This window comes from Moschus berezovskii, chromosome 3, assembly GCF_049115385.1.
Source record: "Moschus berezovskii isolate FMDL1 chromosome 3, NW_MosBer_1.0, whole genome shotgun sequence".
In the NCBI taxonomy this organism is placed as follows: domain Eukaryota; kingdom Metazoa; phylum Chordata; class Mammalia; order Artiodactyla; family Moschidae; genus Moschus; species Moschus berezovskii.
In genome coordinates, this window is record NC_142462.1 from 70,927,596 (window position 1) to 71,071,774 (window position 144,179).

Consider the following 144,179-nt stretch of genomic DNA (forward strand, 5'->3'; position numbering starts at 1 on the left):
TAGAAATTAAGAGACCAAGGGAGAGAAGGGCTAGAACTAAGTGACTGTCAGGTGCACTACAGAACACAGCATAATTAATCTTCATCTGGTTATGTTATCCCCTGCATTCATTCCCTCAATCACTCATTTATTCATTTAACAAGTGTTTTCTCTGGCAAAAACGGTACCAGTTGAATCCAGAGGGTAACACACTGGATCATCTGACACATTATTTCAGAATCTAAGATTTCTGTAATATCACCTCAATAATTTTTATAAAAAGAATCTAAAAATAGTTGTTTCCTGCTTCGATGAAAGACAAGTGAAAATTTAAATTCACAAAATATAGAATATGAGGGATTACTAACTAGCATGGCAAGTTTTTTCCCTTTACAAAACAATTGCCCTTAAAAAAGTCTAACAGTGAATGAATGCTGATATTAACTTCCTTCAGTAACGAAATCACTGGACAAAAAAACTTAAGGGCAAGGATCCATAGCCACGTGAAGCACCTGGAATTACAACGGAGATAATGATGTGATTTTATTTACAAAATTAGAAATTAAGGACAACTTTTTGGAACAAGTCCACTGAACACTGCAAGGAAAGAAACTTATCCACCCGGCTGTAGGGTTTGTGCCAAGAATGCAAAGATGGGGTGGCGGGAGAAGGGTGACTGGGATCTGCCTAGTTTTCCCAGTCTTCCTAGGCTCCCTTCAGTCATGCCTTCCGCTGGCTAAGGGAAAGAAAAATGGGTTTTCGACTGGTTTTGTGTTTTAACAGCAAGTACAGTTTTTCTGCTTTCTTTCAAGCCACAAGTTTACAGCATTTGAAACTAACAGAACACACTTGTTGATGATTTTTTCTTCTCTGTCCATTAAATTTGGTCACCTGCCACCCCGGTTCTTCAGTTTTAATGTCAGGGACACATCTGGGTCTCGATCCTTATCAGCTCCCCTGGGGGTACTCTGATGCCATTTTAAATCAGGCTGCCCCGCTTGTCGCATCCATTAGCGCGGGAGCTGCTTTCGGCAGCATTCTAAACTGAGAGGCCACACGTCGTGGAGTAACGTGACCCAGGGGCTCTACTTTGTTAGGTTCTTCTTCCAGCGGCTGGACCCCCGAGGAGCCTGAGCGCTCGCACAGCGCCCCCGCGTGGTCATTCCCGAGCGCCTTCCCGCCCCCCACCACCCCGTCCAGCCGCTCCGGCTACGAGCTGCTGGGGCCACGCGGGCTTCCCCGGGCTCCACTTTCAGCCTTAATCGGGTCCGAAACTTCCACCAGCGGCCCCCTCCCCCAGGGGGCCCTTTCTTCTTCCCGGCCGTTCCCATTGGGAGCGACAGCTGCTCCCGGAAGGCGGTTCGTGCCCTCGCCCGGCCAAGCCCCACGCGGGTCCGAAGCGGGGCACGGGTCGCGGGGCGGCCCCCGCCCCCGCCGGAAGCCCGCGCGTGCGCGTTGGCCGGCCGGGAGCGCGCGCCCGGCGCGGAGGGGCGGCGGGAGCGGGGCCGCGGCCGCTCACAGTGTCCCCGCCCCCGCCCCCCGGCGTTCCGCGGTCGCCGTGACAACCGGAGCGGCGGCAACGGCGGCGGGCGCTCGCGTCCGGCGCCGCCTCCCGGCCGCACGGCCAGCAGGCAGCCGCCGCCCGGCCTTGCAGCTCTCCCCGCCTCCCCGCGCGCGGGGAGGGGCCGGCCCGCCCTCCGCCCGCCCGCCCGCCGGAGAGTGAGCGGCGCCGGGGCCGCCCCGCCGCCAGCCCGGCGTTTCCCGGCCGCCGTCCGGGCGCGCGCAGCGAGCGGGCGCGACTATGCCAAGATGGTCCTGCAGGCGCGGAACAAGCACCGGGAGGCAGCCCCGAAGCCGCCCCAGCCGCCCCGCGCCTCGCAGTCCCCGCGGAGGGGGTCGCCGGATGTCGGCGCCGGGGAGCCCGGGCCCGGGCGCGCGCCCCCGTCCCCTCGGCGCAAGGGCGCCGCGGGCAGGAAGGGGCCCAGAGCCGAGTGCGCCGCGCCACCCGCCGGGGGCGGCCTCGGTGGGCGCGTGGCGGCCGGGCTGCGCGGGGCGCTGGGCCTGCGGCGCTCGGGGCGCGGCCGAACCTGGACCACGCTCCTGCTAGGTGAGCAGCCCAGCGCGCGGGCGCCGCCGGGACGCGGAACTTTGAGGCGCGGGCCCCCTCTCCCCTTTCTCTCCGCTCTCCTCCGGCTTCCGCGCCGCCGAGCTCCGCCGGTCGGTCCCCGCCAGTTTGCAACCCTCTTCGACTTTTCCTGGGACGTCCTCTTCTTTCACTCCCCCTCCCTCAGGCTCAGCCTTCCTCACTCCCTTCCTACTTGCTGTCTCTGCTTTAAAAGAAAAAAAAAAAAAAAAAATGGCCCCGAGATCAACAGCTGCCCGGCCTGGCTGCGAACTGGCAGGTCTGCGCTAACCAGACTCTGGCGCTGTTGATTGGTGCGGACCGGCCGCGTTCCCGTTATCTCGGCCCCTGTCCGGGAGGATGGTTTGCTTTGGGCTGGAAGCGGTTCTGCTGAGCTCAAAGCAAAAGCTCGTCCGCTGTTCTAGAAAGTTGCTAAACTTACCATTAAATTTCAGCGTGCCTTTTTCGTCTTGACTGCAAACACCGCCGATGGCACTTTGTTTGTGATTCCCCTCCGCAAGTACTTTTCAGGTCGCATTGTGTTTGGGGCGCCCAAGCTGGGACCCTGCTGACCTAGCAGTGATTGGTATGGAGGGCTCTCCTCCTCATCCACTACGTTGACCGAACGGATAATGTGTAATGATGTGCTGAAAAAAATAAAGGTGAAACATTCGCGTGTTGTGGAACGACTTCAGGTTTCCTTTGTTTCCTGATTGACATTCTGATAAGGCAAGTTATAGCGGTTTGAATGATAGGCCTGATTTTTTTTGGTCAGCGAGTAAAAAGATGTAACACTGCCTTTCTTATAGAATGTCATTAATGGATTTTGGCTACTGAATTATTTAACTCTTTGTCCTTTCTAATTCCCTTAGTGATATCAAAGAATTTCGAGTTCAGTATAGATCAGGGAATAAAATACAGCATATCAGCCTCCCCTGAGATCACAGGCATCACTAGAAGCCACTCAATTATAAAAAGCCACAGTCATCACACACACATTTTAATGGGTGCAGGTAGGTTGATATTACTATTGGGGTACTTTTTTTTTTCTATGATAGATTCAAGCTTAGAAAAATTCAGTATTTTCATTATTTTTCTCTCTTTTTTCAGTAGTGAGCATGAAAAATCTTGTCAGTGTGCAGGTTAGATAAATTCACCTTGGGGAGGCAGCATGGTACAGTGGATGAGACAGAGGCCCCTGATCCAGTTCAAGGTGTTTAAGTTTGGTTTAAGTTTGAAGTTATTTCCTTTGTGAGTGTTGCCTTCTCTATGACACGGGATTATCACCTGCCCTACTTACTCCAGGGCATGTCCTGAGGAGCAGAACTCAAAGGAGCTGGGGTACAGCATGTCTGGACAGTTTGTATCTAAGCATTTAACAAGTTTTAGTTGCTATTATGAAAGCACATGCATAATACTGATTTGATATTTGGTGACAGGATGAAGGGGACTTCCCTGGTGGCTCAGTGGTAAAGAATCTGCCTGCAATGCAGGAGCCACTGGAGACGTGGGATTCAATCTCTGGATCTGGAAGATTCTCTGGAGGAAGAAATGGCAACCCACTCCAGTATTCTTGCCTGGAGAATCCCATGGACAAAGGAGCCTGGTGGGCCACAGTCCATAGGGTCCCAAAGAATCAGGCAGGACTGAAGCGACTTAGCATGCATGCAGGACAGGATGAAATTGCATTTTTTTTTTTCCAGACTATCTGCTGTAAACATTAATCACTTTGTAGCAAAATATGGAATGGTATCACTCCTTCAGGGAGGTTATGGTAACAAACCATAGAATATCTGTTGCCATTTTTGTGCATATTTTCTTTGCTCCTAATTGCCTTTCTTTTGAATCTTATATCAGATGGCTTATATTTGGATCTAGTAATGCTCAGACCTAAGTACAGTTTTATATTACTATAGCAGTGTGGCACTTCGGGTATTAGAAGGAGGTACAGTGAAGGTCCCACAGTTTTGGATGTACTTTGGGCAGCGCGGCCATCAGATGGATGGAGGTTGGATGACCAGACCAAGGTCTAGAGACTTTCTGTCCTTGATAGCTATTTACGTGAGGCCATAGGTCAGCTTGAAAGATGGTTCTGGAGAATAGTCAGACCTGGGATGTTTAATTCTTTCTCTGGATCTGTACTTTCAGATCCTATGAAAAGGAGCAGGGTCTGGACTTTTTTGAAAGCTGCCTCATTTCACTCTTGTTTCCCCTCCACAAATCAGTGAAAGTTGAGCTGACATGGTGTGGTTTTTTTAGTATAGTATTTTGCTATGACAAAAATTGCTTCATTTATGTTTTGGAAAAAATTTTAACCATTTGGCGCTCCCTGATAGAAGCACACCTTTTAAAGAGAGACTGACTTGGGGTTCCTAGTCTCTCATCTCCTCCACATGTGCAGAGCAGTGGTGGGAGACTCGCTTCTTGTCAAAGTGGCCCTTTCCACTGTTCAGCAGTCTAAGCTCTGTTTAAAAAATCCATTTTATTAAACATGTCTTTCTTTTAGGCACTGTTTACTATTTAATGGTAACAGTCATAAAGCAGGTTTTTGAAATGTTTATTTTTAGAAGTTTCAACCCAGTAGCTCCCTTTATCAGCCATGGGAGGCAGTGGTGTAGTAGAAAAAACCATTAAGTGTTTCTCCAACTTTTTTGACCACAACCTTCAGTAAGCAACATAATTTCCATTAAACCTGCTCACATTTGTGAAAATCCAACCCTGTACATTATGTGTCTGTCTGTCAACCTATTTGTATATGTCAGTGTCCTGGCAGGAAACAGATTTAATAAGTGGCCTGTTTTCAGAAGTATGAGCAGGTTTAAGGAACCCACGAAGGACACTGAAGCACCCAGGGATTGTCACCAGTGGGAAGATGCTACTTCTGGACCTGAAGTGGAAAGGGAGCTCCCTCTGGAGCTGAATCCAGGGAAAGCTGTGCAGTGGGGGCAGGATCACCCAAGAGGAGGGATCCCAGACACTTCTGCCCACCCTCTGATCTCCCACTGGTGCCTCTCACTGGCTGACCAACTGGATAGCCTTAGGCAAGAGGCCCAACTGAATCATTGTGTAGAGTCAGCCTCCTGGGGCTGGGAACAAGGCAGAAAGGGGAGGAGAATGAATTTGAAAAGGGAAATGGAGACTAAGGATCAGTATGTACACAATATTTAAAGTTAAAAGGTCATGTACTGTACTCACCCTGTAATATACAGTACACCCTGATTTTCTGTTCTGTCCTTTTTCAAAAAATGCTGTTTGTAAACAGCCTTAGAAGAACTGTTTGCTGATTCTGTGCCTGTTTCAAACTTGCTGGTACCTTAGCTAAGCATGTAGCTTCTCTGAGTCTCAGTTTGTACACACATTAAAATGGGAGGCCTGGACTAGACTAGTTCTCAATCTTGGCTGTATACTAATGTCACCTGGAAACTTAAAAATCCTGATAGCTAAGCCACAGGTCAGACAGATCAGAATAGGGTGGGATGATGTGGAAGGAAGCATCAGTAGCTTTAAAATCTGATGTTCTGCTTCCCTTTAGGAACAGTCTGTCCCTCATCACAGGCTTCCCTGGACAGAGAAGCCTGGTGGGCTATGGTCCATGGGGTCACAAAGAGTCAGGCGTGACTGAGCATCTGAGTGTCTGTGTCCCTCATCACAGAGCTGACATTCCTACTTGGCAGCAGTTCCCTGGAACTAGTGTAACTGCCCCTCCCTGCTTTTAAATGCAGATACAGACAACAAAGTTTGCTAGGGTTTCTTTTGATTTCTATTGTTTTCCCAACATGGACTGTGGGCTGCCATTTATCATCTGATATGTCTGTTGTATTAACTGGAGATTCATGGAAATGGTGAAGACTAGGGCTATGGTGAGGGGACAGATTTAAGGGAGAAGGTCAAGAATTCTTTCTTTCTTGGACATGTTACCTTTGAGACATTTGTGAGAAGTCCAAGTACAGATGTCAAGTAGGTGAGGGACATAAAAGGGCTGACTGGGAACCTAAAATAGGGAGTCTTCAGCAAATGGATGATACTAAATTCTTGGAAATTGATGATAGCATTTCTGCATATGTGCGGTTCACTGTGTACCAGGCATAGTTCCAGCTACTTTAGATTAACTGACTTATCTCAAACTCATTTAACTACTAACTCAGTCCTTACCCATGACACTGATTGTCATACCCATTTTACCAAATGGGGGATGTGAGGCACACAGATGTTAAATAACTTGCCCAAGGTCACCCTCGAATGTGGAAAGGTCAAGACTTGAACCCAAGCAGTATGGCTTCAGAGTTCATGCTCTTAAACACTACTTATAAACATTATAGTTAATACCATAAAAAGCAGTCCTGTTTCATAGGAAAGATCAGTTCTCCATGGATGATCTTTCATTATTCAAGAATCATTGAGCAGGAACAAGTTTAAAAACTGAAAGAATTAATTTTTATAGTACATAAATCTACAACTATTGTAACTTTTATTTTTGCTTTAATACTAATTTTTATTTTCTTAGCATTATTACTATCTCCCCCTACCCGCCCATGGCACGTGCATTTAAGAGCTCATATATCTTCATGTTTGCCTGGCATATTTCCTCATATTTGACTTCCTTTCCAAAGTAACAAGTTATCAAGTGTGTTTTTCAGTACTTTCACTATATGTAATTGATTCTTGGATGGCATTTTATAATTTTAATCATAGCAGCAAATGTTAACCTAATAGCATAGTCACCAAAATCAGCCACAGAAATTCTGAGTGATTCATTGTAGTGACCAAGGATTTATCTTCTAGTTTACAGTAGCACCAACTGTATCTTAAAATGCGGTTTATAAATCACTTGGCCAGTAACTTATGAAAACTTGCCATCTTGACAGATTTTTAATTTGAGAATATTGTTTAATCGAGAAGAATGAGGACTTACTCTTATTTTCACACCAACTCAAATTTGCCTAGCAAGCTCTTCCTCTGCTTTGTGTTTTCCTGTTGCTTCTGAGAGGGTAACAGGCAGCAAGGCCAGGGGTCTCCAAACGGAGGAAATAGGCTGCAAGTGTCAGACATTTTTATCTCTCAAGCGGCAGGAGGAAACAAACTACCGATATTTTTTTCTTCTCTATACAATTTTAAAAGGAGGTTTCTCTTAAAATACTGTGCTGCCATAATGACACCTGGTTTCACCTTAAGTTAACTGTTCTCAAACTTTGAGTTAACCAATGCATTTTTTTTTTTATTGAAATGTTTGTCTTAAGCTATGTTTATGAACTATGCATTTACCCCAGACTCTGTCTTCAAGTCAGTTCTGCCTAATGGCTCAGAACCTACTTGACAAACCAGTACGTTATACTCAAATATTGTTCCCCTTTGGCCACCTCATTCGACAAGTTGACTCATTGGAAAAGACTCTGATGCTGGGAAGGAGTGGGGGCAGGAGGAGAAGGGGACGACAGTGAATGAGATGGCTGGATGGCATCACCGACTCGATGGACATGAGTTTGAGTGAACTCCGGGAGTTGGTGATGGACAGGGAGGCCTGGCGTGCTGTGATTCATGGGGTTGCAAAGAGTTGGACACGACTGAGCGACTGAACTGAACTGAACTGAATCTATGTAAATGAAACTATTTGTATGGTAATATGCCCTTCTACAAGATTCAAGTCAATCATTTTATGGCCCGGGATGAATCATCTGGTGCCAAGATTATCCCACAATGCATCTTATGGATGAGGGGCCTGGTGCCATTCTGAGTTTTAAGACATTCCTTTCTTTCATTAACAGACCGCTAGTGACCGTATAACATCCAGCTGAAGACTAGCAGGGGAGTACTCTTTCTGCCCCCTTCTGATGCCTATGTTAGAAGCTTTCTCTATCTCCTTTATACTTTAATAAAACTTTATTACACAAAAGCTCTGAGCGATCAAGCCTCGTCTCTGGCCCCAGGTTGAATTCTTCTCCCCCAGAGGCCGAGAGTCCCGGCATCTTTTCCTTCAGCAACAACCTTTCACCCCCTGACAGTAACCACTGCTTTTTGTCGTGTAGCCTTTCAGTGCTGCAGATGTCACAGCTCAGAATCTTTCCTCCATGTTGTGATACTAATCATAAAGTACTTACATAACTAGCAGAGTGCTACTGTTTTCTAGTATGTCTAAACGTTTTTTTAAAAAGACTGTTTTGCCAATTTTTTCCTTTCATATTAGGTTCAAAGGATTCAATAACAAAAGAAACCACTCGTTACTCACAAACTGTTTCAGTTTTTTTATAGAAGATTATTTGACTTAATTTAAATGTATAATCATTAAAAGAAAAATAGAAACAGTAGAAAAGAAGTAACAGCGTATACCTCACCAAATTTGGCCAGCTTACACCCAGACTTGAATAGTGCTGGGAAGTCCCAAGTGACAGCAATCTGGAGTCCCAATTGGGAAAAGGTCCCAGGCAGTGGTCCACTCCACGAGTGAGACTTCAAATTGCAGCTTTGGGAGCTGCTGCTTATAATTTCAGGCTGCAAACTGATTTCATGCAAAAATGCAACTCTAGTTTAACTTTTACTAGGCTGTTTGTTTTACCCTGTGAGTCATAGGATTTCGTTAGACAGTGAGGGGTTGGCCAGACCTCCAGGGGCTCAAGAGTTCCAAGACCTACTCCCTTTCTTATCTAAAATGCTTCCTGACTTACTGTGCTTGCAGGCAGGCATGGAATCCGGGCAGTGTCCAGGGAGGTCAGAAGCAGATCAGAGGCCTGGTCTCCTTCTGAAGCCTGAGCACGACTACCTCCATTTTAATGCCCGTAACAAAAGACCTGATTTCTCACTCCTCTCATCTTTGATCTCCTTGGAAGTTTCATGAAAATGAAAACTTAAAAGTTAACTCCTGAAATTTTATATGTGAGGAAACTAAAGCGAGACAGGTGAATGGCCTGATATCTCTTGTGAATTCACTGAGTGAAGTCTGAGATTAAAGTTAAGGTATCTTGGCTTCTTGGGGCTTCCCGGGTGGCTCAGTGGTAAAGAATCTGCCTGACAAGCAGGAGACTCAGGTTCGATCCCTGGGTCAGGAAGATCCCCTGGACAAAGAAATGGCAATCCATTCCTGTATTCTTGCCTGGGAAATCCCATGGACAGAGTCTTGTGGGCTACAGTCCATGAGGTCAGAAAGAGTCAGATGTGACTTAGCAACTAAACAGTTATCTTGACTTGTTTGATACATCTGTCAAATTGTAGCTTTCAGATCTACAATCTAAGGCAAGTGTCAAAGATACTGTAATGGGAACATATTTAGTAGTTCCAAGACCTAATCATATGTTCCAAGACGTAATAACTTTTTTAGCAAGAGTTCTATTTTGGTGGCTTATGCTCATTTAGGGAATTGCTTTGTTTGTTAAATCCTTATGGTTAGCCTGTCAGCCTCCATTTTGTATTTGCATAACTATTTTTTTTTTTTTGAAAACTACTAAATTTTGAATTGTTTTTGATTGGTTGGTTGGGATTGTCATTAAAAAAAGCAGAGCAAAATATGAAAAATCAGTGTCATAATTTTCTTAATCGTTTACAAATAAGCAAAACGTGCTACCCAAGAGCAGTTTGAAATTTGGAGAGAATACATGGCCTTGAGAATCCATAGCTGTTACCTTAAAACTTAAATGGCTTATTGATTAATGAACTTGTTAAAATCTCTTGCTTCATATGATGGGCCTGGGGGTGTACTGTATATATGTGGATCTTTTTTTTCTCTAGGGAAGAAATGCAGCTTCTACATTTTTTCCTGTTAGATTTACTAAAGCTTTACAGTTTCACTGTGATTGCTCAGGAGCATTTAGTAAGCCTACCTAGCATATTATTTCAAGTGTATATTTTATCCTGCTACTTGTTCTTTAAAAACTGAAATGCATTTTTTTTTCAGTCAAGAGAAAGTTACTTTATTAAAATTGCTAATGTAATTTATGATTTGATTTTTGAAATATTTTTGTCCATGATATGTGAAGATATGATTTTAAAAGGAAGCTAGAATTTATTGCTTTAAAAACACATGTATTGGGTAGTTGTATTAAGTGTTGCCTACTTTAACATATGTATATACGTAAATATTTTTAATATTTTGCTTCTTCCCTGGTGGCTCAGACAGTAAAGAATCTGCCTGCAATGCAGGAGACCCAGGTTCAATCACTGGGTTGGGAAGATCCCCCCAGAGAAGGGAATGGTTACCCACTCCAGTATTCTTGCCTGGAGAGTTCCATGGAGAGAGGAGCCTGGTGGGCTATAATCCATGGGGTCACAAACAGTCAAACACGACTGAGCGACCAACACACTTTAATATATGTGTGTACGTAAATATTTTTAAAGTGTGAAAATTTACATTGTATAATTCTCTGTTTAGAAGTCTAATTTTTATACTGTTTGGGGGTGGTGATATTTACTTTCCATGTTCTGTTTTCGTTCACTTCAAAGTAAACCTTTGTCCTTGATTTTTAAATTATTTCTCAGTTTTCTTCTTTATGCCAGTACAACCTTTTGGTTAAATGTGCTTATTAGCATTTTTTCTGCTTGAGCTTCCAATGAGAAGAAAACCAGAGTTATGAAACCCAGGCTTTCCTGGAAGCCTTGGTTTATCCAAGTCATGTGACCTTGGGCCTCATGGGAAAATAAGAGCCATTTTTTGCCTCAACAGGAATTCAGTGAACTACAACTAATAAATAGTTAGGTTTATTCATGATAATTGAAATTTCTTAATTTTTCCCTAACTGTTGTAAGATACTATTTTGCTCAGTGTCAAATATATGGAGGAGATTCAAATGAACTGTGGTCAACCTTACGAGTATAATTACATAGACCACTGTGAATTCTTGATCTTATCTAGGAGCTATATAGTTTTTTCCAATCATGACTGAATTTTAAAATAATCCTGCGTCTCACTTTGAGAGTCAATGTCTTATTAATCAATTGAGTGCATTTTTTGGTCTACTGAAACAAGAAAATAAAAGGGTCAAACCTGCCAAGGCTTTTAGTTTGGGGAGCAGAAATATCCAAAAGGAAAACAGAAAATAATCATGGAGGCCCTTTGGAGAGTTATTAGTGTTAGTAGTTGTAGCTGTTGTTGTTTAGTCGCTAAGTTGTGTCCAACTCTTTGCGACCCCATGGGCTCTAGCCTACCAGGCTCCTCTGTCCATGTGATTTCCCAGGCAAGAATATTGAGTGGGTTGGCATTTCCTTGTTCAGTGGATTTTCCCAATTTAGGATTGAACCTGTGTCTCCTGCATTGGAAGGCAGGTTCTTTACCACTGTGCCACCGGGGAAGTCCCCAATTGTAGCTATGCAGAGTTATTAAATGCTAGTAGAGATAACCAAGTAAAAACCCTCATTTCACATTTGATGAAAATGAGACTGAGGCTAAATAAGTCATAGGAAATCCAAGGAATATTTCTTCTTAAGAATGTAAAAAATAATTTGATTCTTAATTTTAATTCTTTTCCTTTCTTAATTATAATTCTCAGTTGTCAGGATTTTGGCAATTTTTCCTTCAGAATACCTTTTGAATTTATGTTTCTCTTTTCATAATAAAAATTGTTAAAAATGTAGCTTTCCAAGCCCCAAGTGAGATCTATTGCATCAGGATCTCTGAGAATGGGGGCTCAGGAATGCAGTCTGAACATGCCCCACCGCCATCAGTGTTTTCATTGGTGGTTGCATGTTAGAATCATCCCCGGTACTGATCTAGCAATGTCCAAAGCTCCGAGATGATTCCAGTGTGCTGTCAGTGTTGAGACATTGCCCTTAGAAGTGTTTATAAATCAGCTCAGGGGTCTGGGGATCTGGAATGGGACCTGAGAGTCTGAATTTCTGATAAGCTCCCAGGTGACCTAATTATTGCTAGAAAACATGTGGAATACAAAGCAGCCAATTCTTACATTTTGTGAACAAGTATGAATATTTTGCTCCAGCCAGTGATAATTAACCTTGACTGTATATTAGAATCATTCAAGTATTAAAATAAAAAACCTGGAGTTTCAGATTTAGGAGCCCTGGATTAATACTCAGACATCTCTAGTTTTATTTAGCAACACTGATGATTCTAATGCAATCCCAGGGTTTAGATCACTTTTGCTCTGTGTTGCTGCTTCATGATGTTCTTTCTGAATCTTGCTGTTTCTTTAATGACTGAAAGTGCTTCCGAACCTTTTTTTGTACATCGTGGCGCATGTAAAAAATGATAATGTTTGTGTGGCGTGAGTGTGAGAGTAAATGGTCTCTTCAAAATGCAGAGATTTCTGGCCCAGGGGGCACTCTGCTGGCTCCCATTCTTGGTACCACTGGTTGAGTAGCTATGACAACACCCCCCCACCCCCTCATCCCCTACACCACCGGTGTTCCTAGAGCTCTGAGAACCAGACACACTGTGTATATAGTGAGGGAGCCTTCAGTGGATTCCTCATTATTGTCAGTATCATGTATATTCTGTATCATCAATATTAGTGATGGGAATTATTCTGCTATGTCGGGTCAGAGTCCACATCCAGCTTTATTGTAGCTGTCTTTTGGCTGCTCAACATAAATCCTCACCTAAGTTGTAATCATGTCCTGAAATCCAGCCTTTCCCCCTCACTTCTGCTCACCCAATCCCACTTTAATAAGCCCTGCCCTGAGTGGCCATTATTGATCTGCCTTCTCAGATTTCTTACAGTTCATAGACTTTGTGCTATTTGCTTGGATGCGGGTGTTCTCCCATTATTTTATGTACCTAAATCTTATCTCTCAAAGATTTTATCTTTAAAGCCGCAGATGTTGGCTTATATTTCAGTCTCAAATACTCTAGCATAGGAACTGTGATAAAGGTAACTTTGGTGGAGAGTTTTTACTTTCGCTTTAGGTTTGAAGGATTCATTAACAAAAGAAAGAGTGCCTTACAAACACATAAACAATTTCAACCTTTTATAGGTTATTTGACTTAATTTAAATATACAGTCATTAAAAGAAAAAAAATAGAAACAGTGGAGAGAAGTGATAGCACTGTTGTTCAATCGCTGTTGTGCCTGACTCTTTGAGACCCCACGAAATGCAGCACACCAGGCTTCCCCGTCCTTCACTGTCATATATGTGAAACATACATGTGTTACAGCATGTCCATCACCAACATCCAGACTTGAACAGTGCTGGCGAGTCCTGAGTGATGGCAATCTGGAATCCCAGTTGGGCAAAGGTCCCAGGCAGTGGCCAGACCGTAGGTGATACTTCAAACTGCAGCTTTGAGGGATCCCACTTGTAATTCTGACACACAAACTGATACCATCATCAGTTTGCATGCAAAAGAGCAGCTCTGGTTTTACTGTCTTTTACAATGCTGTTTGTTTCATCTTGTGAGTTACAAGACATCTTAGACGCTGGGAGCAGGGAAGAGGGGGTTGGTCAGATCCTCAGGGGCTCAAGAAAATTCTAAGACCTACTCCCTTTCTTACCCAAAGTGCTTCCAGACTTGCTATGCTTGCAGGCAGGCATGGATTCCGGTCAGGTAAGGAATCTGCCTGCCAAATGCAGGTGACACAGGTTTGATCCCTGGGTCAAAAAGATCTCCTGGAGGAGAAAATGGCAACCCACTCCAGTATTCTTGCCTGGGAAATCCCATGGACAGAGGAGCCTGGCAGGCAATCTGTGGGATCACAAAGAGTCAGACACAACTTAGCGACTAAACAACAACAGTACAACAAGCAAGGTTTAATACCTATTGGCAGGACAGGTTTCTCAAAATACCAGTTTTGAATTCCTTTAATTTTGAAGGAGAAATTAAGAGTTTTCAGGCATATTGCATAATTAAAGTGAAAGTCGCTCAGTCATGTCCGACTCTTTGCGACCCCATGGACAGTAGTCCATAGAATTCTCCAGGCCAGAATACTGGAGTGGGTAGCCTTTCCCTTCTCCAGGGGATCTTCCCAACCCAGGGATCAAACCAGGTCTCTTGCATTGCAGGTGGATTCTTTACCAACTGAACTATCAGGGAAGCTATCACGAAGCATCATTGAAATGGTAGGTATTTCAGAGGATCGTTGCCCTATGCAGCCTATGTGAAGGGTGTGTGGTGGGGTTAACCAGAAAAAGGCCAGAATGTGGGCTCCATGGTGTGAGCCATGGAAAAGCCGATGGGACTTCAGACATGGGGAGATGTTTAGAAATCGACTTCCTTCTCTAGGAAAGCCTGTTGGTGTGAAACGGGTAGACTACTTCCTAGTGACTTCAGCTTCTGAAAAGAAACTTTTACACTCAGAATGTTCCCTTGAAAACAGCTGTTAGTACTATTAGGAAGAGGTTGACTATGGAACTTGTCAAGATTGATTTGAAAATCTTGTCCAGTGGATTTAAGAAGAGTTCTTAACTTCTTTTTATGTCATTTTGTCACTTGGGCATTAGGGAGGCCAAAACTGTAGAATGTTTTAAGTACGGATTAACCTCAATTTAGGAATAAGTTGTATTTTTAAATTTTGCAAGTCATTTTGGACTTAGAATGTATTTCTCCATATAAATATTGTTACACGATGAAGTCATCAAGTGCATGGAGATCGAAAGGGAGGCAGCTCTGTCACTGTGGAGAGAAATTGAGGCTCGGGAGGGAGGCTGGGTCCAGGTCCCTGCTTTGGGGGAAATACCCTTTCAGAGGCCCAGCTTTTCATCTGTAAAATGAGACTAAATACAAGATTGTTGTGCGACTCAAGAGAGCTTGTGAAGGCATTCTGAGAATTAAGGCAAGTCCTGGTTACGAAGTCCACGTGTAAGGCATTCAATGTAGGGTAGGTGGGCAACCGTAGTTGCGGCTGGAGTTCTGTGGCCGGCAGGTTGTCACAGAGGGGTGAAGGGAGCCACAGCACCCTGGCTTCACAGCTTCACAGTTCCTGCTTTCTACCTTGAGAAGGAGGAAGAGAGAAAGACGGTGGGTGTCCAGCTTTAGCGTGCAGAAGACTCGGCTGAGGACCCTTAGGAAAGCAGTTCGCGGAGCTCCACTTCTGAGGAATCCTAACTGGGTGGGTGGGTGGGAGGGTCTGTGGAAGAGACCAGGAGTTCTGAGTCACCTGCTAGGGCAAGGCGACCTGGAGGAAGGGAGAGACTGCGAGAGTTGGGGAGAGAGATCTGGGGGATCCGCTCGTTGGAGAGGGGATGGGATTTAGGAGCCCTTGAGGACTGAGCCGAGCAGCATGGAATAACCTCCTGTTCTGTTTCTTTCTCCGTTCCTTCTGCCCTCTTCACAGCAGTGAAACGATGCAGGCCATGCATGGGGTGGGGAACAAGGGGCACCCCCTCCGTACGTACTCTGAGCTGTGGCTGGACAGAGGCGTGTCAGTGGGAGCAGAGCTGGGGCGGGCCTCTGGAACTCCACTGTGCTGGGGTCCGGGGCTGAGAACTTGGAGGCCTAGGCAGCAGGCTGCACCTAGGCAAAGTGATTTGCACTGATCACAGGGACTCTATTTTTGAAATCAAAACAATTACATGCACATTGTGTGTGTGTGTGTCTGTGTGTAGCTAGCTATCAAAGTATATTCAACTTTGGTTTATTTTGTGGACATGATTTAGGATTATTTAATTTTCCCCCTTATATGCATTAATTCAGCATTTGAGTTGGCCTTTGTTTTCAGCTTCTTGCTAAGTACTACTATGGTAGGATTCAGTAAAACATTGTTTCTCCCCTCAAGGAATTACATTCTATTTTGTTTAAACAAGATTCTAATAACTGGAGAAGAATAATTTTCAATGAAGAAGCAGCTCAAATCCTGTAAGGCTGAAAATTGATGTAATGTGACATATAATCTGGTACGAAATTTCTTTAATCAGAAAGAGGGAAGGAGTGGCCAGTTTAGTTTCAGAGTATTGGTAATTTGTGTGCTTCCAGCAAAACTTAAGAGCCTTACAGAATTCTCAGCCACAGGATTGCAGTCTTTTGAGTTAGATTACAAAGCAAACCTTCACTTTTTGGACACCATTTTTCTTATAGTTTTGGAATTTTTGAAAGGTTTTTTTTTTTTATGTTCTGATTTTTACAATGGCAAAAATAACATATATGTTAAACTGGAAAAATTGGTTATCAATTTTGTGACACTCCCAAAAGACTATACACAGGATTAATAATCACCAGAATATATTTAGAGAAACTCTTAATCTTTTCTGTAGGCAAGAAGGCATGAAAAGCTCTTTGGGGATGCTATAAGAAGTTTTTGTCATTTTATGTCTTTATGTTTAAATTATGTGCTCACAAGGCAGTATCTGCTTTACTTGGGTTTTCATTTTCAGATGACATATACATAGAATTTATCTCAATTGAATAAATTAAAACATAATTCTTTACTTTTATATAAAAATAGCTTCTATAAAATATACTGCCCTTATCAACAGATGAATTGTGGCTTTTTTTTTCTTTTCTTTTTTCTTTAGAATAATAAAAGAAAGATGGAAGGGGAATAAGATACTTTAGGGTAAGGAGGCCTTTACGTCCTCCACAAGAGGCCACACAGTACAGGGGTCCTGCTTCTAACTTCCCTTTCTCTGTTTATCCGCTTTGTTTCTTGGGCTAGTTTCTAAAGTTCCCTGAGAATCAACTTATTATCTATATGTGTGCTGTATGCTAAGTCGCTCAGTCCTGCTGACTCTCTGCAACCCCATGGACTGTAGCCCTCCTCTGTCTGTGGGATTTCCCAGAAAGAATACTGCAGTGAGTTGCTATTTCCTCCTCCAGGGGATCTTTCCCATCGAACCTGCACCTCGTGAGTTTCCTGCATTGGCAGGTGGATTCTTTACCACTGAGCCACCTGAAGCCCTTATTATTTGTATACCAGGGAAGTGTTGGTACTTAACACATAGGATCCTTTTGAGGACTTATTATGTTAGTTCAAGTAAAGCACTTAAAAATGCCTGGCAGGTAATAAGAATTCAAATGTTAGCTGCTTTATTACTACTGCTGCTGCTGCTGCAGCTGCTAAGTCACTTCAGTAGTGTCCGACTCTGTGTGACCCCATAGACGGAAGCCCACCAGGCTCCCCCATCCCTGGGATTCTCCAGGCAAGAACACGGGAGTGGGTTGCCATTTCCTTCTCCATTATGACTACTACTGCTACTAATTAACTATTGTTATTGTTAAGTTGAAATGAAAACAGGAATTTAAAACATTGGGCAGATTATGAATCAACCTTGGAAACTGAAAGAGGGTCATTCAGATGCTGAGAAATCCAAGAATTGCCTAGTGCTGCAAGGATTGAATTAAAGGAAGGCACCAAAATGTCTTCTTCATTCTGAGAAATTATAGTATTCTGAGGGAGCAGAGAGCTGATGATCTTGAAAAATCGTATGTATTACTGCAGAATTGTGAAAGTCAGAGGCTAATTTAAAGGCATAATGTAAAATGCATTTCTGTTAAAGTCACCAGAATACTGTTTTCCCTCTTTTACCATAATTACTTAGTATTATTCTAGAAGTTTATTATTATTGTCAGATGGGAAGAATAAACTAATAGTAAAATTATTAAACAGGAACAAAATTATCTTTTTAAAATATTACTTAAAATGGAGAATCAGAGATGATAAGCAAAAAAAAAAAAAAACTAAAAGAATCAATTGTATAGCAAAGGAAATACATTACAAATAAATACACTTCAAAAATAAATACATTAACATAACCAGTGAAGTATAATGAAAACAAAATTTCATGTTTATTAGTAGGGGAAAAAGTGTTAAAACTCCCAGGAAAGAATAAGAAATATGAGTTAAGTTTATATTATTATTAGCTCTACTGATAGGAGTTTTGTCAGGGGCAATTGAAAAGAGAGTTGGAATAACTGAATCTATATGTTTATGGATAATGACATATATGTGCTGTAAACGTGTAGATTATTCCCATATTTATGAATGAAATCAAAATTATAATCTCTCAGGGATTACCAAAGTATAAGTGTAACAATTCTTCAGTATGATAAAAGTGATATTTACATTCTATGACAGAAGAATGATTTATTCAGGACATAATAGTTAGGTCATTAAGAAAATAAAGCCCAAATTTTATTATGGTGGTATGACATCTTTAAAGGAAGTGGATAGTAGATTGCTCAATAAGAAATCAAAGTTTCAAAAGATCAAAGAACCCTTTACAAAGAAATGTCAAATGACAAACCTAGTTAAATATTTGTAGTTTCAATGATCTAGAAAGAGTAACTCTTTGTCTTTTGTAACCATTAGTATCTTCTGGGTAAAATGAATTTTAAAATTTTTAAACAGAAATGCCTCTATAAAAATTAGACAATAAGATCTGAACTGTTTGTCTTTCATTTCTAAGTATATTTCATAGTTGGTTTCCTTGTAGTTATTTAATCAGAAGCCTACAATAAGATGAATCTTGTGATATAAGAATATTGAACGGTGTTTTCTGGATTCTTTCTAATGTGTTCTTTGTACTTGTACAGAAGGCAAACTATTGATTCTTGTATGAGAGTGGTTTTATTACCAGTTTTTCTACTTTTCTATTTTCTTTCTCCACCTCTTTTTCTTCCTTCCTGTTTTATTTTAAATTTGTTTAAAAATATTAAAACTTATAAAAATTCAGATATCGCAGCACGTAAAGAAGTGATAGTTCCTTTTGTCTATCCCTCTCCAGTCCTGTTTGGAGAAGGCAATGGCAACCCCATTCCAGTACTCTTGCCTGGAAAATCCTGTGTACGGAGGAGCCTGGTAGGCTGTGGTCCATGGGGTCGCTAAGAGTTGGACACAACTGAGCGACTTCACTTTCACTTTTCACTTTCACGCATTGGAGAAGGAAATGGCAGCCCACTCCAGTGTTCTTGCCTGGAGAATCCCAGGGACAGGGGAGCCTGGTGGGCTGACCTCTGTGGGGTTACACAGAGTCGGACACGACTGAAGTGACTGAGCAGCAGCAGCAGCCAGTCCTGTTCCCTAAAGTTACCATATCTTTATTATTTGGCCTCTCACCATTGGTTCTATCCTTCTTGCAGTTGGGTTTGTGGAACTTTCCATCTGAAGAGTTCTTGTATGGTTGTTGGCAAATAATATTAACAGCTCCTCATTTCTTTTGTTGAGTGAATGAAAATTATAGCTATATGCTTAATTCTTTTATAATTTAGTCCATTGGTATTTTAAGCAGAGCTCTGGGACTTTTTTTGAAGAACCCCTATTCTTTATCCACTCCCTAAGAGTTCAGGATCTACAGTTCCCAGACTTTATCATGTTTATCTTTGCAATGCTTTTCTGTAAGGTGAAAATACTTTTAATGCTAAAATAATGATTTACGTTTCTTTTTTCTTGCAGCTGCCTTTGCAGCAATGTTGCACTGGTAAGAATGTTTTTCTCCTATGGTATATTTTAGGCAGATGTTTACAGCCTGTCATCCTATTTCTTTTATATATATATATATAAATATATATATGAATAATTCCAGTATAAGGATGAATATACATTACATGCAGCAAACTAGTATGAAAGTGTAGTTTAATTGATAAATCAGAGCCAGAATAATGCAATTTTTAATAAAAAAGAGATCTATTATTAATGAGGTTATATTTGAAACTCTGCTTAACATTAATATAGTGTTCATATTAAGAAGCTTAAGTTTTTTAATCTTCTGGATAGAAAGAAGTATGAATTTCATAAATCAGGCATTTCTGAAATAGTAACCCAATGACATTTATAGTTTAATCTTAATTTTATTGTATTTGGCTTTTAGTATCATTATTCTGGTTCATTCTAATTTTAAAATCTAATTTGAATGTGTTTTCTTATAGAGAGAAATTTTAGTGGAAATATAAAATATATTGAATGGAAGAGCAAATATGGATATTGTTGTGTTTGAGTTTTATCACAAAATTAAGTGCAAATATGTAGAGTATTAATATTTTATTTTTGCTTTAGAGTTTCTTTTAAAATTGTACTTAGTATAAGTTTCAACACTTGCTTTGTTACTGTTTTGTTTTACAGGAGTCATATCACACACCTCTTTGAAAATGATCGTCATTTTTCTCACCTCTCAACATTGGAAAGAGAGATGGCTTTTCGCACTGAAATGGTTAGTTTTCACGTAGTATTTTATTGTAGTAGTTTAATAATATAAATATTTTAAACTTCTTATCATTGAAATTTTCAAAGATATTTTAAAGTAGAAAGAGTAGACCCAACTTCTCCTACCCATTCCTCTAGCTTCAACAACTGAGAACACGTAGCCATTTTTCTGTCATCCACATTTTCATACGCCCATCTCTTTTTAAAAGAAACCTCAGACACCATATCATTTCATCTGTAAATATTTTTCATGTATGTCTCAAAAGAAAGGACTTTTTTGTTAACTGCAGTATCATTGTCACACTTGAAAATATTGAAGAACAGTTACTTAATATCATCAAATATCAGTCAGTGTTTAAATGACCTGGGGGGAATGGGCATTTACTAACCATAATAACTCCATAAAGAAGAACTTTTGGTGTTCTTCTTTATTTGGCTTTTTTCTCTGCGCTACACTTTATACAGGAAAGACAGGAAAAGCTGGATGCTTTCTTTCTATTACAACTTTTCAGAAAAATGAGTTGCTTCTCTAGCATCTTTTAATGGTGACAAGAAGAATTCTGTCTTTGGGTGTGCATTTATGGCCTGATAGATTTTAACGGATTTCTTAAACTTCCCTGTCTTTTGCTGGTGAGAGCCCTTGCAGTTGGCTCTGTGATTCCTTGATATGGGATTCCCAGATGGCTCAGTGGTAAAGAATCTGCCTGCCAATGCAGGAAACGTAAGAAACGTGAGTTTGATCTCTGTCCCTTCCCTCTTGGGAAGATCCCCGAGAGTAGGAAATGGCAACCTGCTCCAGTATTCTTGCCTGGAAAATTCGATGGACAGAGGAGCCTGGTGGGCTAAATAGTCCATGGGGTTGCAAAGAGTTGGAAATGATTGAGCGTGTGTGCACACACACACACACTCTCCTTGATATGACCTCACCAGTATTCTGTAGCTTCCTTCTTTCTGGTACTGTAAGACATTTCCTTTCCAGACCTGGAATCATCCAGTGTTCTAAGGAGCCCTGATTCCTTCCAGTAGCAAATGGTATTTAGAGGCCACAATTTTGGTGATAGAGGTGCTCATTGCTAGTATTTTGTACTAGATTGGCCCTTGTGTCTAGGCCTTTTTAGTAGATAGAATTAGGAAACAATTTTTTAAAAAGAAAAAATAAATCATTAATTTATATTTCTAAATTCAAATTTAGGGCTAATTACTTTTTTGATACTGAATTTGTATCTCTTCTGTTAGCCTGAAAATCTTGGTTTCACACTACCTATATTTGAGGAATAAAAGTATCAAATATATTGTTAAAAATGATTACTATAAATAATTAAAAACTCGTTTGTGGTTTTATTTTTGACTTTAATGTATATTCAACTAGGAGTGTACAATAAAATTACTATATCTTAAATTTGTTTGAAATCCTTTCCCAATTTAATAATTCTTATATATATTTTTGGATATTTAGGAATATAAATTTTTTTGTTTAAAATTTTAGTTATATAAGATATTTACATGATTCTAAAATCAAACCTATAAACAAGGTAGGTTGTTTCCTGGGGGGCTGTCATAGCAAAGTACTTGTATCTTAAAAGAGCAGAAGTTTGTTTTCTCACAGTTCTGGAGGCTAGAAGTCTAAAATCTAGGTGATGGCAGGTACATGTTCTCTCTGAGACTTCATTCTAGCTTCTCATGGTTCTGGCAATCCTTGGCTTGCATTGTAGGTACCATGACTCCAATCTCTGCCTCTGTCTTCATGAACCATTTCCCCCTATATCTCTGTTTAAATTTCCCTCTTATTATAAGGATACCAGTTACATTGCATTTGGAGTCAGCCCTTCACATCATGTGGCCAAAGTATTGGAGCTTCAGCTTCAGCATTAGTCTTTCCAATGAGTATTCAGGATTGATTTCCTTTAGGATTGACTGTTTTGATCTCCCTGCTGTCCAAGAGACTCTCAAGAGTCTTCTCCAGCACCACAATTCAGAAACATCAGTTCTTTGGTGCTCTGCCTTCTTTATGGTCCAACTCTCACATCCATACATAAACATAACTACTGGTAAAGCATTTTTTTCCTCAAAATGGGAGTACTACCACTGTCCCTCTCTTCTGTCTTCACAGCCCCAATTCTGTAGGGTTCTTACCTTATGCTGAGCTGAGAAGAACCCTTTCTAACACTGAAAGAAGCCTTTTCTAACTCTTCAATCAGTGTGGGTTATAGGGGTTTCCTAAATGAGCATGTTCTCTGAGTTATATGACTTTTTAAATGTTAAAGCTATTTTTGAAGCGGTTTTGAATTCAGTTGTTCAGTTAAGACAAGGTTATGCTAAAATATGTAAGTTTTTTGCAACCTTAGCATTTATTAGTGATCAGAAACCTGTGAAATTAATTGTAGCTGTTATGTGCGTGGTTGTTTTTCAAAAACAGTATATTTAAGTTTTAAGCTAATATGAGGCATAGTAATTATGTACTTTTTATTATAACATGTGCTTGTTTCAGGGACTGTATTATTCCTACTTTAAGACTATTGTGGAAGCACCCTCATTTTTGAATGGAGTATGGATGATTATGAATGATAAACTGACTGAATATCCCCTTGTTATTAATACATTAAAAAGGTTCAATCTTTACCCTGAGGTAAGATACTTTTTCAGTTATGATTTTTTTACTTTATAAAGTATTACTTATATTAAATGGTGATTCTAAATCTAAGATCTAATTCAATATATTAAATTTTATCTTTTTTTAAAAATTAAATGGGTATCTTTTCTTAGAAAGGAATATGAAAAAAATCATTATTAATTTTGGGGGTCTTTAATGATTTTATGGAAATGAGTATTACGATTGCATGGTTTAGAAAATGTGAAAACTAGATTTGGTGTTTATATAGGTATTACATTACCTTTACATGTCATTTGCCGAATACTGTTTCTTCCTTATCTGAGATTCTTCATTTAATTGGATGTGCTTTTCCCCTGGCGGGAGTGGAAGGAAGGAACTGAGATAGGAAAGCAGTGTTATCAGTCACTATTTAATGCATCCCTAGGAGGCGGGAGGAGAAGGGGACGACAGAGAATGAGATGGCTGGATGGCATCACCGACTCTGTGGACATGAGTTTGAGTGAACTCCGGGAGTTGGTGATGGACAGGGAGGCGTGGCGTGCTGTGATTCATGGGGTCGCGGAGAGTCGGACACGACTGAGCGACTGAACTGAACTGAGGCATTCTCCAGGACCTACCTGGGTTGTGACTTTCTCAGTGACATCCTTCTTGAGGTTCTCCTATTAAGCACGCTTCCCCTTGGCCCCCCTTCATAGCATGCTGATGCTGCTAGAAGGTGTGTTGCCTGATGCAACAGGGCCATTGGTGCTGTAAGAGCTCAAGCTTGGGCTCAGTATCAGCACTAATCAGGGCTCTTGGTCATTTCCCATTGAGTAAGAGGAGTCTAATTTCCAGATGAACTGAGTTAGCCTGCTTAATTATGGAGGAGATGGAGAACAGTAAATAACCACCCAAGTGCTTATTGAGTACTTTCTATGTATGTCTGCATTTACTTTTCCAGCAATGGGATCACACAACATTTTTTTTATAAGTGCTTTTTGTCTTTTAAGAATATTTAAAACCATCTTCCTAAATCATCTTTTTTCAACAGCATCATTTTTTATGGCTGTCATACAATCTGCCATTGTTTATTTAGTTCATCTTTTATGAAAATTTTGGTTGTTTTCAACTTTTAAAATGTCCTAAAGCTGCAATAAACAGTCTTGAAGCAAAATTTTTATACATATACATATGTTTTTTTAAACTATAAATTTGTGGATGGGGATACACATATACTTATGTTTTTCTAAACTATAAATTTGTGGATGTGGGACTGTTTAGTTCCACAGAATATAGGCTTTAATGATTTTGGTACATGTTGCCAAAATGCTTTCTAGACAGGATTTATTAATGAAAATTACCACAGGCAGTGTTTTTAAAAATGCTTGTTTCTCTGCATCCTTGCTAATTTAATGACTAAAAAAATTAAGATCACGTGTTTTGTTCATTGCTATATATTTGTGTATGTACATGTATATTTTCAGTACTATGTATTAAATGCACTTTCACTTTTAAAAATAATTGCTTATTTGTGCCCTTTGTATTTTTATTGACATTTTATAAAAGTTCATTATATGCAGGAGGTTAATACTATGCTATACGGATACGATATTTTCTCCAGCTTTTTGTTTGCCCTTTAGCTTGGTACAGTATGATGTGAATGTATTTTTTCTCGTCAGAGCTATCATGTCTCTGAATCTTTTAGATTTATATTTTTATCCATTCATATATGTAAAAAAAACTTATTCTTAATTGTTATAATTATGTTTTTGAGATTTACATTTTTAATTTATCTGAAATTTGTTTGAGTACTCAGTTTTGGGGCAGGAATCTGACCTTTTATCTTTTCAAAATGATCTTCTGTGTAACCTAACACTTGGGTGAGTGGTCTATCTTCTGCCTGCTTCTTTTATTATTTCCAAAATTATTATACACATATTCTTTCAGCTACTTTTGGACTTTCTGTTCAGTGTTACCTTAGGTTGAGGTTCTGGGAAATAGGCTTTAAGATGGAGATCTGTACTGAAGTATATAGGGGAACTCCTTTGGGGGATGAAGGAATTAGGAAGAGGCAGGCGGAGGAGTTGAGCTGTGATCCAACAGCCAGTCTCTGGGGAAGCTCTGGAACTGGGATGACCCTGCAGAGTTGTCCTACCTGAAGCAAGAGCCTCTGACCTTTATATTCCCCCCTGTTGACTAGTTATGGCTACAGTTACCCTTGGGGAGGGTGACCTTTAGTGAATTTACTCTCTATTGCAGAGGGTAGCTCCCAGAGAGACCCAGCTGAGGGTTGTCAGCTACCACCCCTCCCAGCTGCTCAGGGAATGCGTGCCTCAGCCCTGAAGAGAGACGTGCGGCACTCCACTGCCTCTGCCATAGTTACTTTGATCTCTCTGCCTATTCTGTGCCAGCATCACACTATTTTAATTATATAAGTAGCAAATTTTATTATCTGTTAGGACATTTTCTTCAGTTATCTCCGTTTTGTCATTTTTCCATATAACACATCTCAGTAGACACTTGAGATTTCGCTTAGCTTTGTTTTATGTTTATGAATTAATTTGAGGAAGAATTCACATCTTGAAAAATTAAATCTGTTCAGGAAGATAGAATATCTTTCTGTTTGTTCAACTCTTGTTTTATGTCCCTTAGTTGAATTTTATAGCTTTTGAAGATTACACATTTGTATATCTTTTGTTATACTTTATTCTTAGCCATGGGTGAACAGGTGAAGACTGACCAGTGAAGAATCTACATAGGGGACTGTGAAGCTCCTTTTACTAGATTTAAAGAGACCCAGGTGGGCATGGTACAGGAAGGGAAAATTTGTCAGTTATCAAAATACCTCAAAAATATTCTAGTAAGGAAACTGTTGAGGATACTTTTTTCTTATAATGTCTCCCTCTCTTTTTCAATTAGGTAATCTTAGCCAGCTGGTACAGGATTTATACCAAAATAATGGATTTGATTGGTATTCAAACCAAGATATGTTGGACAGTTACCAGAGGAGAAGGACTCAGCCCTATTGAAAGCTGTGAAGGCAAGTTCTGTGACATTGTCCTGTTGTCTGTTGCAGTATAATAAATTTATGGCAAACTTAGTGGTGTAAACAACGATTTTATTATGTTTATGGTTTCTGCTAGTAGGGAATCTGGGCAGTGTATAGAATGGTTGGTTTGTTTCTGCAATGTCAAGGACTCTGCTAGACTCAAATGGCAGGGAACAAGAACACTGGAATTAACTTGGAGCTATTTCACTTACATTCTGGCTGCTTAACTGGGGTACCTGCAAGGCTGAGCCCAGCTGAGCCTCACTGGAACATCTGCAAGTGCTCTTTTCATGCGTCTTATGCTTTTGTATAGCGTAGTATCTCAGGGTAGTTAGGCTTCTCACGTGGTAGTTCAGGGCTCCAAGTTGGATACTGCATGGCCTCTTCCATATGGCTTCTTCCATGGTCTGCTGAAGCAGTCACAAGCCCAGCCAGACTTGAAAGCAGGGGCACAGACCCCAGACCTCTACAGGAGGAGTATCCATGAATTTGAAGTCCTGTTTTATAACCACTACAGCTACTTCTCTGGTCTTACCTGTGTTCCATACTAGTGTCATGTGTTCGTATGGGAACCAAGGCAACTGTTTAATGAATCTGGCAACCATTTTCAAAATAGTCACATTTTAATGTGAATTGTCAGACATGTAATCTATAAAGCTTTTTTTTTTTTTTTTTAAAGGATTGGGAGATCCTGCTTGCTTTTATGTTGCTATAATTTTTATTTTAAATGGACTAATGATGGCATTGTTCTTCATATATGGCACATATTTAAGGTAAGACTTCATTTTTAATATGTATGGTTTATACTGAATACTAGAATAGTAAGAACAGTGAGATAATGATTGACTTATAGTTTAGTTTTATGACAGTGTCATTTTTAATATATCTATTAGTAGATACAAAATTATTTCCCATTTGCATGATTTTACCATTGGCATAGCCAGCCACATTTAAAATAATTTTAAAGGCTTAAGTAGAGGAGGGCAGGGATATTTGATAAATATTAAATATTCGTGGGCTTTTGTACATAAGCAGTATATATTGGTTACATAAAATATTGGGAACATAAGGGAAAGGACCATTTATTGTCAAATGGTGTTAGTGACTAATCTGCTAATCTTAAATAGAAATACAGTCTATACAGATATTTAATACCTGACTTCATTTACTTCATAGTTGAGCAACATTTCTAAAACTAAAAGATTAGCATATTTTCTGAGTTTTGTTTCTGTTTCTCCTTTTTTTGACCATTCTTTCTACTACTTGTTTGAATTATTTTGGCTTCAGAGTAGCTTTAGAATTTTCTTTTTTCACTTCTTCCTGATTCTTTGAGGTCCAGGAGTATAGTGTATCTGTATAGTGTAATTTTCAATTTGGGTTAATGCATGTGAATCTGCTATTATCCTATTGTTTGCTTTGCTTTGGAAGTGAGGCATTTTCAGTTTAGTACCTCAAAGATCTCTTGCATCCTAGCTAAGAGAGTATATACCAGTTGCTTGATAAATATTTGTCAAATGAGGAAGCTATTAGAAGATCAACTTAAAATATATTTGCATAAAGATTTAAGATACTTTGATGCTAATATTTCTGACTTTGCTCTAAGTAAATTCTTTGAATTATGTAATTAGGGGAGACTGAAATGAAAATTCGTGATTAAAAGATGATGTGAAAAATTTTGTTTTTGAAACAAGATACACAGAACTAACTTAACAGAAGTATCTGGTAAGCAGTAGAGGAAGCTGACTTTTGAAGGAAAGCAAAGCCAGGGTACTTTGTCTCATGAGGAGCCAAAGTTAGATGAGTTTGGGGGGAATCTGTTCATTTTGCTGAGTAGTACCTAGCTGTGTTTATTGCATTTGGGAAATCAGACTTTAAGAGAAGTTAAAACATGGAACATGGCATTCTTACTAAATTGCTAACCTGTAGTTATGCTGTTTTTTTAATTGAAAGAAAGAGTTTCTAAACATTAAAAGTAAGCATGCAGTATCATTTTCTTATAATGCTTACTATGACAATTAGTTCAGAGGTTGAAGACACAGTATCTGCTGCAGAGAATGTGAGACTGTATTTTTGGTTGAGGGGTTCTTGGTGCTTTGGGCCCTGGCCAGAGAGTTTTCAGTCTGCAGAGAGCAGTGTTCTCCGTCCATGTTCATTTGTTCAGTCTCCACCTGAAGTGCATACTAGGTGGTCTCTTTTTGAGACTGCATGTTTGGGTTCTGAGAGCATGGTGGTGGGGTAAGGTTGGAGATGGCAGCAGTGGTGGGCGTGTGTCAGTAGAAGGTAGACAGCAAGGATAAAGTGCTTTCAGTCTGGAGGCAGGAGAAATTTGTTCTGTGTGGAGCAGTCGATCTAGCTCTGTCTTGGAGGATCAAAGCATTTTGGATAGGTGGAGGCGAAAAGAACCCTGGGGAGAAGCAAAGGTGGACATTTTGTGATAGGGAGGGGGTAGAAAGCAGATCAGTTTTCTTGGGATACAAATGACTGAGGAGGCATTGTGGAAGATCAGATTGGAGCAAAGAGTTGGGCTGGTTGATGAATGACCTTAATGCCAGACTGGTTGGAAACCTCTTCCAAAGCAAGTGAAGGAAATCAGAAATGTGACCAATAGAGGGACAGGATTCAAAGCTGAGCTATGAACTCATGTGCCCTTTGACACCCACCTCACCCCAAAGTCAACCAGTGACCAATTCAGTAGTCTGTCAAACAGGAGGGCGTTACCTCGTAGGGGATTTTAAGATCAGTTTAGTGAGTTGGGACCAGCAGTTCCTACTTATGTGAAAAAAGAATACAAATATAAATAATAATGCATACCATACTTTATAAAATAGGTGTTATTTAGAGAAACTTCTGTGTGTTGCTTATTCCTTGGTGGCTCAGACGGTAAAGTGTCTGTCTATAATGCGGGAGACCCGGGTTCGATCCCTGGGTCAGGAAGAGCCCCTGGAGAAGGAAATGGCAACCCACTCCAGTACTCTTGCCGGGAAAATCCCATCGACAGAGGAACCTGATAGGTGACAGTCCATGGGGTCGCAAACAGTTGGACACGACTGAGCAACTTCACTTCACTATATACATGTATGTGTGCTGAGTTGTGGTGTAAAGTCTTATTTCTTACTGTAGTTTTAGGCTAAAAAAAAAAAAATCTGTAGACCACTCACTACTTAGGGTAGCAGGAGGGAGTGACTTTACCTTAAGAGGATTTGGGTCTTTCCAGATAGCTGTCTCTGGTTCTTCTCCCAGCTCTGAGTGCTGCGCCCTGTTTTAGCCGCACCCATTTTACTCCTCTGAGCCCAGCTGGCCCCCTTGGTGTTGTCTGACTCTTGTACCTGGTGACCGACCCTCTGGAGCTGTGCTTGGGTGAAGAGACCACACTGGTGTCACACATTTTCATTTCCCTGCATAATCTCTTTAGTCCTGGCCAAACGCATCCTAAAATCTTGAATCTTCCTAGCCTTGAATCTTCCATCCCCAAATGAGCATTGTGGAGTCACTTCTATTCTCTTGACAGTTATACTACACCCTGGGGGCCCAGGTGTATAAATTATACTCTAGTGGGGACCTTGGTTTATATTATGGTGAATCAAGTCTTCTATCACTTTTTCTATCATTTTTTTCCATTGCATTTTTAAATGTTCTTGACATGAATATTTTTGAAGTCTCAAATTACTAGGTAGTTCTTAATGTTTTCTTCCTTGATTGTTAGGTTTGTCACCCTTCTAATTTTATAAAGTGGGATAAAGCTGCAGACTTCTGAACATGTGGGTCAAGAATAAAGAGGAGGATATTTTCAATTGAATTTAGAATCTTTTTTATAAAAACTATGTTTCTATTGAGAAATGAAAGTTGAAATTTTTTGAGCATATTAGAAATTTATAGGCAAATTGAGTATGACATTTTTAAATCCAGAAGTATATTTGTTTTAAAATAATACACGTATAAGTTTTGTGAAGTCAGGTAAGCCAGTTCATTTCACCAGAAGTGGAAGTGGAAGGGAAAACCGAAAACATACACAAGCGGTGAAATGGGGCTGGGCTGCCAAACTCTGACTTGAGGAGGTGAAGTAAGATGTTTTTGCAAACACAACCTGTTCATAATATACCCTTTTGTCTGGAATTCTCAGTATTTTAGTATTTCTTCAAAATACCTATTGTTAATTATTTTCTACAAGCTGTATTGTTAAGTCATAGTTACAGTTATGTATTTCATAAGATAATCTGATATTTCTCATCTGCAGACTAACAGTTTCTGGGGGCCAGTTTCTCAAGTCCCCACATGTCTCTGTTCTTCAGGGAGGTTGGAACATATGAGAGTAGTTAGCAGGCAGTTAGGAATGTTCTCATTGCTTCTTGGGGAAATTCATTCATTCTTGAGAGATGGAATTCTCTTACTGATAAATGCCAAAAGCTTTTCTTGTTGGACCTGAAGGGCAGATGTCATGCAAATAATATTAATCCTTTTCTTCTTTGTTGTTTGATTTTAGTATTATTCTGGAAATTGAGATTGTTAAGTAAGAATAGATTGGATGGTATGTATAACTATTTATTCACCCTGAAGTTATGGTGTGCTGGTAAATGTTTAGCAGCCAGCTCTCTGGAAAAAAATACATATTAAATAAAATTTATTATATATTTTATTGATATAAAAGATGTATACAAATAATAAGAAGGTTTCTAAACAGGATTTCTTTTTTCTTTTTCTAAATAGCTCACCAGAGATACTCTGACTAGTTCAGATAAAAGAGGGATGTGGTCCTGGGATACAGAGGTCTTGTGGAATTAGGGAACAGGAAAACAACTATTTGTGCCTCATAAAAACTGAAACTGGGAATTTGAAAGGCCTTTTACCCAAGGAAGCCTAGCCTCTCCTTATCATCTCACTGTCCTTTTCACTCCTGCTGGACTTGTCTTCTGTCTCCATACTTCTCTGGCAGAGGTGTCTGTCTGGGTGTGTGTGTGCGCTCCAGAAGTACATCTATTTCACAAGTTTGTTGGCTTTAATCATTGTGCCTTCCTTTGAAATTTAGAGGAATTCAAAACAAACCTTGAATATTTCTATTAGTGGAAAACTAATATAGGACAAAATTAGCCCTGAAAGAGGGATGTCCCTTAGAAGATGTGTTTTTGTTTTAGGGCTCATCCCCCTGATGGTTTTCTAGAGTTCATCCCTACTTGTACGAAGTAGTTATTCTTTATTTGTCACTGTCCTTGAGTCTGACTTTTTCTTGATTCCTTCCCTTCTGCCAAGGAACGTCTTTTCATTTTCCTCTCAGAGGACAAAATGGAAACAAGATTTTTTGATTGGACTACCGCTTGGGTGTCCTTGTCACCCCCAGTCTAATCTTTAAAGCTCCTGTTCCTTCCTCTACTGCAGTCTGGTCTCACCAGTGGTAAGAATGTGGTCCCATACACCTGTAGCACCAGCCCCTTCTATGGAGATTATCTGGCAGCCAGGCCAAGCTGTTCTTTTGTCTGGTTTTAGTCTAACCATGGTAAAATAATGGCATGAAGCCATTCAAGGTTTTCACGGAGAAGTGCTGTGTCCAGCACTTTGGTGCTTAATTTTTTCTTTAGTCTCTCACTGATTTATGATTATGGCTGCCACCATCTTTAGAGTTTCTGTAGAGAGGTATAGAAACTGTAGCTGAAGGATGGATAAAGATCCTTTCCCCACAATTCATAAGACAAGAAGTAGAATCATTACAGCACCTAATTTTGAGTATGATTTTTAGATCATGTTATAGAATCTTTGAGCCCTTTTCCATTTAGTGTTCTCTAGGGTGCCCAGAAAATACTTCTTTTTGGTTTTGAGGCTCTTTCAGCATTTGGCTTTCTATTCTCGATTAAGCATCATCTGAGCAGATCTTCTGTAGAAAACAGTGAGCAGTGAGTAAAGTTGACTCTGAGTCCACCTATGCTCTCCAGACCCTGCTGTCTCCCTGGGCTTTTGTTTGTTGTTCTCCATGGAAAATACTTTTACTGAACTTTACTTTTAGGGCTTTATAAGAAACATCTATATGAAACCCTTTATTTTATGTTTCATGCACCTCTGTGATTATCTACTATAGTACCCACTATCCTCGCTTAAAAAATAATAAAATGTAGTATTTTATTTCCTTTGGTGATGAATAAGAATGTCTGTTTTCATGTTACCTGAGAAATTTTTATGACTGTTTTTTTTTCCTGTTCTTTGTCCAGTGAAAATCAGCAAGTTCCCAAAAAAGTTTATTGAGCTATTTTTTTTTATTCTCTTCTACAGCTGGGTATGAGACTAAGTGTGATTTTAAAGTTAATTGTTGTTATTTTCTGTGTTGGCTTTTGTGATGAAATGAAGCACCAGTCCCTTGCCCTGTCTGTCCCTTTCGCCCATCCATTTCTTTGTCCAGAGAAATCACTTTCAGACAGTAGTCCATATTTATGTTGTTACGACCATATAAATACTGTGCACTGCTTAGTCATGTGCTCTGTGCTTGGCCCACTAAATTGTGTCTGACTCTTTGTGACTCCGTGGAGCACAGCCCACCAGGCTCTCTGTCCATGAAATTTTCCAGGCAAGAATACTGGCATGGGATGCCATTTCCTCCTCCAGGGGATCTTACCAACCCAGGGATCAAACCTGCATCTCTTGTGTCTCTGACATTTCTTTACTGCTGTCCCTCCTGGGAAGCCCTGAGTCTGGTAGGGTAAATAATTGTTTACGTGGAAACAATTTTTTTCTTGTAGTTAAGAGTCCTCTATTTTGTTTTCCTTTACTTTTTGTATGCCGATTAATTGTAAACCACAGGTGAACTGTAAAACAATTTATATGTTGCCAAATATATAAAATTCACCATTTCAATTCTCCCACTCCTAAACCTTGGGGCCTCTCTCCTGGAACCCTGTGTCTTTTGGTTCCACACTATGCTGGTCATTAGTTTGACTGGTTTTAGAAAAGTTCATTTGAGTTTTTCCTAAAAAGCCTGAATAAACTTTTTGGCCAACTCAGTACTTTAGTTTTCTTCGGACTTTATTCCACTGTCTTCTGAGATTCACTGTAGCTTTTCAAAAGTTAGGTGCTGTTCTGCCATCAGTTCCTTTTGTACCTGGTTCATTTTTTCTCTCTGGCAGCTTTTGTATTCTTTTTTCCATGTCTTAAGTAAAGGTCACGATGTAGTAGGTTTTGTTTCATTCTTTATATCAGATACTCTGAAGGCTTTGTTCCTCTGGACATGTACATTCTTCTGGGGAAAACTTTCTATATTATTTCTTTGATGACTTTCTCTTCTCCACTATCTCTCTTTTCCTCAAAATCCTATTGTTTGGATAGGGGACTCTTGGATTGAAATATAATTTTCTGTCTTTTTTCCCCCTCCCTTATTTTACCTGTTATGTTTCACTGTAATTTCTATGAAATTTCCAGCTGTTCTGAAGAGTTTTGAGCTTGAAGTTTGTTTTTTGCATTGTCTCTCACCTGCAGATCCTCCTTCAATTTGTATTGTGAGAAAAGCCAGGCCATTCTTTTGTAGACCATAGCTACTCATCAGAAAATGCCTTTTCTTTCACATGAGGAACCAACCAGTCACAGAGTGCAAAGAAAATCCTCTTCTGGTTTTCTGTTTTTCTGTTATCTTCTTTAAACATTGGAGATTCATCGTGGCTTCCTTGATACTAGAATTTTTTTTTTCACTACTTTATTTCTAAATAGGTTCCAGACACCTTGAGGACCTGAAAGATTCGTCTGTATGTCAGACCTCCCTTTTAATTTTGCTTAATGCCCTCCTTTCTTCCCTGGTAGTTCGGCTGGTAAAGAATTCACCTGCCATGTGGGAGCCCTGGAATCAACCCCTGGGTTGGGAAGATCCCCCAGAGAAGGGAACGGCTACCCACTCCAGTATTCTGGCCTGGAAAATTACATGGACTGTATAGGCCATGGGGTCACAAAGAGTTGGATACGACTGAGCGACTTTCACTTTCACTGTCTGTCCTGACGTGAATAGACATAGTTATTATAACCAATTTTTGTACATGTCCTTCTCATGATCCAACCCAAGTCACCTATGAAGTGACGCAGTGGTTTTTTTTTTTTTTTTCTTTTTAGGTACTGTGGCAGAACTAAGATTTTATATCAAGATTTTACTCCTCCCTAGCCCTTCACCTGTTTTAGGGGAAAGTTGATATTTCTTATCCTTTATGCTAATTTTACTTCCATTGTTTTACTTGACGTTTTTTGTTCTTCATTAATAAATCAGCATTTACTGTTTACACAGTAAAGGCTGGATTTTTGGTTAAAAATGTGTCTTAAATAGGCTGTGAATTGTATCAGCTCAAACTTTCCCAGCTCCATGTTGTTTTGTTTCTGTTTTTTTTGAATGTTCTATTAGCTTCGTGGGCTAGCATGTCTTTAATCATTTGGTATAACAGTTGTATATGAATATTTAAAAGATAAGTATTTCTCTTCAGCATGCATAAATTGATGAAAGTTATTAGTTGAAAATATTGGTGTCTTTTCTACAAAATCTGCCTCCTCTTGTGTCATCTCAGCAAATGACACTAACCACACTGTTTGTTGCCCAAGTCTGAGCCTGAGAAGATATCCATGACTATCCCCTTTTGTTACCTCTGACGTCCAAGTAGTCACAAAATCCCATTGGTTTCTTTCTTCAGAATATCTCTGGCATCCCTGTACTTCTTTCTTTGCCCCTCCAACATTCTGTCTCCCTGGGACAGTCTGACATTCTCTCTCTCTCTGGGACCCCCCAGCATCACTCTTACTAGGATACCATGGTATTCTCTCCTAGACATCTCTCTTCCTAGAATCTCTTCTTCTGCTATCAGTCCTGTTCCCCACCAGGCTATTTTACTCACTGCAGTCATTGTGATTTCATTTGAGGGACTCTTGCCTAGAAAATTCCATGGATGGAGGAGCCTGGTAGGCTGCAATCCGTGGGGTCGCTAAGGGTCGGACACGACTGAGCGACTTCACTTTCACTTTTCACTTTCACACATTGGAGAAGGAAATGGCAACCCACTCCAATGTTCTTGCCTGGAGAATCCCAGGGATGGGGGAGCCTGGTGGGCTTCTGTCTATGGGGTCACACAGAGTCAGACATGACTGAAGTGACTTAGCAGCAGCAGCAGCAGCAGCAGCAACAAGTACAGTGCAACTGGAGCACAGGTTTTGGGGTAGAAGGAAGGATAGTGAAAGGGATCTGGAGGTATATGCACAACCAGATCCCACACAGCATCCTAGACATGTTTAGGTGTTTGAATTTCCTCTGGAGAACAATGGAATGCCAGTGAAGGATTGAGTGGATAGTTTGTGTGATTGTATTCATTTATTTGTAACGATGACATAAGGTAGAGAATATATTGTAGGAGGAATGAGCATGGATACACAGCCTAATGAAGCTGTGCAGAAAGGTGTTGCAGTTGTCCATGGGGAATTGGGTATTGACCTGAGCTAGTTTAGTTGGGCGGGGGGATAGAGAGAAGCGGATGGTCTCCGAGATATTTGGGAGGGATACTTCATGAGGATTTGTGGTGGACAGGTTTTTAAATTTTTGTTTTATAATTTTAGGATAGCACAGGTTTGCACATTGGTATAATTTTCTCCAGTGGTACTCAGCAGAGGGTTAAGAAACCCGGGGTGCCTTTGAGGTAGGAGAAAGCTGTGAATGATGGGAATGAGCTGGAGTGTTAGGAGATGACAGCTCTGAGGAGAGCATGTGAGAGAAATGAACTCTGATGAGCAGGGTTTAATGAAGATGACAATAGAGGAGGCTGCTGGTCTCATCTCTGGCCTAGAGCCTGACAGAGTGACTCTCCCAGCAGAGTGAGGTTTCAAGGCAGGACGGGAAGGAAGCATCTGGGTAGAGGCTGAGCTGATGGGGAGGACATTGTGCATCATGGAGTGGAGGTCCCAGTACCAATGACAGGAAACGTGTGTTTAACCACAAGGTTCCCCAAAATGAATGCCAGCAGTGTTCTGGTTGAAGTCTTCTCATGTTTTCACTTACTCTAAAGATACCTTTTGAATCTCTGCCTTAGGAGAGGTTCAGTATTTGGCACTACAACAGTTGCAGTGATGTATCAAGAAGTTCACAATCTTGTAAATAAAACTCTCTTTCTTGGTCCTAGCAGAAAAAGAGTTAAAGACATCGATTATTTGCTTATAACAGACTGGCAGGACCAAGCTGAGGACTTTTCTCAGCCCTCCTGATTCTCATTCTCTTTCTCACCTTTTACTTTTTGTTTCTTAATGTTCAAAATATCCCTGCCCCTAAGAGAGGGCTTCTCTCGTGGCTCAGTGGTAAAGAATCTGCCTGCCAAACAGTAGTTGCAGGTTCCATCCCTGGATCAGGAAGATCCCCTGGAGGAGGAAATGGCAACCCACTCCTGTATTCTTGCCTGGAGAATTCCATGGACAGAGGAACCTGGCGGGCTACAGTCCATGGGGTTGCAAAGAGTCGTGCACGACTTAGTGACTAAACAATAAAAAAGTTCAAGGGAGGATGCTCAGCTCTCAGTCAGGTCTGGTGGGCTAGCAGGTGTTGAGGCTTACATCTCAAACTCGAGACTTGAAATCCTCTTGATTGGTTTCTAAATTACTCTTCCATATTCTCTTTCTTAAGCATTTACACAAGGGTAATTTAATATCAGGATTCCCTGGTGGCTCAGCGGTAAAGAATATGCGTGCAATGCAAGAGATGAGGGTTTGATCCCTGGGTCAGGAAGATCCCTTGGAGAAGGAAATGGGAACCCACTGCAGTGTCTGGCCTGGGAAACCCCATGGACAGAGGAGCCTGGCAGGCTGCAGTCCATAGGGTCGGAAAAGAGTTGGACACCACTTAGTGACCAAACAACAATAATGATTACTTTTGTTTCTTTATTTTGAACTTTGCATGTTTCTTAATTCTTTGGTATATAGAGGTAAAAACCTTAATGATTAACAGAGCCTACCAAAATGTGATGACTGGTTTAAATCGACTTCACAGAAAGATTTGGGAAAGAGGAAAATTACAAGATTATTAAACATTAAAATTGATAAGTATTTTTAAGATTTTTTATATTCTTATCCCTTTATTTTATATCTAAGGAAATTAAGGTCCAAAAGGTTAATTGGGATGTATGAATAACTGTGGTAAATGTTTACCAAGCTTAGAATGCTTTAAAATTTGCACAATAGGAGCTTTCATATTTTCTGACAGTTGGTGGTAATATTGCAGAAGAAACGTTTTTTTTTAACCACTAGGGAATGCTGAAATATCAACGAATCAACTGTAATGGAAAAAAAATTATTTTAAATATTCTGATTGCTACATCTTTTCTGTTTAGCAAAATAAAATGACCTATGTGATAGTCTTTAAGCAAATAGAGAGTAGGAAGTTAAACGCTGGGAACACTGTTTTGGATTTATTTCAAGTCATATCATTTCCTAATGATTGGAACATAGAACATTCCTTGTAGATAAGCAAAGTTTATTCTCTGCTCTTGGCTATGCAGAGCCTCAGTATACCAGAAAATCTGCCTCTCTGCCTGGTTAAGCAAAGCTGTCTGTAATCATAAAAGATGCTGTACTGTAATCTTATTATAGGAGAACACTGTATAATTTTGAGATGGGAAAGACCTTCATAGACAAGCCAGGAAATGCAGAGGAAAAAAGAAAAAATATTGACATTTTACTATGAAATTAGCTACATAAAGTTAAATTTTATTGTAAACTATAAGTTATACCAAAAGATTTTGTCACATATATGACAGTAAAAAATTTATGTCCCTAATCTTTAGATAGGGAAACAGAATCCAGTGGAAAAACAGTTAAGAGTGTGAACAGAGCAATTCACAGAAGAATAAATGAAGAAAGCAAAATGAAACAACCCACTGACATAATGCTTTGTACAGATAGGCAGGAAGAACAAATCAAAATAACAATGAGAAAAAATCTCCACCCTTCCTATGGGCAAAATGTAAAAGGGTCTGGGCACATTGGGTTCTGTGTTATAGCGAAATCAACCCCTCATACACTGGTCAGGGTGTGGACTGGAGTGGGTTTTCTGGAAAGTCTGCATTCTTTGACTTGACAGTCTCACAGGTCTAACTGATAGAAGTAAAAACACTATTATGCACATGTGCAAATATGTTATTTTATCATTTAAAAAATTATAACAAGGAACGGAAAAACATCTGTATGACCCAGAAGAGGGAAAAGGCGGAAGAAATTGTAAGGTGTTTGTACTGTGCAATATATGACATCTGTTGAATGGTTTGGGTTAAATGTATGGATTAGGAATAACAGATTAATTAGGAAAGGAACATTTTAGAGGGATGTTAATAGTATAATAACATTACAATATGTGTTTGTATGGTTATAAAGAAGGATTTGGAAGGATGGGCACACAACTAATGTTATTGATTATCTTTGGTGAATAGGATTGGAGGAGGGTTGCTGGCAGGAAACCATATTTTTAAAAAATATATAGATCTATGGCTTTTTGTTTTGTTAGAATATGTTCAAATTGTTAAAACATATTTGTCTCTTTAATACCTAATTATTTAAACATCTAATTATTTAAATCCATAACTCATTCTTTTTCTTAAAAAATTTTATTTTCAGTGGTGCTCCATTGCCACACGCAGGCTTTCTCTGGTTGCAGCGAGCAGGGCTACTCTCTAGTTGGAAAGCCCGGGCTCCAGGGTGTGCAGGTTTCAGTAGTTGCAGGGCACGGGCTCAGTTGCCCTGTGGCATGTGGAATCTTCCTAGATTAGGGATCAAACCCGTGTCCCCTGCATTGGCAGACAGATTCTTAACCACTGAACCACCAGGGAAGTCACCATAATGCATTCTTAAGCTTCCTGAAGTCTCGTCACTTACAGTGAGCCTGGAGTTTGCCTGTTTGCTGGTCATATGCTATGCCTCTTGAGGAGAGAACCCCAACTTCCAACCCCTGTCCTGTACCCTTTCTAGCTCCTTTATCTGCCTTTCTTATTCCTTAGTCCATCACTTCACTACTGTCTGGCCAGCATGCTGTTTCTTTGCCCCTTCATATTTCATTTGTGCCGGTCCAGGTTGATAACCAGTGGAAAAAGATCACACAGCCTTACCGTTAGTGTCTCTGAAAATTTATTATCTTGAGCTTCTGTTGATCCCTTAAAGAGGGCTCTGCAGCCCTTCTGTTTTCCCTCCTTACCTCTCTCCTAAGTGCAAGTGGTATTTCAGACACCTCCTCCTCCACTTTCCTCAGACCTTTAGCACTGCTCCCTGTTCTCTTGAGCAGCAAGTGGCTCTGTGCCCTAACTCTATGGGGAAAATAGCAACCCTGTAAACTCCTTGCCGCTAAACATGCAGACTCCACTTCCCTCTTGCGCCAAGGCTGCTTCTGTCCCTATGTGCTGGGGATCCCAGCCCTTCGGTTCCCCTCTGGGGGTGTTGGGAGGGTGTGTATCCTCGGTACATGATTTATCCCTGCCAGCTCACGCGTCTCCTCTGTGTTTCCTCATTCGTACACCCAGAAGAATAAACATAATGGCCTCGAATAGCTGTGTCTGAGTCTTTGTTGCTTTTCTGTCATATACACACGTTTCTGGGTGGATGGAAGGAAGGAAGGATATCTGGGTAAAATTACAAGAAAACAGCATGAGCTAAAGAGAACTCAAAGACGTCAAGAGTAGAGATGAAAGAAATGATGAAACAAACCTGAAAACGGCCTTCCTTTCCCTTGCCCAGATGCTTTTGGCCAGGGTCAGAGTAGAATGGGGACGTATTTCACCCTTTCCTGAGCACATGACGCTTTAACTGTTAGGACTGTCAAACTATACCATTGTGGCTTCTTAGCTAGAGGTATAAGCCAGATTCTCATATTTTGATGTTTGTGTTGTGTTTCCCAATTTTTTGAAAACAAACAAATTATAAAACTTAATCCATAAACTAGTGTTTCCCAAGCATGTATTAAGGTAGCTTGGAGATGGGATTTGGGAAGTACTGACCTAGTTAAATCTTTAACGTGCTAACACACTTTGTGAATTTCCAAGAGCAGGAGGCAGTATGGTGATTTCCAATTTTCTGACCATAAAGTACTTTTCTGTACTAGCTTCCATCCTCTCTCCTGAATGTTTATTATATGCAAAGAAAAATAGTTGGTACTAAAGAAATTTAAAAAATGAAAAAAGAAAGATCAGGTTACATTGTGTACAGTAATGTGACGAATAAGCATTTTTTATTCCTTGTCAGTTTCTGTTTTTCTGTACATTTTGAGGATGGAGGATGATTTTTTAAAAAACAAAACTTTTTTTTTAAACTAATGATACATTAGAGGAGATAAGCCGTTGTGTAAATAATAGAGTTCTAGTGTGGCTAAAACTTTTTGTAGTACAAACAGATTATCATGCTATGTTATTTCAGGGTTTTATTAGGATTGACCTGGTTTCTGTTACTGGGGTTACATTTTCTTATATTCTTTTCCAGCGGCAGCCGTTTAGGAGGCTTGGTTACAGTGCTGTGCTTCTTTTTCAATCATGGAGAGGTAGGTAGTAAACAAATATTTTCAAACTGTTTAGGGGTTTTACTTCTAGAAATAATGATTTTCATTTAAGTATTTTTTTAAAAATTTAAGACATTTTACTAACACAAAATTTTACCAATATAAAATATAGAAATGTATAGAAATTTAAATTTCTTTAATTTCTTTAAATTTAATCTATAGTAGCAGTCTTTAAAATCAGAGAAGGCAATGGCAACTCACTCCAGTACTCTTGCCTAGAAAATCCCATGGATGGAGGAGCCTGGTAGGCTGCAGTCCATGGGGTTGCGAAGAGTCGGACATGACTGAGCAACTTCACTTTCCCTTTTCACTTTCATGCATTGGAGAAGGAAATGGCAACCCACTCCAGTGTTCTTGCCTGGAGAATCCCAGGGAGCCTGGTGGGCTGCCGTCTATGGGGTCTCACAGTTGGATACAACTAAAGCGACTTGGTGTTAGCAGCAGCAGCAGCAGCAGCAGTCTTTAAATGCTTAATCTTATTTTGATTCAAATTTTAAACACTGACATTTATCTTAAATTTTATAACCATTGTATCTTTTGATATATCTCTTAGTGGCTTAAAGAAATAGTGGGTCTGTGTTAATTCTGTATATAATTTTAAATTGTGAAAACTCTTGTTTTAACTGTAATAAAAATAAGCTAGCCATGTATCCATTAACTTCTTGTGGGGGGTGCCTTTTTGATGTAGGAGCTATAGCATATGTTTCTATTTTAATGCATTTATATTAAACCTTGATATACTTTTAAATGTCCTTTGAAGAATGTTTTATTGTATCTATAAATTTGCGCATGTATCCAAGTTCTTTCTAAAGAGAATAACATTGTAAAAAGCATCCAGGCTACCTGTGTTCAATTACTGACTCTGCCATTTAGTGACTGAGTGACCTGGGCAAGCCCTTTAAACTCACCCACCGTAGTTTTCTCTTTGTAAATGGGCATAATAATGTTATCCATCTCATTGGATTATTGGGAGATTAAATGAGCTCATATTTGTAATGTGTCTCAAACAATATTTGACACATAGTTGCTGCTAAGTAATTATTAGCTTGTGTAATCATTTATATTATTATTGATAACTTAGGTTAAATTTTAATATAAATTCAAGATGCCAATGAAATCCTTCCACTAACTTAATTATAATTATAAATATAAATTAATTTCTAGTAATATATATATATATGTTTAGTTTTCTTTCATGAAAGTTTTCTATGAGGGGAATTCTCATACAAAAGGTCAGCTTGTTTTGTTGAAGTAACTTAATCCTTTTAAATGTTTCCACACTGTCTATAATATTTGAATATATACATGTTACAAAGCTGTGAGGGTAGTCATACAAAAACTAAACTGTAGACTCAGGGTTGAACTTACTTTTCTTATCATTTAGTGGAGTACTAATGAAACTTAAACTAGCACTTGCATAGTATTTAAAATCACAGAAATTTAAAGCTAGAGTGACTTTATTCCGTTCCGTTCCGTCGCTCAGTCGTGTCCGACTCTATGCGACCCCGTGAACTGTAGCCTACCAGGCTTCTCCGTCCATGGGATTCTCCAGGCAAGAATACTGGAGTGGGTTACCATTTCCTTCTCCAGGGGATCTTCCCGACCCAGGGATCGAACCCGGGTCTCCCGCATTGGAGGCAGACGCTTTAACCTCTGAGCCACCTTTATAGATTAGAGTTATTTGACAAGTGATTGAAACATGACATCAATTAATTGATTTGGTCTGAAGTTTAAACAAAGAGATAAAAGAATTATTTGGCTCTTTTTGAATGTGGATGCTACTTAGTGCCTTGGTGTGGACCATAAAACATTGAGAAGCACAGATCTCTGAGAATGCCCTAAGAAATAGGAAATAATGGCTTAACCGTGGAAGAAAGGAGCATTGGGTGTTAACAGTGAGATGTTGAGAAGAAAAAGATTATTGAAAATTTCAAAGCCAAGGCACAATTTTAAATATTACCATCTCTTAAGCAGAAAGGTCTACTGGGTTATTCTCAGTGTAAATTCAGTTCAGTTCAGTCGCTCAGTCGTGTCCGACTCTTTGCGACCCCGTGAACAGCAGCAGGCCAGGCCTCCCTGTCCATCACCAATTCCTGGAGTCCACCCAAACCCATGTCCATTGAGTCGGTGATGCCATCCAACCATCTCATCCTCTGTCGTCCCATTTTCCTCCTGCCCTCAATCTTTCCCAGCATCAGGGTCTTTTCAAATGAGTCAGCTCTTCGCATCAGGTGGCCAAAGTATTGGAGTTTCAGGTTCAACATCAGTCCTTCCAGTGAACACCCAGGACTGATCTCCTTTAGAATGGACTGGTTGGATCTCCTTGCAGTCCAAGGGATTCTCAAGAGTCTTCTCCAACACCACAGTTCAAAAGCATCAATTCTTTGGCACTGAGCTTTCTTTATAGTCCAACTCTCACATCCATACATGACCATTGGAAAAACCATAGCCTTGACTAGACATTCAGTTCAGTTGCTCAGTCGTGTCCGACTCTCCGCGACCCCATGAATCACAGCACGCCAGGCCTCCCTGTCCATCACCAACTCCCGGAGTTCACTCAAACTCATGTCCATCGAGTCGGTGATGCCATCCAGCCATCTCATTCTCTGTCGTCCCCTTCTCCTCCCGCCCCCAATCCTTCCCAGCATCAGAGTCTTTTCCAGTGAGTCAACTCTTTGCATGAGGTGGCCAAAGTATTGGAGTTTCAGCTTTAGCATCAGTCCTTCCAATGAACATGCAGGATTGATTTCCTTAGGGGTTATTAATTTTTGATCGTGTGTTTTTCTAATAATTTTGATATTCATGTAGCAAGAACATGTTTATTAGCCGTCTTTTCAGTTTTTAGCAATGAAATAGATAGTTCAGTTCATTTTTCAGGTTGATTTTTTTTTTTTTAACAGTTTTCAGCTACTTGGGATATTGAAACATACCTAGGGATTACTTTCTACTTAGGAAAAGATTGACTGAAGAGATTAGAATTAAAACTAGTTTTTCTGAATTAGTTAAGTAAATAATTGTACTTATATCAATGACTGTAGCTTTAAAGTATTTAAGTGACCATTTTGAGTAATGACATTAATTGAGAACATAAACTGTAGTTTTCGATAAAATTATTGTGAGATCACAAGTAACTGAAAATGATTTTATTATAATTTTTTACTTATTTTGGTTTTCAGATTGTAAGATTTTCAGACCCTTGTTTTCTGATTTTTAAAAGTGTTGTTTAAAGTACATAGTTTTTATATTGGGGGGCAGAGCACAACATCTACTCTGGTTGTAACTCTTCATGTGTTTAGTGAACTTTTCCTGAGAATCACAGTGTGTGTCCCACTGGACTATCTGGCCGTTTTCCAACTGATATGTGCCCAAAAACAGTTGTGAATTGTTTTCTGCTTTTAAGTTCTATTTCCTTTATTTAATTTGCTCTGTAATTGAGTCTAAGATAGTATTTTTGTTTTCATTGTTGTTATTGTTTAGTTGCTAAGTCACGCCCAACTCTTCTGCAACCCCATGGTCTATAGCCCACCAGGTTTGTCTGTCCACAGGATTTCCCAGGAAAGAATGCTGGAGGAGTGGGTTGCCATTTCTTTATATGATGTACTTTCTGAAGTATTCCTTTCTCAGATGATTTTACAAGGGGAAATTTTTGCTTTAATAGAAGAACTACAAATTATGTAGCATAAATGATTAATCAAATTATTTAAAAGGAAAATTTAAAACCCTCAAATCTGAAAAATGTGAAAACACAATAAAGAAGCTATTAGTGGCTCATAGTAATGATCAGTAATATTGAGGCTATATATAAAATTTTTGTTTTATAATAAGAAATTATGCAGATGTTTTATCAAACTTTTTAATTAAATGTTAATTCTGTTCCTATTGAGAATTTTTTGCTAAGATGAAAACTAACAATTTTGCTTTGCTTTTAAAATGTTTTCTTATTATAAGATATTTATAGCATTGGTTGATTTTTAGCATGCTAACTGAAAAGCGTTTAGATGGGTACATTAAAAAAACCTAAATGCAGTACTTTTCTCCAGTTTTTGACTGTTAAAAATTCATTTTATGTGAAATGGGTTTGTTTAGCTTTTTATGATGAGATCTTTTCTTGCCAATTTAAGGAACCTTTTCTCTTTTCCTCTTCCTTCCTCTCTTTCATTTCTAATGATGGAAGGACATTTGTTCTGGGTCTTGTGTTTATTCAACTCAATTAAAACAACGTATATAGCCAAATCACTTTGCTGTATAATAGGAATTAATAACACTGTAAATCAACTATACTTCAAAAAAATAAATGGGGAAAAAAAAGCAACAGCATATACTGAGGGGCCTACCCTATGTCAGGACCTGTAGAGTCCTCAGATGTTTCAGTTAGTAAAACAAAGGTCCCTTGTAGATGTGAAGGTGGAACAGTCTTCTGCTAAAGGTGGGGGGTTGGGAGGATTTCCTGATTTATTTGGGGAGAAGCAAGGAGGCCATTTTGGAGGAGCAGAGAGTGGAAGGTATAAGGCCAGACAGTGAAAAGTAGAAGGTGGGATGTGGAAAGAGCTGATTCTGTAGTCCTGTCAGTCATTGTAAGGTTCATTTGGAGCAGATGTAAAGGCCATGGAGGGTTACCTGCAGACGGGTGACATGATTTAAATATTTTGTACATTAATTTCATAGATAGTGTAAGTGCAAGATGTATTATTTATTCAGGCTATTGAGGGCTGTGTGTATTTGTGAAACTTAACTCCAAAAGGGAGAGTCGGACACGACTGAGCAACTGAACTGAACTGAACTGAACTCCAAAAGTCCAAAAACAGAGTCAGTGCTAATCTTAGTTGGAGATGAATCTGTTGATGTAGTTTGAAGACTAGTAATAGCTTCTAACGTGGTAGAAAATGAGCCTACCGCATCTTTCATGACCTGGCCCTTTCTGGGTCTCTCCACTCTAGGGCATTTTCTTTTTGCCTCAGTCCTGCTGTTCTTCCTTCCTCTAGTTCCCAGAAAGGACTGCTCCTTTTCCTGTCTCAGGGCCTTTGCACATGCTCTTTCCTGTGTCCTGCATATTTCCCTCTCCCCGTGTCTCCTAATCTATGTCTGGTTAACTCCTAGTCATCTTTCATAGCTGGATGTTTCAATTTGGGTTTCGGTGGTGTTCTTCATTTCTTCCTGCAGATCTGGGTTTCCATCTGGTGTAATTTCTCTTCAGTCTTAAGAACTTTATTTAGCATTGTGGTGCAGATCTGCTGCCAATAAGTTCTCTTAGCTTTTGCCTTTCTAAAAACATCCTTATTTTCCTTCATTATTTTTTAAGTGCTTTTTTTTTTTTTTTTTGCTGGATAAGAATTCTGGGTTGAAAGCTTTATGTTTAAGCTCTTTAAATGTCATTCTTTGTCTTCTGGCTTCCATTGTTTTGAAAAGTCATTTGTCACACTTACTATTGTTTCCCTGAATGTAATATGTTTTCTATGGTGGTTTGAGGCTTTCTTTTTTTATTTGATTTCTCTTGGTTTGATGGTGATGAACTTAAATGTGGTATTCTTTGTATGTACCCTGCTTAGGTTTCACTGAACATCTTTGTTCCGTAGGTTGATTTTTTAAATCAGTTTTTAGAAAACTTTAGCAAATATCTTTTGTTCAAATATTTCGTCTTCACCATTCTCTTTCTTTCTGTCTTTGAGGATTCCAATTCCATGTACGTTCAGCTTTTGATGTCCCACAGGTTTTTGGTACTCCCTTCATCTTCTTGTTTGTTTCTCTTTGTCTCTATTTGGATATATTATTTGTCCCTGAGTTCATTGATACCTTATTCTGATACATTGTTTGCTTTAATGCCCATCCAGTGAATTTTTTATTTTAGATATTATAAATTTCAGTTTTTCCCTGAGCTTCTATTTCTCTGTTGAAAATTCCTATCTGTTCACCCATTTTATCCATCTTTTTCTGTAAATTTTTAAACCTAATGATTATAGTTAAATTCCCTGTCTGCTAATTCCATTTATGTTCTCTGTGGATTTAAATTTTCTGACTAGAATTTACCTTTTGATTGTGGGTTATATATTTGATTTTACTTGTCTCATAGATTTCTATTTAATATAAGATATTTTGTATAACAGAATGATAAAGCCTGAACTAAATAATTATTTTTGCTTTTTTTTTTTATTTCATCAGAAAGGGAATATCTTTTCCTGTATTGGGCATGTAGGGTAAGGGCCAAGCGATTGGATCCCGCCATGAGTCTTGCTAAGCTGGGCAGTGCTGTAGTTTTAATTTAAATTTTCCTCCAGTTTCAAGTGAATGAAGGAAATTTATGCCCTGTGGCTCAATCTCCAGTTTCCCAGATGCTCACTCTAGGGTATGATCTCTTTGGTCTTACAAGCAATTGAATTTGGAGGAGGTTAATTTTTAGCTTGTTAGTATCAGTCCATCACTGGATTCAACTTCAGCAGTTTTCTGGAAGCTAAGCACAATATGAGATTGTGACTTCTCTCTGCCTCCTGACTGTTCTTCAGTGGTTCTTCTTTTTTCAAGGTTTTATTTTTTGTTGTTGTTGTTGTCGACCATATTTTAAAGGCTTTATTAATTTGTTATGATATTGCTTCTGTTTTATGTTTTGGTTTTTTGGCCATGAGGCAGGTGGGATCTTAGTTCCCCAACCAAGGATAGAATCTGCACTCTTGCATTGTAAAGTGAAGTCTTAACCACTCACCTGCCAGGGAAAGTCCCTGTTTGTCTCTGCTTCTTCACCCTAATCTGAATATTAATTTAGTACTGTTTATTGAAAAGACAATTCTTTTTCCATTGAATTGTATTGATGCTATTGTTATTAATCAAGTAACTGAATATTGGTAGATTTGTTTTTAGACTGTCAAATCTGTTCCAGTTTGGCTGTTTATCTTTAAGTCAGTATCACGCTATCTTAAATATTGTAGCTTTAAAAGTTTGATATATGGTAGTAAAAGTCTCTAATTCTGTTTTTTCCCAGTGTTGCTTTAACTAATTCAGGTTCGTTGTATTTCCATATGAATTTTAGAATCAGTTTTCCATGATTCCTCCTTCCCTCAGCACATAAACAACCTGCTGGGACTTTAGTTATTGCCTTGATCTCTAGATCAATTTAGAGAGAAGTGGCATTCTAAATATATCAAATCTTTCCATCTGTAAATATAACTGTTCTTCGTTTATATCAATCTTCTTCAATTGTTTCAGCAATGTTTTATATATTGTCGTTTTTTGTTAGATTAATTCCTAATTTGTGTGTGTATATAGGCGCACATGTGTATTTTGGTATTATTCTCTGCCCTTTTGATATGTCCAGTGTTCTTTACTTATTTCCCTCAGTGTTCTTTGAACACTTACTTTCTTGCACAAAAAGTTGTTTCAAAAATCACTTAGTACTTTCCTGTCCTAGATTTGGAATCAGCTGTTTTGCAAGGAATCTTAGATCCTGCTGGTGGAAAATGGTATTTAGAGACCAAAAGCGGGGTGCTTGGTGTGCTTATTACTGCTTGGATGTAATCACTTTTAGCTTCTTTCAGCAAAATTCACACTGATTCCTCCATTAATTCTAATCTAGTAATCCAGTGTTATAAACTCTGCCTTCCCCTATTCCATATTTGTATCTTCCCCCTCCCCATAATGTAAATGTATTTATTTGCTTTATTCTGTAGTATATACAAAATAATTTCAGAATTAGTACAATAATACAATTACTAACAACAAACCTACTAAGTAAAGTTTAAGATTTCTTTGCTGTTCTTTGTTTCCTAAGATCATATTCTGCTAAGGAATACAGAGTTCAAAAGTAAAATAGCTCAATATATACCTAAATTATTTTTGCTTCTCTGTTAGGTTACCATTCAGTGCAGTTGGAATCATTTGTTTCATTTTATATTTATATTGTTTTTGTGTCATGACAAATACTTTCATACTGTATACAGAATATTAAGCATGTTGATAACCTTGAGTAGTTTAGTTTACAACCACAGAGTAAAGGTGGTAGAGTTGATAACACCTTGTCAGACATTTTTTCTATGTTTAAATAAGTAAGGAAGGGATGTTATTGCTACAAAGGATGGAGTCATGAAGATGTAAGTTATTGCTTATCCAACAAAGCTGACTCATTTCACAGAAGTTTTTTGCAAACTTTATGGTAGGATATGCTGATATCCTGGAAGATCAGAGACAAAAATAGATAAACATTTCTTTCCATAGAACCAGTAGAAATACTTTATTAAGATAGTAAGCGCTTCCCCAATGGCTCAGTGGGTAAAGAATCTGTCTGCAATACAGGAGACACGGAAGACCTGGGTTTGATCCCTGGATTGGGAAGATCCCCTGGAGGAGAAAATGGCAACCTGAAAAACCCCACAGAGGAGCCTGGCAGGCTCCAGTGCACAGGTTGTTAAAAAATCGAACATGACTGAGCGACTAAGTACACAAGCACACAAAGCTTGTTAATAGCAATTATATGTCACTGAAGCATTAATTTTTGTGTAAGCCAAAATTGTATTACAAATTCAAATTGATGTATGTTTCAATAACTGACGGTTTAATTGGGCAGCGTATCAGTACATGGTACAGAAAGAGATTGAAGCTCCAAGAAACCTACCTGACTTATAAAAGTGCAGTCCCACCAGCCTCATAAAGCCAATGCCAAGCTAAGGGTCTACCTAAACAGTGGGACTGCCCAGGTAACATCAGCTAGATGATGTTGTGTGGCTGTTGCATTTTTTGTTGCATCCAGCATTTTTATGATTGACATCTGGATAGTTGAATCCTTAAACCTATACAAAGGAGTAGCCAAACCCATGGAGGTCAGGAATCATTTTGGAATCACTTGTATAGTGTTTAAAGTAATACTGTAGCTAATACAACAGTGCAGCAGTCAAGAGGTAGGATCATTGCTTTAAGCTCAAACCTTATATGTTAACTCTAATTAAAACTCTTGGAACAAGCCTTAAACATGATCTGTTTGATACTAATACTAACTATAAGTTATAATTAACTAGTCAGTATTTTTAAATTATGAAAAGAAATCAGTTAGATTGTGCTCAGATCTCAAGTAGTATAAATCAACTATTTGAAAAGCGAGGTTGAAAAATGAAGCTGTTTATTGCTGAAATTCCTTTGTTTTTGATTCTTGAGTACATGACTAAAAGATTTAGCCCTTACCAAGCCAAAATAGATTAAAAATTATGTAGTGGATGAGGACAGTTTAACAGTGCAAGATTTTTTTTTATTGAATTTATTTTCACAATTAAAGAATTTCTTATTCTTTGTCAGAGTGCAGAATACTTTTCTGTAATCCTTTTTGAAGCAGTTCACGTGTATATTTCCTCCTCTAATTCTTACATTTCAACCTATAAAGAGAATTACAGATTTTTATTTTCCACTTAAAATTATAAATAAAAATATTTATTGTAATTTAAGGTATGATTAAGACAAATCCTTTTTTTTTTTAATTTTAATTTTATATGGTATCGTTTGGATCAGCAGTTATGTTTGTATCAGGTCTAGAAAAGCACCCTGTGTTATTGGAGAAACAATGAGAAGCACTTTCACATACATTTGAATTCATTCACTGTTAACATTTTAGGAGAAAACCTTGCTCTTTGTTATAATTTATAATTGAGCTTTCTTATCCATACTTTACAGAGGATGTAATTGAGTTTTAGCAAACTGAGTGACTATTGCTATTAAGAGAAATGAATTTCTAAGAGATGACAACATAGTTGAATTTAGTAATGAAATAAATGTGGGTGAACAGTCTAAGGAAAATTTTCAAATTGTGTATTATAAAGTTTAAATATTTTCTTACTGGTTTTTGCATAGAGATTGGTAGCTTTATAAATTTTGGTTATATATTTCTTCTGTCAATCATACTGAAATCTCTAATAAACTAATTAATTTAATAAACTAACATTTTTTAAAATTGCATCTCAACAACAAACACGCATTTTTAAAGACTTTCAATCTTTTCATATTTTCTTGCATGTAAGTTCATTTACAAATATATGTTTATGTTAATTTCATAGGGGATGGTGAGTTTTGGTAGAAAAAGAGAAATAAATTGACTCAAACTTTCTATAGGGGTCGTAGAGATATCTAATAGTCTAAGGCAGAGCTAAAATAAAGGCTTGTTTCCATCATGATCTTTGTCATTCTGTATATTGCTTAAATTTACCCTGCTTGACTTGAAAGATGCAACGATTTCTTCTAGTTTGACTAGCTTAGTAGTAGTGATATCAAATTGTTTTACTTTTAATCCAGTGCTGTTTTCTTCAAACTGAAACATGGACTTATTAATATATTTAATATATATGCAGAAACATGATAGAGTACTAAAACTGGACTATTATATTATTTAATCAAATCCAAAGTTAGCTTTCAGAAAGGCTGATAATGATTTTAAAATTTGTTATTTTATTTGATCTCCTGTACCACTTTTTATAAATACTTGGCTGCTCAAGTCAAAGAAGTAAAAACAAAAATGGAGTGCTCCTTTTAAACAGTATTGTCAATAAAAATACTAACAGTGATGTCTCCAGAGAGTTTTGAAATATTAGTTATGAATCAGTTCAGTTCAGTCCCTTCGTCTTGTCTGACTCATTGTGACCCCATGGACTGCAGCACGCCAGCCTTCCCTATCCATCACCAACTCCTGGAGCTTGCTCAAACTCATGTCCATCGAGTCAGTGATGCCATTCAACCATCTCATTCTTTCCCCTTCTTCTCCTGCCTTCAATCTTTCCCAGCATCAGAGTCTTTTCCAATGAGTTTGTTCTTCGCATCAGGTAGCCAAAGTATTGGAGTTTCAGCTTCAGCATCAGTCATTCCAGTGAATACTCAGGACTGATTTCCTTTAGGATGGACTGGTTGGATCTCCTTGCAGTCCAAGGGACTCTCAAGAGTCTTCTCCAGCACCACAGTTCAAAAGCATCAATTCTTCGGCATTCAGCTTTCTTTGTGGTACGACTGTCACGTCTGTACATGACTATTGGAAAAACAATAGCTTTGAATATACAGACCTTTGTAAAGTAATGTCTCTGCTTTTTAATATGCTGTCTAGATTGGTTATAGCTTATCTTCCCAGGAGCAAGTGTCTTTTAATTTCATGGCTGCAGTCACCATCTGCAGTGATTTTGGAGCCTAAGAAAATAAAGTCTGTCGCTGTTGCCATTGTTCCCCCCATCTATTTGCCATGAGGTGATGGGACTGGATGCAATAATTGTAGTTTTTGAATGTTGAGTTTTAACCCAGCTGTTTCACTCTCACTTGCATCAACAGGTGCTTTAGTTCCTCTTTGCTTTCTGCCATAAGGGTGGTGTCATCTGCATATCTGAGGTTATTGAACTAGTTATGAATAGTTTTGCTGAAATTCATGTGAAAGAAGACAAACTGTAGTTAATTTTTATAGTCAACTCAAATGTAGTGTTTTTAGTTTTGGCAGAACATTTTCTTGCTGGTGCTTTCCCTCTTTTCCTTTAAGCCGCAGGTGAAGCTTTTTAGGACTTTGCTGTTGACAATTCATGATGTTACTGTTTTATAAGGTCTTATGCCATGTGTGCCTTCCTTCTAATTTGGCTGTTGGTAAAAATGTTTAGTATCAATAGTTTGTTTTCTGGCACACCATTACATTGTGAGAAAAGCTTAGTAGCAACTTTGAGTGGGTATGTCTTACTCATCACGTTTAGCAAAGGTACCATACACTATGAATTTTTTTTTCCAGTGCACCCGTGTGATGTGGACACCTCCTCTCCGTGAAAGCTTCTCATATCCATTCCTTGTACTTCAGATGTTGCTTGTGACTCATATTCTCAGGTAACTTTGACTTATCTTTAGAGGTTGTTGTTTGTTTTGCATTGAATAACTTAAGCTGGAATTTTTTAAACTTCTATTATGAAAACAATGTAATAAAATAATTAAGATAATGCTGTTGCTAGGTTGCTTTCATAAAGGTATTTTAAGAATATAACTTCAAAATGTATCACTACCCAAAACATTTTCTTAATCTGCCTTTTAGTTTTCTTTCCTTTAATTAGTGGTCCACAGATACTGCTGGAGGAGCCACAAATCTTCTTCCACTTCTTCTGCCATCTCCACTTTCCCAAGTCATTCTCTGCCACCACAATAGCCTTCCAAAAATAGAAAGAAGTGGGAAAGCTGGTGGCAGTAGAGTGTATCCTACACAAAAGCAGTTCATAGAACAGGTGTGGTCAGGAACTGTCATATGTTTAGTTCTTCTTTCTACATTTGTTTAGAATCCCTGAGAACTGTATAGCAGGGGTGGGAAGAAACCTTCTGAGTAGATAAAGATATGCTAGGAGAATTCCTGCTAGAAACTCAGGATTGGATTGGGCTCATCCTGTTTCTCTGGCCTTCAGTTAGAGACCTAATAGAGATACAGGCACCACACTGGTAGAAAGAGGATTTAAAGGAGAATAGTTCTCTCCCCTTCTATTGACAGATACAGAATTTAGATGGATGCTGCCTTGTTTCAGAGGGTGACGATAAAAGAAAATGGAGTGTAGGAAACGATAGAACATAGCATGATGAAAATCTGAAGATGACTCAAGACTAGTCTAACTCTGATCAATGCAGAATTCAGGAGAACTGGTTGAACTCTGTTACATCAAACCCTTTGGGTGATCCATTTCCCCGTGATGAGCTTAGCAGGAATAGAACCATTATATGGCTTTGTCGCTTAGGTAGTGTTTTTAGACCGGCCTTTCACAGAATATGGGATGGGTGGCAGCTTTTGTATTAGCTTTTTTTTTTTTTTTTTTTTGAGTTAAGGAAGTGTCTTTATTTTAACTTTTAGGCATGCTATTTAAAAAGTGGTTACAGCAAATCATGTTCACCCTTGGCTATTGGATATCTCTGGATAGTATTTCAGTTTAAAATTTTTTTTTTTGTAATTAATTTATTTTTTATTGGAGGCAAATTATTTTACAATATTATATTGGTTGGTTTTGCCATACATTGACATGAATTCGCCCCAGGTTTACATAAGTTCCCCCTCCTGAACCCCCCTCCCACCTCCTTCCTCCCTTTATCCTCCCTCTGGGTCATCCCCGCATGCCAGCCCCGAGCATCCTATAACATGCATTGGCCCTGAACTAGTGATTCATTTCACATATGACAACATACGTGTTTCAATGCCATTCTCCCAAATCATCCCACCCTCACCCTCTCCCACAGAGTCCCAAAGACTGTTCTATACATCTGTGTCTCTTTTGCTGTCTCGTATACAGGGTTATCATTTGCATCTTTCTCAATTCCATATATATGCGTTAGTATACTGTATTGGTGTTTTTCTTTCTGGCTTACTTCACTCTGTATAATAGGCTCCAGTTTCATCCACCTCATTAGAACTGATTCAAATGTATTCTTTTTAATGGCTGAATAATACTCCATTGTGTATATGTACCAAAGCTTTCTTATCCATTCGTCTGCAGATGGACATCTAGGTTGCTTCCATGTCCTGGCTATTATAAACAGTGCTGCAATGAACATTGGAGTACATGTGTCTCTTTCAATTCTGGTTTTCTTGGTGTGTATGCCCAGGAGTGCGATTGCTGGATCATATGGCAGTTCTATTTCCAGTTTTTTGAGGAATCTCCACACTGTTCTCCATAGTGGCTGTACTAGTTTGCATTCCCACCAACAGTGTAAGAGGGTTCCTTTCTCTCCACATCCTCTCCAGCATTTATTGCATGTAGACTTTTGGGTAGCAGCCATTCTGACTGGTGTGAAATGGTATCTCATTGTGGTTTTGATTTGCATTTCTCTGATGCAACTCCAGCCTGATTGCTCTGCCTTAAATTCCTCTTTTATTATGGAAATTAGAGCTGCTTTAGCATCTTCAAGTAAGCTGAACTCTGAATTCATCACCTTTAGTTCTGGCGCACTGTAATAGACGTTTCCTTCTCAAACACTTTGGGAAGAAGTGATGTCCTATATGAACACCTGATTCTCCACTGCACGCACTGTGTCTCCACAACCAGTGCACACAGTAGTTCAGTTCAGTTTGGTTCAGTTCAGTCGCTCAGTCGTGTCCGACTCTCCACGACCCCATGAATCACAGCACACAGTAGTATAGTAGCACACAGTAGACTGCCCATCAAGTCTCTATTTTCTGCTCTTCACCTACCTCTCTGCTTCTGTCTTAAATCCAGTGCTGGCAAACTTTTTTCCTCTCATTCCCTCGCTAATATGCTCTGATTGTCCACAGCTGCTCAGATCAGAGATCCAAATGTCCCCTGCCTTTGCCTCCTCTTCTCTTTTCTGTGTCCTATTCATGCAGGACCCAGCTTTTATCTCATCTCCTCCAGGAAACCTGCTCAGGCCATATCCCAAACACTTGCTTGCTTGTCTACAGAAAACTTATTGCTTAGAATCTGCTCCTTCTGTGATTTTTTTCATAGACATCATCTGTCTCTCCAAATTACTCTATTGAATGCAGCTTTACATGTTTGGTTGTGAATTCACCAAAATATAGTTTGAAAAAACTCAGTGGATACACTGACTCTGATTTCCCCTTCTCTCCTTTGGAAACTTTGTTTTTTACTGTAATTGCTGCTGTTTAGTCGCTGAGTCTTTCTGACTCTTTTGCAAATCCATGAACTGTAGTCACCAAGCTTTTCTGTCCATGGAATTTCCCAGGCAAGAATACTGGAGTGGGTTGCCATTTCCTTCTTCAGGGTATCTTCCCAACCCGGAGACTGAACCCGTGTCTCCTTCATTGGCAGGTAGATTCTTTCCCATTGAGCCACCTGGGAAGCCCTTGTTACAGTTATACTGGGTATTTACTTTTCATAGGAAATTGTTGTAATTGGGTGCCAGCGGGCATAATTTTTAATCCATTGGCTCATTTTATATGTTATAACCAGATTGTGTTTAGAGATTCTAATTTGTAGTGGTTTGGAGCCAGGCTACAATGTTTTCTGGTTGTGTGTGTCTGTTAATCACTCAGTCGTGTCTGACTCTTTGTGACCCCATGGACTATAGAGCCTGCCAGGCTCCTCTGTCCGTGGAATTCTCCAAGCAATAATACTGGACTGGGCTGCCATTTCTCCAGGGGATCTTTTCTGGTTAAACTTATTTTATCTTTTTAAGGGCTACGAAACTTTACAGAGGAAGCTTGATTGCACTCTGCATTTCCAATGTATTTTTTATGCTTCCCTGGCAGTTTGCTCAGTTTGTACTTCTTACTCAGGTAAGGTGCTTATATTTTTAAACTGAATTAAGTTTAGTATATTTGATTATAAGAACTTAATTATCTAGAATTATAGAACTGATATGTTACATGATTCTAAGTCCTAAAATGTTTTTTTCAGTTGATATTTTGAAAGAAATTTCAAGATAGGGCAATAAGTAAGATTTCTTTATTAATGGGTGTTGAGAAGGGGGAGTAGAATATGTGCTCATTTTTCCCTATACCCACTGCTTCGATTCTCATACTGGCCTTATTCCTATTCATATAAAGCAACTTGAGTTGTTTTTTGATGTCCTTTGAAATGTCTTGCTTGAGCAATGAAGTCAAGCCTGGATTTGAGACCTAACTCTGTTCAGTAGCTTCTTAGTTGGACAGACAGCCTAACTTTTCATAGTTTCAGTTTTCTCATATATGAAGTAGAGAAAATGAAATAACCTACTGTATTGGGTTGTGATTAGGATCAGATGGGGTCATGTATGTATTATAAGATTCCTAATGCATTACCACTACTTAACAGGATGTCAGGTTAGCTGTTTCTATCATTTTTTTTTAAAGAGAAGCTTTGAAAAAGTGAAAGTGTTATTTGCTCAGTCGTGTCTAACTCTTTGCGACACCATGACTGTAGCCTGCTGGGCTCCTCTGTCCATGGAATTCCAGGCAAAAATAGTGGAGTGCATAGCTATTTCCTTCTCCAGAGAATCTTTACAACTCAAGCATTGGACCTGAGTCTCCTGCATTGTAGGTGGCTCTATTTGTACTTAATTCTTTGTTTGATCTTACGTTTTAGACTCCCTTGTCTTCTTTAGTTTGACGACATTTTAAATGTTTCTGGTTTAAAATGTCCCTGAGGGTCACTCCTTAAAACCCAGTAGGCCTGTTGTGTATTACTTAACCCCTGGAATGGAAAGGGAGAGTTCCTACCCTCCAGTTAGTGGAGATGGCCAGCTTTATGTTTTTTATCTGGAGGGGGTGGGGAATGGGGGGAGTTGCATGGAGTGAGTGGAGGTAGTGATATGCTTCTCTGTGGGGCTTACCCTGAATAACAACACACTTGCCCACAGTTGTTGTGTCATATTAGTCACTCTTCAGCAATGATGTGTTCTCCATTGAGAAATCTGGGTAAAGGAAACATTGTTTTCTTGCTTTTAGGAAAATTTATTGTAGATTACTTGGAGATTAAAAACTTGATGAATAGAACTTAAGATGTATGTTTATAGGTATCCAGCTATTTTGCTGTTTGTTTAAAATGTATTTATGTAGTAAAAGAAGCATGGAATCTAATTTAAATTTGAAGAAAGATGGAAAGACACTGTTTGAATACGTATTTTACTAAAAAAGTGAAAGTGAAAATTGCTTGATTGTCTTCGACTCTTTGCAACCCCAGACTATATAGTCCATGGAATTCTCCAGGCCAGAATACTGGACTGGGTAGCCTTTCCCTTCTCCAGGGAATCTTCCCAAAACAGGGATTGAACCCAGGTCTCCCACCTTGCGGGCAGATTCTTTACCAGCTGAGCCATTTTACTAAGAGGTACACTATTTAATTAATTTATTCATATAATCAATTCATATGAATAACTCCAGTACTCTTAGAATTCTTGGAAAATGCATTCACAGTTTTCTTCAAAACTGTTAAAAAAGTTAATACCTTTGTAATACCAGTACTTCTAGCTTGAAATTTGATAAATTTGATTATAGCCAACACTGGAATATTTGTACAGGTATGAAGGAGAACACTAATGGAGACACTTTTTAAGTGTGACTAACAAGCAGAACTTAATATATTTTTACATACACATGCATTAAATAATTATTTTTTAGCTTTTAATGTTATCTTTCCCAATTATGTATTAATTGTCACATTATAATTGCATTTTCATATTGTTTGAACAAGGCACTTTGTAATTGTACATGTCGGCAGTAGAGTCATTCTGACATTAAAAGAAGTATTGTTTTGGATAATCTGCAAAGCAAGTAATTTACATGGTTAATTGAGAGAGAAGTGAATGGAAGAGAATAGTCAACTGATATTTGCTATATTAATGTATTCCCCGTGTTTAATAATAAATTAGCAGGTAAGAGGGAAACTAAAAAACTTTCTATATAAATATAAATTTGAGGCAAAATAAAGATAATTCCTTTCTTAATTTTTTAATCTATTCATTATATATGTATTAAATTTTCACATAACTTTTTAAATTTCAGATTGCATCATTATTTGCACTCTATGTTGTGGGATACATTGACATAAGCAAGTTACGGAAGATCATTTATATGCACATGGTAATGATTTTTAAATTTGTTTTTTCCCATATATCTTGACCTTAAAAGAAGCTCCTGATTAATATTTGATTTATTCATAGCTAAAACTAGTTTTAACATAGTTCCATAACTAAAACAAGTGTTACTCAAAAACTGTGATATAATTAACAGATCTTGTTTTAAATAGGCCACCCTGAAAATTTTATTTTGGGTCATATTACCTGATTTGAGTTTGTGCCCAACGTATACATTATCAGTAAGAAATATAATTCATGAAAAAGACCATAGAATGGTATACTATCCAGCAACCTTCTGTTAAAATAAAATGGAAAATCCGTTTATTGAGCACCAGCTATTGAGACACATGGGACACATCAGTGAATAGAACTGCAAAGATCCCAGCATGTGTGTGGATTACATCCTAGTAGAGTAGAGGAAGGAGAGAAGACAGAAGATAAATAATAAACATAGTAAATCGGTAAATTATATAGTATTTTAGAAGGTGGTATGGACTATAGAAAAGGATAAGCCATGATACCCCGGGGAGGTCAAGAGGGCCAGCTGTCAGTGGATGGGAGATTGAGATGCCAAGTGAGGTGGTCAGGAGAGGTCTTACTGAGAAGAGGGGAGGGTGGCGGAGCAAAGACTGGAAAGAGGTGAGGGAGTCAGTTAAGCAGATGTCTTGGAGAAGAATATTCCAGGTTGATGAAATAGAGCAAAGGTCTTAAGCCTGGATGGTTGATTTTGAAGAATACTGATTTTTTTAAAAAAACATTTGCCTTCTCCATCACTAATTCTTACAATTTTGTTTTCTTTTTCCTACAATTTTAATATAAGTACAATATGCCATGGGTTTGTGCCAGTCTTAGCCTATCAATAACTGATTTTGTGGTTTGACAGGTACTTGTGGTTCTTATTATCATTATAAGATGCCTTTTGGCGATAATTACCAGGAAATTTTGAAAAAATAATCAGGGTTTATTACTTACAGGACCTGGAGATTACACAGCACATATGGGACCATGCAGTTAGGTCATGGGGACAAGGGGAGGTATAGGAGAGGTAGGGAGCAAGCTGCATCTGGGATTCTGCCTTTGCTGGCATCTGATGCTAAAGCTGAAACTGCAATACTTTGGCCACCTCATGCGACGAGTTGGCTCACTGGAAAAGACTCTGATGCTGGGAAAAGTTGGGGGCGGGAGGAGAAGGGGATGACAGAGAATGAGATGGCTGGATGGCATCACCGACTCGATAGACATGAGTTTGAGTGAACTCCAGGAGTTGGTGATGGACAGGGAGGCCTGGCGTGCTGTGATTCATGGGGTCGCGCAGAGTTGGACACGACTGAGCGACTGAACTGAACTGAGGATGAGGGAGGGCATAGGGTTTTGAGGGGTCATTCTTTTTGGTGGATTTAAAACATAAGAGTGGGAATTTAAATCACAGGAAGGGAAAAGACTGGCCCAAAGGTCAGGTATTGAAATTAACCAAGATCTCTAAAACAAAGGAGCCTCAGTGACCTGACTTTATCTAGTCCTGTGGCTAACAGTATGTTTATTCAAGAGATAGCCATATTTGAAGTGGATTGCAATAAAAGCTTAAGTCAGGCACTTGTATTACTAAAAAGGAAAAAAATCCCAACTGTCAGGGTTTATACTACAGCCATATATTTTTTTGTTCTCTAATAATTGGTACATATAAAAGGACATTTATAAGATAAATTATGAACAGAGTTATAAAATGAACAATCATGAGCCTACCCTCCAGCTGAAAACTGGAACCATCATTACTTTGAAGCCCTTGTGTCCTGAGTATAGCTGCCTCACTTCTCTTGGAGATAACCATGAGCCTGACTTTTCAAATTATAATTGTTTTCCTTTATGACTTTACCATATACATATACTTATGCATAGATAATAGATTTTTATAATTAAGTTTTTGTATTTTTTTGAGGTTTATAAAATGGTTTCCTTTTTGTGTGAAATATGTTTTCACTCAGATTTCTGAAATTTGTATGTTACTGGAGTTCAGGCATTTTCTTTGCTTTATGTTTCTTATTGTATAAATTAAGCACAATTTATTTATCCATGTTCTTGTTGAAAGATGTTTAGATTTTTTTCCTCTCTTTTTCCTTTTATGAATTTTTCAACATACCTCCTGGGACATAAATATAGGGTTTCTCTAAGCTATTTACCTTGTAGTAGAATTTTTAGGTGGTAAATTAAATACATGTTCAGTTTCACAATTTAATATTACATTGCTTTTCAAAAGTGATTAGACTACTTTGAACAATAACATGAAACAGTCCTTGTTATTCTGTATCTGCTTTTCTTTTTTAATTTTGTCAATCTGGAGAATATAAAATGGTATCTTATGACCTTAATTTACATTTTTCTCTGGTTTTCAGTAAAGTTGAACGTGTTTTGGTATGTTTATAGGCCCTTTGTCTTTTCTGTGTCATTCCTATTCAAAATTTTCATCAATTTCTCTCTTATGTCCAAGGAAAAAAGTCATTTGTTTTATTCACTGCAGTGTAATCCACTACTTTCATTATTTATTTTGATGCTTGAATTGTTCCTGATTTGACCAGCTACTTTCTGCTGGCTTCTTTGTCCTTTGTTCTCATTATGCTTTGAGTACTTTTTCAAAGAAATCAGTGAAGGCTCAGTTTCATCAAATGCTTTTCTACATCTGTCTAGAGATCCTGTGTATATTTCCCTCTTTAATTTGTTACTATGAAGAAGAATTACATTGACTGATTTTCTGCATTAAGCAACCTTGCTTTTCTGAGCTAAGCAAAACACTATATTCCTGGATTCATTTACTATTATTTTGTTAGAATTTCAAATCTGTGCATGAATGGGATTGGACAGTACTTATCCTTTTTCACACTTGATTTTTTTCCCCCAAAGTGTTTAATATGTTTTTTCTTTTTTATATTGCAGTAAAAATTAGAATAATTGTTAAGCCCTTAGTCTGTCATTACATAAGCAGCTATGCCTGAGGACGTTGACTTAAAGTTATAGTTTTAAAAGTTCTAACATGACACGGGTTTAGTAGAATTTATCTTGGGTAAATGATATATGCTTTATCATGTCACTTACTAACTATGGAATCAGTTACATACTATGGACTATCTTCACTTTATAAACGCCTAAATCTTGATAGTTACATAAGAGAAAAAATATGAAATTGCCTCCAAAATGAATTTTTTTCCATTTTTTATTATGATAAAATAATATCATACACATAAACTTTACCATCTTAATTGTTTTAAGTGTACACATCAGTGATATTAAGTACATTCTTATTGTTGTGCAAACATCACCACCATCTATTTCCACAACTCTTTTAATCTTGCAAAAATGAAGCTCTATACCCTATAAAGTTATAAATCCCTATACTGCTTCCCCTCCTGCCCACCCCAGTGCCCTGGAAACCCTCTTTCTGCTTCCTATGTCTATACTTTTAACTACTCCAGGTACCCCATATAAGTGGAATCATGTGGTATTTGTCTTTTCCTGAATGGGTTATTTCACCTGGGATAAATGTTCTCAGGGTCCATCCATGCTGATCAAATGGCAGGGACTTCCTTCTTTTTTATGGCGGAGTTTTGGTCTATTGTGTATATGCCACATTTTCCATATCCATTCATCCGTCAATGGAAACTTAGACTATTTCCATGTCTGGGCTATTGTGAATAGTGCTGCAGTGAACATGGGAGTGCACATATCTCTTGGAGATCCTGTTTTTGTTTCCTTTGGGTATATGCCAGGGGTGGATTTTCTGGGTCATATGATAGTTCTATTTTTAATTTCTTAAGGAACTTCCATACTGTCCTCCATAGTGTACCAACTTACTGATACATTCCCACCAATAGTGGGGAAAAGGGCTTTTATTCTCCACATCCTCACCAATACTTATCCCTTGGCTTTCTGATAATGGTCTTTCTAACAGGTGTGAGATTATGAGGTAATGTCTGATTGTGGTTTTGATTTGCATTTACTAATGATTAGTGATATTGAACACCTTTTCCTTTGATATTATAACAGCATTTGATAAAGTCAACATCTGTTTCTGATTTTTAAGATCTTAATTAAATGAAAATAGATGGATGTTTCATTGAACTTTTGATACATAAATGTACTTGAAGCCAAAAACTAGTATCATGCAACATGATGAATCACTAAAACTATTCCCATTAATGCCAGAAATTTAAAAAAATATGTCTTCTGCCACTCTTAACATTGTTGCATAAATATTAACTAATACAACTGACTAAAAAATGAGTCTCAAATAGAAAAGGAAGATATAAAAGTATCATTGTAATTGATATGCTTCTGAATACTTAAAAAAACCCAAATTAATAAAGTAATTACTACTAGAAACAATGGAAGCTTATATTCATTTATTCATACTTAACATAATTTTTCTAAATATAAAAAATCTGAAAATATGAAAAGATTTCTGATATAATAGCAACACAGATAATATACTTTGAAATAAACTTAATAGGCAGGATCTAAATGAAAACTTTACACCCTTGATATATGTAAAAGAAGACTTAAAGAAATGGAAACAATGTGTACTATTTTCAAATCTAAAAATTTGATAGTGGGCAGATGTAGCTAAAATATAGTGTAATGTACATTATGGAATAAAGCAATTTTAATACAAATGTCATTTTTTCAAATTTAGGCTGATTATAAAATTCTTATGTAAATTTTATGTATGTGGATCAGAAATAAAACTACTGAAAGAAAGCATGGATTATTTTTAAAGGCTTTTCTTATAATGGAGGTAAATTCTCAATTCTTACAGGAAATGAATGATAAACTGACTAATGTAAAAATTTAGGAAACAATTATAATAAATACCACAAACAAGGATAAAAATGAACTGGGTAAATATAATATGTTTGCTTGGTAAGGAGCTATGCTGTATAATATACGAAGGAGTGCTTAGGAAAACATGAAAACCCAATAGAAAAATGGACACTGCTGCTGCTGCTGTTGCTGCTAAGTCACTTCGGTCGTGTCCAACTCTGTGTGACCCCATAGACGGAAGCCCACCAGGCTCCCCCATCCCTGGGATTCACCAGGCAAGAACTCTGGAGTGGGTTGCCATTTCCTTCTCCAATGTGTGAAAGTGAAAAGTGAAAGTGAAGTCGCTCAGTCGTGTCCGACCTTAGCGACTCCACGGACTGCATCCTACTAGGCTCCTCCATCCATGGGATTTTCTAGGCAAGAGTACTGGAGTGGCTTGTCATTTGGCAATTCATACACACACAAAACAATGTAAGTAGTAAATAGAAGAAAAGATGCTGTATGTCTCATCCCCAAGAATGGAAAGGTGAACAGAAAAAAATGAAAAAATGAAGCAACCTTTTTTTTTTGTTTGGCAGATATTTAAAAAGACTAATGCACGATATTGGCAGGAGTGTGTATTGGCAGGAACTCTCATACCCTACTGGTGGAGAGTATGGTATTTTGTGTGGAAATTTGTCAATATTTTCTTAAATTTTAAAATGTTTGTATCCTTGACCCATGATTGTAATTTATCCCATAAATGTGTTGACATGTACTAATATATAAGATAGATACATAAGGATGTTTTCCTAGCAGTGTTTATAATAGGAAAAACAAAATTAACAGCAAGATAAAACTGGGAAGCACTTAAGTGTTCAGAGTACTGGTTGCATAAATTATAGCGTATCTCTAGAGTAGAGTACTTTTTTCAGTTATTCAACAGAATGAATTAAATTGGTTTAAGTTGATATGTAAAGCTCTTTGAAATAAACTAAGAGTAAAAGCAAGCAATAGCATAGCTTCTGGGCCAACTTTTCATTTGTGGTTTTAAAAAGCTATAAACTAGAATTTGTATATGTGAATGTAAGGATGATGCACAGGGAATTGGTGGTGGTGGTGATTTCTGGGGTTTTGAAGTGGGGCATAGAATGCGGGCTCTCTTCCTTGTTTATTCCCTTTTGAATGGTTCAGATTTTGTTTATCATGGGCATGTGCGGTTTTCAGAATAAAAATCATTTTTTTTGGTTTTCTGTATGTTAATTATATTTTTCTTGGATTTTTTTCAGATTTCTCTTGCACTTTGTTTCGTTTTGATGTTTGGAAACTCAATGTTATTAACTTCTTATTATGCTTCCTCTTTGGTAATTATTTGGGTAAGTGTTCCTTAAATAAATGTCCGGTTTTGAAACTAATGGTTTACCAGTTTATCACTCGCTTGAGATTCATGAGGGGTTATCTTTCAAGAACTGTTTCGAGTGTCTTACTAAATACATATAATGTGAAAATGTATTTAAGTTCTCACTTCCAAAGAAACACAACAAAAATTAATGCCTGAAAGAATAGTGCCTTGCTTTGTACTCTCAATCTGTCCTTTCTCTCTCATCTTTTATGCCACCTAACTTTTGACCCAGGGTTTATTTTAGAATGGTTTCGATGCTCTCCTCTTTTTCTGTTTCCTCCCCTCTTTCCAGGGTTTATTCTCTTCCTTCCCCACTTTGTCACCCCCTTTCCTTGTTTTGGCATCTCACAGCAGCCTCTCCTTGTTCCACTGTGATCAGACAGAGGCTTGAGGACTTGTTTTTTTTTTTAGGTTTTTCCCTTCATGTCTATTTGTATGACTTATTCAGATAACTTAAATCTGGTAATGATTCAGTTATATTTTTCTAGATCACTAAGAGCAGATGTAGATTATGGAGAGACAGTCTTACAGAACTAGGGTAACAGGTCATCTAACACCCGCTGCCACTTTCAATAGAATGACTTTCCAAATATAATATATCTCTCTAAATTTAAAGACTTGCAAAGGTGGTTACTCCTTTTTTTGGTCAATAGGTTTCTCTACTAAAATGTTTTGCATGCCTCAGAGGAAAGAAATTATTCCTTATTTTTAACATACACGTGCTTTAGTTTTAGACTGGTTTTTTGGAGATGAAAGCATATTGCACTGTCTTAACTGAAATATATTCTACTTCTTGAATAGTCATTTAAGTAAGTCAGATCATTTTGTCTTTCTTGATTTCTGGAACCCATTAACAAGTTTGGAATCTGCTATTTCTTTGTCCAATTTTACAAGTAAATTTTTTTTTAAGATTCTGTTTCCCAAATACCTCTTCCCAGTCTAGACCCCTATCCCTTTCAGATTGTGTGACTTGAGTATACTCCAGCACAGAAATGAGCAATTAGCATGTGGTTGATGCTCTGTTTTCAATAATGACTAAAAAACACCCCTCATTAACTGAATTGCTGTGCTTTGCTGTTACTCATAGTTCTTATAATCATGAATACTGTTTGTAATTAGGAAATGTGACAGTGGACTCAATTCTGTATTTACATGTGTACACGGGGAAGTCCTGGTATTACTCAGGGTAAAGTACATGACTGTTGGTACTTGTGTACAGGAAAGGCATTGAATGGAAGATTGCCTACCCATAAAATCTAATCTTAAGTACACTTTGCAGGAAATTCTCTTCAGCTCTGTTGAGCACCTACACTGTGTTAGGCTTCCTACTGGGTGCTTGATGCTGAGGTGTGTCTCAGGTATAGATTAAGCATTATGCATATTTCATATTTCAATATTTTGATGTATAAAAATAAATGGTGGCAACAGGTACAGAATGTAGCATGTTTTTGTATATTTAACTATAAACGCACATTTGTCTATTTTTATTCCTAATTATCACTTTGAAACCTTAATTGTAACACATTTTGTATTCTCAGATATTCAGAAACTTCTGAAAAGATTTAATTTGGGTTCATGTATTTATGTTTTGATCTCTAACTATACTTTTGCCAAGTTGGAAGTAGATTTAGATCTTTATAGATACTGTGCTTTGGAAGTTTGCAATGTATCTGGAAAGAAATCAGATTTGGTTGAGAATTATTTAGTTGGTTCATTAAAAACTCATTTATAGTTTATTCAAGGAAAATCTTATAAGATACCTACCTAAAATTCTGAAATTGTTATATATTTCTTGGTTCTTAGGTAAATCGGAGAAGGCAATGGCAAGCCACTCCAGTACTATTGCCTAGAAAATCCCATGGATGGAGCAGCCTAGTAGGATGCAGTCCGTGGAGTCGCTAAGGGTCAGACACGACTGAGCGACTTCACTTTCACTTTTCACTTTCACACATTGGAGAAGGAAATGGCAACCCACTCCAGTGTTCTTGCCTGGAGAATCCCAGGGACGGGGGAGCCTAGTGGGCTTCCGTCTATGGGGTCACACAGAGTCGGACACGACTGAAGTGACTTAGCAGCAGTAGCAGTAGGTAAATCAGAACCAGTCATAGAAGTCAATTACAGAAATTTACATGTGGAGATTTTTCTTTCAACTTTACAAAGTGACTAACTGACATAAAATATTCTGGACATAACAGGGCTTCTTGCAATCAAATGAGCTTTTATTGATTCTGTGTGAAACAATGAAAATTGTGCTGAATTTTAGATTCTTGAGGGTCATGTTATTTATAAGTATTTTTTTGGAACCTGAATTTGTGTCTGTAATTGTTAACTTTATGCTATGTTATTTTCTCCACGCAGGGTTTACTGGCAATGAAACCATATTTCCTGAAAATAAATGTATCTGAACTTAGTTTATGGGTAAGAATCAATCTATTTGAATGTATACATTCTTCCTTCTCTAAAATATATCATTGGTTTTATGTTATACTTTCAAGGAGTTGATCTATATAATGCAGGAGGTCTAACAGTTTTATAACATATTAGGGCTCAATTTTAATGTGCCAAATTACTCTTTTCGTGAAGCAAGATTAATTTTGGATAGGTAGTTAAAGAATTTCAATTTTTGTATTTTATTACCTATGCCTTTTCTGAGGAGCAGTACATGTGTAAGAAACTTTTAGTAGAAGGGGAATTTAACTGCAATTGCTGTGTAAATCTCCTGTAAAATATTAACTTTGATAAGAAGATTGTATATATTTTTCTTTCTGGTGACAGCCCTTGATTTTGAAGTAACATTCTTTATTTTAAGGTGCATGTGTTTCACCATTTTCTCTTGGCTATAGAGATAATTACTTCACATGTGATTAAAGCATTTATTTTTTTCTTCCTAGACTATGTCTGTGCATTGGTTATATGATGCGTTGGTTTAGTTTTGTTTTGCTATATTTTTCTTTTGTAGGTTATCCAAGGATGTTTTTGGTTATTTGGAACTGTCATACTAAAGTATTTGACATCTAAAATCTTTGGTATTGCAGATGATGTAAGTATATTTTTGCTTAAACTTGAAAGACTTGAACAGGCTTAGAATGAATTACTAGAGTTGCCAAATGCCACTATTTAAGCTAAATTCTAAGGTGGGGTCTATTCACCTGTTATTTTATCTATCTAATAGAAAGTAAATGTGACTAAGTATTTAGTCTATTCTTCAAAATTAATTTTTGACACAGTCTCTTATTTTATTGGTCTTTCTATATCACAAAGGTTTTAAAATTTTAAAGAAAGCTCTAGGAACTTAAGCTCCAATTTTAAGACCTATGCAGTTATTTTCCTCTGGTTTCTTTATAATCCCCTTTTGCAGCAGACAAAGACACCACCTTCAGAGCCTCTTAAATAATAAATATTATAGACTCAATCCTTTTTTTTTCTTCCAGTTTTCTGGTCAGTGCTTATGAAAGGTTTGTTTGTAAGCTTTTATAGATGATTTAATCCAAGTTAGTCTTGCGAGAGACATTTTTATTATTGTTATTGGTTTTACTTTCTTTGGTATTTGGGTAGGAGAGATAATAAAATGAGAAGAATTCTGTTTTATAATTGCGAAAGATTCACCCTATCTGTAATTTTGCTTTGTCTATTTTATTTTGATATTTTGGTGAGCACATTACTTAAATTAAAAGAGGACACTAACCAACGTGAAAAGACTAAAGTAAACCACATTTTTTTTTCTGTAATTTATTTTAATTGACTGTCTTTCTTAAAGACAGTCTTCTTAAATCTTCTTAATAGATTTAAGTTGTGGTTTTGAAACTGAGTTCTGTGAAGTTTTGGGACTTCACAGGCTCTTTGGTGAGGTCCATCTACTTCCCAATCTCCTTGTCGATTCTCTTCATCCAGGATAGTCTAGCTTTAATCTCTTACATAGTGGACATCTATACAGGTTTTCATAAGAACAACAGAATTGTTTCCTTAAAAAAGATTGAGAACCACTGGACTATTAAAGGGGTAGTCTACAACCTGTGGAAAGATATTTTAAAAGTTTAAAAGCATAGCCTAAAATGCATTTATTCAGTCATTCAGTGTACCTGCTCTGGGCCTGGCAGTAGAATGCATCCTAGAGATACAAAACTGAGTAAGACACAATCCAGTGGGACATAGGGATAATTTCCAGCAACTATAAAACAGTGTAATAGAAGCCGTGATAAAAAGAGTGGAACTTCCATGGCAGTCCAAACTCCAGGCTTTCACTGCAGGGGGCATGGGTTCAATCCCTGGTTGGAGAACTAAAGATCCTGCATGCTGTGTGACGTGGCCAAAAATAAATAAATAAAAATTTAAAAACTGCAAAATGTATTTTTAAAACTTCGTTAAAAAAAAAAAAAGGTACAGAGTGCTGCACGAATACACAGGAGGAGTCAAGGAAGGCTCCTAGAAGTCAGCTGTGAAGATGAACGCTAAAAGGTGATTGAGTCAGCCAGGATACAGAGAATGAGCAGGAAGAAATGGGAACTAGCCGGAATATGACTACTCACCAGGGGAAGACAATCCAGTGAAACTGTTAATTCACGTTAAAGTGACTGTTGTCATTTCTGTCACAGCCTGGTGTTGAACCAGGGTAAAAAAATATTATAAAAAGTTATGTATTTCTGGAAATATGTAACACTGATCAGGAACATCAGCTCATAAGTTCTTAATTTTGACATTGGTCAGAGGAAGGAGAATGGCACGGCCATGTAGCTGTTGAGAAGCATTGGGTTTTTTCTGTTAAGATAATAAGACACATACTTCCTTGTCCTTTAGGAAACCAGGGAGGCATTTATTGGCCTATCCTGGATTTCTCATCCTTGGTAAAAACCGATATTGTCCAACAGGGAAGTTTAGCACTTAGTGCCCCAACATTTTTATTGGGGGCTGGTAAAACAGGCACCCTCTGCCTCACACATATCAAAATTCCAAACTCCCAGAAGCATTGTAGGTGTTCATTATAAGCCACTAGTATCGTTGAGGGTGGTGGGGTCCTTACAGAATCCAAGTTCCCTAATGTCAGCCAGGGGTCAACCTTGTAAGCAGGTTTTTCAAAGGATACCCTTCAGACCTGTTCTGTTAACTCTTACCTGAACGTTAAGCTTGTCTCTTCTTTTCCTTTCTGCCATGCCCGCCCACCTTCTTGGATCTTCTGTGAATGTGCATACCACCTCCCAGACGGTCATAGATTTATAGAGAGCTTGGGTTCTCTTAGATCCCTCAGCATCTGTGGACTGCTTTCCAGTCACCAGGGATGGGAGAACTTATCTACCCCTCATGGACTGTCTCTTTTGCAGAATCTCTAACCTTTCTATCTAGTCTGTAAATCTGCTGTTCGCCGAACTGAACTGTAACCCCTTTGCTGCTTTTACTGACAGTGAACAGATTTTTTTGCTCTCTGCCCCCAAACAAGTCAGCTCCTCCTAGTAGCAGATGTTCTGCTTCCATGGTCAGCCCCATCTGGTTACGACCATTGGGCTGACTGAACTCAGGCAAGCAGTGGTGATGTAATGCTGGGTGTTAGTGGCCAAAGTGGGAATCCCTGGTGGCTTAGTGGTAAAGAATCTGCCTGCATGGCTGGAGACTGCCTACCAATGCAGGAGACTTGGGTTTGATTCCTGGATCAGGAAGATCCCCTGGAGAAGGAAATGACAACCCACTCCAGTATTCTTGCCTGGAAAATCCCATGGACAGAGGAGCCTGGCAGGTTACAGTCCATGGGATCACAAGAGTTGGACACAACGTAGCCACTAAACCAGTGGCCAAGGCAACAGTGCCACAAACTCCCACTATTTCCACCAGAAGTCATCATTTTTTCTTCCTTTTTTTAAATAAATGAATTTTCTACATTTGTTTTCCTTTTGATCATTTTCTTGAACCTAATATGATTTTTGACAGTTTTGTCCAATTTCATAGTTGTTACTGGAAGAGGGTATTTACTAACGTCCTTTGCTGTATCTGCAAGTCCCCACATTCATTGATTTTTGAGTGTTGATCCAACATTGTGTTTCTCAGATAACCTCACTTGTTTACAGTGTATTAGTTTTTCTAAATATTGCTGAATTTGGTTGGCTAATATTTTTAAGAACTTTTGTTGATTTTTAAGAATATTAATCTGTAGTTTTATTTTCTTGTAATGTCTTTGCCTGGTTTTAGTTTCAAGGTAATGCTGTGCTTGCTAAAATTACTGGAAAATGTTCAATCTCCTATTTCCAGTGAGAATTTATATAGAATTGATATTATTTCTTCCTTAAATGTTTCTTAGAATTTGACTATGAAGCCCTCAGAATCTGAAGTTTTGTTCATGGGAAGATTTTCCTACTACAAATTCACTTTCTTTAGGAAGTTACTGGTAGTTTATATCTTTAGCAGAAATTCACCCATTTCATATATGTCATCAAATGGGTCATGTTTTTAAAAAATTATTGTAGGATTCAGTTAGTGAGAAAATTCTTACTGAAATTTTTAACATATATGTGAAATTGTCTTTTATGTTCTTTAATTTTCCTTCTTTGGATTTAGAATCAATATTATATTAATCTATAAAGAGGTGCTTTTATTTTTTGCTATGTTTTCTAGTTTCTATTTATTATATATTTCCAAAGTACCACTTTTTTAAAACCCTTCTTTGATTTTATTGTATTTTTCTTCGTAACTGAAGTCTATCATCCTCATTTCCTTTACTCTTATTTCTTTGGGATTGCGCTGAACTTTTTTCTGATGCTTGAGGAAAAGTGCTTGGCTCTTTTGTTTTCACCTCTCTTATGATAAATGCATTTTAAATCTGTAAATTTCCCTATAAGTAATACCTTTTTTGCGTCTTACAAGTGAACTATTTTGTGATTTTCTTTTTTAACGCAAAGATAAGTTTTATGTTATTGAAAGGACTTGCAAAGACTTTCTTAGTTGTTTTCCAGTTTTGCTGCATTTGTAATTAGAAAAAAATAATTTGCATTGTAGAAATTCACATACCCAACAAATATTATGAACTTAATTTTTCTTCCTAGAGACTTTTTCAATTGTGCTTTTATACACTTTGAATCTATACCATTCACTGAAAAGATGTTTATGATATGTATAATCTTGCTTTGTTGTTTATCAGCGTATAGTGTCATTTGTTGTCTTTTTCATATGTTTTTGTTTGAATTTAGTTTTGTGAGACATTACATTTGCTAATGCAGGTTTCTGTGGTTCATTGTATCTGGTGTATCTTGTTCTCTTTTTCTGCTTTTAGCCTTCTGAAAACTTTTAAGCATATCTTTTGTAGACAACATGATACTGAATTTTTTCCCTTAACTCTAATTGAGCATCTGTCTTTAATTAGTGAACTTAAGGTCTTTACATTTATGGCAGTTATCATTATTTTGGGACTTCTTTTTTTCATTTTATTGAGATTTTCCAACCATTTTCCTTTCCTTTTAGATTCTTTTCCTTTTCCTTGGATTGGTGGTTTGCATATGCAATTTTAGGTCAAGGTATTCTCCCTATTGGTTTCTTAAACTTATTAGCATACATTTCTTCCCCACAAGACACAGCATTTCAGATTCTTCAGGATATCCCATTGCCATTGAGTTCCTACTCGCTCCCTGACCACCACCCCGCAACTTCATTTATGTATCGTTTAGCGTTTTAGTCATGATTTGCTTTGAATATATTATCCCCTTTCCTACGGTTCTTGCTTTTTTAGACAATAATGAATTGAAACTTTGGCAATTGTTTTCTCATTTGTTAAATGAGAACAATTCCAGCTTCCTCACGTGGCTTGTTGTGGGAAATAAGTGAGCTGATGTAAGTGTGCACTTGGTGATATGTGAGGAATACACAGATGCTGACTGTCAGTCAAAAGGTGTGTTTTATTCCAAGATCTGCCCGGTGTCTACTTCTTTCACAAAGTCTTTTCAGTCTGCCTTTCAGAAATTCTGAATTTACTCTAAAACATGATGTCCTTTGTGATTGATGGATGCCTGTGTGTGTTACCAAGCCCACTGGATACCTTGTAGTGTATTTCACAAGGTTTAACACCTTGAGCAGGGAAAACTGAAGGGTAAGAGCCTGTGGAATGTTGTTGATGGTGCGTGGAAGGCAGAGTGTTGTTGGAGCTATCATTTGTCAGCCAAAGAACGGAGACTGTGAAATTGGAGGGTCCAAAAACAGCTGGGTATTAGAACAGCAAGTTCTGCAATGCAATAGAAGCTGTTTTTAGGTCCGGTTAAGATTGAAATGAGTGATAGCAATGTACGGCATAATCTAATGGTGTCTCCCTTTATTCCTTTACTAGGCTCATATTGGCAACTTATTAACATCAAAATTCTTCAGTTACAAGGATTTTGACACTTTATTGTATACATGTGCAGCAGAGTTTGACTTTATGGAGAAGGAGGTAAGATGGGATTTATCCTTTTCTTTCCTTAGGTTTTGGTCCATTCATTTTTTCATAAAGGGTGCTCCTGTTATTCAGATTCTTACCTCTGTGCTCTTATCTCAGTTTGAAGGAAAAGGAAAACCTTGCAGCTTAAACCAAGATGTTCTTATTTACATTAGCACAGCCTCATGAAATATATGATCTCTTTCTCATTTTGATAATTTAGAAACATTCATTCAGTCTAGCAATAGTTCTTAGGATGAGTAAACACAGAAGCATTCAAGTTGCTTCCTTTCAAGAATAGCATTGATTCAGTGAAACTCTCAAGCTTTTCAGCTTCCACTTGCTTTGTGATTGTTTGTTTGAATAATCTCATTGATTTGAAATATCATTGAATACAGGTGTTTCATTCCAACAACATTTGTCTTTCTAAAACTGAACTTGTGTGTTTAGAAGGAAATCTGAGGATTAGTGGATTGTGAGACAGAAGTCTGCAATATTACTTATGTTGTTGAGCAAGTGACTCATTCTTTGAACTGTAGCTTACTAGTTTCTGGTAGTATGCTACAAATATATTGTGAGGATGAAAGGAGATACATAGAAAATACCTTTGATACTTTAAGATGTTTCACATTAAATACTATTTTGTAATACTTTATGAGCTAGTTTGGTTCAACAGACATTTGTATATATGTGCCTTTGTGTGTGTGTGTGTGTGTATACAGGTATACACACACACACACACACACACACACATATATATATGAATATACACACACCACCCATGTGGCCCTGATTTATGAGGATATTTAATTATCTCTGAGACATTTTTCTTCAAAGCTGTGTGTGTACCTATGGACTGGGTGTGTGTGTGTGTGCGTGTGTATGGAACTGGCCAGCAGTCCTCGGCTGACACATTCGTTTCCCCTGATCCCCACTGGGTCAGCCACTGAATTGCAGACCAGTTGGAAGAGAGTGTGCCACAAGGCAGATGATTCTTTATTCCTTATGCCTTATCAGTCTCCATTTCCTGTGTTCTGGCAAGTGTTTTTGACACATAATGGCTGATAAAAAAGTGTGCAAGTGATAACGTTGAGCCTGCTGAAAGAAAATAGGGGAAAGTATCTTGCAAAACATTAAAATGCATGCCTGTAGCAGATCAAGACTTCTTCAGGGAGATGCTAAAGGAAGTATAGGCATCAGCAGAGAAATTAGGGCTCAGTGTAAATCCTTTAACATTATTGAAAATAAGCACACCACTACATAGCCTTGAGAGTATGAATCATCAGTTATATAACAGAAGAAATAGTTTACTAAGGCATAACATGGCTTCAGCCAGTTTGAAGAAAATGGCAAAGCTGTGTCCAGCCTGCCATTCCTCATCTCCATAGGTATCTTCACAGGGACTGCTGTAGAGACAGCACAGTGCAGGTTCAGAGAGAGGGCATCTGTTGCGTGGTGGGAAGAGGGAACAATTTAAACAACAATATCAATGGACTTCCCTGGTGGCTCAGAGGTTAAAGCGTCTGCCTCCAATGCGGGAGACCCGGGTTCGATCCCTGGGTCGGGAAGATCCCCTGGAGAAGGAAACGGTAACCCACTCCAGTATTCTTGCCTGGAGAATCCCATGGACGGAGAAGCCTGGTAGGCTACAGTCCACGGGGTCGCAAAGAGTCGGACACGACTGAGTGACCGAACGGAACGGAACGGATCATACTGGTATGGAAAGACACTTAAGATGTATAATAGGCTAAGCAACATGCTGTGATCTTATTGAGCTGTAATTAGCACACATAAAGTGTCAGCAAAATTTTAACACTGGTTTTCTTTTTTTTGTGTGTGAAGAGGTAATTAGTGATTAACATTATTTTGTAATTTGCGTCTTCTAAATTTTCTGTAGTAGTCATATTTTAATTGAATTGTACTATTGAAAGATAGTAAAAACCAGTGAGGGAGATCTTTGCCTTTTAGATATGAAAATGGAAAGCAACAGTATTTAAAGTACACAGATATTAAAACAGGAACGTTATGGCCAAAAATAGACAATGCTGGATAGACACCATGTATATGTACTTAGCTGTGTTTTTGTGTATGTACTTGGTATGAAATGAAGAGAGCAGAGAGCACCACAGCTAAATGATAAAAGATGCATTGTTTCATGAATATTATTTGAAAAACTGAATTGGGGTGGGAAATGAGGTTAAAGCTTTGTACCATATGCCAAACTTCATTTCAGTTGCTTTGTTAAATATAATTGAAGCTTGGAAAATTAATTTGAGAAACATTTCTTAACTTCATATTTTAATGAGCATCATATTAGTACAAAATGCAAATGAGAATGATTAATAGCTTTGTCTGCATATAACTTAAAACTGTTATATGTAGTTTTGTACATTAAATGTTACAAAAATTAAATGACTAACTGGGATGATTCTTGCAATAAATAAAATCAATGAAACTAGAGATTAATTAGTTTAGGGGAGTGTTCAAATCAGTAAAAAATTATCGAGGACCCTCACTCTTTCTCAGCACCAAAAGTACAGCCCCACGCTGTTCTCCTACCCACCTATGCAGAAATAGGCGAAGGACGTGATCATATACAATCCATCAGGGAGGAAATGCTGATAACTGATTTTTTTTTTTTCCAAAACAATTTTAGGAATCTTTACTTAAAAACAACCTTATCTTAAAATGGAGTAACTTTGGTTTTATGAGCAGCAAGCAAAGTACAGAAGCAAAAATGCATTACAGGAGCATTAAGTTCTACATTAGGTCACAGCATCTAATCTGAAATCACACCCATAATATCATTTTTCAGGATATCTGGGAAATAGTTATTTCCCAGGATGTCTGAACCATAGCTACTCTATTTTGACTTTTAATTGTTAAAAAAAAAAAAAAAAAATTTTTTTTTTTAATAGCCAAAGCAGATTTCACCGTTAATGACGTCAGTGTTTTTCTAGGTATGAGAAGATGCAAGAATTGGAACTCATAAAACCTTTTTCTGAAGAGATCTAACTATCTGAAGGCCTGTTCTGCGAGTTTTTTTTTTTTTTCAGAGCACAGAGTGCCTCATTCCTGATTTTCACCCTGAACTTCTTTCAGGGGGTGTTGAAGGTCAGCAATGGTCATGATGTAATCTTTGTAGAGGCAGCTGGCAAGTACCATCTTCCAGTCAGCAGGGTCCCTTCATAGCCACATATCTGACCATATGACACCATTTCACGGCCATTGTGTCCCGCGGTGCTGGGAAGGCTCATTCCCAGGTCTAGGGAAGTGATGGGCCACTCAGTGTGCTAAAATTGGACCAGGCCTTGCAAGTAGCAAAAGTCTCTGGGCCACTGTCTTACTAGCCTCCTGGTCCGGGAAAATATTTCCTCTTGTTGCTTTTTCCCATACCCAGAGTCACATTATTACAATTATTGATCTCATATGAAACTGTCAGTTCAGCATTATATCACAGGCTCAGTGAAACAAGTGACATAGAAAATAATATAGCCATAGCTAGCAGTTATTAGTAAAATAAGAATTATACGTCAAGAACTTTCATTAGATAAAGCCTGGTATACCCCAAGTCACCTGACTTCATTCGTTAAATGATTATAGTCTGGTGTTAATCTCCTGGTTGTACATTATGGAGCATCCGACCTTTATCTGAAGCTTGGTTACTGAGATAAGCCTTAGAAACTAACCTAGTATCCTTTTTAATAACTTAATTAAATCTTTTAGCAGTATCACGTAACACGGAACTGTCTCAGCAGTGAGTCTTAGTAAACACTAGACATTAACAAAACTAGAAACTTAATTTAACAATTTACAAAACTTAATATTCCGTGATTTTTCATTATGGAGGCCCTGTAGCCAGGGAGGCTTTAACCCATCAAATAAAAAATGACTGTTCTCCTACCCACCTGTGCAGAAATAGGCGAAGAACATGAACATATACAATCCATCAGGGAGGAAATGCTGGTAACTGATTAAAATGTGAAATTCATTGTCTCCTTTACTTTTCTCCATTTTCTAGTGTTCACAATGAGCGTATGTAACTTTTATGCTTAGAATAAAATCAATAATTATGAGAAATATTAAAATAAAAGAATTTATAATTCTAATAGAACAAGCATGTGAACACATCTCTCACTGTGATTTTTTTCTTTGCATTTGTTCTTTTTTTTTTAATTGAGTTATTATTGCTTTACAACGTTGTGTTGGTTTCTGCTGTGCAACACAGTGAATCAGCTATATGGATAGTATATCCCCTCCCTCTAAGACCTCCCCTGACAACCCCACCCCTCTAGATAACCACCGAGCACTGAGCTGAGCTCTCTACACTATTACAGCAGGTTCCCCACTAGCTATCTGTTTTGTACATAGTAGTGTATATATGTCAATCCTAATCTCCCAACTCGCCCCACTCCCCCGTCCTCACACCCACTGTGTCCGCATGTCTGTTCTGTGCATCTCCATCTCTATTTCTGCCCTACAAATGGGTTCATAGGTACCATTATTCTAGATTGCACATACCTACATTAATATATGATATTTGTTTTTCTCTTTCTGACTTAATTCTTGCTAATAAACTTTTGGAATATAATGTTAAAATTGAGCTCTATTAAACTTTGTTAAGTATTTTTAGCACAGTTTTTAAAAATACTTCCTTTTTAATGAAAACGTCAATCTTACTACTTTTCTTATATTTATTGTTAGTTATTGTTAGCAAATGTCTGATTTTTGAAATAATAAAATAGTTTCGGTTATATAATTTTTACATATGTTAAAGCAATTTAAAAATTACAAAATAGAAATATATACTTTAAAACAGTAATTTGCAAATGTTTATAAAGGTAAATAGTAAAATAAAAATGTAAAAATCCTGTTTTTAATGGGATTTCTAACTCATAAAGACTGCACTTTGTATAAATTATTAAAATTGCCTATATAATTCAAAAGAGAAATTGAGGAAATTGGACTAAGGAGAGGAAAATCAGGACATGCTACTTACCTTATGTTTTATAGAATTAAAATGTACCAGTATTTTTAATATGGTTGAATCCAGCCTTCTGTTTATAAACATATTGAGGAAAGCATGCATAATTTCATGTAATGATAAAAGATTACTTTTGTGAGGGAATGTATTGATAATAAGCAAATCAATTGCAATTTAGAAATTTCAGGCCGAGAATTGTTTGAGACTGTGATCTCAAATTATTGAGAGGTGTATAGAATTGAAATGTGTAGGGCTTTGTTAGTTTAAAAAAAATTTTTTTTTTTTGTAGAGTTTTACCTGTTACTGAAGAAAATGTAAAAATGTTTTTACTCCTTTTATAAACATTGATCATTATTGTGTGTGTGTGTTTGTATCTGGACATCATGCTTGTGATTTTTATTCCAGATAAAATGCACAGTAAAGATCATGCCATTCTGCTGACCCTTGTTGAATATTGGGCTCTCTAGTTAGTTCAGTTCAGTTCAGTCGCTCAGTCGTGTCCGACTCTCTGCGACCCCATGAATCACAGCATGCCAGGCCTCCCTGTCCGTCACTAACTCCCGGAGTTCACCCAAACTCATGTCCATCGAGCTGGTGATGCCATCCAGCCATCTCATTCTCTGTCATCCCCTTCTCCCGCCCCCAATCCCTCCCAGCATCAGACTCTTCCAGTGAGTCAACTCGTCGCATGAGGTGGCCAAAGTATTGGAGTTTCAGTTTTAGCATCAGTCCTTCCAGTGAACACCCAGGACTGATCTCCTTTAGAATGGACTGGTTGGATCTCCTTGCAGTCCAAGGGACTCTCAAGAGTCTTCTCCAGCACCACAGTTCAAAAGCATCAATTCTTCGGTGATCAGCTTTCTTCACAGTCCAACTCTCACATCCATACCTGACCCCGGGATAAACCATAGCCTTGACCAGACGGACCTTGGTTGGCAAAGTAATGTCTCTGCTGTTTAATATACTATCTAGGTTGGTCATAACTTTCCTCCCAAGGAGTAAGCGTCTTTTAATTTCCTGGTTGCAGTCAGCATCTGCAGTGATTTTGGAGCCCCAAAAAAGTCTGACACTGCTTCCACGGTTTCCCCATCTATTTCCCATGAAGTGATGGGACAGTACTGTTCAAAAGTGAATAGTAATCTTTCTAGTTGCATTTTACACTTACAAGTGTTTGGGAACTGTATCTGTTAGTGTTTTAAACTTAGCATTTTGGGGAAGTTCATTTCTATGGAAATCTATCTTCATTTTTGTGATGGGAATCAGTGGGTAGATTGGTGAATACACAAGTTTCTTAACATGTTTTGAAATCACTTGGTTCATGATTTGTAATTTCATTTGAAATAACACTTTTCTCTAATGAAGCACTTCTTTGAATTTCAGACTCCCTTGAGGTATACAAAGACATTATTGCTTCCAGTTGTTCTTGTTGTGTTTATTGTAATCGTTAGAAAGGTAAGTCTGTGCTTTATTTTATGAGTACTTTCTCATAATAAAACATTTTCTTATTTCTTCATGGTAGTTACATGTACTAGGCTACATGTTAATCTAATACTTATATAGATTTATTGAAACACATTCTGTGTTTTCTTACTAATAGCCTTTGATGAATATTTATAAAAAATATTGTGCTAGTTACCAACATAAAGTAAATCTAAGAAAAGGACACTTAAATTTTGATCCTATTTTGAAAGCTAGCATCAGAGAGATCATATTGACCCACATACAGTTGTTTATGTAAATTATTACTGACTTGCTTTTAACTTTTATGTAATATTTTATTAAAATATTTAACATTTGCCTTTCTAAGTCATTTGTGCAGTATTCATTAACTTCTGGATAGAGTTTATTATTAATCAAAAGGAAAAATAGAATATTAACAATGTATTACTAAACTCAATGAAATACTTAGATTCCCAACTTGGCTTTAATAATGAAATCTTAAATCCAGATATAAGTCAGGCCAAGGAAGTTCCAATCTTTGGCAAAGAGTGGTGTAATATTCTTTTTTCTTCTTAAGAGTTAGTGAAGTTTATAACTACAAGTGTTTTAAGTGAATGACTTGGAATTAGTCTGTAACTGAAAAATAAATGATAGACCCTAAAGGTTTTCTAATTCAGAGCTATTATTTCTGTGTTAGTACAATGTCATGTATTTGTGGAATATTCTGTATTGTAATTATTATTCACATCATATATTTATAATCTCTGTAAATATTTCACATACCTTATTGGTTCTTCAGTAACATTCTAGGGTACAGATATTATTATTAACATTTTGGCAAATGCAAAATTGGAAGGTCGGAGAGGTTGTTAGTGGCCTCACATTATCTCCATTAAAAAGCATGGGAAGAGTGAGAATCAGATGGCACCTTTACCCTCCTCTTTGGACATCATAGTTATTATTCCTGTATAGTGTGTAGTTAAGTAGAGGCATTACCAAGAACCTGAACATGGTGGAATTCACTAAAGGTGAATTAGAAGCTGAAAGGTCAGGTTTCAAGACCCTTCTTAGTTGTTGTCCACCTTCAGGAGGATCATTTAATCCTTCTGAGCCTGTTGCTCATTTATAACATGATAATAAAACCTATCTGAACAGGGTTGGTTATAGATAAGATTAAGTACTATACAAATGTAAGATTTTGTTGTCATAATTACTATTTCTGAGTTACTTATCTCCATACTTCTGTATTTTAAAATAAGTAAAAGTTTGAAAGTCTAGAAAATATGTTACTTGAATTTTTTTTTTCCAATACAGCTGTTGTAAAGTGTTTTAAAATCTATTTGCAGGTTATTAGTGACATGTGGGTTGTCTTAACTAAACAACAGACACATATAAGGTAAATATGGCATTAATGACTTTGTTACGTCCTCCAGTTTATTCAGTAGGTATTTACAGTGTTTTAATGTTACAGTTATGTGTTGTGCACGCAACGTTTGATGACTGATGTTTCAGTTGTTGCCACCCGCCTTCCCTGCTTTTATCCTTATTCCCTCTCTGAGCGGAGCTAAGCACATCACTCACTCGTCTCTTAAGTCCCATCCAGTATGCTCTGACAGTAGCCCTGCACTTATTTCAACTTGAAGGACACGGCTTTGTGCTTCAGTTTGGCGGGTAAAGCAAATTACTCTGTTGATGGTTTTAGGACCAATGGACAGCCTTTTGACAGAAGAAGAGGGAAATGTAAAAGTGGACCCATACCTCACTTTTAACATAAAATAAATTCCAGATAGATCAAAAATTTAAATATAGAGAAAAATGAAACTCCTAAATAAACCAAGAGTTTATTATAATGTTAGGGTTAGAGGCCTTGTTAAGAATGGCATAAAACCGATAAGCTAGAAGGAAAGGTTGATATGGTTGACCAGATAAATTATTTGGTAAAATACCGTAAGCATTATTCAAAGCAAATACAACTTGGGGGAAATATTTGCAGATCATAACAAGGTAATAATGACCATCACACATGAAGAACTTCTATAAATTAACAAGAAAAATGCTAAAAACCCATTTGAAAAATGAGTGAAAGGTACACACAGGCAGTTGAGAAAACACATTCCCATTTTCCCTTTCCCACTACACTCATGTCCCACTACACTCTTCTGTGCTCTTTGACCATGAAAATTGGTTTCCTGCCCTTGCAGTGGTTGTGCCCTAAGTCTGTCATTGTGCCCCCTGCTTCCCACAGCCTGTCTTGGCATGACTCAGTTCTCTAATTCTTGCTTAAATGTCACCTCCTATAAGAAGCCTTTTCTGCCTATCATCTCTGAGTAGATCCCTTGTCTCCTTGCTTGTTATTCTCCACCATCAGACCCTTTTTCTTTCTCTCAGCATTTATCACCATTTGTTTACAAACTGCTGTGTTGTTGCCTGTATCTCCTGAAAGGGGGGATGGCCATTTCTGTTCAATTCAGCAGTTTATATGCAGTGCCTGGCATATGAGGAAAGAACAGTAGTTGTGTGATAAAGGCTTGTGCATGAGTAAATAGATACAGGAAAAAGTGCTCAGTCCCATGATAACGTCGAAACTTTTTTACTTGCCAGGTTTGTAAAAATTAATACCCAGTGCTTGCAAGAGTGGTAGGGCTGTTTGGCAATAAAGCAAAACATATGGTGGGCCTGTCCTTTAACCCTGCAGTTTCACCAGTGCAAATGTGTCCCCTAGAAATTCTCATTGGAGAAGGCAATGGCAAGCCACTCCAGTACTATTGCCTAGAAAATCCCATGGATGGAGGAGCCTGGTAGGCTGCAGTCCATGGGGTCACTAAGGGTCAGACACGACTGAGCGACTTCACTTTCACTTTTCACTTTCCACTTTCACACATTGGAGAAGGAAATGGCAACCCACTCCAGTGTTCTTGCCTGGAGAATCCCAGGGAAGGGGGAGCCTGGTGGGCTTCCGTCTATGGGGTCACACAGAGTCGGACACGACTGAAGTGACTTAGCAGCAGCAGCAGCAGCAGAAACTCTCATAGAAATGCAGAGGTGATGGTGTAGAGATGCCCATTGTGGTGGTGTGTATAATGTGAAAATGAAAACAACCAAAGTATTCAGTAGAACAGGATTGGTTTAATTATGACCCAGTCAGAAAGTAGAATTCTTTATGGAGATATTTCATCATACATCCTTGAATTAAAAATTATAAAACATATAAAGGATGATTATACTTTTATTTTAAATATGAAGATTTTATATGTTTATTTGTACATAGGGGTGTGGAAAGATAAAACTTATAATTAGTAGGGGATGGAATTAGAGGATGTAGTAAAGGAAGTTTTAATTGTAGTTTCATTCTTTTGTGGGATTTTTTTGGGGGGCAGTAGAGATTGTTGAATTTGTGTGTCTATATTTTCTTTTATAACATACACTGCCTTATATATTGTTCTTTAACCTCCACCCAGTGATAAATTATTGCATGCACTCTTGAGACAATCCTTGTTCTCATTTAGAAGCAATTTATTGTAACTGTACCCTTGCTTCTACCAGACACCTTTGAGGGCTGGGGAAAAGGAAAAAGTTTCTAGTACATAAAGCCAAAATTTATCTTCGATTGAGATGAAAATTTTTAAGAGCTCAGAAAAGGGCTAAAGGTTATAACTATAGTATGCATCTGGAAGAGAAAGGTGGAACTTTTCACAGAAACAAGAGTCTTTTCAATAATAACCCAACTATAGAAATAATTATAGAAAAACACTGAGCTTCATGGGGCTTTCAATCTAGGTAGGATCAGAGCTTTTTCGAAAGGAGAAAGGCACATGGACATTTTGTTTTGCATTAAGTACCAAAGTCATATGCCAATATAAAGAGGGGAGGGGTAGGATACACATTTTAATTTTCAAGATGTGAGTACCAGTGTCTCCTTTATTCAGGGACCTAGGGGTCAAAGAGGATAAAGACAGCATGATGAAATAGAAAGTGCATTGATTCTGAAACCAGTCAGTGTATAGACCTGGCTTTGCTGCTTACTAGCTCTGTGACTTGCTTTCCTTAGCTGTCAGTTGGGATAATAAATAGTTGTAAGATCAGAGTTAATGCAATGTTAATGGTCATATTAACATTCTAGGTCCTTAATAAATGGTAATAGATAATTTGTACTTGGAACGAAAGAAGAATAAAGGAGGACCCATTCACTTCCTTCATTTGCCTAATATATTTACTCTTTGCTAGTACATCAATATTTTTGAAACCAAATAGTCTAATCAGATTTTATGCTACCTAGATTAGGGATTAATTGAATCATTTGTTCATTCATTCAAAAAAAAAAAAGATAGAACTGTATTTGCTAGGCATTGTTCTAGGTCTTGAAATATTTCAGTGTTTAGGATAGAGAAGGCATGTGTTATCAAGTTGCATATTCGTATCTCTGATCCAGACTTCTCCCTTGAACTTAAGATTTATACATAGACTCACTGTTTGTCATCTCTGTTTGGGTGTCTGGTGAGAATCTCAAATTCTGTGAACGCAGTACTGAGCCTCTGAATGTGCTTCCCTGTCAGCACACTTCTGCTGGATCTTCATCTCATTTTCCTCCTGGCTCCCTCTTCTCTAATCCTGCCATCTTTACTGTCAGCCTGCCAAGGAGCCTGCTACCATGAGGCTTTGTCATGTCTGTTCTCTCTGCCTGAAGTGCTCTTCCACTGGGGATCCTCAGGCTCAAATTCTCGGGTCCTCAAGGCTCTGCTCAGCGTTCACTCAGTTGGTAACCACACAGATTAATGTATACCACCCTGGACACCCAGTACTCCCTGCATCTTTTCCTTGGTTTCCTTTTTTCTGCACGGTATTTATTGCCATGTAATGTTTGCTTATTTGCTTTCTGTTTGTCTCCTTCAACTTATATGTAAACTCTGGGGCACAATTTTTGGTTTTTTTTTTTTTTACCCCCATCTTATTTACTGCTGTGTCTTCAGTGTTCAGTGAAATTGAGTGGGTGGATGGATTTGTACCCTGTCCTCCTGAAGGGTTCATTTCAATAGGGGAAGTCAGAGGATAATCAAGCAAACCTATAGGTGAACATTTTATTTTCTATGAGAAGATAAAACAGGGAAATGGAGTGTGAGTGATCAAGGTGGGAGGCACTGAATATGGGAGTCAAAGGAGCTGTCTGATGTTTTAAGGTAAAATGAGTCTAGTGTGACAGAGCACAGTTGGTCAAGAGGGAACACGGTAGAAGGTGAATTTCAAGGGTGAAAGATGGGGACCATCTAAAGAAGACTGTGTAATTACCAAAAAAACAAACCGACAACCACCTAGGAAGTCTCAAGTAAAGAATGGCATGTCTGGATTCCCATTTTTGAAATTTGCTCTCAGTGCTGTGATGAGACTCAACACAGGGTTGGGGTACTGGGAAGGGGACCAGAGTGAGATGTGGGGAGGATGGGCCTGTAAAGATGTATCATTTCTTAGGAAATTAAAACCATCAAACAAAACTAAAGGTGGCATTTTGTGGCTATTTTTTTGTTTCAGAACTGCTGCTGTAAAAAAGTCTTGTGTGTGGCTTCCTATATTGTCTCTGTGGCAGTTATAGTTTATGTGGGAGCCAAGGGACTGCTGGGGACAGGAAGTAGGGCTATGGGACTTTGAGGGCGTCAGAGTTTCTTTCCACTCCCTGCTTTGTCAGCATATTACCTGTGAGGTGTGTGATACATGGCAGCCAGCGAGTCTTGTTGGCCTAAAAATACCCATGTAGTCAGATATGTGGGATGTGCAAAATAAACTGTTTTAAAAGACTGTAGCACTAGTTTGGTTTATAACTTTTAGTTCTTTTGGTTTACATGTATGTGTCCTAAGGGAATATTATAGAAGTTGTAAAACTCATATTTGTCAGGTAAAAATGCACGATTGAAGTGCTTCAATGGTGATTCAATGGTAGTATTTCTTTTTCCATTTCAGAAAACACCAGTTTGATCATGGAGAGGTAAAGACTTAATATTACCAAAATGTGCCTTGTTTTAATGTTTGTATATATTTGGACTTTTCTTTCTAGTTCATTTTCTCACTTTATTGGTAAGTCACTAATCATCCTCAAAATAGGCCTGTATGTGTTTTTATGAGAATACTGCAAACATGACCGTTCATTTGTTGAAGTAGTAGCTAGGAAACTCACTTGGTCTGTTCTGATCATCATCAAGGTAATAGCAGTTCACTGCTGGGGTCCATTTAGGCACTTTTGCAGGGTATCTTTCACATGACTGGAGATCATTTTCCTCTCTGCTCACCTTGCCCAGAGGCCTCAGAGATGTGACTGGTTGCTGTTCCCATTTCCTGGTGATTCAGCCTGTTTCTTTTTAAGTGAGGTATAATTGACATATAATGCTAGTTTCAGATGTACAACATAATGATTTGAATTTGCATACCTTGTGGATTGATCACCACAGTAAGTCTAGTTCAAATTGTTACCATACATAGTTACTCAAATTTTTTTTCTTGTGATGAAGACTTTTAGGATCCTCTTTCTTAGCAACGGCATGGTGACTATAGTTGATGATACTGTATTTCATATTTCCACCTGGTTCAAAAGTGTGGACTTTATTAACCCCAGGCTTGATTCTGCATGGAATTATAGGTCCACTTGCCTTAAGGATTTTATCATTTTAGCCCTCTAATAAAATGGAGAAGTTTGAAAGTGAATTTTAAGACTCGTTTCAGAAATAAAAATATTGTTTCTAAGAAAAAGTACTCTTTTCTAGTATATTCACCAATTTAACAATATATTCTTTAACTTCATGAATATTAGGAGTAAAAAATATGTTCTCTGTCTTTCAGCTGGTTTATCACGCATTGCAACTGCTAGCATATACAGTCCTCGGTGTTTTAATTATGAGACTAAAACTCTTCTTGACACCACACATGTGCGTTATGGCTTCCTTGATCTGCTCAAGACAGGTGAGATGATTGTTACGTTGGTATTATAGCTGCTATGATAATTTTACCCCAGCCTTTGTTATTAAGTGGCTCTAAAATAATACTGACTTGCCCAAAGTTCTTTAAATTGTTATAATTAAAGTTCTTCATGTTTCTGTTATAATCTTTCCAAAGGTTAATGACCAAAGCAGATAATTTTTCCTTTTATTTATTTTTTCAAGAAAACTTAAAAAAAAATTTTTTTTTAATTTATTTTAATTGGAGGCTAATTACTTTACATTATTGTATTGGTTTTGTCATAACTTCTAAAATGGTCCTCAGCATACAACAAACACTCATTCAGTGCAGGCTAAATTCATGAATGGTAACTATGTAGATATTGGCATAAAGCAGTGATCGCACAGGGGCCCACACTCAGAAGGACTCTGCATCTAGATTGATGCATTGCTATTTCTCTGCTTTGAACTTCTTAAAAATTGTCAGACAAGGAACCCATGTTTTTATTTTGCACTGAGTTTGGCAAATTATTTAGGTAGGCCTGACCTTAGTGGAACCTGGAAGTAGAGAGAGCAAATTGAGACAAGAATTTCTTAAATCATGTCCCACCTATATAAAGCATTCTTTTGACCCGTCAGGTTATTGTTTCTGGAACTTTTCCTTTGAATTATTAGTCCTGTATCTGGGATGCTAGCAGAGACTGTATTCTTCTCTGGGAAGAACTTTTGCTCATTTCAGGATGCAGGTTTGCTTTGTTCTAAACATTGTCAATGTGTTCTTAATTTGATTTCAGCTATTTGGATGGCTCTTCTGCAAAGTGCATCCTGGTGCTGTAGTTTTTGCTGTGTTAGCAGCAATGTCAATACAAGGTTCTGCAAATTTACAAACCCAGTGGAATATTGTAGGGGAATTCAGCAATTTGCCACAAGAAGAACTTATAGAATGGATTAAATACAGTACTAAACCAGGTAAAAAAGTCTTATTTAGCTGTGGTTTTCCCTATGGTTTTATATACAGCTGTATAATCCTCAACTCATGTTACTTCCAATGGTTTTAATCTTTCTAAGAAACCTTCTTTCTCGATCATCCAGAAAGAGGGAGATGTTAATCTTGCTTATGAAATTTGCAAAAGAAATGTTGTATTTTTTTAATGATTTATTTCTCTGTTTTCCATAAATTCTAATTTTTTCAAAATATATCCAAAGTTTTGCATGACACAATTTAAAATGATTTATGGTATGCTTATTTTCCTGATTAATTTTTAATTTCAGTCCTTCACATTCCTTCTTGAAATGCACTCAAGGAATATGATACTTGATTCATGTATCCAAAGGGAACTTTTTGTTGTCATCTGAATATCAAGTGACTGAATATTAAATCATCTTCTCAGAATTCCTTGGTGCTGTAAAGCTTCTCTAGTCAATGTGTTACTTCTTCTTAGAACCAGGAAAAGACACTACAAACAGACAACCAAAAGAAACAGAAATCTTCAGTGATGAGGCTTTGTCTTGCAAGGAAAATATTTTATCCAGACTTGGTTGCTGACCACCATTTTATCAGCTACCCAATTCATTCTGGTTCTGTCAGTGAATCTTTGTGTCGCGATTCAGGCCTCAACTTTTTTGCCTGGGAAGTCGCTGAGTTGACCAGAGGGAGACTCCTTGTCACGCTGCCCAGGTGTCTCCTAAGACCTTTGTTCCTGCTTTGCAGATGCAGTGTTTGCAGGCGCCATGCCCACGATGGCAAGTGTTAAACTCTCCGCGCTTCGGCCCATTGTGAATCATCCACATTATGAAGATGCAGGTTTAAGGTTAGTACACAATTATCACATTGTTGAAAACAAGTTTTTCATACAAATAGAAAATGAGTGAGGGAACCAGCAGCATAGCAAGAAGTGTTTCAAGAAGGATATGGTGAACTGGAGTATATAGAGGTTGGGGACAAAGAATGCTGAGATAATGTGGTAAAGTTCAGTACAAACTGTTAAGGCCCCATAGGATAAGAAAGTTACAGCCTTTGGGGTTCTCTTCTCTCCTTGGCAGCAAAAAGAAATCACACAGTGTCTGTGTTATACAGGGCTCCAAAACACCCAGGTCCTTACTAGTTATCATCCCCTTTAAGTTCCTCCAGAAAACTCATTAGCCTGTAGTTTTTATTAAAGTTTTCTCGTAGGATATTTTTCTTGAATTCTGAGGAGTCATTTGAAATGGAATCTAATTCAAGGATAGGTTTTACTTTTTATTCTCTAATTTTCACCAATATAGCCCTACTGGAATGATCATGTTTTTTGTTTCTACTATTTTTTCCTAAGTTAGAATGTTTTGTTCTCTTTGAAAATGTTTGGCTCTCAGTCATGTCCAACTCTTTGCGACCCCATGGACTGTAGCCCACTAGGCTCCTCTGTCCATGGAATTCTCCAGGCAAGAATATTGAAGTGGGTTTTCATTTCCTTCTCCAGGGGATCTTCCCAACCCAGGGATCGAACCTGGGTCTCCCAACATTGCAGGCAGATTCTTTAATGTCTGAGCCACCAGGGAAGCCCTTGTTCTATCTGAAAAGGAAAAAGATTACATTTTCATATAATTTCTAGATTGGTCAGCTAGTCATTTCCTAAGTGATTGGTGAATCTTATTAATATATTGTTTTGTGTAGCAGTGGGACATACCTTTTATAAATAAAAAGCTTTTTCATTAAAAAGTCAATTTTAGTAAACTAATTTCTGGAGCAATTGTGTTGAATAAATTTAGTTTTTTGTTTTAATTATGAATAAAACGGAGCATTTAATACTAGTTGTTGGTTATCAAAGTTAGGACTGTCGTATCTTTAAAGTTAACAACAAACCTTTAAAGTAGTCCTGTAGTTGTTTTTGTGTAGCTCATACTCTTATCTGTGATAGAGTAATGGAAAATTTAAAACAAGCAATCAAACAAACCAAAACACTAAGTTTGGAGATGAAAGGATTCATTAAACTGAACTTTTTCTCTCAGGACTCTTATGCTACTTGTGCCTTTTTTGGTTGACCTCCCGAATGCCCCTGAGCCAGGAACTCTGTGAAGAATGTTCTCTTGACCTGATTTTTCGATAGAGTCTTTCTTCTAGTTCCATTCAGTACTTCTGTCCAAATAGGTTGATTGCATTCTTTTGATCTTGAAAACCTTCTGCCCAATTATTTTTCTTTAAAGAGCCAGAACGAAAATAGTATATTCAATGTATAGTCGAAAAGCAGCTGAAGAAGTGAAGCGAGAATTGATAAAGTTACAAGTGAATTACTACATTCTGGAAGAATCGTGGTGTATAAGAAGATCCAAGTGAGTACTCAGCAACAGTACTTTATAGTCATAAGACAGTAAAGTTAATTCAGTCTCATGGCAAGTGCTTTACTAGTTGTATGTGTGAAACATATATAATATTTAGCAAAGTATAAGCTGGAAAACCTTTCTGATAATTATTTGGAGTTTTTTTTTCTTTTCAAATCATTATAAATGTCTATTTAATTTATAATGATTTACATGTGCACTTATTGACAGTTTTCCAAAGTGTTCATACTTGCCTTTGATGTTTTTTTGAAAAACTCTAAAGTTGGATGTATTTTCTTTCAAAAGTCTCGTAGAGTTGAAACCAAGTAGTTGAGAGTCTCACTGTAATGAAGTCCAGCAACTTTGTCCATACCACATCTCGCAACATATATCCTGGGATAGAGGGGACCCTCTCCCAGCTTCACCTTAGAGCAGGGATCCCCCAACGTCTGGGTCTAATGCCTGATGATTTGAGTTGGAGCTTTGTAATAATAGAAATAAAGTGCACAATAAGTGTAATGCACTTGACTCATCCTGAAACCCTCCTTTGCCCCGCTTCGGTGGAACAATTATCTTCCATCAAACTGGTCCCTGGTGCCAAAAAGGTTGGGGAACTTCTGACTTAGAGTGAATCTTCCGTCTTACTGTTTGTATCTTATTTGAGTGGGAAAATGATTAGCATTACAGCAACCCCTATTCTCGTGGGTTTATATTTTAAATTTTTTCTATTTCCACAGAGAGTTCACTAAGCAGATTACAGCAATAAGAGTTGGTAAGATTTTAAAAGCAAATGTGAATTCTAAAGTAGACTATTTAGAAATGTTGCACTTGGGTGACTCGATAGCAGATGATAGCTTGCTATTAAAATACTGAAGCATCATCCCATAGGGAATATAGAAAGTAGTTTTTATCAGAAATCAAGGATATTTTATGGAACACTATTATTTTATAAAAATTTTCATTGCTCTTTAAGTAAACAGAAATCTTCAGGAGATTGCTATATCTGTGGCTTAATCAATCTCATTCACCATGTATTTCAGTGATACACGAAGGTGTTAAGATAAAATGATTAAATATTGACTCAGGAGTAAAAATAGTTCTGAAGCAGTATCTATCAAGTGTTGCTCATAAGGAAACTCAAATAATTGTTTATTGTTGAATGATTTTCCAGTGAATATGTCCCAAGTGACTGGAATTTAATCAAGATCTACAGAAAATGTTATTGAGTCATATTGAGAAAATGCTCCACGTCTTTATGAACATAAGGATATGTATGAAACTTATATACATAACCTTTAACTTTGTAATATAAATTTAGGACAAAAAGTTGTAAGCATCTCTCATAACAATTTGATGAAGACATTGTAGTAAATGAATGTTGGCTTGACATTTGCAATCAGAAGGACTCAGTTTCTTGGCAGAGATTTCTGCCAGCACTGGGATCTTTACTGTCTCAGGGTTTACTTTCTGACTCTCCAGTTCAGTGATGCCAACCTGAAACACCTGTAAGTTACTGGAGCATAAAAATTATTTTGTGAGCTCTCTTCCCCAAGCAGATGATGAACCTTGATTCAAGAGTCTTCATTTTTCCCTAGACCCGTGCATATTTGAATATATGAAAATTGCAGAGGCTGGCGTTCTTTATTCTAAGATGTTGATGGAGCTCCTTGGATTTGCGTAATTGTAGTAGTCTCATGTTCTGATGGGCAGAGCACTGGTTTTTGTACACAAGAAAGGATCAAAAGACAAATTTAGGAAATATAGCAATAAATCTGGCACACTGCACAAAGTCATCAGTGAATTAACAGGCTTCTGATCATCTTTGTTTGGAGCTCACTTCCAGGCCAAGGCTGAGAGTCGGGTGGGGTGGAGGTTTGTGCTGGGTTTCCCCTGCTGCACTGATTGCACTTGTTGTGTTTGGGGCAGCAGGAGTGGAGAGAGAGGAAAAAGAGGAAGTGGCTTCCTCTCATCTGGTTTCCCCCTTGGTAACGATGCTCTCCATCTTCTACAGGATTATGAGTCTCAGGAAATCTTAGGCAGGTGCACTCTGCTCAAAGCTTGAAACAAAACACAGCTGTGCTCTCTGTTCTGACAGAGAAGCAAATGGAGGGCTCAGAAGAGGAAAGGAAAGAAGGACTAATACCCAGTACTCGTACTTTCACAGTAGGAAGAACTGAGTTTCTGGCCAGAGCTGTCAACCCGAATTGGAACCTTCTTTACTGCCTTGGCCCTCACTCACCAATTCTGTCATGCCAGCCTGAGACAGTTGTATGTGATTGGAAAAGAAAAATATGCCCAAACAGGGGGAGCAAATGGGGAACTAGTATAGGAGAAGAAAAGGAAGAGGGACTAATATCCACCTGGAGCTTAAACTAGTATCTGCCATGGTGGGCACTATATGTATGTGCTCTCATTTACAAAGTGGCTTAACTGTGTGCTTGATTGTTCTTGAAATACTTGATACCCTGTGTTCAAATACAAGTAGGAAAATATACTCAAATACAAGTTATAGATTCACTTTTTAATTAACTCCTTTTTTATTCTCAGCTCTCTGCTTTCTCATTAATTCCCTTAATGGAGTTGACATAAAATTAAAATACATTAATTTAGAAGAAAATTATTGAGATTTTTACTAATGCTATTTTAAAGATATAGCTGACTGGCCTCAGGAAACTTTAGAAAACTCAGGCAAGGACTAGAGGATGTTGTACTTAGAGCTCACAAGGGCAGCTCTTTGCCCTCTTCTTTCCCGGAAAGCAGTTGAACTCAGTAGCTGGTGCTTCATGTGTGTTTCACGCTCTGCTATCATTGGCCTGCAATATAATAACAGTTTGGCCTTGGTATGTGTGAGAAAATTAAAAGATAGAAAACCCAAGCCCAGTCATATTTTCATAGGTTAATAGAATCTCATATCAGCGAGGGTGTGAAGAAAAGTGTGCACTGAACACTCTTTTGTGGGAATATCTTTTTGGAAGATAATCTGATAGACGCATAGTGAAAATTGAATAGCCTTTTGACATGGTGATAGCACTGCTTCTAGAAACTTAGCTTATAGAAAGATAAAGGCACAAAATATTTATATCAGCATTGTTTTATAATGACAAAAATGAGAAACAAGATATCTATCCATGAAAGAGTGATTAAATGATACATAAAAGTACTACACCTGTGAAAAAGAATAAGGTAGGTCTTTATAAAATGGGACAGTGACCACTTTTTATTGCTAAGTGAGGAGTCCCAGGTTAATCTCAGTTTTGTAAAAGCAGCCCAGGAGTACCTGTGAATATAAATGTCTGTGCCTATGTTTTTGTGTGCTTGTATGTCTGAACATGAATAAAAAAGGTCGAGCAGAATGCATGATGGATTGTTTACAGAAGCACCTCTGAGGAAGGGCATTGGAGGTGACAGTGGCTTCTACTTATTTATTTTGATAGGTTCATATTTTGACACCTTTTGAGTGAAGGTTCCCTTTAAATTAAAGATGTTATTGAAAAGGAGAAAGCATGTGCATTGCTGTCTAGTGCTTGCCTCGTGGTAAAGAGCAGGGTCATGGGGCTGCCATTGGGAATTAAAGGGACTTGTTGGAAATGGTGTTTTCTCTTACAAAGAAAAGTGAAGCAACTATGATAAAACACAAGCTGTTGTCAAATCTCTATAACTTTTCCTTGGTTTTTCTGTTTTTTAACATTTTAAAAATGTAAAATTTGTGAAATCCCTTTGTTTTTAATTGATATTTGGAAGAATCCAAGCCAGTTGTCTTGCAAGAATGTCCCACATTTGAATTTGTCTGACTTATTCCACATTATTAGATTCAGTCTGGCAAAATTTGGCAAGAACACTTCATAGATGGTGTTGTGAACTTTCCATTATGTCACTTTGGGAGATACCTACCACTTTATTCTGTTATTGGTGATAAAAGTGTGATAACTTGATTAAAGGATGTCCCCAGCTCTCTCCATTATAAGGAGAAAAATGTCCTTTACAATCAAAGCCTTTCACCAGGTAGTTCTTGCATCCAATCATCCACTTCTTACACTTGCCTGAATCAGTTATTATTAATACATTGGTAATTATAAAACCGGTAATATAATAGATTTGAAAATAATATATCAGTTACTGTTTAGTGGAGGTAAGAATGGATTTGGTAAATAATAAAGGGACACCTGTGTCTCCATGTCAGTTCAGTTCAGTTTAGTCGCTCAGTCGTGTCCGACTCTGCGACGCCATGCACTGCAGCACTCCAGGCTTCCCTGTCCATCACCAACTCTGGGAGTCTATTCAAACTCATGTCCATTGAGTCAGTGATGCCATCCAACCGTCTTATCCCCTTCTCCTCCTGCCCTCAATCTTTCCCAACATCAGGGTCTTTTCAAATGAGTCGGCTCTTCGCATCAGGTGGCCAAAGTATTGGAGTTTCAACTTCAACATCAGTGCCTCCAATGAACACCCTTTACTGGTCTTCTTTAGGATGGACTGGTTGGATCTCCTTGGAGTCCAAGGGACTCTCAAGAGTCTTCTCCAACACCACAGTTCAAAAGCATCAATTCTTCGGCGCTCAGCTTTCATTACAGTCCAACTCTCACATCCATACATGACTACTGGAAAAACCATAGCCTTGACTAGATGGAACTTTGTTGACAAAGTAATTTCTCTGCTTTTTAGTATCCTGTCTAGGTTGGTCATAACTTTCCTTCCAAGGAGCAAGCATCTTTTAATTTCATGGCTGCAGTCATCATCTGCAGTGATTTTGGAGCCCCCAAAATAAAGTTAGCCACTGTTTCCCTATCTATTTGCCATGAAGTGATGGGACCAGATGCCAAGGTCTTAGTTTTCTGAATGTTGAGCTTTAAGCCAACTGTTTTCACTGCCCTCTTTCACTTTCATCAAGAGACTTTTTAGTTCTTTTTCACTTTCTGCCATAAGGGTGGTGTTATCTGCATATCTCAGGTTATTGATATTTCTCCCGGCACTCTTGATTCCAGCTTGTGCTTCCTCCAGCTCAGCATTTCTCATGATGTACTCTGCATATAAGTTAAAAAAGCAGGGTGACAATATACAGCCTTGACGTACTGCTTTTCCTATTTGGAGCCAGCCTGTTGTTCCATGTCCAGTTCTAACTGTTGGTTCCTGGCCTGCATACAGATTTCTCAAGAGGCAGGTCAGGTGGTCTGGTATTCCCATCTCTTTCATGTCACATTTTGATAATTCTCAAATATTTCAACTTTTTTCATTTTTGTATTTATCATGGTGATCTGTGACCAGTGATCTTTGCTGTTACTATTGTAATTGTTTGGGGGCACCTTGTAAGAAAGTCTTCCTCAGCGATCAATGCAAAGAAATAGAGGAAAACAACAGAATGGGAAAGACAAGAGATCTCTTCAAGAGAATTAGAGATACCAAGGGAACATTTCATGCAAAGATGAACTCAATAAAGGACAGAAATGTATGGACCTACCAGAGGCAGAAGATATTAAGAAGAGGTGGCAAGAATACACAGAAGAACTGTACAAAAAAGATCTTCACGACCAAGGTAGTCACGATGGTGTGATCACTCACCTAGAGCCAGACATCCTGGAATGTGAAGTCAAGTGGGCCTTAGGAAGCATCACTACGAATAAAGCTAGTGGAGGTGATGGAATTCCAGTTGAGCTACTTCAAATCCTGAAAGATGATGCTGTGAAAGTGCTGTACTCAACGTGCCAGCAAATCTGGAAAACTCAGTAGTGGCCACAGAACTGGAAAAGGTCAGTTTTCATTCCAATCCCAAAGAAAAGCAATGCCAAAGAATGCTCAGACTACCGCACAATTGTGCTCATCTCACATGCTAGTAAAGTCATGCTCAAAATTCTCCAAGCCAGGCTTCAGCAATATGTGAACCGTGAACTTCCAAATGTTCAAGCAGGTTTTAGAAAAGGCAGAGGCACCAGAGATCAAATTGCCAACATCTGCTGGATCATGGAGAAAGCAAGAGTGTTCCAGAAAGATATATACTTCTGCTTTACTGACTACTCCTAAGCCTTTGTGTGGATCACAATAAATGGTGGAAAAAATTTTAAGAGATGGGAATACCAGTCTACCTTACCTGCCTCCTGAGACCTCTATATGAAGGTCAAGAAGCAACAGTTAGAACTGGACATGAAACAACAGCCTGATTCCCAATTGGGAATGGAGTTCATCAAGGCTGTTCATTGTCACTCTACTCATTTTACTTCTATGCAGAGTACATCATGAGAAACGCTGGGCTGGAAGAAGCACAAGCTGGAATCAAGATTGCCGGGAGAAATATCAATAACCTCAGATATGCAGGTGACACCACCCTTATGGCAGAAAGTGAAGAGGAACTAAAAAGCCTCTTGATAAAAGTGAAAGAGGAGAGTGAAAAAGTTGGCTTAAAGCTCAACATTCAGAAAACTAAGATCATGGCATCCGGTCCCATCACTTCATGGGAAATAGATGGGGAAACAGTGGAAACAGTGTCAGACTTTATTTTTTTGGGCTCCAAAATCACTGCAGATGCTGATTGCAGCCATGAAATTAAAAGACGCTTACTCCTTGGAAGGAAAGTTATGACCAACTTAGACAGCATATTAAAAAGCAGACATTACTTTGCCAACAAAGGTCTGTCTAGTCAAGGCTGTGGTTTTTCCAGTGGTCATGTATGGATGTGAAAGTTGAACTGTGAAGAAAGCAGAATGTCGAAGAATTGATGCTTTTGAACTGTGGTGTTGGAGAAGACTCTTGAGAGTCCCTTGGACTGCAAGGAGATCCAACCAGTTCATCCTACAGGAGACCAGTAAAGGGTGTTCATTGGAGGCACTGATGTTGAAGCTGAAACTCCAATACTTTGGGCACGTCATGCAAAGAGTTGACTCATTGGAAAAGACCCTGATGCTGGGAGGGATATGGGGCAGGAGGAGAAGGGGACGACAGAGGATGAGATGACTGGATGGCATCACTGACTCAATGGACATGAGTTTGAGTGAACTCTGGGAGTTTGTGATGGACAGGGAGGCCTGACATGCTGTGGCCTGGTGTGCTGCGATTCATGGGGTTGCAAAGATTCGGACACGACTGAGCGACTGAACTGTACTGTACCCATGTAAGATGGCAAACTTGATGGGTGAATGTTGTGTGTGTCCTGACTGTTCCACCAACCAGCTGGTCCCCTATCTCTCTCCTTCTCCTTGGGCCTCCCTATTCTGTGAAACATAGGCCAATTAATAATTTTTCGGTGGCTTCTAAGTGTTCAAGTGAAAGGAAGAGTTGCATATTTCTCACTTTGAAACAAAAGTTATAAATGACTAAATTTAGTAAGGAAGGCATGGCAAAGGCCATGATGGGTCAAAAGCTAGGCCTCTTGTGCCAATCAGTTAGCTACAAAGTGAATACAAGGAAAAGTTCTTGAAAGAAAGTGCTACGCCAGTTAATACATGAATTATAAGAAAGTGAAACACCCTTATTGCTAATATGGAGAAAGTTTTAGTGGTCTGGATGAAAGATCAAACCAGCCACAACATCCCCTTAATCCATAGACTAATTTAGAGCGAGGCCATAACTCTCTTTAGTTTTGTAAATGTTGAGAAGGTGAGGAAGCCACAGTGGTAAAGTTTGAAACCTGCAGCGGTTGGTTCATGAGGTTTAAGGAAAAAACTCATCTCCATAATATCAGAGTACAAGGTGATACTAACCCTAACCTAACCCTAACCCTAATTGCTGATGTAGAAGCTGCAGCAAATTATCCAGGTCTAGCTGAAATCATTATTAAATGTGGCTACACTAAACAACAGATTTTCAATGATGAAACAGCCTTCTATTAGAAGAAGATGCCATCTAGGACGTCCATAACTAGAGAGGACAAGTCAATACCTGGCTTCAAATCTTCCAAGAACAGGCTGTCTCTCTTCAGTTTGTTCAGTTGTGTCCAGCTCTTTGCAAACCCATGGACTGCAGCAGGCCGTGCTTCGCTGTCCATAATTAACTCCTGGAGCTTGATCTCTTATTAGAGGCTAAAGCAGGTGGTGACTTGAAGCTGAAGCCAGTGCTCCATTTATTCTGAAAACCCTAGGGCCCTACTGAATTATGATAAACCTAATTTGCCTGTGCTCCTAGCCTGGATGACAGTACAACTGTTTACAAAATGGTTTCTGACTATGATAAGCTGTTGAGACCTGCTTGGGGAAATAAAGATTCATTTCAAAATATAACTGCTCGTTGACAATGCACCTGGTCACCCAGTAGCTCTAATGAATGTACAATGAGATTAATATTTTCATGCCTTCTAACACAGCATCCATTCTGCAGCCCCACAGTTCAAGTAATTTCCATTTCAGTGTCTTATAATTTAAGAAATACACTTTGTAAGGCTGTAGCTGCCATAGCCAGTATTCTTCTGTTGGATCTGGGCAAAGTCAATTGAAAACCATTTTGGGAAGGATTCAGCAATCTAGATACCTTTAAGGGCATTTGTGATTCCTGGGAAGAGGTCAAAATCTCAGAGTTAGCAGGATCTTGGGAGAAGCTGACTCCACCCCCCTGGATGACTTTGAGGGGTTCAAGATTACGGTGGAGTAAGGGACTGCAGAGAGTCTGATGCTAGGAGGGATTGGGGGTGGGAGGAGACGGGGACGACAGAGAATGATATGGCTGGATGGCATCACCGACTCGATGGACATGAGTTTGAGTGAACTCTGGAAGTTGGTGATGGACAGGGAGGCCTGGCGTGCTGTGATTCATGGGGTCGCAAAGAGTTCGGACACAACTGAGCGACTGAACTGAACTGAACTGAAGGGACTGCAGATGTGGTGGAAGTAGCAAGACAGTTAGCTTTAAAAGTGGAGCCTGAAGATGTAACTGAATTGCTACCATCTCATGATGAAACTAGCAGAAGAGAAGTTACTTCTTATGGATGAGCACAGAAAGTGGTTTTTTGAGATGGACTCTACTCCTGGTGAAGATGCTGTGAAGATTGTTAAAATAACATCAAAGGATTTAGAATATTACATAAACTTAGTTGAAAAAGCAGCGGCAGGGTTTGAGAATATTGATTCTAATTTTGAAAGAAATTCTACTGTGAGTAAAATGCTATCAAACAGCATTGTGTGCTACAGAGAGATCGTTCGTGAAAGAAAGAGTCCATTAAAGTGGCAAGCATCATTATATTGTCTTCTTTTAAGAAATTTCCATAGCCACCCCAGCTGTCTGCAACCATCACCCTGATTGATCAGTAGCCATCAACATTGAGGCAAGATCCTCCATCAGCCAAAAGATTATGAAGCCTTATCACTGAAGACTCAGATGATGGTTAACATACTTTTTAGCATTAAAGAATTTTTAAATTAGGATGTGTAATTCTCTTGCACACTTAATAGAATTCAGCATAAACATAACATTTACATGCACTTGGCAATACAACTGAAAACTTTGGGTACTCACTTTATTGTAATATTTGCTTTATTGTGGTGGTATGGAACCAAACCTGGGATCTCTTGGAGGTATCCTGTATGATTTTCTACATCAGTATATGCAGTATATAATCTGCATCAATATTCCTCTTACTCTGTGCTGGGCATCACGGTGGATACAATCTCTCCCTTAGTCCCTTACATCATGGGTATGTCCCATTTTACCAATGTGGAGAGTGAGATTGAGTGAACTACCCAAGACCACATTTTTGGTAAGTAACTGAGGCAGAATTCAGCTGAGATCTCTTACCCCACCACCTGCATTCACGTATATTATATGTCTTTTTCTTTCTTTATCATCACCTTTGCTGTGTTCACCTTGTTCTAGAAAGGATTTATGGTAGCTTAAATAAAAATAACTATGATAGGGTTTTTTTTTTTTAAAGAAAGCTAATTTAAGTGGCCTTGATAGTATATTAAAGTGAATATACTTGATATATATAGTATATATAAAGTGAATATACTTGATAGTATATTAAGTAGCCTTGATAGTATATTAAAAAGCAGAGACATTACTTGGCCAACCAAGGTCCATCTAGTCAAGGCTATGGTTTTTCCCTTGGTCATGTATGGATGTGACAGTTGGACTGTGAAGAAAGCTGATCGCCGAAGAATTGATGCTTTTGAACTGTGGTGTTGGAGAAGACTCTTGAGAGTCCCTTGGACTGCAAGGAGATCCAACCAGTCCATTCTAAGGGAGATGAATCCTGGGTGTTCATTGGAAGGACTGATGCTAACGCTGAAACTCTAATACTTTGGCCACCTCATGCGATGAGTTGACTCACTGGAAAAGACTCTGATGCTAGGAAAGGTTGGGGGCGGGAGGAGAAGGGGATGACGGAGAATGAGATGGCTGGATGGCATCACCGACTCTGTGGACATGAGTTTGAGTGAACTCCGGGAGTTGGTGATGGACAGGGAGGCCTGGCGTGCTGTGATTCATGGGGTCGCAGAGAGTCAGACACGACTGAGCGACTGAACTGAACTGAACTGAATTTAAGTGGAAAAGAAATGAGGGAACATAAAAAGTGTGTTCCTTTATCTTCCATTATGTAATGTACAGTGATTTTTTTTTTAATCTGCACATTAATTTTTCTAGGCCTGGATGCAGTATGCCTGAAATCTGGGATGTGGAAGATCCTGCTAATGCTGGGAAACCTCCCTTATGTAACCTCTTAGTAAAGGAATCCAAGCCTCACTTCACCACTGTATTCCAGAACAGTGTTTACAAAGTCTTAGAAGTTATAGAGGAGTGACTGCTGCCTACAGAGAATTCCACCAGTGATGGTTTCCATGTTTTGCTAATAACTCATGCCTTGTTTTTAATTCAGATTCCCAAAACTTTTATAGGTAACTGTTTTCAAATAGAAAACGTCTTATTTGGTCAGTCTGAATGTAAAAATACTTATACCTTTATCAGTTGGTTACTATTTCAATGCACCCCTTAAAATTTGCTATGCAAATGAGTATATGCTTGTACTTGACTTAAATATTTGTCCTAAAGTGAGCAAAGCTACCTGTATAAAAAATATGATGGGTCATAACAAGGGTGATATGAAAATACAGTCACTTCTGAACTGTGTAGGGGCTGATTTTACAGTTTGTGGACTATTGATGCCCCTTGCTTTGTTCTCTGTCTTTTGCTCTTGTCTTTCGAACATTTCAGTGATTATTTTAAGCTCCTCTGTCATGTCAGCCCCCGTCATCAATTTCAGTAAGAATAGCTGGGGCAGACATGGATATTTGCTATGTAGACCTATAATTTATTTCCCTTCTTCACGTTCTTTGTTCTCTGTTGCTCTTGTTAATAAAGCATTTCCTGCCCGTCAAAAATACAAGTTCTTGGACCTAGTCATTAGGACCAGATTCCTATAACTGCCAACCATGTGGCATTCATGTATGTTGGCCTGTCTGTTTCTTTCTCAATATTCTTTGTCAGATAAGTGCTGTTTACTCATTTAATTGCTTATCAGTTACTTATTCTTGGTTTAAAAAGTTTAATGACAATTGTGTATTTTTCTCATTTTTAGTAGTATTCAAATGTTTATATTTTAATAACTTTAAACCACTTAAAATTTTTCATGTATAATTGTTTTAAGAAAAGCTATTTTGAACAACCACAGATGCATCTAGCAACTAATGTATATGTGAGTAGATATAATTTATAGTGGAAGACTGTAGTATATGGTAATTTTTCTTTTATTATTAAGATACCATAAAATATGACTAGTTTTTTGGTCACACAGTAAATAAATAATGATAAATGAATGGAGTTTTTATATTTTACTTTTAAAATTGCCTGTCTTTAATAAGACGAAGCCTTAAACCTTATGTTATAATTTTGGTTTCAGAACCATCATTTCAGTATGAGGGACTAATATATTCAGTCTTCCTCTTTACTGTTTTCTTATCTGTTTATTTGTATCTTGAAACTTTTCCAACCTGCTCTAAATTCCTAGTGTGAATTTTTGTTTCTTAGAAGTTAATTTGTGTGAAATGAGATTCTACAAAACAGTGAACCCTCATAGTTCTGAGAAATGGTTTTAAGATTTAACGTTCTAAGCAAACCATGACTCTGGCAGACTACACATTTAATTACACAGTGTTCTCTTTATTAACCGCAGGCAGATTAACCTCATTGTGGACTGTCCTTGAGACCTGAGTCCTCAGGGCTGGTTTCCGGTTCCCGTTGCGGGGAGCCACTGAAGAGCTGTTCTCTTTCTGCCTTCTCTCCAGAGCCCAAGGACAAGCCTGGTCTCGGGGAAGCACTAGCTTGCTTAGAACAGACAGCTGCCGAGACGGCCCAGACTGAGGCACATGTAGCCCCCAGCCTGCCCCAGAACCCGTCTTTCCCGGGGAGCCTCCTTCTGGCGGAGATGGTCGGTGACCGCAGGTGCCTCTCCCTCTTTCTTGCTCACTGGGTGACTTATTTCTTGGTCTTGGTCTTCAGCCAGTTTTAGAAAACAAGGAAGCATGTGGGGAGTTTGGATTAGGAGTAGAATTTAAGCAGAGATGCAGCAAGGCAGAAAAATGGGAAGTGGGCACTTGAGGCCTGGGAGGATGAAAGCCACCGTGGGTGGGGAGAGGAGAAGTGTGTGCTCTGCTTTATTTCCCATTGTTTCTCACATAAATGTGTTTTGTGAATCCAGCATTTACTATCTTTTTAAAATTTTACTTTTCAAGTCATTCTCTATTTTTCCCACCTTTAAATAATTCCCTTCCCAGTAAGTTTACATGTAATTATTTGAAATTCCACATAGGAAAAACATTAAAATAGTGTTATAACTGTTTTATATGCTGGGAAAAGATAAAAGTAGTCAAATTAGGTTTTTTTTTTTTTAAATTATTATTTTCAGAAGACTCCTTTCGTAGCAGTATTTATTCACGTAGCTCCACCAGCAAGCTATGATTATGTTTTAGGCCAGTCAGTTTAGAACAGACACCCTGGGCTATACTGCACACTCTGCCTTGGTCATATCTGTAGCAGCCGGTGCTGAAGGTTATAAATATTTTTTATGGCAACACAGAGTAGTAGTAGGTTTGATATACATGATAAACAGTATTAGAGCTCAGTATTTTATGTATTTTTAGCATTTAAAAATATTTTTGCTTTAGTGTGAGGAAGGTTAGGATGGGCAAGGAAAGGCAGTGATAAAAATAGCTGTTGCTATGACATTAGGAAAAGAAAAAAAATGTTGGGTCAGTATTCCTAAAAAAGATAAGCCTCTTAAAAGTGCTTAGCAGAAACAGTGTAGTGTTAAAATAGGACAATGATACTAAGGAGAAAATGAAAGACTGTATCAAGAGTAAATTGATAATGCATAGGGGAATTGTATTTTTATGAATTTTATGCCAGTTGTTTACATGTACTATGTATGTTAAATAAAAAAGATCATGAAAAGTATGGAAAGTGTTTTTTTTTTTCATTCTTATTTTTATTTCCTTCTTAGCTGTACATATGTTTAGCCTCATTCTGTAGTCAGATAACCATGAACTGGTCTATGGAAGATTGCAGTCCTGAATAAAGGGGAAGGGTTAAAGTTCCTTGGAGCTACTCAGTCCTCTTCATCAGTGGTGGAACAGCTATTGAGGTTTCCCACACTCTTCTTGTGTTTATGACATTATATACACTTACATTATTGTTTATGTCAAAGAACACAATCATTCTTTAAAGTCATATTTTCAGGGTAATTCCAGAGTTGCTGAAAGCTTTTTTTCATGCGTTAAACCACAGTTTGGCTTCATGACATTTTCTAAATTATAACTCCTTGTATTAGTTTGATACAAGCATCAGTTTCTTTTTTTAATCTGCTAGGAGGCAAGACAGGTTAGCTTAATTCATGCCTCTCTAAGTTTTTACACAGTAACACCTTTATTCTCTGACGTGTTTGAGGAGAGTTATTCTCAAAGATAGTGTGAGAATCAGAATCACCTGGAGAGCTTGTTAGACTGCTGCACATCACCACAAAGGTTTTCTGATCTGAATGTTTGTGTCCCCAAATTTCATATGTTAAAACCCTAATCCCTAAGGTGATAATAGTAGGAGGTGGGGCACTTGGGGTGAATAGGTCATGAGGATGGAGCTCTCATAAATGAGATTAGTGCCCTTATAAAAGAGGCCCAACAAAACTCCCTTGCTGCCTCCTCCATGTGAAATCACAGCTACAAGGTGCAATCTATGAACTAGGAAGTGGGCTGCCACCAAATACTGAATCAGCTGGTACCTTGATCTTAGACTTCTAGCCTCCAGAACTGAAATAAATAAATTTCTGTTCTTTTTAAGATGCCTAGTTTGTGGTATCTTGTTACAGTAGTCCAAAAGTGGTAAACCAGATAGGACCCCAGAATTTGCATTCTAACTAGTTCTCAGGTACTGCTACGCTGTTCCTGCAGGGAATATTCTTGAGAAAAGAATACTATTCTATGGGAATACTATTTCCCATTCTAATGGATGGGAAGGGACTATCTGGCTCTAGGGGGCGCTTCATTCCTGACAGTACTTATAGGGACAGGCTAGAGGGTCCCTACCCACTCCAGTGTTCTTGCCTGGAGAATCCCAGGGACGGGGGAGCCTGGTGGGCTTCCGTCTATGGGGTCGCACAGAGTTGGACACGATTGAAGTGACCTAGCAGCAGCAGCAGCAGAGGGTCTCTATATTGGGAACTGAATTTTATGGAGTTCTTTTTTTATCTCTTAGGGAGCATGCTTCAGTGGAACTTGCAAGGGGCAAAGAACAGATAATGTGCTTTTTAACCAAGAACAGATAAGGTAATTTTTAATCAGACATTAATATAGCTCATTTGCACTGTGCTAAACAGGTAGTATGGACCATTTAAGTATTTTGAACTTGTATACTATAGACTAGGCTTAGACCTGTTTCTTTTCAGTTCAGAGGTTGAAAAAGAGAAATCATGTGAGATCGAATTTACTTTTGTAAAATTGCTTAAAAGAAAATAGATAAATTCAGTGATGTGTGTGAATTTTAAAACTTCATTTTCCACTTCATTACTTTTGTTTGGCTCCAGAAATCCTCAGTCTTCTCTTTCTATTAGGGAGCAGTTAAGGATCAGCTCTGGTCCACAGATCATCTGTTTCCTCTCTTCGGTCTTCCCGTTCTCCTTCCCCACAACTAGAAGTTTCTAATTTAAATCAGTAAAATTGTTACCTGTGCAGAAAAAGAGGAAGTGCTTTTGAACTTCATTACATGAATTGATCATTATTTCACAGTACTGTATCAGTACAAACACACTTTTACATTCACAGTTAAAAAGGAAACTCTTGAAAACTCTTTCATCCTACCTGTCTTCCCGTGAGAGCGATTTTAAAATTCTGAATCAACTTGAGAGTTGAAGACTTTATCTCTTAAGACTTTGAGTCATTGTAGTATACATAAAGGTAATAGATTGAGATAGTATTGATATTGGCTCTGCTTTCAAAGCAGTGCTTTTATACTCTTTTTATCTAACCCCAAATTCTAATTATTTTAAATAAACAGTGAGTTGTCAAAATAACTTTCAAATTAATAGTAGCACTATGGAGTATTCTGTTTACGCAGACATGTTCTTTTAAATTCAGCATAATGTAATTTCCTTGATTTTTTATAGTATCTGGGTTCCCCCCATATACAAATTTAATACCTTGAAAGAAACTTTAATGTAGCAAAATTCAGCTCATTCAGTTGTGATGCTGACTGCTTTTAAAGCTTTAGAGCTTACTCATTTAAAAAAAAAAAAAAATAGAAGTGAAAATAAGAAATGACCATTTCTAAGATTTGACACCAGGCCATGAAAACTGATTTTTAAAAAAGATACGTGAAGGCCAGCTCTTCAGCTCAACTTTATAGACACAGCTCACATCTCTGGCCCTGTCCCCCTGGATCTTCACTCTTGGTATCTCCTTATTAACCAGAGGCCAGATTCAGAGACCTCCTTCTTGCCCTAGAACATTCTCTTCCTAGGAGTTGTAATTCATTAATCCTCCCAGCTCCTTTAAATCTGTGATGAATTTGACTTTTTCTAACACAGTGGACAGGGAGGCCTGGTGTGCTGTGATTCATGGGGTCGCAGAGAGTCGGACACGACTGAGCAACTCAACCAACCAACCAACCAACACAGACCCTTTATGGCAGTCATCCTCAAGCTTGTCAATACATTGGAAATTATTTGTGAAGCTTGAAAAATACTGAAGCCTTTCCCCCATCTCCACAAATTAGGATTTAATCAATCTGGGAGGAGTCCTAAGATTTGGACCTTTAAAAAATGCAGGCCTCCCTGCCTTACATCAGGATGTCCATTCTTCCCATGTTTCTGCCCAATTGAATTAGAAATGGTAAAGAAGTTTCTTTCATATACACTCTTTTATTAATAATGATTGACTGTTTCTTTTGATACTTAATTAATCATGGAACTTAGTGTTGAGTAAACTCTCTGAGGAAAGAATTTTGTGTTCAATTAGAGGTAATTGCCATGGTGGGTATGAGAGGCGGGATAGTGACAGCATAGGTACCAGATATTTATAAACCCTGAGTTGAGTGCCAGTGAGAAATGAGAATTTAACAGCCAAAAGCAAAAAAAGAATAAAAATAAACTAATTTAAAATTCACTTTGACAATTTAATATTTGTTGTGGAGAATCTTGTTTCTTCTCTTTGCTGATTTTTTTTGTTTTCATTTTCCTGGAATATACTTTCTTGATTAGTTTTTACTTCAAGATGCGGTTTAACTCAAATGTCAACTCCTCTGTGAAGACGTCCCTAACTGCCTCCCCCTTGGCAGAGTGAACTGTCCCCACTGTCCACATTCCTATCACTCCTAAATTCCACACATTTAATATGACTCGTACTGCATTGTATCCTTTCAGACTGGACCTGTGTCTTATTCCATGCCTAATTCACAGTTCCTCCTAACACAGTGCCTAGGAAGTGGTAGTGCTTAATAATTTTTTAAAATAAAACATGCTTTATTCAACATTCTAGTAAATTCTAGGTGGCACTGTAATTTATTTTTTAAACTAAAAGAAATGGAAGATTATGTATCCTAACTATGGAGATGAAATAATAAGGAAATGCAGGATCTCTTCAGATTAGATTAATATCATATGTAGAAGAAAAATTTCTTTGATTAATTAAACAAAAATTAACATCATTAACATATCGTAGCTGCTGCTGCTGCTAAGTCGCTTCAGTCATGTCCGACTCTGCGACCCCATAAACAGCAGCCAACCAGGCTCCCCCGTCCCTGGGATTCTCCAGGCAAGAACACTGGAGTGGGTTGCCATTTCCTTCTCTAATGTATGAAAGTGAAAAGTGAAAGTGAAGTCACTCAGTCGTGTCCGATTCCTAGCAACCCCATGGACTGCAACCTACCAGGCTCCTCCATCCATGGGATTTTCCAGGCAAGAGTACTAGAGTGGGTGCCATTGCCTTCTCCCTATCCTAGCTAGCTACCTTGATACATTCAGAAATGGCTGGTAACCCAATAACTATTGGGAAGCAATATGGCAAAGATGGATATGTCTGTCTCCAAAGGAAGCACTCTCTTTGGGCTCATTTGGTTTGTGTGGCCCAGGATACTATGATGGCCAGTGCTGTGTACATTCACTGCTGACCAGGAAGCTGGAAACTGTGATTAGGAGTTCAATTAAAATCTGGGAGGAGGAGATTCCCATAGGATGGGGAGAGACTCATGTTGTCACTAGATAAGGATATTAGACAAAACATATGACAGTAGTCATACAATTCATATTACCATAATTGAGACAACTAAATTAGAAACCTGGATCCATTCTTTGCAAACTTTGTAAGATAAGACATGTTATTATTTGAGACTCATTCTTGTTACCTTTAAAAAGGATATTCCTCCTAAAGTGGTAATTAAAAACAAGTAGACAAATCTACAAACACAGCAGGAAATTATAACAAATGTGACTTAGAAATTGATGTAATAAGCAGGCAAAAAAGTCACTAGGGATATACATGATTTTAGTAATAAAGGAATCTTGATATAATGGTATTATATAGTACAACTACACTAAACAAATGAAGACTACACCTTCTATTCCAGCATGTGGGATATTTCCAAGAGCTGACAAAGCATGAACTCCAGGAAGGCAAACATTTTCAATCTGTTTATTTCACTGATGTAACCCAGGCACCTAGAACAATACCTGGCATATATGGGTGCTCAATATTGGTTAAATGAAAAAAGTGGTCCTAAATGGGGTCACATGGCAATTCTCAAAAGAAGTAATGATTAAAACCCCTTAATGTGAGAAATCAATAAAAATTTAAACAACAGTTTTAAATAATCCATAAATCAATGAAGAATCTATGATGAAAATTTGAGGAAAAAATAGAGCAAATATACAAACTTGCTTGTGGGGTATATTTAAAGCAAATCTAGGAATATGTTTTTCTATATAGTCTAAAATGTACATATTAAACTAAAAATGAATTCAAATATCAATATCAGGCATATAGACAAAGAACAGCAGAATACCCCATCCCCAAACTGAAGGAAATAGGAGCAGAACTTGATGAAATAAAGATACCAAAAAAGCCAAAGTTGGTTATTTGAAAAAATTCTTAATGGAGAGGAAAACAAGACATAAAAATTATGAATGATGAATTACAGAAGTTGCAGAGAATAGGTGGAGGAGAAGTTATGACAATTTTGTCAAATTTGAACACTTGGATAAATGGTTAAATTCCTAGAGAAATGCAATTAATCCAAGAAAAAATAGAAATTAGGAGTAATCTTATCCCCAGCAAAGAAATCAAATTAATAATTTTTAAAGATCTCTCTTCAAAGAAAACGATAAATCCAGAGAGTTTTGCAGACTTCTTCGGCCAAACATTTAAGGTATAGATAATGTCAATCCCATACAAACACCTAGAGAATAGGAAATGAACCCCAGTTTTTGGGCAACTGTAACATTAAGTAATAAGAGCAGAGTCGGATGAAGTCAGGATAGGAAAATCACAGGTCTATCACATTCATGAACAAAGGTGCAAAGAAGAATCTAGCAATAAACTGAACTTAAGATATAAAAATACTAGTTCACCTTAAATTGACCTATATTTTAATATACCAGTAGGGCTTTTTATAGAGCTTGAGAAGCTGAATGTAGAATTTTCATGGGTGAATAATCCAGACATCTGAAGAAGGACATGAAATAAGGGCATTTTCCCTACCATCTAGAAAGATTTACCACAATAGCTATGTAAGTATTAGCACAGGAATGTCAAAATTGACTAATAGATAGCCCAAAACAAGCATGTGCATATATTTAATAAATGAAGCTGACAATTGGTTATCTATATGAAAAACATTATTTCCATACCTCACATCATACATAAGAAAAATCCCAGATAGACGGAAAACCTAAAGAGAATACTATAAAGTCTAAAGGACAATATAGGATACTATCTTTATGTCCTCAAGTGGGATTTCCTCAAAGAAGGACTTCCTCAAACTCTTAACTGTAAAAGGAAAGGAGTGAATGATTCACTGTGTTGTGGTTAATAACTTCTGATCACCAAAAGACGATGAAATAAGTGAAGCAAGCCATGATGGGTAGAAGGTATTTTCAACTTGTCTACCTGACAAAAAAGATCAGTATCCAGAATAAAGAAACCCTAACAAAGAGTGAAAAAAGACAAAGGAAAATTGGCCCAAAGCGTCACATTTCCTGAAAAAGAAATGCAGATGGCTCATAATCTTTAAAAAAAATCTGACCTATTCATAATAAGAGAAATGCAAAATGAAACCATAATGACAACACTTATAATTCACAACATTGATTAGATTTTTAAAGTACTGGGAAAAGGGTGGGACAACAGGAAGTCCTCTTCACTCCCTGTGGAGGGTAACTTTTGGAAATATATGGCACTACCTGATGAGTTTGAGATTATACATACTATGACCTAGTTTCTCCACTCCTTAAGTTTATACCCCAGAAAAAAACAAACACATGCATCAGGAGACATATCTAAGAAGTTCACTGCCAAGTGTTCTTAACAGCAGACAACCAGAAGATCACTTGCCCGTGTGTCTGGAGTCAATCAGAATGGATAAAGACATTGAGGTATAGTCATCCTGCAGTGTCCCATTGAATATGTAAAACTGTAAAACCGTTGTAGGCAATAACATGCATGACTCTTGTGGAAATATTGCTAATCCAAAAAAAAAAATCTAATTTGTAAAAGGATATATGTGATATATGAGTTCATATAGAGAAAAGTTCGGTAACATGTAAAGTTAGACACATTTTTAAGGGACTAAAATGTGGTAAAATATGAAGAAAAACAAGTAAATTTTAAGTGAAATTAGTGACTGTCTTTCAGAGGATGGGAGACACAGGGGTCTTCACAGCTGAAGGTTGTGTGTTCTTTCAAATTGGGTAGTGGGTATAAAGGTGTGACAACTATAATTATTTATACTTTATGCATATATTAAAATTATTCTCCATTCAATATTGAAAAAACAAATAGACACTCTCAGATACTAATACACATGTAAAGCAGGGCCCACCGTAGATGTGGCAGGTGGTTGAGAGAAAATCCTCAATTTCTCCAGTAATCATGGTTTGTAAGTGGTACTTCCCTTGGTGCCTGGCACACGATGGGCCCTCAGTTCAATGTGAAGGGAACAGAGGGAGTAGGGAGACAGGCATCTCATTTAAAAGGTCAGCAGCAGCCACTTATGTTGATAAAATCTGTTACTGATCCCAGGTCTAGATGCTCACCAGTCAAAACTCAATATCCCAGAGGCAGTTGTTGGAGGAAAGGAAAGTTGCTTTTAATCAGAGAGTCAGCGATCTTGGGAGAAGGAGGACTTATGTTCCCCCAAATCCAACTCTGAAGATTGTACTTGGTCATCTCAGTTAGTCTTTGAGAAAGGGGCCAGGGTCATTCCCACCACCAACCCACTGCATGCAAGATTCTCAGCTTCTTGTGATCTTCCTCTGGATATTACGTGGTTCACACAGTTTGTTCACATGATTACTGAAGGGAAAGCTAGGGAAGAGATCTAGTCATCTGTTAATTACTTAGTCTTCCTTTCTATTTCTTTGATCTACAGAAAGAACCAACAGGTTAGGCAAAGTATTGTGTGGTCAAAAGATTTGAAAAGTGTGTTGGGGCAGAGGTGAGCAGAGCACCGGAGTGTCTGAAACCACGTTTAGTTACAGTGAAGCTTTGCTAAAGTGACAAGGCAAAAGGGGTTCTGCTGAAGGCGGTTATAGTATCTGTAAAACAACTGCATCAGACAGTGAGTCTGTGACTCTATTGTAGTAATCCTTAACTGCTTAAGGCTGCTCTTTTTTGACTCAAGGAGGCCTGGGAGATTGCAGCTTTTCTACAAACAAGAGGCAGGAAACATAGAGGGGTCTTTGTACTTACTTGCAAAGGGTTGGGGCACAGGATTCTGCTGGGTTCCAAAACCACAGGCTATTAGAAGAAAGGGTTTGCTGACAAGGCTGAAATCAACATTTTATATATATATATATATATATATATATAAAAAATGGAGAAACTGAGGCTTTGAAAGGGGAAGTAACTTGCCCAAGTTGATGCTAGTACTGCAGGCGTGTGTGTGCATGCTAAGTCGCTTCAGTCATGTCTGACTCTTAGTGACCCTATGGACTGCAGCCCACCAGGCTCCTCTGTCCATGGGAGTCTCAGGCGAGAATACTGGAGTGGGTTGCCATGCCTTCCTCCAGGGGATCTTCCCGACCCAGGGATTGAAGTCCGGTGTCTGATGTCTCCTCCATTGGCAGGTAGGTTCTTTATCACTAGTGCCACCTGGGAAGCCCAGTACTCAGTAGTAAAGCTGAAATTAGAAAGTTGCTCTCCAGGTCCTAGCCCAAGCCACCCCATTCACCTAGTTGTGGAAAGCCTCAGGAACAGTTAATCAGTTTGGAATCCAGACTCGGACACTCAGCTCTACAAGCACAAGCCTGTTACATCTGGAATGCCCAATTTCTCCCTGGGTAAAATGGGATAAGAGAAAATGCTAGTCTCACATGGCTCTTAGGTAGATGACATGAGGTATTGTACGTAAAGTTTTTCAGCCTCCCCGTCCACTGCCCTTGGCCCTGCTCTCTGCTGGGCTCCAGGCCTCAGTGCTGCTCCCCCTCCCTCTCCTCCTCCTCTGGTCAACAGCCCCCAGCTTGCAACCACTAGTGACCCTAGATATGACCCTTTGGTCAAATCCTAAATTCCCTTTCATTATGCAGAACAATTTATCTCCTCATTGTCTTACCACCTCCCCCCTTTTTTAAAAATAAAAAAACTTGTGGTAAGAACATGTGATCTGCCTTCCTATTGTTTTAAGAGAACAATCAATATATTCTTGTTAACTGTAGCACAATGTTATACAGCAGTTCTCTAGAACTTTTCATCTCCTTTATCTGAAACTTTGTTCCTCTTGGTTAGTAATTCCCCACCTTCTCCTTCCACAAGCCCATGGCAACCACCATTCTATTGTTTTTTTTAATTCTACTATTTTGGATACGTTACATTAAGTGGAGTCTTGCAATATTCAGCCTATGACTGGCTTGTTTCACTCAGCATAATGTCTTCAAGGTTCATCCGTGCTGTCACATATAGCAGGATTTCCTTCTTTTAAAAAAAGGCAAATAATATTCTGTTGTATGTATATACCACTGTTTCTAAAACCTTTCGTTTGTGGGTAGACATTTAGTTTGTTTTCCCAAGTTGGTTATTATGAATGCAGTGAACATGGCAGTGCTAGTATCTCTTTGAAAAAAAAGTGATTTCAGTGCTTTTCTGTAACCTTCTTATCTAGGTTATCTATTACCAGGGGGGCTTCACATTCATAATCAAAATTTCTGTTAGGTTATTTTTCCCATCCAGAGGATCAGGAATCTCTTTGAAATGAATTCTGTATCAAGATATCTTTAAAAAAAAAGTCTCCCTCCCTTTCTCTTCCCTTAATCATACTACCAGGCATAGACAAGCAAATCAGGGTGGACTGATCCCTAACCATTCTTAATACTGAAAATCTCTGAGGTTTTCTTTTTGTGCTTCTCCTCCCAGGTGTCTCCCCAACCCTTCCAGAATAATTTTCTTGCTGTTCCTCTTTGCTTTTAGTTGAAAGTAGGAATAATCCATAAGGAAAGAGAAAAACGGGGTGGGGGCAGGGCAGAGAGGAGAAAATCAATCTCCTGTCAAAATAGTCTGGCTCCACATCTGCCCCTTTCACTCAGCCGTTGCTGAAGTGGGCCTGGCTGTTGAGATGGGTTGGGCTGGGGGCTCTGCTCAGCATAGCATCTGTCACTCCTAGCAGAGCCAGAGCTGCCTTCTGAGCTGAAGAGGAAAATGACTTAAGTGATGACAGGAAAATGGCTGCCAATTCCTAGTAGAATTGCCACCTCAGAATACACAGCCCTGTCTTTCACCTGACATTTCACAGTGAGCTTGCACTCCCTGGAGAGGCTTATGATCTGAAGATTTTTGTTTTTGTTGTTTAGTCTCATTCCCATCCAAATGCCCAGGCATTCGTTGACTCTTAAAGTTGTAGAGTTTGTGCTGAAAGAAAACCTTGAGTGTGAAAGGCAACGTTATAGACTGTGAAATTGGTTTTGGAAGTGTTACCAAACCAAACCTGGGTCTCCTTGCCCTTGCAGTACAGCCAATCTACTGACATCAGGTTGTGGTGAAGGAAAGTGCGGCATTTATTGAAAGGTGTCAGACAAGGAGTCCAGAACAGCTAATGCTAAAACACCCGAACTCCTTGATGGGTTTCAGGGAAGCATTTTTAAAGGCAAGGTGAGGGAGGGGAATTGCAGGGTGTATGATCAGCTCATGCACAGTTGTCTGATTGGTTGATGGTGAGGTAACAGGGTGGTGTCCCAGGGGGTTACATTATCAGTCGTCCAGCACCAGCAGATCTGGGGATTGGGTACTCCATGATCATCAAGTGGTTAGCTTCCTCCACTTGGTAGAGGTTATAGCATCTGTAAAATAGCTCAGAAAATGTGCATCAGATACTGTTATCTAGGTATTTCAGAGGAGAACTAAATCAGAGGCTATGGGGGAGGGGTCTGTCCCTGAAAGGCCCCATAGGATCCTGCTCAGTTACAGAAAGACAGCACGCTCCTAGGGAAGGTTTCAAGAATGACAAGGTTTCTGGCTGAATGTTGAGGAAAAAACACTGGACTTTGACACTAACATTCTGTATGTTACTGGGCAAATTACTTCTCTGAAATTTAGTTTCCTTATCTATAAAATGAGGACATTGAAGGGGAACAGTGATTTTAAAATGATGTTCCTAGGACTCTATGGTCAATAAGTTTAGCAGTTTGATTGGGATAGGTTGTGGTATAGTTTTCTTCATGTTTCTTAGCCTCAGACTTCCTTGAGCTTTTTTTGATCTATGAGTTTATTCAGTTCAGTTGCTTAGTCGTGTCTGACTCTTTGCAATCCTATGAATCGCAGCACGCCAGGCCTCCCTGTCCATCACCAACTCCCAGAGTTCACCCAAACCCATGTCCATGGTGTCAGTGATGCCATCCAACCATCTCATCCTCTGTCGTCCCCTTCTTCTCCTGCCCTCAATCTTTCCCAGCATCAGGGTCTTTTCAAATGAGTCAGCTCTTCCCATCAGGTGGCCAAAATATTGGAGTTTCATCTTCAACATCAGTCCCTCCAATGAACACCCAGGACTGATCTCGTTTAGGACGGTTGGATCTCCTTGCAGTGCAAGGGACTCTCAAGAGTCTTCTTCAACACCACAGTTCAAAAACATCAATTCTTTGGCGCTCAGCTTTCTTTACCATGAGTTGATATATCAGTTCAGTTCAGTTCAGTCGCTCAGTCGTGTCTGACTCTTTGCGACCCCATGAATCACAGCACACCAGGCCTCCCTGTCCATCACCAAATCCCGAAGTTGACTCAAACTCATGTCCATCGAGTCGGTGATGCCATCCAGCCATCTCATTCTCTGTCGTCCCCGTCTCCTCCCGCCCCCAGTCCTTCCCAGCATCAGAGTCTTTTCCAGTGAGTCAACTCATTGCATGAGGTGGCCAAAGTATTGGAGTTTCAGCTTTAGCATCAGTCCTTCCAATGAACACCCAGGATTGATCTCCTTTAGAATGGACTGGTTGGATCTCCTAGCAGTCCAAGGGACTCTCAAGAGTCTTCTCCAGCACCACAGTTCAAAAGCATCAATTCTTCGGCGATCAGCTTTCTTCACAGTCCAACTCTCACATCCATACATGACCACGGGAAAAACCATAGCCTTGACTAGACGGACCTTGGTTGGCAAAGTAATGTCTCTGCTTTTTAATATATTATCAAGGTTGGTCATAACTTTCCTTCCAAGGAGTAAGCGTCTTTTAATTTCATGGCTGCAATCAGCATCCGCAGTGATTATGGAGCCCAAAAAAATAAAGTCTGACACTGTTTCCACTGTTTTCCCATCTATTTCCCATGAAGTGATGGGACCAGATGCCATGATCTTTGTTTTCTGAATGTTGAGCTTCAAGCCAACCTTTTCACTCTCCTCTTTCCCTTTCATCAAGAGGCTTTTTAGTTCCTCTTCACTTTCTGCCATAAGGGTGGTGTCATCTGCATATCTGAGGTTATTAATATTTCTCCCGGCAATCTTGATTCCAGCTTGTGCTTCTTCCAGCCCAGCGTTCCTCATGATGTACTCTGCATATAAGTTAAATAAGCAGGGTGGCCTTGGAGCACGGAATGAAGCAGGGCAAAGGCTAATAGAGTTTTGCCAAGAGAACGCACTGGTCATAGCAAACACCCTCTTCCAACAACACAAGAGAAGACTCTACACATGGACATCACCAGATGGTCAACACTGAAATCAGACTGATTATATTCTTTGCAGCCAAAGATGGAGAAGCTGTATACAGTTAGCAATAACAAGACCAGGAGCTGACTGTGACTCAGATCATGAACTCCTTATTGCCAAATTCAGACTGAAATTGAAGAAAGTAGGGAAAACCACTAGACCATTCAGATATGACCTAAATCAAATCCCTTATGATTATACAGTGGAAGTGAGAAATAGATTAAGGGACTAGATCTGATAGATAGAGTGCCTGATGAACTCTGGACGGAGGTTTGTGACATTGTACAGGAGACAGGGACCAAGACCATCCCCATGGAAAAGAAATGCAAAACAGAAAAATGGCTGTCTGAAGAGTATATATATATATATATTATAAACCATGAGTTTATAGTAGTCGTCAAATTTGGAAAATTTTAAGCCATTATTTCTTCAATGGCTTTAAGATACATACCCCTTTATCTCTTGTCTCTTTTAGAGACCTCAACTACATACATTTTAGGCTCCCTGTAATTGACCTGCAACTCACTGTTTTTGGTGTAGGTGGGGCAAGAGAAAGGGATTCTTTTTACTCTCTGGTTTTCATTTTGTGTGTGCGCGCTAAGACGCTTCAGTCATGTCTGACTCTTTGTGACCCTGTGGACTGTAGCCCTCCAGGCTCCTCAGTCCTTGGGATTCTCCAGGCAAGAATACTGGAGTGGGTTGCCATGCCTTCCTCCAGGGGATCTTCCTAACTGAAGGATCAAACCCACATCTCCTGTGTGTCCTGCACTGGCAGGTGGATTCTTTACTACTTAGTGCCACGTGGGATTTTGAATAATTTCTATTGCTGTGCCTTTAAATTCACTGATCTTACCCCCTGAAATGTCTAATCTCTTCTGAATGCCATCCAGTGTATTTTATGTCTTAGACATGATAGTGTTCATGCCCTGAAGTTCTAAATGGGTCTTAAATATTTCCGTGTCTGTCTGTAACTTTTGGACATACTGGATAAAACACAGTTCTAAAAATGATTTAATGTCCTTCTCTGCTTATTCTACTGTCTGTGTTAGTTTGGGATCAGTTTCTATTAATAGATTCATCTTCTCATTATGGGTCATGATTTCTTTCTTCTTTGCATATCTGATAGTCTTTGATTATGCCAAATGTGAATTTTATCCTTTTAGGTGCTCAGCATTTTTATATTCCTATAAATATCCTTGAACTTTGTTCTGGGATGGAATTAAATTAGTTACTTTGAAACAGATCCTATATGTCTGCTTTTATGATATTTTTTTGGTGGGTTCAGAACTGTGCTTGGCTAAGACCACTTATTCTCGACTAGATAATTTTACTGGGCACTACCCAGTGTGTATGGACTATGTGTTTTTCTCTCCGACTGGCAGAAACAGGCACGATTCACTATCCTGTGTGAGCACTGGACACTGTTCTCTAATCCTTCAAGGGAGTTTGCACCCAGAATTGGGTAGTTTCCTTAAGTGCATATGCTGATCAGTACTGTGCTGAGTACCCAAGGAACCTCTTCAGATCACTCTCTGAGAAGTTGTCTCCTTCTTGGTACTCAGCCTTGCAAGCTCAAGCTCCTTTCATCTCCCTAGACTCTCACTTCAGGGAGTCCATCAGGGTCTATCTGGCTCCCCCTTCGTAGACTGCAGACTGTAAAAACTCTCAAGGTAACAATCAGAGGCAGTGCTAGGGGTCACCTCATTAGTTAGCTATCTCCAGGATCGCTACACTTCGTTGCCTAATATCCAGTGACTTGAAAATCTTTTTTTCATATATTTTGTTTTTTGTTGTTGTTGTTTCAATAGGAAAGTAAATTCAGTTCTTGTTACTCTATCTCCGGTAGAAACAAAAATCTCTAACTGAAAATTATAGCAGAAAGTTTAAGTTGAACATTAATAATTATCTTTTTCTATTACTGCTAGAAAAAAATCATAGAGATAGGAGACTCAGGGATATCTTGGATTCCTCATCTTTGAGACCTTAATACAGAAGACAGGATATGAGGGCTATCTGACTGCAGTGAGGGTGATCTGACCGTGACATCTGCTGCCCCATTGATCACTAGGGTCGATTTGGCTGATCTGGCTGGCTAGGCAAGTGTCCCTTTCCTCCCTCACTGTTCCCTCCCAAAGCTACACACTTAGTTGAAGGGGACAACTTTCACTTGTAGAGTAGAACCAGCCTTTAGTCAAGCCTGCATGAGTAGCTGCACTCCCCTGCCAGGATCTTCAATCAGTCTCTTCAAGTCCATTTGCAGGACAATGTAGGGTAGTCAGGCTTACAAAATTGCAGACACACCCAAATGAGGTGCTGCATGTGGCAGTCTGCCTTTCTTTTAAAAACTAAATAAACAAAAGGGACAAATGGCATTAGAAATGGGTGGTTATTTATTAAGATTTCTCTCTGATGTATATGACAGAAAATAAATTCCAACCTTCAGCAAAAGAAAAGGTAATTTATTGGCTTAATACTTTTCCGGGAAATCCAAGGAGTTGGGCCAAGCACATGTCATTCAAGGTTTGAATGCCATTCCAGGCCCACATCTTTCCTTAACTTGAGGGCCAACTACAAAAAGAATAAACCTCTCCCCAGCAGAAATAATCAGGGTGGTCATTTGAGTCATGTGAACACTGCCGGATTATTTATTGTTTCTAGAGAAATTATTTAAATTACTCTGGTTGTTTAGTTTGGATCTTGTTTCTTAGCCTCTCCACCTTCCCCCCACTCTACTCATCCTTATGATTGATAGTTTTATTAGAATTACATGTAGTGGGGAAAGGATACTGGGTAGTCAAAATTTTATCTGTGAAATATGAGAAAGTTATATGAGATGATCTTATAAGATTTCCACCTACTCTAAAAATTCATGATTGTGAGGATCAAAACAGGTATACAAAGGATTTGAAAAATATCAATTATAGGGCTTCAGACAACACGCAATAAATTGATTCCCTTCTTAGGAAGCATTTCTTAAGGTTTTATTGCCTTTCTGAAATTTTTTATTGAAGTATAGTTGATTTACAATTTTGTGTTGATTTCTGCTGTATAGCAAAGTGATTCAGTTATACATATTTATGCATTCTCTTTCATATTCTTTTCCATTATGGTTTATCACAGGATATTGAGTATTGCTCTGCTATATAGTAGGACCTTGTTGTTTATCCTGTTTTTTTAATTTTTGAAGTAATACATATTTATTACTGAAAATTTAGAAAACTGAGAAAATCTAACTGCCCAAAGAAGACCTCTGATAAAGTTGCAGTGAATATCCAAATTGTTAAAGAATTTGATCGATTTGAATTAAAAGAAGGCACACCTGCTAAAGTCTGTTGCAAATTCTCTTGATCTTTCATGTTTATAGACCAAGTTGAATACCAAATCTTGGCATTTATGCTCCTAGTAACAGTGAGCAGACTTTTCAGTTAATTATGGCATGTATGCACTTTTGAAGGTCTTATTCCTCTAATCACTTACTACTGGCTGCTCTGCATTATGCTTTAGTCAATAAAAATGCATGCCATTAACATCCAGTCACTGCAGCTCTATCCTGCATTACAAATCTTCATCAAAATGCACAGCTTGTCCTGACATAGTTCTGAAAGGTCTTTTATATAAACGAGAATGGTGAGGTGTGGGTTGAATGGAACCCATGGTTAATTCTGTGTTCATTTTACTCATTCATTCCTGCATGCATCATTCTTTTATTCATTTATTCAACAACTTTTCATTGAATTCCTACTATATGCCAGACACTTACAGGGTAGTAGAGAAATAAATGTGAACAGAACATATATGGTTTCCTTCCTCTCATAGTCTTGAGTTAAATGGGAAATTTGAAAAAAATAAACAAGTCAGTGAAATAATTACAAACTATAATAAGTGCTGTGAAGGAAGCAAACAATGTTGAAAAGTAGAAAATATAGACCAGACGAGTTTCATCTCTGCTTCAAACCATCCATTGCTCTGCACTGCTTATGTAATGGAGCCAACTCCTCAGCATGGCATTCAAGGTTCTTTACAATATGGCCCCTACCTGATAGTCCCAGCTTCCCATTGCCCCTGGCACTCAGACACATGCAAATATTCACTGCTGTCTGGACATGTATGTAATGCCAAGGAGCTCAGGTTTTGACTTTCCAATAGTGATATAGAATCATTGAGTGGTTCCAAAGTGAAGTAGTGACACAAGCTCATAAGATGTATGCTTTGGATGGTTACTTTTCAGAGTCGGGTGTGCAGGAGGACCTGGTCAGATGGATGCATGAGGACCTGTTAGGAAGCATCAGCAGGGTTTCACAACAGGATAGCATCACCTGAAGTGTCAGTGGGTATAGCAGATCTATGAAATACTGAGTTCAGTTCAGTTACTCAGTCGTGTCCAACTCTTTGTGACCCCATGGACTGCAGCACGCCAGGCCTCCCTGTCCATCACCAACTCCCAGAGTTTACCCAAACTCATATCCATGGAGTCTGAGATGCCATCCAACCATCTCATCCTCATCCCCACAAGAGATTGACCCAGACTTGCCTGTGAGTGTCCAGGAGTCTCCAGTGGAGGCCTGGGTTGGTGGTGGCCTGCTGCAGGGTTGGGGGCACTGAAGGTAGCAGTACATGCATGGAATCTTTTGAAGGAGGGCACCATTATCTTCATTGCCTCCACCATAGTTTGGCCCCAGGTTGCCGGGAGAAATATCAATAACCTCAGATATACAGATGACACCATCCTTATGGCAGAAAGTGAAGAAGAACTCAAAAGCCTCTTGATGAAAGTGAAAAAGGAGAGTGAAAAAGTTGGCTTGAAGCTCAACATTCAGAAAACTAAGATCATGGCATCTGGTCCCATCACTTCATGGGAAATAGATGGGGAAACCGTGGAAACAGTGGCTGACTTTATTTATTTGGGCTCCAAAATCACTGCGGATGCTGATTGCAGCCATGAAATTAAAAGATGCTTACTCCTTGGAAGAAAAGTTATGACCAACCTAGATATCATATTAAAAAGCAGAGCCATTACTTTGCCAACAAAGGTCCGTCTAGTCAAGGCTATGGTTTTTCCAGTGGTCATGTATGGATGTGAGAGTTGGACTGTGAAGAAAGCTGATTGCCGAAGAATTGATGCTTTTGAACTGTGGTGTTGGGGAAGACTCTTGAGAGTCCCTTGGACTGCAAGGAGATCCAACCAGTCCATTCTAAAGGAGATCAATCCTGGGTGTTCATTGGAAGGACTGATGCTAAAGCTGAAACTCCAATACTTTGGCCACCTCATGCGACGAGTTGACTCACTGAAAAAGACTCTGATACTGGGAGGGATTGAAGGCGTGAAGAGGGGACGACCGAGAATGAGATGGCTGGATGGCATCACCGACTCAGTGGAGGTGGGTTTAAGTGAACTCCGGGAGTCGGTGATGGACAGGGAGGCCTGGTGTGCTGTGATTCATGGGGTCGCAAAGAGTCGAACACGACTGAGCAACTGACCTGAACTGAAATAGCAGGGAGGGAACACAGCATCCCCCTTCAACAGAAAATTGGATTAAAGATTTACTGAGCATGGCCCCGCCCATCAGAACAAGAACCAGTTTCCCTCTCAGGTCAGTCTCTCCCATCAGGAACCTTCCATAAACCTCTTATCCTTCTCCATCAGAGGGAAGAGAGACTGAAATCCACAGTCACAGAAAACTAACCAATCTAAACACACGGACCACAGCCTTGTCTAATTCAATGAAACTATGAGCCATGCCGTGTAGGGCCACCCAAGACGGACAGGTCATGGTGGAGAGTTCTGACAAAAAGTGGTCCACTGGAGAAGGGAGTGGCAAACCACTTCAGTATTCTTGCCTTGAGAACCCCGTGAACGGTGTGAGATACTCAAGAGATCGATTTTATAGGACCTGGCTCTGAGGGCCAGGAGAAGGACATGGCGAATGATTCCTCCCCTCCTGACCTCGAAGAGCTTGGTAAGCTGCCAGCTGAGGCAGTAAAAGTAGCAGTAAAGCAGTGTTAAGGTAGTTCAGTTCAGTTTAGTAACACTACTTTAATCAATATATAGATTCTTCCAGAGAAACTTGGAAATAATTTCTTCCTCTGGGGCTCATCAGAATCTTACAAGAAAAGTACCCAGACTTCTTGCCGATGGTGTTCTCATATCAAAAGACATGGCAGAAAAGTTTATTTTATAAGCCTCTAACTTGGAGACTCAGAAGGGTGGTCTGTATGCTGAATCTGCTTACAGACCAATGAGCTATCTTCTTAAAACATGGGAAGTTCCCCATGACATTTCTGATTTCCAGCTTCTCTTATTTAAAAATGAGATCTGCTAACATTTTCATGACAACTATTGACTGAGTCCTTCCAAAGACTCCAGTTCACCAGGGGCCTCACCACTCCCTAATGTCCATCTGGAAAGTTGGAAAGTTCTCAGTGACTGCTCTGCACATGGTCTCTTGTGCAGTATGAGCAGGGACTTCTCAGTCTGAGACCCCGGGGGACGTGGGTGAGGTTGTAAACACAGTCATGCTTCTCTGGTCCAGGAAGCTTGGACTTTCCCCCTGCTCCCCCTTCTCTGCTCCTATGCTGGCCCTGGAGTGTTCCATGCCATGGCTGCTTTCCCCACTCCTAGGGCTCTCCCCCAGCAGCATGTGCCAGTGCCTTCGTGGGGTCAAACCCAACACTCTGCCCTGTAGCAAGGAATTCTACAGGTGAACTGTAGTCCATCCATTATTTAAGCTCTGTTGGCAATAACACTTTCAGTGATTTTCATAGGAACAATGATAAAGCACTTAGTCTGGATATATGACTCCTTCAGTGACCCTCAGGGTAGACATTATTATTCCCATGTTACAGATGTGGAAAGAGAGGTACAGAGAAGCACCTTGCACAAGTTTGCACCATGGGTGATTAGGAAGAGAGAAGAATCCAAGTTAAATCCTTAGCATCTACTCTTTTTTGTAATTAATTTATTTTTTATTGGAGGCAAATTATTTTACAATATTATATTGGTTGGTTTTGCCATACATTGACATGAATTCGCCTCGGGTTTACATAAGTTCCCCCTCTTGAACCCCCCTCCCACCTCCCTCCTCCCTTTATCCTCCCTCTGGGTCATCCCCTCATGCCAGCCCCGAGCATCCTATAACATTCATTGACCCTGACCTAGTGATTCATTTCACATATGACAACATACGTGTTTCAATGCCATTCTCCCAAATCATCCCACCCTCACCCTCTCCCACAGAGTCCCAAAGACTATACATCTGTGTCTCTTCTGCTGTCTCGTATACAGGGTTATCATTTGCATCTTTCTAAATTCCATATATATGTGTTAGTATACTGTATTGGTGTTTTTCTTTCTGGCTTACTTCACTCTGTATAATAGGCTCCAGTTTCATCCACCTCATTAGAACTGATTCAAATGCATTCTTTTTAATGGCTGAATAATACTCCATTGTGTATATGTACCAAAGCTTTCTTATCCATTCGTCTGCAGATGGACATCTAGGTTGCTTCCATGTCCTGGCTATTATAAACAGTGCTGCAATGAACATTGGAGTACATGTGTCTCTTTCAATTCTGGTTTCCTCGGTGTGTATGCCCAGGAGTGCGATTGCTGGATCATATGGCAGTTCTATTTCCAGTTTTTTGAGGAATCTCCACACTGTTCTCCATAGTGGCTGTACTAGTTTGCATTCCCACCAACAGTGTAAGAGGGTTCCTTCCTCTCCACATCCTCTCCAGCATTTATTGCATGTGGACTTTTGGATAGCAGCCATTCTGACTAGTGTGAAATGGTATCTCATTGTGGTTTTGATTTGCATTTCTCTGATTATGAGGGATGTTGAGCATTTTTTCATGTGTTTGTTAGCCATGTTTATGTCTTCTTTGGAGAAATGTCTGTTTAGTTCTTTGGCCCATTTTTTGATTGGGCCCTTTATTTTTCTGGAATTGAGCTTCAGGAGCTGCTTGTATATTTTGGAGATTAATCCTTTATCAGTTGCTTCATTTGCTATTATTTTCTCCCATTCTGAAGGCTGTCTTTTCACCTTACTTATAGTTTCCTTTGCTGTGCAGAAGCTTTTGATTTTAATTAGGTCCCATTTGTTTATTTTTGCTTTTATTTCCAATATTCTGGGAGGTAGGTCATGGAGGATCCTGCTGTGATTTATGTCGGAGAGTGTTTTGCCTACGTTCTCCTCTAGGAGTTTTATAGTTTCTGGTCTTACATTTAGCTCTCTAATCCATTTTGAGTTTATTTTGGTGTATGGTGTTAGGAAGTGTTCTAGTTTCATTCTTTTACAAGTGGCTGACCAGTTTTCCCAGCACCACTTGTTAAAGAGACTGTCTTTTCTCCATTTTATATTCTTGCCTCCTTTGTCAAAGATGAGGTGTCCATAGGTGCATGGATTTATCTCTGGCCTTTCTATTTTGTTCCATTGATCTATATTTCTGTCTTTATGCCAGTACCATACTGTCTTGATGACTGTGGCTTTGTAGTAGAGCCTGAAGTCCGGCAGGTTAATTCCCCCAGTTCCATTTTTCTTCCTCAAGATTGCTTTGGCTATTCGAGGTTTTTTGTATTTCCATACAAATTGTGAGATTATTTGTTCTAGTTCTGTGAAAAATATTGTTGGTAGCTTGATAGGGATTGCATTGAATGTATAAATTACTTTGGGTAGTATACTCATTTTTACAATATTTATTCTTCCAATCCATGAGCATGGTATATTTCTCCATCTATTAGTGTCCTCTTTGATTACTTTCAGTAGTGTTTTATAGTTTTTTATGTACAAGTCTTTTGCTTCCTTAGGTAGATATATTCCTAAGTATTTAATTCTTTTCGTTGCAACAGTGAATGGAATAGTTTCCTTAATTTCTCTTTCTATTTTCTCATTATTAGTGTATAGGAATGCAAGGGATTTCTGTGTGTTGATTTTATATCCTGCAACGTTACTGTAATCATTGATTAGCTCTAGTAGTTTTCTGTTAGAGTCTTTAGGGTTTTCTGTGTAGAGGATCATGTCATCAGCGAACAGTGAAAGTTTTACTTCTTCTTTTCCAATTTGTATTCCTTTTATGTCTTTTTCTGCTCTGATTGCTGTGGCCAAAACTTCCAGAACTATGTTGAATAGTAGTGGTGAGAGTGGGCACCCTTGTCTTGTTCCTGACTTTAGGGGAAATGCTTTCAGTTTTTCACCATTGAGGATAATGTTTGCTGTGGGTTTGTCATATATAGCTTTTATTATGTTGAGGTATGTCCCTTCTATTCCCACTTTCTGGAGGGTTTTGATCATAAATGGATGTTGAATTTTGTCGAAGGCTTTCTCTGCATCTATTGAGATAATCATATGATTTTTATTTTTCAGTTTGTTAATGTGGTGTATTACGTTGATTGATTTGCGGATATTGAAGAATTCTTGCATCCCTGGGATAAAGCCCACTTGGTCATGATGTATGATCTTCTTAATATGTTGTTGGATTCTGATTGCTAGAATTTTGTTAAGGATTTTTGCATCTATGTTCATCAGTGATACTGGCCTGTAGTTTTCTTTTTTTGTGGGGTCTTTACCAGGTTTTGGGATTAGGGTGATGGTGGCCTCATAGAATGAGTTTGGAAGTTTCCCTTCCTCAGCAATTTTCTGGAAGAGTTTGAGTAGAATAGGTGTTAGCTCTTCTCTAAATTTTTGGTAGAATTCGGCTGTGAAGCCGTCTGGACCTGGGCTTTTGTTTGCTGGAAGATTCCTGATTATAGCCTCTAGTTCTGTGCTTGTGATGGGTCTGTTCAGATTTTCTATTTCTTCCTGGTTCAGTTTTGGAAAGTTGTACTTTTCTAGGAATTTGTCCATTTCTTCCAGGTTATTCATTTTATTGCCATATAATTGCTGATAGTATTCTCTAATAATCCTTTGTATTTCTGTGTTGTCAGTTGTGATCTCTCCATTTTCATTTCTAATTTTATTGATTTGGTTCTTCTCCCTTTGTTTCTTGGTAAGTCTGGCTAGTGGTTTGTCAATTTTATTTACCTTCTCAAAGAACCAGCTTTTGGCTTTGTTGATTTTTGCTATGGTCTCTTTTGTTTCTTTTGCATTTATCTCTGCCCTAATTTTTACAATTTCTTTCCTTCTACTGACCCTGGGGTTCTTCATTTCTTCCTTTTCTAGTTGCTTTAGATGTAGAGTTAGGTTATTTAGTTGACTTTTTTCTTGTTTCTTGAGGTGTGCCTGTATTGCTATGAACTTCCCCCTTAGCACTGCTTTTACAGTGTCCCACAGGTTTTGGGTTGTTGTGTTTTCATTTTCATTCATTTCTATGCATATTTTGATTTCTCTTTTGATTTCTTCTCTAATTTGTTCATTATTCAGCAGCGTGTTGTTCAGCCTCCATATGTTGGCATTTTTAATAGTTTTTCTCTTGTAATTGAGATCTAATCTTACTGCATTGTGGTCAGAAAAGATGCATGGAATGATTTCAACTTTTTTGAATTTACCAAGGCTAGATTTATGGCCCAGGATGTGATCTATCCTGGAAAAGGTTCCATGTGCACTTGAGAAAAAGGTGAAATTCATTGTTTTGGGGTGAAATGTCCTATAGATATCTATTAGGTCTAACTGGTCTATTGTATCATTTAAAGTTTGTGTTTCCTTGTTAATTTTCTGTTTAGTTGATCTATCCATAGATGTAAGTGGAGTATTAAAATCTCCCACTATTATTGCATTATTGTTAATTTCCCCTTTCATACTTGTTAGTAATTGTCTTACATATTGCGGTGCTCCTATGTTGGGTGCATAAATATTTATAATTGTTATATCTTCATCTTGGATTGATCCTTTGATCATTATGTAGTTTCCTACTTTGTCTCTTTTCACAGCCTTTGTTTTAAAGTCTATTTTATCTGATATGAGTATTGCTACTCCTGCTTTCTTTTGGTCTCTGTTTGCGTGGAATATCTTTTTCCAGCCCTTCACTTTCAGTCTGTGTGTGTCCCTCATTTTGAGGTGGGTCTCTTGCAGACAACATATATGGGGGTCTTGTTTTTGTATCCATTCAGCCAGCCTTTGTCTTTTGGTTGGGGCATTCAACCCATTTACGTTTAAGGTAATTATTGATAAGTACGATCCCGTAGCCATTTTCTTTATTGCTTTGGGTTCGAGTTTATACACCCTTTCTGTGTTTCCTGTCTAGAAAAGATCCTTTAGCATTTGTTGGAGAGCTGGTTTGGTAATGCTGAATTCTCTCAGCTTTTGCTTGTCTGTAAAGCTTTTGATTTCTCCTTCATATTTGAATGAGATCCTTGCTGGGTACAGTAGTCTGGGCTGTAGGTTATTTTCTTTCATCACTTTAAGTATGTCTTGCCATTCCCTCCTGGCCTGAAGAGTTTCTGTTGAAAGATCGGCTGTTATCCTTATGGGAATCCCCTTGTGTGTTATTTGCTGTTTTTCCCTTGCTGCTTTTAATATTTGTTCTTTGTGTTTGATCTTTGTTAATTTGATTAATATGTGTCTTGGAGTATTTCGCCTTGGGTTTATCCTGTTGGGGACTCTCTGGGTTTCTTGGACTTGGGTGATTATTTCTTTCCCTATTTTAGGGAAGTTTTCAACTATTATCTCCTCAAGTATTCTCTCATGGTCTTTCTTTTTGTCTTCTTCTTCTGGGATTCCTATGATTCTAATGTTGGAGCATTTAACATTGTCCCAGAGGTCTCTAATATTGTTCTCATGTCTTTTAATTTGTTTTTCTTTTTTCCTCTCTGTTTCATTTATTTCTACAATTCTATCTTCTAGCTCGCTTATCCTGTCTTCTGCCTCTGTTATTCTACTGTTTGTTCCCTCCAGAGTGTTTCTGATCTCATCTATTGCATTATTCATTGTATATTGACTCTTTTTTATTTCCTCTAAGTCCTTATTAAACCTTTCTTCCATCTTCTCAGTCCTTTTCTCCAGGTTATTTATCTGTAACTCCATTTTGCTTTCAAGATTTTGAATCATTTTCACCATCAGAATTCGAAATTCTTTATCAGGTAGATTCCCTATATCTTCCTCTTTTGTTTGTGTTGATGGGCATTTATCTTGTTCCTTTACTTGCTGGGTATTTCTCTGCCTCTTCATCTTGCTTATATTGCTTTGCTTGGGGTGGCCTTTCCCTCTTCTGGCCGTTTGTGGAGTTCTCTTTATTATGTAGTTTCCTCGTTGTGTGTGGGTTTGGACAGGTGACTTGTGAAGTTTCCCTGGTTATGGAAGCTTGTGTCGGTGTTCTGGTGGGTGGAGCTGGATTTGTTCTCTCTGGAGTGCAATGAAGTGTCCAGTAATGAGTTATGAGATGTCAGTGGGTTTGGAGTGACTTTGGGCAGCCTGTATATTGAAGCTCAGGGCTAATTTCCTGTGTTACTGGAGAATTTTTGTGGTATATCTTGCTCTGGAACTTGTTGACCCTTGGGTGATGCTTGGTTTTAGTGTAGGTATGGAGACGTATGATGAGCTCCTATCGATTAATGTTCCCTGGAGTCAGGAGTTCTCTGGTGTTCTCAGGATTCGGGCTTAAGCCTCTTGCCTCTGGTTTTTGGTCTTATTCTTGGAGTAGCCTCTAGACGTCTCTATCTGTCATTTCCAAGGTGGTTCCCTCTGTTTTAGCTTCTGTTTGCTGGTCTCTTCAGTGTCTAATTTCCGCCCTGATACTAGGGGGTGGGTGGATACTTTTTAAGGCTCAGTTGTTCAGTCCTGTTCTGGGAAGGGAGAAACGCTGCAGACGAATATCTCTGGCGTCTGTGGGGAGTGCTCTCAGCGTCTCGGCCACACTGGGTTTGCCCCCGCTCACAGCACATATGCTGTCCCAGTCTACACTGCACAGGCTCTAGGTTGCTCTGCCGGGAACTGTCCGAGGCCGGCGCCGGGTTGTATGCACTTCCCAGGTCTGAGCGGCTTAAGTTCAGGTTCTCAGGTACTCCACAAAGGCGCAGACTTGGTTGGGCCTGCGTTTTGTGCCTTCCCTGGTCCGAGCAGTTCAGGGGACCAGGTGTTTGGCGAGCGCTGTCTCTGCGACTTATCGCCTCCCCAGTGTTGGAGAAGACTCTTGAGAGTCCCTTATACTGCAAGGAGATCCAACCAGTCCATTCTAAAGGAGATCAGTCCTGGATGTTCATTGGAGGGACTGATGCTAAAGCTGAAACTCCAATACTTTGGCCACCTCATGAGACGAGTTGACTCACTGGAAAAGACTCTGATGCTGGGAAAGGTTGGGGGCGGGAGGAGAAGGGGACGACGGAGAATGAGATGGCTGGATGGCATCACCGACTCTGTGGACATGAGTTTGAGTGTACTCCGGGAGTTGGTGATGGACAGGGAGGCCTGGCGTGCTGTGATTCATGGGGTCGCGGAGAGTCGGACACGACTGAGCGACTGAACTGAACTGAACTGAGTCCCCGCCACTCAGTTTTCTGGGTGTACAACTGGCGCACCTCTCAGGGGGATATCGACCGGCCCGAGCCCAAGAAGTCCTGATTAGCAACAAGCCTGTCTGCAGTTTGTATCAGATGCCTTTCTGGGGCCGCGGTTGCCCGCTCCGGCTCTGTCTGCGCTCCCTGCCTGTCTCGGTGGGGGATGGGGGATGGGCCGACCGCAGCCGGCTCGCTCTGCTCAGTCCTTTATTCTGTGAGCGGGACTGGCGGAGTCTTAGGTTAGAGCTTTCCGCCTTTTCGTGGGGAAGCTATCCCACAGTCTGCTTTGCTCTCCCCAGTTCTCTCAAATTATTCTCGTGGCATTCAAGCCCAGTCCTCTCTCTAAGCAGTTCAGCTGGCTTCTCCCTGCCCAGCCCCCACTTGCTAATGGCGTATGCAGGCGTCTGCGCTGCTTCTCCGCTGGGAGTTACCGTTTGGTGGGTAGTCTGTGGGTTTTAAAAAAATCTTAAAAAAAAAAAGAGGGTTATGTGGCCCTCTGATCTTCCAAGGCTCGCCACAGATTCGCCAGTGAGAGTGTTTCCTGGTGTTTGGAAACTTCTCTCTTTTTAAAGCCTCCCTTCCCGGGACGGAGCTCCTTCCTTACTTCTTTTGTCTCGCTTTTTATCTTTTATGTTTTTTCCTACCTCCTTTCGAAGGCAATGGGCTGCTTTTCTGGGTGCCTGACGTCCTCTGCCAGCATTCAGAAGTTGTTTTGTGGACTTTACTCCGCGTTCAAATGTTCTTTTGATGAGTTTGTGGGGGAGAGAGTGGTCTCGCCGTCCTATTCCTCTGCCATCTTGTTCCTTCTCCCAGCATCTACTCTTGAAGAATTTCTTGACTGATAATATATTTTTAAGAAAAAATCATTCCCATGTCATCTATTTTTTTTAAAACTTGAGTATGATGCATATTTGGAATTACCTTTAAGCAGCCACATCTATTTGGAGTTGCTGATTGACTCTAGATATGTGCTGTATGCTTTCCTGTCCTGACTGTTCATGGATTTCTCCTGTGTGGGTTGTGGGTCACTTCTCCTTCTTTTTGCCCATGTGAATCCATGCTCTGGAAGCTTCCAGTTGCAATCTGCATCAGTTCAGTTCAGTCGCTCAGTCGTGTCCAACTCTCCGCGACCCCATGAATCACAGCACACCAGGCCTCCCTGTCCATCACCAACTCCCTGAGTACACTCAAACCCACGTCCACAGAGTCGGTGATGCCATCCAGCCATCTCATTCTCGGTCGTCCCCTTCTTCTCCCGCCCCCAACCTTTCCCAGCATCAGAGTCTTTTCCAGGGAGTCAACTCGTTGCATGAGGTGGCCAAAGTATTGCAGTTTCAGCTTTAGCATCAGTCCCTCCAATGAACATCCAGGATTGATCTCCTTTAGAATGGACTGGTTGGATCTCCTTGCAGTATAAGGGACTCTCAAGAGTCTTCTCCAACACCACAGTTCAAAAGCATCGATTCTTCGGTGATCAGCTTTCTTCACAGTCCAACTCTCACATCCATACATGACCACGGGAAAAACCATTGCCTTGACTAGACTGACCTTGGTTGGCAAAGTAATGTCTCTGCTTTTTAATATACTATCAAGGTTGGTCATAACTTTCCTTCCAAGGAGCAAGCGTCTTTTAATTTCATGGCTGCAATCAGCATCTGCAGTGATTTTGGAGCCCCAAAAAATAAAGTCTGACACTGTTTCCACTGTTTCCCCATCTATTTCCCATGAAGTGATGGGACCAGATGCCATGATCTTAGTTTTCTGAACGTTGAGCTTCAAGCCAACCTTTTCACTCTCCTCTTTCACTTTCATCAAGAGGCTTTTGAGTTCCTCTTCACTTTCTGCCATAAGGGTAGTGTCATCTGCATATCTGAGGTTATTGATATTTCTCCCTTTTTAAAATATTTTTAAATTAAATTTAATTTTTTTTATTGAAGTATAGTTGATTTAGAATGCTGTGATACTTTCAGATCTAAAGTAAAGTGATTCAGATATATATTTATATATTGTTCTGTCACCAAGTCACGTCTGACTCTTTGCGACCCGCATGGACTGCAGCACACCACGCCTCTCTGTCCCTCACCATCTCCCAGAGTTTGCCGAAGTCCACATTTTGTCAGAACTCTCCACTGTGACCTGTCTGTCTTGGGTGGCCCTGCATGGCATGGCTCATAGTTTCATTGAGTTATGCAAGCCCCTTTGTCATGACAAGGCAATGATCCATGAAGGGGATACACATATATGTATATGTCTATACATATATGTTCTTTTCACATTATTTTCCTTTGTAGGTTATTATAAAATATTGATTATTGTTCCTTTTGTTATATAGTAGGTCCTTATTGGTTATCTGTTTTGGTAGTGTGTATATGTTAATCCCAATCTCCTAATTTATCCCTCTCCTTTTCTTTCCCCTTCGGTAACCAAAAGTTTATTTTCTATGTCTGGGTCTACTTCTGTTTTGCATGTAAGTCATTTGTATCATTATTTTAGATTCCACATATGAACAATATCGTGTGATATTTGTCTTTTTCTTTCTGACTTATTTCACTTAGTATGATAATTTCTAGGTTCATAAATGTTGCTGAATATACCTCTTATGGGTGGCATGGACAAATCAAGAGGCAGTCTTGATTTCAAATATTTGTTTCTATTGTTATACTTTCTCAGAGCTTGTGTCTAGGCTGTAGAGTCTTAATTCAAAATATATGACCGTGGTGTGTATACAGTCCTTCTAATCTCTACTGAAAGTTTTTTTTTTTTTTTTTCTAATTGCCTGTGAGTCTCCCTTATGAGACAGTGAGGTCCTAAGGGTAGAAATCACATCTTACTCATGTGCATGCTCCAGTCTGGCTTAATTGATAAAGAGCATTGCATGGAATGGGAAGAGTTTGTTTTGTATCCATCTAGATGTCAGTTTTATATCCTTTTCTTTACGTAATAGTGTGTTCAGATTCCTCTTTCTCTCTCCTTATCAAACCATCTTGTTTGGAGAAGGAAATGGCAACCCACTCCAGTATTCTTGCCTGGGAAATCCCATGAGCAGAGGAGCCTGGCAGGCTACAGTCCATGGAGCTGCAAAAGAGTCGGACATGACTTATCGACTAAACAACAAACTCATTAGCTACTCCAAACCAGCTTGGTTGAAATGATAGAAACTCATTCTGAGGCATCAGAGACTAATACCAATTTTGTGTGGTAGTTAGTTTTCAACTGGCATCAAAGACTTCATCCAGAAGCATCCACAAAGAAAAGGTTGGTGATCAAAATCCCATGTGTGTGAGGGCAAGTACATATTGAAATGGACGGGATGGTAGGTTTGGAGCAGAGGTTCTGAACCAGGGATGATTTTTCCCCTTCTTCTCCCCACTCAAAGAAATGTCTGGAGACATTCTTGGTTGTCTTAATTTGGGGAGGGATGCTCTACCAGAATCGAATGGGTAGAAGTGAGAGATCGTACAGTTCACAAGAGAGCCCCCAGAACAAGGAATTTTCCAGCCCTACATGTCAATAGTACTAAAGATGAAAAATTCAGGTTGAAAGGTTTCCTACTGCAGCTGTAACAAATTTTCCCAAACACAGTGGCTTAAAACAGCACAAATTTATTACAGTTCTGGAGGTCAGAAGTCTGAATGGGTCTCACTGGACTAAAAATCAAGGTGTCAGCAGGCTATGTTCCTTTTGGAGTTTCTAAGGGAGAATACATGTCCTTGCTTTTTCTAGCTTCTAGAGGCCACTCAGATTTGTTGACTTGTTCCTCCTGCCCTCCTTCAAAGCCAACAATATCAGGCCAAGTTCTCTGGGGCCAATCCTTGACCCTTTTCCACTTTCACTTAAGGACCTCTTTCACTTAAGACCCCTGATTCTGATTATGCTGGGTCTATCCATATAAACTGGGATAATTTCCCTATTTTCAAGTCTTGTGATTAGCAATTCTAGTTGCACCTGCAACCTTAATTCCCCTTTGCTCTATAATCTAACATACTCCTAAATTTGGAGATTAGGATGTGGGCATTTTTGGAGGCCGTTATTCTGCCTACCATAGAGGTCTGTCCTTGTCCTACAAGTGTTGGCACAACACAATCCTAAATAAAATTCATTTACTGGCTTTATCAAAACTAGTTTGCAAGTCATTTAAGTAATGCCCAAATATGATGATATGAGTTTAAAATAACTGTGTCAACTGATCAAGATATATAATTGATTTCATTCCCCTTCAATTATAGTTACTTACTGACCAAGGCCTGCAAAATGATCTTCTATGGCTTTGTTTCCTGAGCTATAGGACTTGTTAAGGGCTCTGGACTCAACCACACTGGCCTCCCAGTGTCATTACCTGATAAGAGGTTTATACACGAGGATCAATAGCCAAATGGAAATCAATATGCCTTTTCATTAAGTGCCAGATACAACTCTCAGTATAAAGAGAGGAATCGAAGACCTCACTCCCCTTCCCTGAAAATGTAAGGTATCAGCCTAAATCTCCTACCCAGTTATAGGCAGAGTGCATGTGGATGAGAAAGAACCCGAGGTGGGCCTGCCCAGAGGCGGAGGTCCTGCTGAAGGGAGCAAGACAGTGTGCATGAGGACCAATCATCGTCTGCTCCCACAAGTCAGCCTTAAAAATGAGGTTAAAGAAAAAGCTAACATAGTTTAGGTGGTCTATTGGAGAGTTGCACTACCCTTAGGAGGCATATTGGAATTCGGGGGGCTTCAGCAAAAAGATTGGGGTTACCAATAGTGAACAGAATGGGCAATGGAGAGAGTACTGGTACTGGAATCAGAAGCTGCAGTGTGCTGGTGCTGGCTCAACTCTGCCTGGAAAGTCTGCCTTGCATAGCCTTCCAGGGCTTAAGCCCCTGCCTGCTGCTGTCCTGCAGCCTGGTATTCCAGCCCCCTTCAAGCAGGGCAGGTGCATGCAAATTATTACTATTCTATTATTAGTGTTACTTTCTCTACAGAAAATGCACCAGTGGATCGGTGGTCATTACTTTGAGAACACAGTAGGAATATAGCTCTAATTTCAGGCACTCTCTAGCTTTTAATAGTCAGACCTGAATGCCTGGCATGTCACAGAGACTGTGGTCCTGTTGTTTCCTGAGTTGCATGTGAGCTCAGAGGAGCATTCTGTTTTGGAGCCAGGAATATGATTTATTTGAAAGTCTATAATGAATACGTGCTTCACATGAAATAATCAGGATGGTACCGCCAGGGCTCAGCCTATTACGCTAATGCTTTGCAGGGAGGCAGCTTGAAATTGCTTGTATGAAGGGAATGGAACACAGAGTGGAGAAAGGGAGCCTGCAGGCAGCCAGAGGTCCCTTATTTCTTCCCCTTCAGTTTGCAAGCGTCTGGGATGCCAGCTGCAGTTGGCACAGTGGTGACGCTGGTGCTGGCCTGGCAGGCTGGCTGGGCTGGAGAAGTGCCTTCTTTGCATCCCACAGTCTTCCCAAACTCGCTTTAGCTGGCTCCCTTTCCTCTCTTTGGGTGAGAATCAGGAAAGAACAGAACCCAGTGTCCCCACAGTGCCAGGGTGAAGCAGGTCACACTTCTGGTGACAGATGGAATGGCTGTTCCCTGCTGGCACTAGCACATACATGCCGTCAACCTAGAGAAGGATCCAGGGGCTCTGGGTGGACACTGGCCTCACAACCTAAATGGATGACCTTTTGGGAAACATAAAAAGCATTCTATCAAGTGAGAGAATGACCCGGAGATGATGGCACTGTATATGCTAGTGCCAGTAGGGCACAGCCTTTCCATCTGTCACCAGAAGTATGACTTGCTTCACTCTGGCACTATGGGGATGCTGGGTTCTGTTCTTCTTTCCTGACTCTCAACTGGGGACCTCAGAAGGTGCTGATCTTGCCATTTGCACCATGTCTTGCTCCTTGGAGTCTCAGAAAAAATCCAAAGCCTCATGTGCGCCCATCAGCCCTCTCTGGACTATATGGGAGTATATTCATCTCCTACAGCCACTGTGACCAATTACTACCAACCTAGTGACTGAAAACTATACACAGTTCTAGAAGTCAGAAATCCAAAACCAAGATGTCAGCAGGGCTGTGTTCCTCCTGGAGGCTTCAGGAAGAGTCTATTACCTTCCCCTTTTCAAAATCTAGAAGCCACCTGTACTCCATTCCAACTTCTTGCTTCTGCCATCACATCTCCTGCTACAGACTCTGAGTCTCGTGCATCTCTCTTTTTATTTATTTATTTGGTAATTAATTTATTTTTTATTGGAGGCAAATTATTTTACAATATTATATTGGTTGGTTTTGCCATACATTGACATGAATTCGCCCCGGGTTTACATAAGTTCCCCCTCCTGAACCCCCCTCCCACCTCCCTCCTCCCTTTATCCTCTCTCTGGGTCATCCCCGCATACCAGCCCCGAGCATCCTATAACATGCATCGACCCTGAACTAGTGATTTGTTTCACATATGACAACATCTGTGTTTCAATGCCATTCTCCCAAATCATCCCACCCTCACCCTCTCCCACAGAGTCCCAAAGACTGTTCTATACATCTGTGTCTCTTTTGCTGTCTCGTATACAGGGTTATCATTTGCATCTTTCTAAATTCCATATATATGCGTTAGTATACTGTATTGGTGTTTTTCTTTCTGGCTTACTTCACTCTGTATAATAGGCTCCAGTTTCATCCACCTCATTAGAACTGATTCAAATGTATTCTTTTTAATGGCTGAATAATACTCCATTGTGTATATGTACCAAAGCTTTCTTATCCATTCGTCTGCAGATGGGCATCTAGGTTGCTTCCATGTCCTGGCTATTATAAACAGTGCTGCAATGAACATTGGAGTACATGTGTCTCTTTCAATTCTGGTTTCCTCGGTGTGTATGCCCAGGAGTGCGATTGCTGGATCATATGGCAGTTCTATTTCCAGTTTTTTGAGGAATCTCCACACTGTTCTCCATAGTGGCTGTACTAGTTTGCATTCCCACCAACAGTGTAAGAGGGTTCCTTCCTCTCCACATCCTCTCCAGCATTTATTGCATGTGGACTTTTGGATAGCAGCCATTCTGACTAGTGTGAAATGGTATCTCATTGTGGTTTTGATTTGCATTTCTCTGATTATGAGGGATGTTGAGCATTTTTTCATGTGTTTGTTAGCCATGTTTATGTCTTCTTTGGAGAAATGTCTGTTTAGTTCTTTGGCCCATTTTTTGATTGGGCCCTTTATTTTTCTGGAATTGAGCTTCAGGAGCTGCTTGTATATTTTGGAGATTAATCCTTTATCAGTTGCTTCATTTGCTATTATTTTCTCCCATTCTGAAGGCTGTCTTTTCACCTTACTTATAGTTTCCTTTGCTGTGCAGAAGCTTTTGATTTTAATTAGGTCCCATTTGTTTATTTTTGCTTTTATTTCCAATATTCTGGGAGGTAGGTCATGGAGGATCCTGCTGTGATTTATGTCGGAGAGTGTTTTGCCTACGTTCTCCTCTAGGAGTTTTATAGTTTCTGGTCTTACATTTAGCTCTCTAATCCATTTTGAGTTTATTTTGGTGTATGGTGTTAGGAAGTGTTCTAGTTTCTTTCTTTTACAAGTGACTGACCAGTTTTCCCAGCACTACTTGTTAAAGAGACTGTCATTTCTCCATTTTATATTCTTGCCTCCTTTGTCAAAGATAAGGTGTCCATAGGTGCGTGGATTTATCTCTGGGCTTTCTATTTTGTTCCATTGATCTATATTTGTGTCTTTATGCCAGTACCATACTGTCTTGATGACTGTGGCTTTGTAGTAGAGCCTGAAGTCCAGCAGGTTAATTCCCCCAGTTCCATTTTTCTTCCTCAAGATTGCTTTGGCTATTCGAGGTTTTTTGTATTTCCATACAAATTGTGAGATTATTTGTTCTAGTTCTGTGAAAAATATTGTTGGTAGCTTGATAGGGATTGCATTGAATGTATAAATTACTTTGGGTAGTATACTCATTTTTACAATATTTATTCTTCCAATCTATGAACATGGTATATTTCTCCATCTATTAGTGTCCTCTTTGATTACTTTCACTAGTGTTTTATAGTTTTCTACGTACAAGTCTTTTGTTTCCTTAGGTAGATATATTCCTAAGTATTTAATTCTTTTCATTGCAACAGTGAATGGAATAGTTTCCTTAATTTCTCTTTCTATGTTCTCATTATTAGTGTATAGGAATGCAAGGGATTTCTGTGTGTTGATTTTATATCCTGCAACGTTACTGTAATCACTGATTAGCTCTGTAGTTTTCTGGTAGAGTCTCTAGGGTTTTCTGTGTAGAGGATCATGTCATCAGCTAACAGTGAAAGTTTTACTTCTTCTTTTCCAATTTGTATTCCTTTTATGTCTTTTTCTGCCCTGATTGCTGTGGCCAAAACTTCCAGAACTATGTTGAATAGTAGTGGTGAGAGTGGGCACCCTTGTCTTGTTCCTGACTTTAGGGGAAATGCTTTCAGTTTTTCACCATTGAGGATAATGTTTGCTGTGGGTTTGTCATATATAGCTTTTATTATGTTGAGGTATGTCCCTTCTATTCCCACTTTCTGGAAGGTTTTGATCATAAATGGATGTTGAATTTTGTCGAAGGCTTTCTCTGCATCTATTGAGATAATCATATGATTTTTATTTTTCAGTTTGTTAATGTGGTGTATTACGTTGATTGATTTGCAGATATTGAAGAATCCTTGCATCCCTGGGATAAAGCCCACTTGGTCATGATGTATGATCTTAATATGTTGTTGGATTCTGATTGCTAGAATTTTGTTAAGGGTTTTTGCATCTATGTTCATCAGCGATATTGGCCTGTAGTTTTCTTTTTTTGTGGGGTCTTTACCAGGTTTTGGGATTAGGGTGATGGTGGCCTCATAGAATGAGTTTGGAAGTTTCCCTTCCTCAGCAATTTTCTGGAAGAGTTTGAGTAGAATAGGTGTTAGCTCTTCTCTAAATTTTTGGTAGAATTCAGCTGTGAAGCCGTCTGGACCTGGGCTTTTGTTTGTTGGAAGATTCCTGATTACAGCCTCTAGTTCCGTGCTTGTGATGGGTCTGTTCAGATTTTCTATTTCTTCCTGGTTCAGTTTTGGGAAGTTGTACTTTTCTAGGAATTTGTCCATTTCTTCCAGGTTATTCATTTTATTGCCATATAATTGCTGATAGTATTCTCTAATAATCCTTTGTATTTCTGTGTTGTCGGTTGTGATCTCTCCATTTTCATTTCTAATTTTATTGATTTGGTTCTTTTCCCTTTGTTTCTTGATAAGTCTGGCTAGTGGTTTGTCAATTTTATTTACCTTCTCAAAGAACCAGCTTTTGGCTTTGTTGATTTTTGCTATGGTCTCTTTTGTTTCTTTTGCATTTATCTCTGCCCTAATTTTTACAATTTCTTTCCTTCTACTGACCCTAGGGTTCTTCATTTCTTCCTTTTCTAGTTGCTTTAGATGTAGAGTTAGGTTATTTAGTTGACTTTTTTCTTGTTTCTTGAGGTGTGCCTGTATTGCTATGAACTTCCCCCTTAGCACTGCTTTTACAGTGTCCCACAGGTTTTGGGTTGTTGTGTTTTCATTTTCATTCATTTCTATGCATATTTTGATTTCTCTTTTGATTTCTTCTGTGATTTGTTCATTATTCAGCAGCGTGTTGTTCAGCCTCCATATGTTGGCATTTTTAATAGTTTTTCTCTTGTAATTGAGATCTAATCTTACTGCATTGTGGTCAGAAAAGATGCTTGGAATGATTTCAACTTTTTTGAATTTACCAAGGCTAGATTTATGGCCGAGGATGTGATCTATCCTGGAAAAGGTTCCGTGTGCGCTTGAGAAAAAGGTGAAATTCATTGTTTTGGGGTGAAATGTCCTATAGATATCTATTAGGTCTAACTGGTCTATTGTATCATTTAAAGTTTGTGTTTCCTTGTTAATTTTCTGTTTAGTTGATCTATCCATAGATGTAAGTGGAGTATTAAAATCTCCCACTATTATTGCATTATTGTTAATTTCCCCTTTCATACTTGTTAGTAATTGTCTTACATATTGCGGTGCTCCTATGTTGGGTGCATAAATATTTATAATTGTTATATCTTCATCTTGGATTGATCCTTTGATCATTATGTAGTTTCCTTCTTTGTCTCTTTTCACAGCCTTTGTTTTAAAGTCTATTTTATCTGATATGAGTATTGCTACTCCCTTTCTTTTGGTCTCTATTTGCATGGAATATCTTTTTCCAGCCCTTCACTTTCAGTCTGCATGTGTCCCTCGTTTTGAGGTGGGTCTCTTGCAGACAACATATATGGGGGTCTTGTTTTTGTATCCATTCAGCCAGCCTTTGTCTTTTGGTTGGGGCATTCAACCCATTTACGTTTAAGGTAATTATTGATAAGTACGATCCCGTAGCCATTTTCTTTATTGCTTTGGGTTCGAGTTTTTACACCCTTTCTGTGTTTCCTGTCTAGAAAAGATCCTTTAGCATTTGTTGGAGAGCTGGTTTGGTAATGCTGAATTCTCTCAGCTTTTGCTTGTCTGTAAAGCTTTTGATTTCTCCTTCATATTTGAATGAGATCCTTGCTGGGTACAGTAGTCTGGGCTGTAGGTTATTTTCTTTCATCACTTTAAGTATATCTTGCCATTCCCTCCTGGCCTGAAGAGTTTCTGTTGAAAGATCGGCTGTTATCCTTATGGGAATCCCCTTGTGTGTTATTTGCTGTTTTTTCCCTTGCTGCTTTTAATATTTGTTTTTTGTGTTTGATCTTTGTTAATTTAATTAATATGTGTCTTGGAGTATTTCGCCTTGGGTTTATCCTGTTGGGGACTCTCTGGGTTTCTTGGACTTGGGTGATTATTTCTTTCCCTATTTTAGGGAAGTTTTCAACTATTATCTCCTCAAGTATTCTCTCATGGTCTTTCTTTTTGTCTTCTTCTTCTGGGATTCCTATGATTCGAATGTTGGAACGTTTAACATTGTCCCAGAAGTCTCTAATATTGTTCTCATTTCTTTTAATTTGTTTTTCTTTTTTCCTCTCTGTTTCATTTATTTCTACAATTCTATCTTCTAGCTCGCTTATCCTGTCTTCTGCCTCTGTTATTCTACTGTTTGTTCCCTCCAGAGTGTTTCTGATCTCATCTATTGCATTATTCATTGTATATTGACTCTTTTTTATTTCCTCTAAGTCCTTATTAAACCTTTCTTCCATCTTCTCAGTCCTTTTCTCCAGGTTATTTATCTGTAACTCCATTTTGCTTTCAAGATTTTGAATCATTTTCACCACCAAAATTCGAAATTCTTTATCAGGTAGATTCCCTATATCTTCCTCTTTTGTTTGTTTGGTGGGCATTTATCTTGTTCCTTTACTTGCTGGGTATTTCTCTGCCTCTTCATCTTGCTTATATTGCTTTGCTTGGGGTGGCCTTTCCCTCTTCTGGCAGTTTGTGGCTTTCTCTTTATTATGTAATTTCCTCGCTGTGTGTGGGGTTGGACAGGTGACCTGTCAAGGTTCCCTGGTTATGGAAGCTTGTGTCGGTGTTCTGGTGGGTGGAGCTGGATTTGTTCTCTCTGGAGTGCAATGAAGTGTCCAGTAATGTGTTATGAGATGTCAGTGGGTTTGGAGTGACTTTGGGCAGCCTGTATATTGAAGCTCAGGGCTAGTTTCCTGTGTTACTGGAGAATTTACGTGGTATGTCTTGCTCTGTTGATGACCCTTGGGTGGTGCTTGGTTTTAGTGTAGGTATGGAGACATTTGATGAGCGCCTATTGATTAATGTTCCCTGGAGTCAGGAGTTCTCTGGTGTTCTCAGGATTCGGGCTTAAGCCTCTTGCCTCTGGTTTTTGGTCTTATTCTTGGAGTAGCCTCTAGACGTCTCTATCTGTCATTTCCAAGGTGGTTCTCTCTGTTTTAGCTTCTGTTTGCTGGTCTCTTCAGTGTCTAATTTCCGCCCTGATACTAGGGGGTGGGTGGACACTTTTTAAGGCTCAGTTGTTCAGTCCTGTTCTGGGAATTGAGGAACGCTGCAGACGAATATCTCTGGCGTCTGTGGGGAGTGCTCGCAGCGTCTCGGCCACACTGGGTTTGCCCCTGCTCACAGCACATATGCTGTCCCAGTCTACACTGCACAGGCTCTAGGTTGCTCTGCCGGGAACTGTCCGAGGCTGGCGCTGGGTTGTATGCACTTCCCAGGTCTGAGCGGCTCAAGTTCAGGTTCTCAGGTACTCCACAAAGGCGCAGACTTGGTTAGGCCTGCGTTTTGTGCCTTCCCCTGTCCGAGCAGCTCAGGTGACCAGGTGTTTGGGGAGTACAGTCTCTGCGACTTATTGCCTCCCCAGTCCCTGCCACTCAGTTTTCTGAGTGTACAACCGGTGCACCTTCTCAGGGGGATATCTGCCAGCCCAAGCCCAAGAAGTCCTGATTAGCAACAAGCCTGCCTGCAGTTTGTACCAGATGCCTTTCTGGGGCCGCAGTTGCCCCCTCCGGCTCTGGCTGCCCTCCCTGCCTGTCTCGGCGGGGGATGGGGGATGGGCCGACCGCAGCCGTTTCGCTCTGCTCAGTCCTTTATTCTGTGAGCGGGGCTGGCGGAGTCTTAGGTTAGAGCTTTCCGCCTTTTCGTGGGGAAGCTATCCCACAGTCTGCTTTGCTCTCCCCAGTTCTCTCAGATTGCCCTCGCGGCATTCAAGCCCAGTTCTCTCTCTAAGCAGTTCAGCCGGCTCCTCTCTGCCCAGGCCCTGCTTGCTAATGGTGTATGCAGGCGTCTGCGCTGCTTCTCCGCTGGGAGTTACCATTTGGCGGGTAATCTGTGGGTTTTAAAAAAAATCTTAGAAAAAAAAAGAGGGTTATGTGGCCCTCTGAGCTTCCAAGGCTCGCCACAGATTCACCAGTGAGAGTGTTTCCTGGTGTTTGGAAACTTCTCTCTTTTTAAAGCCCCCCTTCCTGGGATGGAGCTCCATCCTTACTTCTTTTGTCTCTCTTTTTATCTTTTATGTTTTTTTCCTACCTCCTTTCGAAGGCAATGGGCTGCTTTTCTGGGTGCCTGACGTCCTCTGCCAGCATTCAGAAGTTGTTTTGTGGATTTTACTCCACGTTCAAATGTTCTTTTGATGAATTTGTGGGGGAGAGAGTGGTCTCGCCATCCTATTCCTCCGCCATCTTGTTCCTTCTCCCTCCTGCATCTCTCTTGTCAGAACCTTGTGGTTACATTGGGCATAATCTCCCCATCCTGAGATCCTTAATCATATCTGCAAATTTCCCTCCACTGTAAGGTAAAAGATTCTGAGACTGAGAGCCGAACGTCTTTTGGGAGGGGGGCTGCTTATTTCTCATCCTACTAGTATGATCCACATCCTACTAGGAGAACCACAGTTGGTGGTGTGGGATAGGGAGATCACATCCAGCCTTTGCCCCATGCAGCCTGGCAATGTCTCCTTCAGTGTGGTGGCACCAGACCCCAGGTCAAAGGGCAGCCCTGGACTCCACCTGCTGGGATGGGCGTACCCCAGCCACTGCCCATAACCTCTCTCCTGATGCTGCTTATCTTCCCAGCACCTGCAAGTGACCTTGCAGCTCCTTCCCTCCTTGCTCACTTTTTCATCAGTAGAGCAATCGGGTTGTGCCATTTCCCTCGTTCTATCCTTGGATTCTCTTTTTCACGTCCTGCTTCTGTACCTGTGACCCTACTCAATTGAACATTTTCTCCAGAAAGCTTGCCATGGCCTAACACATCCTGTGAAGTCTGAGCATATTAGCGTTACAGCAGAAATGCAGAGGTATGCTATCTCTTGAGCCTGAAAAATCCCATGGACGGAGGAGCCTGGTAGGCTGCAGTCCATGGGGTCGCAAAGAGTTGGACACGACTGAGCGACTTCACTTTCACTTTTCACTTTCATGCATTGGAGAAGGGAATGGCAACCCACTCCAGTGTTCTTGCCTGGAGAATCCCAGGTATGGCGGAGCCTGCTGGGCTGCCGTCTATGGGGTTGCACAGAGTCAGACACAACTAAGTGACTTAGCAGCAGCAGCAGCTATCTCTTGAAGCCAAAGATAAGAGTCTGAGGGTAGCACATGGGAACAGGGATGAGGTCTCAGTGCTTCCTTGTCTCTTGTGAGCAAAACATCAGGCATGATGAGCAGGGGCAGAGAAGAAGTGGAACCAGTGGGACAACTTGGGGACAGGAAGCAGAGAGATTTGTCATAGGGGAGGGTGCCTCTTGAGGAGACCTGCTTAAAACAGAGGAGACAGTCACTGCCTAGGGTAGCTATGGCAGAGGCTGGGGCAGTTGTTCCGAAGAGGATAGACTAAGAACCCAAGACAAGACCTGGACCAACAAGAGAAGATCAGGAACCTCAGAGGGTGCGTTTTCTCACTTATTAGTGGAATGCATATTTTGCCATAGGTATTAGTTTCCTGCATTTCAGACTCTTTTGTTGACTATGAGGTCTATTCCATTTCTTCTAAGGGATTCTTGCCCACAGTAGTAGATATAATAGTCATCTGAATTAAATTTGCCCATTCATGTCCATTTTAGTTCACTGATTCCTAGAATGTCTATGTTCACTCTTGCCATCTCCTGCTTGACCACATCCAATTTCCCTTGATTCATGGACCTAACATTCCAGGTTCCTATGCAATATTGTTCTTTACAACATTGGGCTTTACTTTCACCACCAGACACACCCACAACTGAGCATCATTTCTGCTTTGGCCCAGCTGCTACTATAACAAATTCCCCAAAATTTGGTATCTTAAAATAGCAGAAATTTATTTTCCTACTGTTCTGGAGATCTGAAATCAGTATCAGTGGGCTAAAATCAAGGTGTAGGCTGGCACTCCTTTTGGGCGCTCTGGGGAAAATCTGTTCTTGCCTCTTTCAGCTTCTGGTGGCAGCTGGCTTTCCTTGACTTGTGGCTACTTCAGTCTCTGCTTCTGCAGTCACACTGCCTTTCTTCCCTGTGTAAATTGTCACTGTGCTCTTTTATGAGGACACTTGTAATCACATTATAGCCCATCCTGATATTCCAGGATAATCTCCCAATGTCAAGATCCTTGATTTAGTCACACCTACAATGATTCTTCTAACATTTACAAGTTTCAGTAGTTAAAGCCTGTTATATTTGAGTGACCGATTTTCAACCCGTGACACCATCTTTACACCAGCCTTGTCAATGGCCATGGATGAGGAAGGGAGATAAGTGACCACAGTGACATTTCCAGCCTCTCATCATAGCTGTGACCTTTGTAAGATCAATCACGCAGTGAGTGCCAGTGATGATGAGCCTGACATTCTTAGAGAAAAGTGCATCTACAAGATGCTTCAGGCTCAGCTTGTATTTCCTGCCCCAGCAGTAGAATCAGCTCTAGATAAACCCTGACTTCTTGCATTAGAGAATGGTATTAGAAATCACTAAGTGCTCACTGCTACTGGAGTGTCACTGCTTTTAGTCCCTTTTAACTGAAAGAACAAGAAAATATATGTGTGTTTACTCACCTGTTTTTTTCTAATTGGTTGTTCACCTTAGATTCGGTATTTCTTGGATTCTTCCCTTTTATATTCCTAATAGGAATAGAATTGTTGGGTCCCAACAACAAGGTCCATCAGCAGGACAAGTCTGTTAAAATTCACATAATGAATGAGTCTGAACGGACTTTCTTTATCCTAATGATCCATGTTTGTCAAGCTGTATCCTCATAGTCTCCCTTCTATACTTCATAAGGTCTTACCCTGGGACTTACACTCATGTTTTCCCCTTTACATACCATGCCTGGCTGGCCCTTTAACTTCTACTTATCCAAATTTCTCCAATTTTTTCTAGGTCCAACCTGGATGATTGCATGCATGTGTTTCCATTATCATAATTCATCAAATTGTGTATCTAGGATTTATACAAATGTTCAGATGTATGCTTGTTGTTCGGTTGCCCAGTCCCATCCAACTCTTTGAGACCCCATGGACTGCAGCACACCAAGCTGTCTTTCCCAGAGTTTGCTCAAACTCATGTCCATAGAGTTGATAATGCCATCCAACCATCTCAT

The 144,179-nt window shown here is 39.1% G+C and overlaps 1 protein-coding gene and 1 non-coding gene across 2 annotated transcripts; both read left to right on the forward strand.

Annotated features, from left to right (window-relative positions):
- The first annotated feature begins 1,678 nt into the window (after positions 1 to 1,678).
- DPY19L1 (dpy-19 like C-mannosyltransferase 1) lies at positions 1,679 to 102,317 on the forward strand. The gene is made up of 22 exons (XM_055420890.2): positions 1,679 to 2,086; positions 19,363 to 19,387; positions 20,029 to 20,116; positions 22,598 to 22,735; positions 25,619 to 25,739; positions 26,428 to 26,521; positions 40,185 to 40,242; positions 51,977 to 52,068; positions 55,366 to 55,465; positions 57,671 to 57,748; positions 63,822 to 63,908; positions 66,293 to 66,352; positions 66,894 to 66,974; positions 72,231 to 72,332; positions 78,682 to 78,753; positions 80,088 to 80,137; positions 84,691 to 84,715; positions 85,564 to 85,683; positions 86,453 to 86,627; positions 87,370 to 87,469; positions 88,842 to 88,967; positions 99,516 to 102,317. Exons 1-22 carry the CDS (start codon positions 1,789 to 1,791, stop codon positions 99,670 to 99,672), a joined length of 2,247 nt encoding a protein of 748 aa, XP_055276865.2. The 5' UTR covers positions 1,679 to 1,788; the 3' UTR covers positions 99,673 to 102,317.
- On the forward strand, positions 9,071 to 9,141 carry TRNAV-GAC (transfer RNA valine (anticodon GAC)). Its single transcript has one exon. It is a non-coding gene; the product is annotated as a tRNA-Val (tRNA).
- Positions 102,318 to 144,179: the final 41,862 nt, after the last annotated feature.

Excerpts from the sequence above, each read along its gene's own strand:
- DPY19L1 (XM_055420890.2), top strand. The coding sequence starts at position 1,789 with ATGGTCCTGCAGGCGCGGAACAAGCACCGGGAGGCAGCCCCGAAGCCG. Across the intron at positions 19,388-20,028 it reads TTTGCAGCAATGTTGCACTG|GAGTCATATCACACACCTCT; the intron begins GTAAGAATGTTT and ends TTTGTTTTACAG. Across the intron at positions 25,740-26,427 it reads CCCTATTGAAAGCTGTGAAG|GATTGGGAGATCCTGCTTGC; the intron begins GCAAGTTCTGTG and ends TTTTTTTTAAAG.